The sequence below is a fragment of the Elgaria multicarinata genome, chromosome 1 (assembly GCF_023053635.1).
Source record: "Elgaria multicarinata webbii isolate HBS135686 ecotype San Diego chromosome 1, rElgMul1.1.pri, whole genome shotgun sequence".
Classification (NCBI taxonomy): domain Eukaryota; kingdom Metazoa; phylum Chordata; class Lepidosauria; order Squamata; family Anguidae; genus Elgaria; species Elgaria multicarinata.
In genome coordinates this window covers 26,766,921-26,911,099 of record NC_086171.1, presented here as the reverse complement: position 1 = coordinate 26,911,099, position 144,179 = coordinate 26,766,921, and the positions used below count along the sequence as shown (strand labels likewise).

Genomic DNA, 144,179 nt, shown 5'->3' with positions numbered 1-144,179 from the left:
GGGGGAACTGTGCTCTGGGGTTCAATGGCACCATCTGGCCTGCAGTACCAGCAGGCAGCTGATCCCGACAGGCCAGGGCCAATACCTTATGGAACTCTAGGTTTTATGGAACCCTGTCGTCACAACTATCTGCTAAATAGAAACATCTTGTCTCTAATGTGAGGACTTTCTCTGGCTCCTACAACTTTCTCCTGGAGTTTTGGATCCTGAGCACTACATGCCTTTTGTACTTGCTTTTTGGCCTTCTTGATCCGTGTTTACTGCTCTGGATTTTGACTTCTGCTGGGCTTTGAGTACACATCTGCCTCTGACCCATCTTGATCCTTGTCTACTGCTCTGGAACTCACCTCTGCCCACTTTGGGTCCATTTGGGCAGACAATCAGCCTTTTGACTCCTAGAACATCATGACCTGGGGCAGCCTTTCCAAACCTGGCACCCTCCAGATGTTTTTGGATTGTGCCTGATGGCAGCTGTAGTCAAAGTAGGGTGGCCAATTATGAATTACCAAGAGCGAGTAAATGTATCGTCAAAAAGGAGGGCAAAAGAAGAATTCGACTTGCATATTTGAATTTATATGTCTAGATGCAAATTCTGAAATAATTATTGTAATTTAAATAGAAATACAGTACATCTCACCATAGCGTGAAAGATTTTGACCAGGTGAGTTGTGTGCCTACCTGTTCAGTTTGCTGACCAGGTGCTAACTGGTGATGGACAATAGTTCTTAGGGTTCTTTATCTTTAAACCAGAACTGGACAGAACAGCTTTTCTAATAGAGGATGACTTCACATAGAGGATGTTCCTCTGGCAGCCCTTCAAATAGAGGTCTATCCTCTGTAAAAGTGGACACTTGGCCATCGTTAAGCCCAATAGTTCCAGAGGAGACCAGTTTGGGGAAAGCTGGTTTGGAGCCTGACCCTTCTGAGTCCTGACACTCAAACACCCCTCCCCATCCATAGCAAAGTCTCGGGCAGGAGCTGCACTACTGCTTTAAAACATTTTATAACAGTAGTGACAAGTGTTGGGGCCCAGGACACACTCCCTATACTGTTTTCAAAACATTTTCAAAGTGTCATTTCCTGCTTGGTGTAGGTCTGGCCCTAGTAACAGTGGGAGCGGACAAGGTGAATAGGTAGGAAGGAGATCAGGAATCACCATTGGGACCTCAGCAAGTCAACCACTGGAGGAAGAATAAAGAGTGTCTCATCTCCAAGCCTTCAGAGCAGCCAAACAGGTCATGTCAACTTCTTCTCCCCTTTTCGCCACCCCCAACTCCACAGAGCTCGCCTTGCCTGTCTGGTGGACTGGAGAAGTTGTTCCTCAGACCTCCCAGACACCAAATCTTTGCAGCAGGTGCATCTTCTCTCCTGCCAATGTGATGTTGGAGTTCTGTGACTGGAATGCTCAGCAGTGTTTCAATTTCTTTTCTTTTCTTTTTTTTTTAAAAAAGGCTGTGCAGGGACCTGATTTGAATCCACGCCGTGACACTTGTGTGTTTGTGTGGAAGGGAGTCCAATGTTCTCCCCAATGCCACAGCCCCAACCCAGAGAGCCCACCTCAAGACATTAGCTGCGGAGGGGAAAAGGTATGAGCACATTTCCCCTTGTTTTGAAGTGCAGTTTGGGGGGCGGCACGCAAACTCACGTCTGTGAGCATCAAAAGCAGGCTGTTTGTTTTCAAAGATCAGCTATCTATATTCACAGAGGTCTTTCAGATATTTCCTGAGATGCACTTAAACTCCTTCTTCCCACCTCTTTCCTACAACAAAACAACCAGAGGAGCTGTGGCTCTTTTAGTATATTCTTTTTTGGTTCAAACAGAAATTAAATCCCTGCAGCTGTGCACTGGCCTGGTTTCAATTATCTCCCCCCACTTTTTTTTAATAATATTCGTAATCCCTTTCCTGATCATTGCAAGGAATTATTGGTTCCTTGCCTTCATATTAAATTGTAGTTTTGAAACATTATTATTTATTTATTAAAACATTTGTATCTCGCCCTATATCACAAGGATAATAATAATAATAATAATATGAACATACAAAATAATACATCGAGATTATTAAAGAAACAAAGGAATTTACTTATTATAATATTTAGTCTATAACCGATGTGTGTAAGGAAGATCTACAGTAAAACGGCCTAAGTAGGAGCTCAATACCCAATGAAAGAGTAAAAATACAATTTATACAGCATATAAAAGGAGTGTGTGCGAGTGTGTGTTATTGTGTGTGTATGTGTGTATTAGTCAGAAAAAATGCAGCCTACTTTTTCATTGGTTCTACTACCTCTCCCTCCTCTGTAGCTGTAAATTATTTCCCATAAAATATCCTCCCACCAGTTATTTGAGGCACACATCTGCATCTGCAGAACCCCACCCCTTCCACACACACATCTGCATCTGCAGAACCCCACCCCTTCCACACACACCCGCTGCCCAGCTGATCAGACATCACCTGGGCGGCAGAGATGAAGATGGTGGTTTGCCCACAGCAATACATTTTATTTTATTCATTTATTGCACTTGTATTCTGCCTTTTTCCCCCTCTAAGGAAGCCAAGGCAGTGTACATAATACCCCTCTCCATTTTATCCTCACAACAACAACTCTGTGAGGTAGGTTGGGGCTGAGAGTCTGTGACTGGCCCAAAGTCATCCAGGGAGCTTCTATGGCCGAATGGGGGACTAGAACCTAGTTCTCCTGACTCCCAGTCCAGCACTCTAGCACCACACTGGCTCTCTAGATGCTGTGGGGAGGAGGCTTGTCCTTTCCCCCAGTAATCCTTGCAAGCTAGGGATTTGTGTGTGTGTGTGTGTGTGTGTGTGTGTGTGTGTGTGTGTGTGTGTGTGTGTGTCCTGGCCCCACCCACCACTACCCTGCTCACCACCACCCTGCCCACCACCAGCCTGGCCCAGCTGCGGGGTCCCCCATCGTCTGGATCTACAGCCTTCACCAATGTAATAAATAAATCAATAAATAATAAATAGAAATGCTAAGTCATAGCAATATTCATTTATACCTGCAATAACAGTGTGCTTCTTCCATATCACCATGCAGAATCTCTCCACTTGCCTTTGTCCTCCTTTCGCTCAGGGAAATGCCCTGAAGGAAAGAAAATACTTGTATCTTTGCATGGAAACATCTGTTCAGAGTTCCTTCCAAGTGTGGCCAAGTTTTTCCTCTGTCCAATCCAGCTCTCAGAACCATCCTGTATGCTTGCAGTGCACATTTTAAGTTGTGGAAATGTTATTCAAACAGAACTCATAAGGGAGGAAACAGCTTCCATGGGGCTTGAAATACAATGTCAGCAAAAGAAAACATCCTCTGTCCACCAGCAGCAACACAAGGATACATTCAGACTCTTTTATGATGTGGGCATGTTTGTAATATTTAACATTTGTATTGCTTGGCTATAAAAGACACAAATATGCAAACAGGCGATTGCACATGTTTTTATTTATAGGAAAGAATTGGGTCATACGCTCTGTGTGTTTATTAAAATGCACACAACTCGAACATTCCAAAAACACAGTTAAGAAAAAGCCTACAGTGTGTGGTAAATTCATACCAGCACTGTGTGCACGGCGAACCCTTTCTGTTGCTGCTAATTTGCTGGGTTTTTCTTTTAAACCTCTGGCAGAATTGCATTGTTGACCCCATTGGCACCATTCATTTGAAGGCCGCCCACAATTTGGCATTCCTGCGCTCCACCCGCTTTAGAAAAGCCTCATGGTGAAGTGATGAGTCTTTCAGACAGCATTTCCCCACAGGAGAGATAATGTGAAGCATGACAAATATGTAGAGAAAAGATAGGAGCACAGGAGCATAGGAAGCTGCCTTATACTGAGTCAGAACAATGGTCCATCTAGCCCAGTATTGTTGACACTGACTGGCAGTGGCTATCCAGGGTTTCAGGCAGGAATTTTTCCATCCCTACCTGGAGATGCGGGGTATCAAACCTGGGACCTTCTGCCTGCCACTGCTATGTGGGAACCAGGGAGATGCCTATATGCCCTGTATACCCCATGGTGGCTGCACAGTGGCACTGTGTAGTAGTTTATACGATTCAGCCGCCAACTCGCACCCATCATGGGCTTTCCCCCACCCCCAAAACTGCACACTTAAAATGTCGCTGACTTACCGTGACTTTTTTATTTACTCTGGGTCACCACCACTTTTGCCTGTCTGTCAGTGGTGATCTCGTTTCGCATTGAGGCTGGGGGCATTCTAGGGGCAGATTGAACAGTAATTCAGGCGGATGAGCTGGAAGGCCGGGCAGAGGGTGGCTTCGATGAGCTGAATGGCCACCAGCACTGCCCTGAAAGCCCCTGCTCCCCTGCCATGGGGATTTGCGGCACCCACCCTGCAGCTGCGATGCTGTGGGATTTTGAAGGAACGAGCGACACAGTGACGCCGTCAAGACCCCCCACCCCCCGGATATGATTTCCAAAGGGCCTACCACTAGGCAGAGTGAGGGAACCACCTCAGACAGCTGATTGGGGGTGTATTAAAAGGACAGCAAATTGGTAGTTATTTGATTTATTATTTTTGGAGTTTTTATTGCCAGGGATCAGGAGAGGTACTTGAGGTATTTTCAGAGTGGCAAAATATCTTGACCGGCCTTGGAGGTTGCCACTTGCTCCGGCTGCTGGAGTTGCCACTTGCTCCTCTGTTTCAGGTGGCAAAATGTCTTGGGCTGACCCTGCCAAAGGGCCTGCTACAGCAGAAACAACTGAGACCTGTGCCACCCAAAATGCACTGCGGCACAAACTTTTGGGAGTTATATAGCCCGCTTCATTAAATATCCAGCTGTTGCTAATGGAACAGCAAGAAAACAATTCCCACCCTGCCATGATGCAGTGTGTTGCATATCACCCATCTGTACACAGGGTGGATCCCAGTGGAGGCTGGTGGCTTCAATATTGGCGGGGCTGCGAATCCATTCTGGGTTTCAGCCAGAACCAACCAGAACTCTAAGGGAACCATCCAAGGTGGTAAAACTATTTTTGGAGATAGGGTTCAGCACCTTTGATAGCTCCTTCAGTGTTCTGGATGGTTCTAACTGAAACCCAGAATGGATTCGCAGCCCCACTGAAATCAGAGTCCCCAGCCTCCCATGGTAGATCATTGATATCATTCTTTCGTTGATAGTGTGTATTTCACTATTGGGCAATCCTGTGCCTCATGTTCTTTAGCAAGCCTTGCGGTGAAGTTATTAGGCTCCCACCAAGCAATTCTCAGAGGAAAGAGAACATTGCCTCTGCCGAGAGCTAGATCAGAGATGCTGCTATGTGGAAAATTTACACAATACTTTATCTATTATGTTGTTGTTGTTGTTGTTTTCATTTCTAATCCGCCCAATAAGTAACGTTCTCTGGCTGGATGGCAAACAGTTAAAAGACTAAAATGCCACAGTTACAAATATAAAATACAATACAAATATAGAAAAGAATAAAATGCAATGCAATGCAAACATATATTATTGCTTTAGTGGAAAAATGGGGAAACCATATTAAGGTCCTTCACATAACTCCATAATATGAACACTAAACTTGAATCTGCTTGTGTAGACGAAGGCCTTTGCTAGACCAGCGGTTATCCCGGGCTGATACCTGGGATCGCCCCTGTGCGTCCAGATGACGCACAGGGGATCCCGGGCTTAGAGAGGGATCATCCCTCCCAGGCCCAGGGATAAAGCCCTACACTTTGGGCCCGGTTTTTCCCGTGGCCTCGGGCGCCCAAGACCACGAGTGTGTGGCCCATTTCCTTGGCTTTTCCCAGCTCCGCGTGATTACTCCCGCAATGCTGGGAGCTGCTCAAGGGATGCACCCATCGAGGCTAGGGTGGGGGGAGCGGGGAAATCAGCTTTTTTAAAAAAAAAAAAAATCCCTACCTTTAGGTGCTCGAGCACTCGTGCGCAAATGGCCCTTTAAAAAAAAAATTAAAATATGGCGGGCACAACGCCTCTCTTCTTGAGGCCGTCGCGCCTTACGTGTAAACTAGGGCAAGTTTTCGCGTTATTCACAACGCAAGGTCTACCCTCCTCGCCCCCGGATTAACAGGTAGGTCTAGCAAAGGCCTAAGGGTGAAATCCAACCTAAGTCCTACTTAGAGTAGACTCGTTAAAATGAATGGGATTTAAGTTACTCATGACTAAATCCCATTCATTTCAATGAGTCTACTCTAAGTAGGATTTATGCTGGATTTTATCCTAAGCCAGCTTTCCCCAACTGGTGTCCTCTGGATGTGTTGGACTAATACTTCCACCATTCTCATCCATTCTGGCTGGGCATGATGGGTATTGCAGTCTAACACATCTGGAGGGCACCATGTTGGGAAAGGCCTGACAAAGCTTGATGTTATCTCTGCCAAGATCAACAACAGGGCTAATAAGCGTGTAGTTCTGGCTTTCTAAATTCTTTTCCCACTATTTCAAATTACGCCGATTTCCGTGCACTGTCAAATCTGAGACAAGAAGCATATTAATAAGCCATCTTGGGAAATTGTCAAGAGCTCCAAGAGTCCAAACCCGTAAGGACTTAAAGCCCTGAGATGAGGGAGATTTTGACAGTGAGATGGTTGTGCAGGCCGAGGAGCAGATGTGCTGACTCAGCATATCCAGCTTCAGAGAAAAAGGCCCATGTTTACATGCCCCAAATATGTGAGTGTCACAAGCAGAGAGAGAGAGAGAGAGAGAGGTCAAAGTCCAGGCACTCTAGAGATATCCCTTATGAATCACTGTGGTCCAAAGCTTAGTGCTTTAGATAATGGCTAAAGGGGTGTAATCCATCCTGACTCTGTGCTTAGCTCTTCTGCCAGCCAAGGAACACAGCAGGCTCCTCCTTTGTAAACGGGAAGGCATTCTGTGTAGTTTCAGTAGTTGCCATTTAAATAACAGTGCCTGCTATTTTTACATGGTTGCACCTCAGATTGGGTTTGGTAAGTGATTTTTCTTCCCAGCTGGGAAGCCATAAATGGTGAGCATTGAACAGCACGGATTCTCCAGGTTTGTTTGGTTTCAGCACTGCAAGACTTCGGCATCCATGTATGCGACACAACAGAACCCAGACCTATTTCTAGGGTGACCATATGAAAAGGAGGATCTTTAACAGTTGTATAGAAAAGGGAATTTCAGCAGGTGATGTTTGGATGCATGCAGCAGCTGTTGAAATTCCCTCTTCATCACAACATTTAAAGCTGCAGGAGCCCTGCCCTCGTTTGTACCTGGTCACTTTAGTATAGCTGATGCAGCTTTAACTGCTGTGATAAAGAGGGGATTTCACCAGGTGCTGCATGCATACAAATGACACCTGCTGAAATTCCCTTTTTTTATTATTATTATTATTATTATTATTATTATTATTATTATTATTTATTTATATAGCACCATCAATGTACATGGTGCTGTACAGATAACACAGTAAATAGCAAGACCCTGCCGCATAGGCTTACAATCTAATAAGTTGTAGTAAACAATAAAGAGGGAAGGAGAATGCAAACAGGCACAGGGAAGTGTAAACAGGCACCGGGTAGGGTGAAGCTAACAGTATAGAGTCAGAACTATACTATTCTATTCAACTGTTAAAGATACAGGAGCCCTGTCCTCCTTTCTATATGGTCACCCTACTATTTCCTCCCATACAGCTGGGAGGGAAATAGGAAGCAATGGGGGAACATTTTCAGACTGAGTAGGACTGTTATTAAGGATAGTCTGCATCCTTTCCCCTCCCAAATCAAGCATTCTTTTGAATGGACTACGTATCTGAAACTACACGTATCTTTTCTAGCTATGTGTTTGGGCAAAGGCCGGATGCTGTAAAAAGGACATCTAACTGGAATGCATACTGGCTGTGCGAGTTACTGCTTGATGCTGTAATTTTACACCTGTCCTTGGCTATAAATTTGGAAAGTGTGAAATGAGCAGATGTCAGATTGTTTCTCCCCCTGCCTCCCACAATTTTAAAGCTAAGGGACAGCTAATATGGCTGTGGCAGCTTTCCTACAAGTCTAAACTTCCCTAAATTTCTAAGGAAATGAGTCAGGGATGAGAATTTAGCTTGAAACTATTACAGTATGTAGTTCATTTATAAATCAAGACAAAGGTGTCTGAAGAAAACATTCAGAGATATATGCCCATCATGGGAATTGGCTAATAAATAATTATTTATTTTGGTTGGTTGAAAACACTCTTCTTCTCCCTTGGGCTCAGCTGCTCCAATCTCAGCCAAACACTGATTGAAAGGTGAGGGAGAGGTTGGACATAGGCATTTCTTGATCAGGATAAGTTTTACATTTTTGTTACTTTCCATCACAAGCTCTAACAGGTTAGCTGGATGGAAATATTTGCAAGCAGAATGACTTGTTATGGGCTTGAGCTGTTTTGACTGTGGCACAAGGCTCTTTCACTGCATTATCACCTGAGAGTTTCTCAATGCATAGGGGTTTTCATCCTCGCAGTCTTCCCACTATCACGATGTACTCCTTTATATGCAACTACGTGATTTTGAATTGAAAAATTCCCTTCTTGGAAAGTCTCCATTGTGTTTAATGAGACAGTGCCATCTAGTGGTGGAGAAATCCTGCGATATCCCAGACAATACCACATTATCTCTGTTTGGTTTTTTAAAAGCGAGCTTCCCCGGGGATAGCATGGGAGACGTCCTGGATGTTGACAACATCATTTAATGGACCTGCAAACTCCTGTGAGTGCCCAATCATGAATGGGCAATAAATTACTCATTTAGAGAAGATCTGAAGTGTCTAATTGGGCAGGGGTGGGGTGGGGTGGGGGCTGTCAGGGAATGACAAAAAACAACAACAAAAATGGTCAACATTCCTGGATATCTGGAAATCCCTCTCCAGTGCTGGAATGTAATACCCACCAGTAGTATTACACTTCAGTTAATAGAAAGGCACAGACACAGTTTGAGCCAGTTCTGCAGGTTGAATATGAGGAGGGGCAGGATATTTGAGTCCCCCTAACACACCTTGGGTCTCTGTCTGGGAAGATGATGCAAGGTTAATAAAGTGTTGCTTGCTGAAGGCATATCTATTTGCTTCCAATCTCCTCTGCTTGCATATGTGTAAATCAAGCAAATATTGTATGTCTCTGAGTTTCATCAAAAAGGAAATAAACTCTGTAATGCTGCCCACTCCAGCTTCTTGCCACTTAAGAAGTAGGTATGATGAATACCCCTTCTCTGTGAGACCCTCACGTGGGCTAGGAACTTTTCATCTTGAGAAAAAGGCAGGACCTGGAGTGTGTCTTGCTCAAAATCCAGAAGGTTATGATTTGAACTGGAAGTGGAGAAGTTGGATGTGCAACAAGCAGAACATGGTAGCCAGGTTCCAATCCAGATACCACATATTGCCTGCCAATATCAAGGTTTGATGCTGCTGCCCCTATTCCAGCTAAGAGCCACCAGGGCTAGATCTAGGAACACACAGCTCTGGGCACAGCCACTTGGAGAGCCATCAGGGCTACGGAATATCTCTGTGGGATCCCAGGGGTCAGAGTTAAAGAGGTCAAGCCAAGAGTTTAGAGCCAGGAAGACTGTTACTGGCCAGGCAAAATCTCACCCTCAAAAGGAAACCTTTTATTAAGAAGAGACATTGGCCAGCATTGCTGGTGGGATTTTGCCTGGCCAATAACAAAAATGCATTTGAATGTTTGTGTCGTATTTCTTTTAAAAAGTCACAAACTGATGCAGGAATGGAATGGAATGGAATGAACTGAAGATGGGACAAATGAGAAAGTGAGGGCATGTCTAGACCGGGCTATATCCCGGGGATCATCCCTGTGCATCCACATGATGCACAGGGGATCCAGGGAGGGATGATCCCTCCCTTTCCCCGGGATATGGCTCTACACTTCTATCCTGGTTTTTCTCGTGGTCTCGGGATGAACCTGAGACCGTGGGATGTGTGGCCGGCCAGCTCAGTTTGTCCTGGCTCCTTGCGAGTAACCGTGAGGAGCCAGGCACAGGGCACGGAGCTCCTTAAGAGCTCTGTGCCCATTGGGGGTGGGGTGAGGGGAACAGGACTATTTTTTTTTAAAAAAAAAACCCCAAACACCTACCCTTTTTGCAGGAGCGCTGGAGCGCTCATCTTGAATAAAATTTAAAAAACAAAATGGCGGACGCGACGGCCTCCAACCTCCCAGGATGTTGCACGCCGCATGTAGACTGAGGTTGAGGATCTCACAATTACCATATCGTGAGATGCTCCCCCCTCCCTCCCAGAAAGCCGGGAGGTCTAGACATGCCCAGAGTCCCTATTTTGGAGTGAGCCAATGGGAATTCATATAGTCTGTGTTTATCAGAGCCAGGCCTAAATAGTTCCATACCCAAGGCATATAAGGCCTCTGAAGAATCACTCACACACCTAGACACAAAAGCATTAATTCCCATTGTTGCTTGGCCTGTGTGGTTCTCACGGGTCCTTCTCCATGAGCCAAAGGAAGTGAGGCAGGTGGCTACTAATAGGAAGGCTTTCTCTGCTGTGGCACCCCGGCTGTGGAACGAGCTCCCCAGAGAGGTTTGCTTGGTGCCTACAGTGTACTCTTTCCGTCGCCAGCTGAAGACCTTTTTATTCTCTCAGTATTTTAAAAATTAATTTAACTTAAATTTAAACTTGCTGTTTTAATTCCGTATTTAAATCTAAATCAACTTCTGCTGTGTTGTTTTATCCTGGTTGTGCTTTTTATATTGTATTTTGAATTTGTGTTTTTAGACTGTTGGTTGTTTTATTATGCTTTTCATGGTTTTAATTTTTGTGAACTGCCCAGAGAGCTTCGGCTATTGGGCGGTATAAAAATGTAATAAATAAATAAATAAATAAATAAATAATGTTCACAGGGGAGGGAGAAGGTGAAATCATTTCTTCAGAAGAAGCAGAGATACTGGAAGAGAGAGTCATTTGATGTGTTTTGTGCCAGTATCTTTTCTGGAAGTTAGCTGGAGTTGACCTCTTCTAGCCAGGTCTGGCCCTACAGTTAAGCAGCAGGAAGCGAGCGTAGCAGGTGGCACGGGCTGGGAAGAGTGGTGAAATGGTCCCACTGTTGCTTGGCTGGCCAGTATCTCCGTCTCGCCACCGCCACCTCCCTCCCTAGCTGCCTGCTTGCTTGGCCAGCCAGCCAACACCTTGTGGCTGGGTGGCAGTGGTTCCTACTCCCTCCCATGGCCAGCAGGGGGCAGGGGCAGGGAGAAGAAATGGGGTGGGGTGGGGGGTGGCTCTCCTGAGGTGGCAACTTTGGTTGGGCCAGGCCTGCTTCTAGCCCATCAGAGCTGACATTGGAGCTATGCCCTGGGAAAGATTCTTCTTTGATGGCAGGCACGGCTGATCCTTACACCCATATCAGCCTGCCTGCACTTTAAGATCAGAAAGAGAAGCCTTTCACATTTGCCCACCTGTAAGAACAATTAGGTGGATTTCTACACAGGAAAGGGCCTTCTCTGCAGTGCCCCCAAACTTCTGGAACTAACTTCCATTGGCGTTCCACCATGCACCATCCTTGCAGGCTTTTAAGAAGGCCTTAAAATCATTTTATTTTACTGTGGCCTTCCCATGAAGTGTACTGTTATTGCTGCTATTGTTCTTGCCCGTTTTATTGTTTTTATTGCTATTTTATTGTTATTATATTTTATTGTTTTTTAAAAAAAAACATTTTAACTGTTTTTCTGTATTTTATTGTTGTGAGCTGCCTTGTGAGGGATCCTGCCCAGAAAGGCGGCCAAGAAATGTTTTAAATAAATAAATGTATCCACACTGACAAATGTTAAGCGAAACTGCTTAGGTTGCAAACTTTGCTAAAACTGTATCCTGTGACCCATTCTAAATGGAGTCACTGTGCTGCAGCAGTAGAATTCCATGAACAGTTGGTGGCCATTGATGTTGGCATGAATAAAGAGCGAAGTCTACAGCGAGCCTGGGAGAAGTCAAAGGAGATTAAGGTTTATACATCTCTTTCCTAATTGTTTCCTGTGATTTCAGGGAATTTATGGCACTGTTCATAGATACCATATACCACTACAGAAAACGTGTTCCCCGCTCCTAGTTCCTCAAAGGGCAGGACACCCTGCCAAGCGAGACAGGAGACCCAAGGGAAAGCAGTAGTGCTTTGGCTGAGTGTAGCAAGCAAGCGATACATTACTTCCCAACACCACACTTTCCTCTTTCTCTATGTCACAGTTTGTATATCTTATAAATATTGGGAGCGCAAGGTAAAACATCAGCTAAAATGTGAAGAGAAAACTGTAGTCACTAGCAGCGTACTGGTATATTTTGAAGTGCAGGCACTCACGATGGCAGTCCCTGAAGCTACACCTTCAAGGAGAAGCAGCTGGGTTGATCCATATCAACAAACCTATTCTAAGAGTTTTCCTTTGCTGGGCTTTTGTAGAACTAAGGGGGTCTTAGTTCCCCTTCCAGACCATGCCACCCTAAAAATACTTTGCATTGCAACAAGGATCAGTGTATTGTTGCGAGGAAAATCCATTTCCCTCCTCCAACTACTGTGAGGATTGCAGTTAAGCTCAGATGGATCAGGAAAGTCTGGAGGGTGGCAGATGACACCAGTGATGCTGCTAATTAAAAAGTGCCAACACTGCTTCCCTGAGAGCCAGGGCATCCCAGGAGCAGGGAGGGATGATTCCTCCGTTTCCCCAGGATATCGCCCTACCTTTCCATTCCGCTTTTTCCTGCGGTCTTGGGATGATCCTGAGACCACGGGACATGTGGCTCACTGTTGTGGGTTTGTCCCGGCTCCTCGGGGGTGGGGTGGGGGGAGCACGAGGTGTGTTTTTCAAAAAAAACTTACGGTTTCGTTCGAGCGCTTGTGCGCTCATTTACCTTAAAAAAAAAAATCCAAACTGGCAGGCGCAATGTCCTCTTCTTCCTGGAACATTGTGCACCATGTGTAGACGAGGGGGATGATTTCACGAACATAAAATCACGAGATCATCCCCCACTTGTCTAGCCATGCCCCTCGTTCCACTGCATCGCTGTCCACTAGATTAGGAAGCTTTGAAGATGGAATAGACAAATTTATGGAGGATCGGGCTACCAGTGGCTACTAATGATGGCTATAGGCTACCTCTAGTTTCAGAAATCCTGAATGCTAGCTGCTGTGGAGAGGGGTGCTTGCAGGCTTCCAAGAGGCATCTGGTTGGGAACAGGATGCTGGACCAGAAAGGGCTTCTGTTTGATCTTGATCAGGAGATCAGACCTGACTTAGAAGCCACCTTCCTTATCCATTGCTCATTTGATCATTCCCCTTCAAAATAAGATCCGTGGCTCCACCGATCCTGGTGTGGGGTGTTGGCAAGTGGACATCGTTCCTCTTCCGGGGCTGCTCTATGACAGCCCTCTTTGCTTTCAGCTTAGATAAGTGCAGTTGCCACCCATAGGGACATCCCCCACCTGTTTTGCTTTAAGTCAAGAGGATGGACAGGATTCCACGTGCCACATTTTGCTGGGTAAGGTTCGGAGGACGTTTGGAAGGAAAACCAGATCCTTGCAGCAATTATTTCACCCAGTCGCTTATATTTGGCCCATTGTGCACAAGGAAAGAGGTTTTGTGAGCCCCTATAACTTTATATTGTCAATTACTCCTTCTTTTTCTTCAAAGCCGTAGACATTCCTCACAAAAGGTGTGTGCATCTGGTAACTGATCGGCTTGAGCACGCTATAAAAAGATCACATGCCGCCTCGCCTCCACACTTCTGTTTACTTTATACATGACGTCATCATCCCAAACTATTGCCATTATTCAGCATCTCCCGCTTTTATTGCTTTCACAGTCCAATTTGTGGGCAGAGAGCATCCAGGATCAGGGGTAACAAGATACACTTAAGCTTTTCATATGCTCCTTAAGCTGGCCCAGAATTCTTTTGATCTGATGGGGGCAATTGCATTTGAGGAAGAAAGAAAATAATAATAACATGATCTTGAGTTGCACATTTGCTTAGAAGCACAGATTTTCCTATTACCCCAAGTGCGCCTGCCGTTTCCCCCTTCTTCCCATTAATGAATTCTGACACTTGAACAGATGTTACCTTGCGGATTTTCTTCCTATTATTTTCATCCCCCAGCAGCGATGCCGCTGATTTTGATTCATTTGGCAAGAGAGGTGGGGAGTCTCAGAAATGCTGACACTTCTGTCATCTCTTTCATCTTCGCTTCTCTCTTGGAGTTTGCCAAGTCAATACAAAATCTGTCTTGCATCAAGTGAACGGTTTAAGGAGAACTGCTTTTCCTTTCCCCCTGAAAGCAATTGGGAAGCCTTTGCTTCAAGTAAAGAATTTCTATGGCCGAATGCACAGCGGGGAGCTACAGTAACATTGTTATGAAAACGTAATGGAGTCCATTAAGGCCTGGGGATAGGAAATCTCTCTTGAGTTTCAGCAAATATGGTCGCATGGAGAGGTTACAGACCATTCACTGAAGCCTTTTGCATACAGTCTAAACATGAGAGTAAGAAGGTACAGATCCCACAGTATAGAGATACAAAATTATGCATGGTGTGGAGAATAGGGAGTCATTTTTCTCCCTCTCCCACAATACTAGAACCTGGGGTCATCCCGTGAAGCTGATTGGTGGGACATTCAGGACAGAAATAAAAAAGTACTTCTTCACACAGCACACAAACTATGGAATTTGCTACCACAATATGTAGTGATAGCCGCCAATAAAAGAGGGAAGGGCTCCTGCAGCTTTAACTGTTGTGATGAAGAGGGAATTTCACCAGGTGCTGCATGCATACAAATGACACTTGCTGGAAAATCCCCTTTTCTATCCAACTGTTAAAGTTACAGGAGCCCTGTCCTCCTCTTCATATGGTCATCCTATAAGAGTGCAATTCTAGGCATGTTTAGAGAGAAAAACTTCCTATAACTCCCAGAATTCCCCAGCTAGAATGGATGGTTGGTGAGTGGTGGGACTTCTAGGGCTTTTTTCCTGTCTAAACATAGGGTTGTGCCCTAAAATAATCTGAAATGCCTGGCAAAACAGAAAGATCAAAGGAGAGGAACTCTACCAGGCCTCCTGAAGGAGGGAATTCCACTATCTTGGCACTGCTACTGAGAAGGCCCTGTCCAGTGTTCCAGCCAATTAAGGGAGGTGAAGCAAGGCTTCTGATGATGAGCATAAAAGTAGGGTGACCATATGAAAAGGAAGACAGGCCTCCTGTATCTTTAACAATTGTATAGAGTAGGGAATTTCAGCAGGTCTCATTTGCATGCATGTAGCGCTGTCCTCCTTTTCATATGGTCACCCTACACAAAAGTCTGGCAGGTTTATAATAATCTCACCCAGCAAGCATGACAGCAGAGGGCTACCTCTAGGCCCCTAAGTGCTCATTTCTAGATCAACTTTCCCTATTAAAATATCTGTCCCTTAAACATTAACACTTACTTACTCATTTCATAATGTCTCATTGATGTGAATGCTGGGTAGTGATAGGTTTGTAGTGGAGGCAATTATAGGCTCTGTTGCATTGGTGTATTAAAATTAGGGACACTGTTGACACTCGAAACTAGTTAGTTTGTAGGTTGAATCTTGTGTCTTTGTAATTCCTGAAGACGTAACAAGCTTGAACTTCGACCCAACAAATGTTAATATTTTCATAATTCAAACCAAGATTGATTAAAAGTGAATTTCGTGCTTCTCTGACTGCATGGTCCACCATTTCTTGCATAAGCTCAGATATGGGCTGCTGTAACTCTTTACTTTCCAAAGGAAATGGAAATGTTCTATTTGGAGTGCACAGAATTATTTTCTTTTAACCGTTTGCCAAAGGAACCAATCAGATAAAAACTTCTTCTGCTTGGATCACAGCCTCTATCTCCATATCGCTTGACTGTAATAAGCAAAGCACATGTGGAAACAGCCACTCAGAGTAGGGTACATTGTGAGGCATGGCAACCGGATGCACAATGTCATATTACCCTCACCACATTCTCAGGTCGCACTTTGGTCCACATGCACGAATGGAAATTCAGAGATATACTTTGAATTATCGAAATAATGACGAGATTTCATCCAAATGTTGGGTTCATTACTAGATGATGGAACAAGTTTACCCATTAAATGAGCAATCTAAGTCCTAAACTACTTACCAGTGTTCAGATTACCTGGAGTTTTGCCTGATTTTGGCATTTTTAAAAAATGAACAGTGAATGTTGGATGGATGCTTCCTTTCCTTTACGAGTCCTGTATGTACCAACAAGTACCGGGGGAAAAACACTGTGCTTTTGTTAGCTATCTTTGTAGAGCCGCTGGCTTGGCTGTCCTTTGCAGATTATACTTGATTTAGCTTGGGTACACATCACATTGCGTTTGATGTCACACATGGTAGTTTGCCAAAGTAGGTATAATTAGCACACTGGAAAGAAAAACAATAGATACACATTGCCCAAAGCAAAATGGGGCAGAGAGGGGAAAACAACCAATAATAATTTGGAGGCAACTCAGTCATGACAACCCCAAGGGGGAGAGTTCGTAGAAATGAACATTTTCACTAGGGGTGTGCACGGACCCCCCGCTCCGCTTCACTTGCAGATCCGCCATTTTTCGGATCGGGCCGCTCCGCCCCGCCCCCGCTCCGCCCACTTCCGCTCCGCTCCGCCCGGAGCTCCGGATCCGGATCCGGAGCTCCGTTTCCCCCCCCCATAGGCTTGCATTGAAAGCTAAAAAATTATACAACTTTTTTTCTGTTCAAGTTAGAAACCTCATGTTTGGCACCATGACACCTCATGGGGATATACACATGCACGCCAAGTTTCAAAGCAATCCCATCATCCCCTGATTTTTGGCGAATTTTTGAAAATCGGGCACCCCACACACAACATCCCTGCGAGGTGTGTTAAAAAACACGGGGAAAAGCCCGTTCAGATGAAGAAAGAGAAGTTTCCCAGAATCCCAAGTTACCTGTTTTGCCTATGCCCTCCTCCAACTTTGGGATCATCATGACCGGGAGCTGACTCTGCCCCTCAGCCCTTTGAAAAAGGTATTTTTCCCGCCGATTTTTTAAAAACTTCTAGCCCGCGACCCGTACGATGCAGAAAGTTGAGAGTGGTCTCAAAATGACCCCCATCCACGACTCTCTGTGCACAAGAATTTTCAGAATGATAGCTTAACCCCCCCCCCCAGTTATCCCCGATTCTTTCCCTCAATGCAATCCTATGGGCGAAAAGCCGGAAACGCAGTTTGAGCCGCGCGGTTGACCCGATTTTCACAAAAATATAGCCCGCGACCCGTACGATGCAGAAAGTTGAGAGTGGTCTCAAAATGACCCCCATCCACGACTCTCTGTGCACAAGAATTTTCAGAATGATAGCTTAAACCCCCCCCCAGTTATCCCCGATTCTTTCCCTCAATGCAATCCTATGGGCGAAAAGCCGGAAACGCAGTTTGAGCCGCGCGGTTGACCCGATTTTCACAAAAATATAGCCCGCGACCCGTACGATGCAGAAAGTTGAGAGTGGTCTCAAAATGACCCCCATCCACGACTCTCTGTGCACAAGAATTTTCAGAATGATAGCTTAAACCCCCCCCAGTTATCCCCGATTCTTTCCCTCAATGCAATCCTATGGGCGAAAAGCCGGAAACGCAGTTTGAGCCGCGCGGTTGACCCGATTTTCACAAAAATATAGCCCGCGACCCGTACGATGCAGAGAGGTGAGAGTGGTCTCAAAATGACCCCCATCCACGACTCTCTGTGCACAAGAATTTTCAGAATGATAGCTTAAACCCCCCCCCCAGTTATCCCCGATTCTTTCCCTCAATGCAATCCTATGGGCGAAAAGCCGGAAACGCAGTTTGAGCCGCGCGGTTGACCCGATTTTCACAAAAATATAGCCCGTGACCCGTACGATGCAGAGAGGTGAGAGTGGTCTCAAAATGACCCCCATCCACGACTCTCTGTGCACAAGAATTTTCAGAATGATAGCTTCAAAAACAACGTAGTTATGCGCGATTATTTGCCGCAATGCAATCCTATGGCGAAATGTTTTCAAGATGGCGACCGGAGCGCTCCGCCTGAACTCGGAGCTCCGAAAAATGGCCGCTTCTCTTCGCCTTGCTTCTAGGGGGTCCGCGGTCCGCTCCTACTCCGCCTCTGGGTAAGGCGGAGCAGGCCAATCCGCTACTGCTTCTACGCTCCTAATCGGAGCGGAGCACATCCCTAATTTTCACCTACCCGAGAAAGATTGATCAGCGCTATAAAACTACACTCTGAAAAAGCCCCCCGTTGTCTCCTCCTGGGTCTCCCTTTAGAGGCACATAACTTTCCATTTACAGATTCTGAAACAAGGAACTGGCAGATTTAATACCTAGGGCAATCTGGATGATGGCCTTGGGACATGTGATGCAACAACCTCATATGTTCCAATTTGCCTGCCTCTGTTTTCTGGTCTCTGGTCCTGGTAATTTACTGTCCCTATGTTTGGATGTGGGTGGGTGTGGCTCATTTAAATTCAGTGAGTGTCAGTTACCAGCATTGTCATTCTTCAGGGCTCTGCTCCCTCCTCACAGCCTCTACAACTTAAATCTCTGAGCGTGTGGAGATCTTGTCTCTAGGGCACATGTCAGTAAATGTATGGACATGAACGCTAAGGCTCCAACTTTGCAACATCCCTAGGAAGCTAAGCAGGTCTGGATACAGCAAATACCTGAAGGGGAAATTCAAGTGCGCCTGAGCTCTGCTGAACAAAGGCAGGATATAACAGTAATGGATCCTTTGAGGAGTTGTTGTTGTTGTTGTTGTTTTACTTCAAAACAAACTAACAAGCAAACACCACATGAGTCAAATGGGCCCTTTTCCACCAGAACCTTTAATTTCCCGTAAAGATCTTCATGGTTTTCTTTCGTTTTGGTTTAAAACAAAGAGTCAACCACCTGAGTAAACGCACACACAAACTGTCCTGTGAAGTTTACTACTCCAAACACGTTCATCGTAAAGAGTCCTGCCCTGACCAGGCTGTGAGCCCATTGAATGCTGAGCAAGTCCTGGAGTCAGACATGGAGTTGATGCAATTTGTACCAGTCTCATGTCAGTTTCTCTCCTTGGAATGGACCGGGCAGGACCACTCCACAGTTCTGCACTGCTAGCCGGATGTCCCCGAGAAGCTCATGCGTGTTGTTTATTTGTCAGGCTCCTGATCATGTATGGAGAGCGCTCTTCAGACATTCTAATTAGAGATGTCTGGATTTTTAAAAATTCGGTCTGCATTTCCCAGATTGTTAGGTGCCTTTCTTTCCATCGCCTGCTCATTGATGGAATTGGATTTTTCCCATTTCCTGAATTTGTGCAAATTTGTATTTAATTCACACTTGTGTAAATGCACAAATCCCCTCACAATGTTCAAATCCCTCACAAAATGCACATTTTCATGCTTTAATTTATAGGGGAAATGCTCCTTTTAATCTGGTGGTTTTTTGTTTTTTTTAAAAAAAATTACAACTATCTTTGGGTAAAATTCAGGAAAGTAAAAAAAAAAAAAAAGTAAAAAAAATCCTGGTCTGGAATACGTGTGACTTGGCAGAAACCGCATCACTGTGGGATCTGTGGGTTGCATTCATAGAAATCCAAACTCATTTGATTCCGTTGTGGATTCTTCCAACTTCCCTAATTCTAATGAACATGTGCAGATTGGGGGTGGGGGATGGAGTTTGCCTCCCACGCACCTTCATGATCCTTGCATTTTGAACACCTGGAAAGGGCTTCTACATTTCCTAGATGGAACAAATGTATTTGTGAGGATGCTGACTTAGGTGGGAGTAACTCCCATTGAACTCAGTGGGAGTTACATCTGAGTAGACATGTACTGGATGGTGCTGTTAGTGGCTTAATAAATGGCTGTTTTTGTTCTTTTTAAATGGGCATTAGAGGAGCACCGTTCGTACGTTTGTGGATGCAATGAGTAGCACTCTGTCTAAGGGAATTGAGAAATGGTTCCGAGATAGCGTGGATGACAACAGACAAGGCAAGTGGAACATGTAACTCATCTGCAGTGATTGGATTAGACTCTAAGAAAGTCTTCCAATCCAATCACTGGAGACTCCTATGAGAAAAGTCTTTGCCAATAAATCTTTTGGTTATGATGATAGACTCTCTACTCTATACATCTGTGTGAAGCAACTCCAAACCCAGTCCAAGGGCCATGTTCATCATCCAGCTGCATCCACCCAAGCAGATTTAAAACATGCATAAGGAGTAAATTTCAAGAACAAAACATGACATGAGACTTCATCATCATCAGCACAACAACAACAACATATTTATTTCTTACCCACCTCTAGAATACAAAAATATTATAAAATACGTAAAACTGATTAAAACATATAAAACTAATACATCATTAAAATAACAGCCAGGCATCTTAAAATTCATCTGGGCAGGCCTGTGAGAAGAGATCAGTCTTTATTGCTTTTTTATATTCAGAAAGGCTGTTGAGTTGGAGGATCTCTCTCGGCAGGCCATTTCACAGTCTGGGAGCAGCAGCAGAGAAGATTCTCTGGGTAACAGTCGTTAATCTAGTTTTTATTGGCTGAAGTAAATTCTTCCCAGAGGACCTGAGTGTGCAGGGCGGATTGTACGGGAGAAGGTGATCCCATAGGTAACCTGGACCCAAACCATGTAGGGCTTTAAAGGTAATAAACCAACATTTTATACTTCGCCCAGAAACTAGTTGGCAGCCAGTGTAGTGATTTTAAAGCTGGTGTAATATGGTCACCCCTAGATGTACCGCCAGTGACCAACCTGGCTGCCATATTTTGCACTAGTTGAAGTTTCGAAGACACAATAGATCCATGATTACATGTGGGTTAGACAGTATAACCTGTTACTTCAACATTCCCAAGGACTTGAAATTAGGGTGGTTTTAAAAAGTAATGTGGATTTACTGCACATTTATGAACAGCGAATGCAATGCATTAGTGACTGTGAATGCAGAGGTGTAGCCAGAGTTGGACCTTGAGGCTTAAGTCCAGAGCCCTGCAGCCCAGGGATCCCCCAAATGACTACCCAGAGAGCAAAAGTGGATGTGGGCAGCAGGACAGCCACCACCAACTGCCTTGTATTCCTCTAGTCTTGATAGTGCTGTGATTAAAGGTGTGATCCTGTGCATGCTTAGACAGAAAAAGAGTCCTGCTGGAGCATGTTGGGAGCTGTAGGACTTTTTTTTCCTGTCTAAGCATGCATAGGATTACACCGAAGTGAGTTTAAAATGCAAAGCTGCATGTGTTCAGAGTATTTTTTTAAAAAATATATCTGGCAAACAGTTTTGTTGATGTTGCCCAAATATATTAGGAATGCAGAAGTAGTTGTAAAGCATAGAACGGCAGTTGAGGACCAGAGAGAAAGGCTTCATAATTGAAGTAATCTAAAGCCCCCTGCCCATAAAACCATTAAGTCCTGTGTCTAAAATGGCCTGGCTGCACCATCATGTGAATTTCTATTCAGTGACTGTCAATATAGAACTACGGGATGATAGTTCTGGTTTAATTAGCAAAGAGTACAATGCTGAGCACATGGAGTCATTAGATAGATATGCTTCCCACAAGACACACTTCTTCGGGGATCGATGTACTTTTGTGCAACAGGGAGACCCATAGAAAAAGAGAGTCTCTGGACACTGATTCACACAACTGTGATTTATACCGTGAAGTCAGTGTTGATGTTGGTGTGTTGAAGGGGTCTTGTGAAAGACCTGACGCATTGCCAGAAACACCACATGAGAGATTTTCTAAAGCACAGTGAACCTTACATGTCATGCATGAGAGAATACACAGGTCCAGTTCAAAACAACAAAACTCACTGGTAATAAAGTACACTCAAGTTTACTGCATCAGGTAAAAAACAATCAAGGGAATTGTTTCCATCTGAGTTCTTCAAGTTGCATTCAGTCAGTAAGTAGAGACAATTTGGAAGTATGTCAGTAGAAAACTATAATTTTGGACTCCTGCAATTCTGACAAGGACAATGCTTGACAACCAGATCCAAATACCATTCATTTCAGGGTTGATGGCCGAGGTCATCAGATGCCATTGGGTGAATGTCTGGAGACAGACATAGCTGTGGCAAGAATGGTGGATCAGACCAAAGGCTATGAGGCCAGCATTCTGTTCTCACAGTGACCAACCAGATGCCTCTGGGAAGCCCACAGTAGGTCACGAACACAATACTGCCCAGTCATTTTTCCTAGCATGCTGCCTCTGATATTGAAGTAGCCATTGATAACTGTGTAATGGATTGTAGTCTTAGTGTTGTCACCCAGGCAAAGGTCTAGCTTGACCAGGAAGGCTTTATAGGGTTGGAGCTGGATTTACACTGGATCAACTGCACAGCTGAAATTAAGAACATAAGAAGAGCCATGCTGGATCAGACCAAGGGTCCATCTAGTCCAGAACTCTGTTCACACAGTGGCCAACCAGCTGTAGAGCAGGGACTCACAAGTAGGACATGGTGCAACAGCACCCTTCCACCCATGTTTCCCAGCAATTGGTTATATAGGCTTACTGCCTTTGATTCTGGAGGTTGCACAGAGCCACCAGGGTTCATAGCCACTGATAGCCTTCTCCTTCAGGAATGTATCCACCCCCCTTTTGAAGCCATCCGAATTGGTAGCCATTACTACATCTTTCCCAATCCTTCCTTGCCCAATCCTTCCCATCGCAACCAGTCCAGCCCCCTTCAAATGCTACACAGGAGCTGTGAGTTGCAGAGGAGGGGGATCCCCATAAATTGGGTGGAAGGACCTATTGGATGGGGAGCCCTTCTTCTTGTGGTAGGCAGATCCTGCACCCAACCCATAGTCTTTCCATGTCAGGTGGAACCGATGGGTGGTTTGGATGGGCAGTCACCCAGATATAGGAACATTTCAGTGCTCAGGGAACTTTATGAGTTCTTTCTATGAGCACCCTCAAATTCTCCTATTCCTGATAGTTCCATGTACCTGTTTCTATCTCCAGTATTCGAGACAGCAAGCCTGTGTGCACCAGTTACTGGGGAACATGGATGGGAGGGTGCTGTTGCACCATGTCCTGCTTTGTTGATCCCTGGCCGACAGCTGGTTGGCCACTGTTTGCACAGAGTGCTGGACTAGATGGACCCTTGTTCTGATCCAGCAGGGCTCTTCTTACGTTTTTATGTTCTTCCCAGCCATTGATCATAGTCCAGCTGAGTCAGCAAATCACTGGCATGCCACTATTTGCTAATTAGCGAGGGAAGTGGCACTTCTTATGTTCTAAAGTAATCAACTATTTTTCTGGAGGGTGCCAGAGTTATGCCTGAAGCTATTGGCTGTATTATCATTAAACACAAGCCACAGCTTTGATGTTGGCAACCCAAGGTTCCTTAGAGTTCAATCCAGGTTCCTTAGAGTTCACTTAAAAGAGCCCTCTAGGTGTTGATATCCTCTGCAGAAGTACACATACTCCCAACTAGAGAAGACAACTGTCTGTGGACCCAAATCGCTGGCTTCTTTTTATCCATTAACCCATAAATATGGTGCACAGGTCGATACAAAAACCATTGAGATTACTCACTTTCCCTGTTCATGGAAGGGCAGAGGTTGTGCCTTTCCTTTGAGGAAACCAACAGCAGCCCAGGATAGATTTGGATCCAAGCAAATTGCTTCACCTCCCCCCGCCCCGGCATCTTGGGGGCCCGTGCTTTCCTCTGTCCGTCTCCTTTGTGCTCTGATCATGTGGGCTGCGATCAGGCCGACTCAGCACTTTTGACTGTGACTGATTAAATGAGGGCTGTGGAGCACTGGTGAAGGCTGCCAGAGCAACTCATGATTAATCAAAAAAGCTCTAAAAAATTCAGGGAATCCGAGCACTGTAGAATCTCACTCTACCTTTGATCTCTCAGGGAGCTGAACAAATGACCGGACTTTGACATTGGGAATTATGAAGTTCAAACCCTGGAGAGCGGCTGCTAGTCAATGTAGACCAGGGGTGTGCAACCCGGTGCCCTCCAGATGTGTGGGACTATGATTCTCACAATCCTTGACCATTGGCCATGCTGGCTGAGGATAATGGGAGGTGTAGTCCAAAAAATCTGGAGGGCACCAGGTTTTCTAGAGTTTAGACAGCTATTGCCCAGGCAGGATCTACACGACTGCTTTATAGCATTATTGAAGTGCACTGACAACTGTTGGGGCCCATTGAGACACACCGTATACCACTTTCATAGTGCTATCTCCTGCTTGGTGTAGATCTGGCCCTGGATGGATCAATGATTTCTCTTGGTATAAGACAACACCCTTTAATGCTAACTCTGCTCCAGTTTCCAGTTTCCCTGGGACTACTGAAGCACTAGAAAACAATGACCACGCTGACCGGGGATGATGGGAGTTGTAATGCAACACCTCTGGAGGGCACTAAGTTAGGGAACGCTGCTGTAGTCTCTTCCACCAGGTAGTTGTGCCACTACTATCCAAGCAAGAAACAACAGCAAAAGAAGATCAGTTCAGACCCAACTGGACATCAATGCTTATATACAGTTTTCCTCTTTCATGGTCCAATGGATTTCCCTCTTCTACGTTTTCTCTCCTCACTGCTTCCCTTGTGGGTCTTGTCTTTTTTAGTTTGTAAATCTGAGGACAGCGCCTTTGGCTCATTTTCCTTGATTTACACTGCCTGCTGTTGTGCAGTCACTGATGTGAGCCATTTTGGGAGCCGTTTCTTGGGGGGAGGAGGGTCTGAAAAGCAGGATAAACGTATAATAGATTATTCCCATAGGTGGGCAGAACTTGTTCAACACTGCAACACCTAGTTGTCCCCGATAAGCCTTTTTCTCAGTACTGCTGCACTGTTCGGGGGCTGGGGAAAGAGGCTGGCGTGGCTGCACTGGACCCAATCAGGCCCAACCCAGATTTGCCACAGTGCGTTTGCCACAAAAAGAGGTAGCTGCACATGTAGCTTCCCACCCCACCCTCTGTAATGCCTAGTAGCATGTCCACATGTTGTAATATGACGGATTCCAGTGGCCCCATCACTTTCCATTTCGTCAACTGCTGCAGAGGGCAGCAGAAGAATGGAGTGCCTAGGGTGACCCTACGGAAAGAAGGACAGGGCTCCTGTGTCTTTAACAGTTGCATAGAGAAGGGAATTTCAGTGGGGTTATTTGTATGCATACAGCACCTGGCAAAATTCCTTCTTCATCCCAACAGTTGTTGTTGTTGTTGTTGTTGTTGTTGTTGTTGTTGTTGTTGTTGTTATTATTATTATTATTATTATTATTATTATTATTATTATTTGCATTTTAAAGCTGTAGGAGTCCTGCCTAGTGTGGTCAGATAGAAAAGAGAGCAGGGCTCCTGCAGCTTCCACTGTTGTGATGAAGAGGGGGTTTTCACCAGGTGCTGCATGCATACAAATGACCCCTGCTGAAATTCCGTTCTCTATACAACTGTTAAAGTTGCAGGAACCCTGTCCTCCTTTCCATATGGTCACCCTAGGAGTGCTGTGACACTGTGACTGTAGCTCAGTGGCCGAGCACTTGCTTCACAGGCAGAAGGTCGCAGGTTCAATTCCTGGGAGGGCTGGGAAAGACTGGATAGATGCTGCCAGTCAGTGTAGACCATACTGAGCTATATTGACCAATTGTCTGAGTTGGCGTAGGACAGCTTCCTATGTTCTAGTGTAAGCAATGGAGGCTGGTGGCTCCGATGTCAGTGGGGCAGTGAATCTGCTCTGGGCTTCAGTCAAATCTGTCAGAACTCTAAAGGAGCTATTCAGAGCAGATTCACAGCCCCACTGACATCGGAGCCACCAGCCTCCACAGGCTGTAAGTCTTACTAGCTATAAAGCTTCATCCAACGTACCTGTTTCCCTCAAATTATCCCCAAAGTGTAAAGCTGTTGCTGTTGTTAGCTAAATCACACCCCAGGTGGCGGCGCTCCTAAGATCCTTTGCATTAGGTCTGTGCTCCGCTTCGGTTCAGTTCTTAGAAGCGACATCAGATCGGCCTGATTCACCTCCACCAAAGGCAGAGACGGATCAGGTCGGGCGCGAAGCAAACCATCATGAAGCGAGTCGCCCCTTTGTGGAGCGATCCGCTTAGTTGCAAGGTTCCGACCGGCATCTTGGAACTTTTTCGCATAGGATTGCATTGGGTGAAAGAACGCCTATAACTTCTTTGTTTTTAAAGCTACATCTCTGAAACTTACTGTGCTTCGAGAGTGATGATTGGGGGTCATTTGTGTCAATTTTCAGAATTTTTCATCGTGTGGTTTGTTTGCTATTAATTTTTATAGAATGGGTAAAGCTGGAGGGGGAAACCTATTTTTTTAAAGGGGGGTTGACAGGTTCATCTCCCAGTCATGATAAGTGATCAGCCTATGCAAAGCATCCTCCAATCCCAATGTTGGAAGGGGGGGAATAAGCAAAATGGGATACTTAGTGACTTCTCCTTCTTTGTCTTTTGTAGGACGTTTGTCACTTTTTGAGTGCATTGGTGAAGCAGTAGCCCCAGCAAACTCACACATACAACCTTATAATATACAAAGGAAAATTGTATATTTTCCTTTGTATACACAGCACTGCAAGGTACCCACCATAACCTTGGTGAACAACTCAATAAATGTGGTGCAAGTGGATGATGTGTTGTACAGCATGTGGATGTACCCAGTGCCCTTGAGGGTCATCAGAACCCCCGCAAAGGGTAACAGTGGAAAGAGAAGCCAATGAGTTGCATGAGTTGAAGTGTGACGTGGCTTCTCAAAGGCAGGTACCTAGACAGGACCGGCCAAATGACTGGTGGCAAAGTCTCTACTGGGCATGTCCACTTTCCCGTTACTGGTAATAAAAACAGACAGAGTTTTTGTTCTAATTCTTGTTGTTGTTGTGATTATTAGTATTTTTATTGTTATATTACAGTTACTGGCTGGGCATACCCTGGAGTGTGTGAACTGTGATGGAGGTGTGTGTGTGTGTGTGGGTGGGTGCATCTTCAAAAACCAACACTTAATAGCACTTTGAAATGAGTGGATGACATGAAAGAAATTAAGTTTTTAGAAGTATTACGACCCAAGCATGGCAATGCAAGGTCTGTACGCTCACCTCATTTATCTGGAAGTTCCCTGTGTTCATTTTTGATGTGGTTACCTGAGAGGAAGATTCTGATTTAGGTTTAACTTTAAATATTCCCCCAAAATCAGGACATGCTTGGATTTCCTCCAAAATGGGCAAGTATCTGGATACATTTAGAAGCTGTCATGGTGGCCATTTTGATGTTTCTAACTTTAAAAGTGATGGAGATGTATGCACTTTTGTTAATAGAGGTTAGGGTTGAGGGTTAAAACTTTAAAAATTCACCAAAAATCAGGGCATGCTCAGATTTCCTCCAAAATGGGCATGAATAAGCATCTGGGTGGAAGCTGTGATGGTGCCCAGTTAGAGGTCTGTATCTGGAAAAATGACGGAGATAACTGCATTTCTGAAAATCGGGGGGATTTTTCAAATATTCCCCAAAAATCAGGGCATGCTCAGATTTCCTTCAAAATGGGCATGAATCTGGATACATTTAGAAGATCTCATGGTGCCCATTTTGATGTTTCTAACTTGAAAACTAAAAAAGTTATAGGCATTTGACATTTCAATGCAAGTCTATGGGGAAAAAACACGGAGCACCGATCCGGATCCAGATCCCAGCCACGGAGTGGAGCAAACTGTAGGCCGATCCGCTGAAAGCGGAGCGGACCCGATCTGAAAGTTGCAGATCAGGATCCAGAGTGGATCGGGGGCGTCCGTGCACAGCCCTACTTTGCATACCAGGAAAGGGTTTAAGGGGGAGAAATGTAAAAAAAAAATTACAAATCAATGGATGATCCAATCTTTTTCAAAGTTGGTATGCTTAAAGCCCTCCTTAATATCTATTACTGTGCCAATTTTGATGTCTTTATCTTTAAAACTTACGCAGATGTAAGCATTTGTTTAATTTTTAGTTTAAACATATCAAATCCTCCTCCTGAGCCCGCAGTGGCGGATCGGAGAACAACAAAAGATTTACTCCTAAAGGGGTAGTAAAATAGGTCGGTTCTTTTGGCTAAGAAGCACAAGTAAAGCAGAGTGCATGGGAGTACTTCACAGTCAAAGCAGATTATAAGCTGGAAAACTTCAGAGTCCTTTCCACGCAATTCACAGTGATTGCACAGTATAAACCTGGTGTGATGAAGCTAATGGTGTGGAGAGTGCAATGATGAGCAGCTAGCATCACACTTGGTTTGGACCGAGTCTGGTTCTTTTGGTGCACTGAACTTTCATTTAAAACGTTTCCTTAAATGTAACTATGCTTCTAGGCTCTCCAGTAGGCAATTTAAATCTGAAATCCTGAAATCTCTCAGTTATGCGAATTCTTTCCCACCCACTGCCCCACGCTTAGTTTGAACTTTAGGCAAAGTTTGTTTGGCACACTGAAATTCTGTTTAAAGTGTTTCCTTAAATGGAACAACACTCCTAGGCTGCATAGTAATGCAAGATCATTGTATAAATATAACCTTCCATTTTATTTAACAATTCAGAAGGCACTTATATATATATATTACAGCGAACCACAATGGTCTGACCCTGAAATATTAAAATCTCTTTATTTATGTAATGCATTTCTATACTGTCCCATAGCTGAAGTTCTCTGGGCAGCTGAAGTTCTCTGGGCAGTTACTAAAATTCAACACGATAAAATATAATTAAAAGTTTGAAATTAAAGTATAAATTAAAGTTTAAAATCTTGCCTTCTCACCCACTGCCTCGCACGTATGCCTGAGCCATGGTAGCTCCGTATAAACCGCGCCCTTCCCCTTTGGAGATTCCCAAGGCAATTCAGGCAAGTGAGGCTATAGCTGATTTCCCCCCATAAAGTCCCACCCGTTCTTGTGGCCTGAAGGAGGATCTCCAAACATCTGGAATGGGCAATAGCAGGAGCCCTTGAGGCAGCTGGGAAAACAGTCCAAATTCCAGCTGTCAACCAGGGCAAAGAATGTTCCTGAAGCTCAAAGGGCCTTTGCAGCCCATTCCTGCCCACAGCTTGGTTGAAAAACTCAGCATCTTCCCGGAAGAGTTCTAAAGCTTGCGGTCTATTCCCCCTGCTTAGCCAGATCTGTCAAGCAACCCCCAGGGGGGTTGGGGGAGACCTGTTTCTTTACCTATTCCGTCAAATGATGGGTGTGTGTGTGTGTGCTGTTCTTGTCATTTAAAGTAGAACTGTAAAGAAGTATTGCTTTCCAGAAAATATGGCTGCACAGATTCAGAAATGCACTGCAGATAAGTCGTTCATAGGTACCCTCACCCGTAAACCTTAACAAAAATGCTCGCTTGACTTTAAAAGGGGTGTTTGGTGAAAGGACGAATTCTGGCATTGTATAGATTCTTTCCTAGGCGGGAGGGATGTGTGGAAAGATAACTTTATAACACACTGTTTCAATTATTCCTTCTCTCGCCACCCTACATTTTCTTTACGAAGCCGTGCAGAGAAATGGAAAAATTAAACAGCGCTAAATGAAATCTGTTCAGCTTTTTGCCAAAGCTTTTTTAATCTTCGCGGGGGGGGGGGGAGAGCTCGACAGGAAATGTGTGCATTGGTGCTAATGGACATCTCAAAGAATGTAAACTCTTTATTTCCTCCACAGCTGGTTGGGAACTCCATCTTCCTGAGTAGCATTAGGACAAATTTGGCATGGCTGGAGGATCCTGGGTGCTAGAGCAGCCATTTGCTTCTGTTTTTAAGGGCTCTCTGCTTTCTGGCATATCTGTCGTTATTTATTAAGTATATTTATATAACTTCAGGTAATAAAATCCCTAAGGGGGTTACATAGAAAAATACTAAACCCTGCTGTTAAATACATAGATAATACAACATAACAATGAACAGTTACAACATACAACAAGAAAAAGAATAAGACATAAATAAAAAGACAAGTTGAACCAGTGTGGCATAGTGAGAGCCAGTGTGGTGTAGTGGCTAAAGTGTTGGACTGGGAGTCGGGAGATCCGGGTTCTAGTCCCCACTCAGCCATGGAAACCCACTGGGTGACTTTGGGCCAGTCACAAACTCACAGTGCAACCTACCTCATAGGGTTATTGTTGTGAGGATAAAATGGAGAGGAGGAGGAGGATTATGTACACTGCCTTGGGTTCCTTGGAGGAAAAAAGGCAGGATATAAATGTAATAAACAAACAAACCATATAATCATTTCAAGCAGCAAGCTGATGCAACCACCTCTTGTGACTTCTCTTTGCATATATGCCAGTTAAAGCTGACTTCTTGTTTTCCTTGGAGAGCCAAAATCATATTTGCCTACCATGTGTATGCAATTTCCTTTAATATACAGATTTCTTTTTGCCAGCAATTTCCCTTACATAATGCATTTTTTTGTTATTTTTCACTCATCTAAGCATTTTTGTATGTGCTTTCCCCTAATCTAGGCATACTTTGGCACATATTCTTTGAATGGAGAACTGCCCTGCAGAATTTGGAAGAGTGTGAATGTCAAAGTGTATCTGCATTTCGGTTTGATTATTGATTCAGGAACTGAACATTAGGTAAGTTGGCATTACACTGCAAAGCAAACCATTTTCTCACCCATCCCTAGCTGGATATATGCTCTTTCATGCATACCAAAGTGGCACTCCTCATTTTTTAGATAATTAGAAGTGGCACATTTGCCAAAAAGCTTTCGCTGTTAAAAGACATGTTTACATCCAGCAGTACATACCATTTCTCTTTCTTTGTAGCCGTGAAAGAAAACATTGTTTGGGTGAAACTAAATATGGTTTTAAGAAGGGTGACCATACGAAAAGGAGGACAGGGATCCTGTATCTTTTAACAGTTGCATAGAAAAGGGAATTTCAGCAGGTGTCATTTGTACAGATGGAGAACCTGGTGAAATTCCCTCTTCATCACAACAGTCAAAGGTGCAGGAGCTATACTAGAGTGACCAGATTTAAAAGAGGGCAGGGCACCTGCAGCTTTAACTGTTGTGATGAAGAGGAAATTTCACCAGGTTCCCCATATATACAAATGACACTTGCTGAAATTTCCTTTTCAATGCAACTGTTAAAGATACAGGAGCTCTGTCCTCCTTTTCATATGGTCACCCTAGTTCCTCTCCTCCCCTCCCTGATTTTTTATTTATTATTTTCCATGGGGCACAGGGCTCTCCTGAGATCCTGAGGTCCACCCTCTTCCCTGTCTAGCCCATGGTGACCAATCATTGGGTGCCATGGGCCGTGACAAGCTTCCACTGCAAAAACAAAACAAAACAGGGTTAGTGCACAACTTTTTTTCAGTGGAGTTTCTGGGGTTTGCCCCCGGATGGATTCACAATGGCGGTTACATCATGTAAATGCCGCTACTGCGATGCCACCCCAGGGCAAACTCTTGGTGTAGACATGCCCAGGGTCTTGTCAGTGGCAGCACTGCACTTTTGGAATTCCCTTCCTAGGAGAATACATATGACCTTATCATTGTTGGTTTTTAAGAGAATGTGGTCACTTTGTATACTAGAGTGTCATTTCTATACTAGAGTGACCAGATACAAAAGAGGGCAGGGCTCCTGCATCTTTAACTGTTGTGATGAAGAGGGAATTTCACCAGGTGCTGCCTGCATACAAATGACACCTGCTGAAATTCCCTTTTCTATACAACTGTTAAAGGTACAGGAGCCCTGTCCTTCTTTCCAGATCTTCACCCTAGGATGGACCAGTGTCATGGTTCAGTATCACCCAGCCTCATATGTTCATGTTGTTGGGAATATTGCAACATCATCTGCAAGTTACTTTGCACTTAGCTGCTGAAGTTACATAATTCATGGGAATTTTGACTACAATTAGCCTTAGGATCTCTATGGCCTACAATGTAGTTTCCTGGGATTTGTTCCTTTTGCTCCTCCCCTGCCTTCTCTCTCTCTCTCTCTCTCTCTCTGATTTCCACCATTGCTGGGAGCACGCCTTGAGTGTGCTCTCTCGTACTTGCCTGTGAAATGGAACACAACACGGACTGAACAACTCTATGCTCTACCTGCTTTTTATACCATTTGTGAGTTAAACTATTTTACCTTTTCTTCACCCAAAGGGACAGTCTCCTTTTATTGTTATAAGACAGCCTGTGTGCATGTGAGACTGGTAAATGCTTGTTCTCTTTTGCCTTTTGTTTCTCTCTCTCTCTGCTAACTGCCTTTCTAACAGGAAGCATCATTACTAAATAGTCCCATCGCATATGAAAGGCCTACTGTTCTCTTCCCTTCTCAGTAAAGCAGCCTTCCTCAGCCTGCTGTCTTCCTGGTGTTTTGGACTTCAACTCCTATCAGCCTCAGCCACCATAATCAATGGACAGGCATGCTGGGAATTGTGGCCTTACAGCAGTATCAGGATTGGCTGCCTGGACACCAGGGCACTGTGCCTGAAGATCCTGCGGCCAGATGTCTGTGTGCATGCCCTAGATCCCACCTTTGGCATGCCACTGCCAATGCTGAAAAGGCAAATCCTGCCCACGGCACACCCTGTTTTTTTAGGCCGGGATAAAGCCTGGGCTGGATTAGCCTGCAGCCATTCAGCCATTGGCGAGGCTCAGGGAATGCAGCCGTTCATCAACACTGCATCCATAAGGCGTCTCGCCTGGCATCCAGGCAGGTCAAACACAATGGCTCTCTGCTCACCAGCTAATTGCTTTGGGTGTGCCCAGCCGCAAGTTGCTAAACACAAAGTTTTATGTCAGCGCTTCATTGCACAAGCAGTATTATGTTTTCAGTCAAGTATGTTGGTTTTCCCTTCCTTTGCTTTTCATTAACGACCCATCACTGAACTCTCTTACAGTCTTCTGAACGGTATCCAACAGGCCCTCTGAACACAATTTCGGTTGCAGAGGCCAACACACCCGCCAGGCTGGCTTCTCCTCAGCAATTCCACTTCGTTGAATCCAAGCCGTACGGAAAACCTCTCGAGCTGGGAAGCTTTTTTTTCCGAGCCAGCATCCGAAGATGCAGGGCGCCATCCAGTCAAAGGGAAGCATTTTCTGGTTCCATTCACTGCAGCAGCACTTTTCTGTTGAAACAGCTGGCGCTTCAATATGCTTCACTTTGGCTGGGTGGGATCTTCAATATTGATTGGCTGGGCCCATGTCCTGCTATGGCTTGGTCACGCTCAGTCCTGGGGCAAATCCACTGGGCAAATTCAGAAGGCAGGCAAAGATCAGGAGCACAGTTTTACCAGTCCAGAAGATGGGCAGCTCAAAGGCACACATCTGCTTACTCGTGGCTTTAACCCTTCCCTTCTCTCAGCTGCTGAAAAAAGAAACAAAAAACCTCTTCTCTTCTGTAGTTCCTGCCATAGAGGGCTCATTGCTAGAGCATCCCAAGAACATCCTAGGAAGCAGGAAGGAACCTTTGAGCACTGCTGCCTAGGACACTCTACAAATGAGGCTTCTCTGTCAGGAACCACAGAGCCCATTCCTAGAATATTCTCCCTTCTTTCCCTGGTGGCTGCAGATGGTGGAGCTCTCAGGGGCTGCCAGAAAGGTCTTGGGGGCTGCATGTGGCCCACACATTTTGCACCCCTGGGCTAGAACTGAGGTGGGGATTTTTTCAGACCCAGGGCCAAATCAGCTTAGGATAAGTGTGTTGGGGCCATGTGCCAGCAGTGAGCAAGGCTACATCCTGCCGGCTGGTGGTCCTACATGATTGCCCAGATCTCATTCACACACATAAATACATGCACACGCACTCACTCACCCTCTCTCTCTCTCTCTCTCATACATACTCTCATTTCCACACCATCAGAGAATATTTTTTAAAAGTCTTATTGCACCATATGATCTCCATACAGTTGTTGCTTCACACACATGATCTAGATGTAATTCTTACAATCCTGTAAGGAACTTTCCCCTAAACTGGGATCTGTCAGATATTTTGGACTACAGTTCTCAGCAATCCTGACCATCAGCCATGCTGACTGAGGCTGATGGGAATTGAAATCCAAAACATCTGGAGGGGCAGCTGAAGTATGGGAAGTCAGCGTTTTTATCCCCACTTCCTATTGTAGATCAGGGGACAAGGTGAGGGAAAGTTGCCTGCAAAAAATCACCCAGTGAGTTCATGACAGAGTTAAAATTCAAATTTGGAACCTCATAGACAGGTTTATTAAAAATAAAGAGGGGAGCAGAGGAACGTGGCCTGTTCCTCCCCCCTTTTTAATTGTTATTATCTGTATCTGCTCAGCTGCGCAGATACAGATAATAAAAACAAAAAAGGGGGAAGGAACGGGGGCAGCCAGAGGGAAGTCAGAGGGAGGAGAGGTGATTTGAGTGCCCAGTGTCCCTCTTCTCGTCCTCCTGGCTGCCTTGTTCCTGCTCCCTAGTTCCTTTCCCCCTCATTGCTGCGGGGAAATTTCACACTTGCGTTCCTTCCAATGGAGATGCCGGGAAGGAATGTCACTGCCGGAGCCAGGCACCTCATGGCACCAAAGTGCTGCCATCAAGATGGGGGCGCTGCTCCTGATACCTGTCAACCTAACAGCTCTTACTTGCAAGCCAGAGAGCAGGGCTTGCAGATCTTAAAGCTTATGCAGCCTTAAAATAGGGTGACCATATGAAAAGGAGGACAGGGCTCCTGTATCTTTAACAGTTGCATAGAAAAGAGAATTTCAGCAGGTGTCATTTGTATATATGGAGAACCTGGCGAAATTCCCTCTTCATCACAACAGTTAAAGCTGCAGGTGCCCTGCCCTCTTTTAAATCTGGTCATTCTAATATAGCTCCTGCAGCTTTAACTGTGGTGATGAAGAGGGAATTTCACCAGGTTCTCCATATATACACAAATGACACCTGCTGAAATTTCCTTTTCAATACAACTGTTAAAGATACAGGAGCCCTGTCCTCCTTTTCATATGGTCACCCTAAGATATATGATTTATGTTGGTTAGGGAAGTCCTTGATGTGTTGATAAGAAATAAGCAAAGTGGTCCTGAGCTACCAATTTCAGGGCTCCTATTCAGGTAGCAGGACTATTTCCTCATTCATATCAGTACATCGGTCCTTCTGGCATTTTCATATTCTGATTCATATGATTGCCTCACTCAGGCAGTTGTAGTTTTTATACAGCCCGTATCAATTAATTAATTAATGTCAAGCATTTATGAATCACTTTTCTATTTATTTGTTTATTACATTTTTATACCACCCAATAGCCAAAGCTCTCTGGGCAGTTCACAAAAGTTTAAACCATAGTAAAACAACCAACAGTTTAAAAACACAAATACAAAAATGTAACCAAAGAGTTGTACAACAAAACAAACAACAAATTAAACAATTACACTGATTCCAGAAACAAGCAGCAAAAACAGTCAATAAAACGGCAGATTAAAACCAAGGAACGCCAGAACAGTAAAATAATAATAATAATAATAATTTTAAAAAACAGAAGAATAATGAAGGGAGTCTGGGTGACTAGGATTGTTCAGTTCCCTGACTCTGAGCTTGTAGACAGGGCTCCATGCTGGGAGCCAGGAATCTGTGTTCCTCACCCCCTCCCTCTCATAGCCAGCACAGAGAAAGCCACATTGGCTACTTCTTTGTACTCACAGAACAGAGCAGAGATGGGGGATAGGGGGCATTTCTGGGGCAGGGAGGGAAGGAGACCAGGATGGCTGCATTCTGCTTCTTCCTTTGGCTGCCCCAGCCTCCTTCCTTCCCTCTCCAAAGCATTGGTGCTAGACAGGCAAAATCTCCCATCTAGCAGACATGCAGGGCAGCCTGGAGTGTGGAGGATTCTGCACAAGATTCCAGTCAGCCTCCATGTTTGAAACTGTCAGGAATCACAATAGGATCGTGCCCTTAAAGGTCTTCTTAGATTAGAAAGTTTTAACCTGGCACCTAAACATCAATAATGAAGCCCCTTCCTGAATCTGTCTGGAAAAGGTATTCTAAAAAGGAGGTGCCGTTACTGAAACAGTCCTCTTCCTGTCTCACCTCATGAAATGGGAACCTCCAGAGACAGGCCTCAGGTTCAGATGGGAGAAGATGGCCTTATCAGCCCATGTGAAGGGCTGTCCAGTCTAAGTCTGATTTAAATACCAAGACCCATAAGAAGAGATAGCAACAGGGGACTTGAAAGTGTCCTCCGTTGGAAAAGCTGACCAGTCCAAGAGTTGTCCGAAGAAGATAAAGAATGATCCAAAGGGAGGATGGGCCCGTAAATTTACCCATCTGCAGTTCGCACCTGGGTTGCAGACTGGGCCGATCTGGTTACCATCTTCCATGCTAAGGTGAGATGTACTGTGGCCTAATCTACACCAAGCAGGATATTGCACCATGAAAGCAGTATATGGTATGTGTCATTGGGCCCCAACAGTTGTCAGTGAACTTCAATACCCCTATAAAGCAGTCACATGACTGCTTTATAGGGGTATTGAAGTTCACTGACTTTTTATATACCACTTTCATAGTTATATATCACTTTATATACCACATAGTTATATACCATATTATATACCACTTTCATAGTGGCTTTTTATATACCACTTTCATAGTGATATATCCTGCATGGTATAGATTAGGCCTAGGGTGGCCACATGGAAAGGAGGATAGTTGCAAAGAAAAGGGAAATTCTCCAGGTGCTGAATACATACAAATGACACCTGCTGAAATTCCCTTTGCTATACAACTGTTAAAGATACAGGAGCCCTGTCCTCCTTTCAATATGGTCAACTTACCCATTCAGCAGGGGTTTGGACTGGATGGCCTTATAGTCCCCTTCCAACTCTACTATTCTATCATTCTACCTATAAAGCACTATAATGCAGCCTGGGCAATTGCCTGCCTGGGGTGGGTTTCTTTGTTTTGGTTTGGTTTGGTGGGTGGGGGAGGCAGGGTGACCATATGAAAGGAGGACAGGGCTCCTGTATCTTTAACAGTTGCAAAGAAAAGGGAATTTCAGCAGGTGTCATTTGTACAGATGGAGAACCTGGTGAAATTCCCTCTTCATCACAACAGTCAAAGCTGCAGGAGCTATACTAGAGTGACCAGGTTTAAAAGAGGTCAGGGCACCTGCAGCTTTAACTGCTGTGATGAAGAGGGAATTTCACAAGGTTCCCCATATATACAAATGACACCTGCTGAAAATCCCTTTTCAATGCAACTGTTAAAGATACAGGGGGCCTAACCTCCTTTTCATATGGTCACCGTAGGGTGAGGGGGCTTCAGAGTCTCCTTCAAGCAGGAACCCCCAGCCCTTCAGCAGTCTAGCAGGCTGATAGGATTGTTAAGGGTGCTCAAAAGAGCCTTTCTTCTCCCCACCTCTGGCTGAATATAGCTCCCAGTGTTGACTGCTGTAACCAATAACAAATATCACGCGTCGTTTTCCAGGCATGAGGATTTTTTTTAAAGCCAGGCATTCAAGCAGGGCTCACTCAGCGGCCAGCAACACGAAGCGTCTGCGAATTGGCCGGTTTGTTGAGCCGCCCGCAGGGTTCCCCACGCGCATCCCGGGGGAGATGTGTCACTCAGTACACGGCAGGTGTTTCTAGGCCCCAGGATCTAGGCCGAGGCTGGCCAAAGAACAAAGTCAACCTGTCAGGAGCCATGATATATGTGCCACCCCTCCCCCACCGACCCACCCCGCTGCCCCAGGAAGGGAAATGCTGCATTCTGGCCTAGACGGCAAACAGTGGGTGAGTCAGAGAGGAAATGTATAGCATTACATATTTTAATGTGTTTTAATCTCCTTGTAAATGGCTTAGAGATTTATTTATTTATTAAAAAAAATTAGTTGGTGTATAAATCTACTAAATAAAATAAAATGGACTGTGTAGCAGTCCTTTGTTGCAAATGGCACTTCAAGGGTCTGGGTAGCCCACGTGGAAAGAAGGAAATGAAGCAACTTGCTTAGAGTAGCATGAGAACAGCTCCCCCTGCTGGTGGTGTTAGGCAGGCTGCAGCACCGTTTAGTTTTTGACCCAGGTTAAGAGGGTTAAGACATTCAGACGTACTCTGAGTGACATTTGCTATGGGAAACAGCAACAGACTTCAACCCTCCACTGCAAATTGCCCCAACCAGGTCTAATGTGTGTGGGGAGGGGAAACTTAGGAAGCGGCCATGTCTATTTGTGCACCTAGCCCAGTATTGACTATTGGGACTGACAGCCTCTCAGGCACTCTTCCCCAACCCGCTGCATTCCAGATGTGTTGGACTACAACACCCATCACACCCAGCTGTGCTCCAGAAGTTCAACATTTCTGGAGGGCAACAGGTTGGGAAAGGCTGCTGTAGGATCTCAGGCAGAGATCTTTTACTCCTGTGTTCATTTTTTCTTTTTCTGATCCTTCCCCCCCCATCCCACCCCACCCCCAAGTAAAGACATAAGAACATAAGAAGAGGCATGCCGGATCAGGGTCCATCTAGTCCAGAACTCTGTTGACACAGTGGCCAAACAGCTGTCGATCAAGGACCCATAATCTGGACACGGTGCAAAAGCAGCTTCCCACCCATATTCCCCAGCAACTGGTGTATACAGACTTACTGCCTCTGGTACTGGAGGTAGCATATAGCCATCAGAACTAGTAGCCATTGATAGCCTTCTTCTCCAGGATTTTATCCAGCCCCCTTTTAAAGCCATCCAAATTGATAGCCATCTTGTGGTAGTGAGTTCCATAGTTTAACTATGCACTGTGTTCAGCACACCTTGGTTCATTAAACTGCATCCTTCCCACCCATGCTTTAGATGTGAGTTGGGCGCAACCATGTTGGCTGAGATGGGCCTGCTACTGACATGGGTACATTGGGAGACAACAGAACCAGATCACCAGCACACAACTCAGATTAAAGACAACATGGAGTCACCCCTGCTTTGACTTCAAAAAGGGAAGGCAGCTCCATTTGTCCATCTGGGGCAAAGCCATCTTTAAAAAAAAAAAAAAAAAAGCTGAGAGGAAAGAGGAGGCAGGAAGAATAGGTTGGAAACTTTGCAGGGGAGAGTTGCCACAGAGAAATTTAACAGATTCCAGAATGTCTGAATAGAAGCAAATGGATTTGCCTCAGAGCCAGAGCGTGGCTCATGACAGCACCTTCGCAAACATCTCAGGCATTTGTTTCCCTTTTTTGCAGCCTCACATGGCTCAAACCAAGCACCGACAGACACACACGGTCTTTATTTTTTAAGCAGAGCCATATGAGGGAATATCAGAACAACTGTGGGCGAGAGCTCAACCCAGAAATGGCAAAGAAAAACTGCTCCAGAGCAAACTGGACCACGGGAAGAAATGCAGGACAAATTGGGCACGACTAGTTTTTAATTAATACGGCCTGTCCCGTTCAGGGGGCTAGTGGAGCAAGTGCTCTTGTGAATGCACCAATGGATGATGACAGCACGGCTAAGCAAAGTATGAAATGCCTTTGAAAAGAGGATTTCACAGAGACTTGTTACACACCCCAGTCCTCACAGGGGCATTACTTGAGCTGAGCCATCCCACTTCAATCCGTGGTTACGCATTGTTAAAGGTTGTTCTCCGTAGGTGGCATGCGGTATTTGTGCACTTTGTAATGAATGAATTTATGAGCACATGGTATCCCCTCACCTGGGGCCCTCAGATATGTTGGATTACAAGTCCCATCTTTCCCAGCTGGCAAGGACACAAGATCGGGAAAGGTTGTTGTCATACAGGTTCACTAGTCAAGGAACGGAATTGGCCTATCTCCTGCCAAGTGTATACATGGCCTGTGTGTGAAGAAGTCGCCATCAGAAGCATAGTGGGTTGGATCCAGATTTGGGGGCAGGCCAAAGGGACTGTAGGAAGCCTTCTTTCCCACCTCCTTCTCCCTGCATCAGTCCCTCCAGCTCTGTGAAAATGCTGCACATGGGATCCGGGGACCCCATTGAATGAGGTGAGCTGTGGTGTGAAGGGCAAAGGGATCCAAGGGAATCAGGTAGAGGCTCCTCCTGTGAGTCCAGCCCATTCATCAATGGAAGGCAGATCCTCAATCCAGCCTACCAAGAGAGCCCTTTTGATAATAGGAAGATAACCCCTTCCAAGGTGATGGGTTCTGAGAAGAGTGAGTGCCATTAGGCAGAGTGAGGTGGCTACCTCAGGCAACAGGCACTGGGTCAGGGAGCAACGGTGAGGTGTTGAGGACAGAACTGTTTATGTCACAGGGCATGTCCAGTGCCCCGCTAAGCTGCTTGCTGCTTTCCAGTGGTGTCGCTGAGCCAGGGCACACATGGAGGCAACATTGGCACTTCTTTAAGTGCAGGGATGCTGATGTCATCTGCCACCCCTCACCCCTCCTCCAGACTTCCCTGTTCCCTCTGTGCTTCACTGCAATTCTCACAGGAGTTGGAGGGAAATGAATTACCCCAGCAACAATATCTTCCCTGTTGTAATGGAAAGTATTTTGGGTGACCCTTGAAGACCACTAGAACTGGGTTGTTGATACTGATCAACACAGCTGCTGACATTTGGGGACTCTCATTGCGAGGTTCTGCACTTCAAAATTTACTACTGTACAATGTCCGCCTTCGGGTGTAGGGAGAACTCTATTCCATCTCCAACACTGAAGTCAGAACCGACTTCCGGTCCGGTTGGCTTCTCTACATGGAATGGGGAGGGGGCACCATTTTGTACCTTCACCTCCCACAGCAAAACGTTTTGGGACAGCCCTGGTTCTGAGTTCATTGAACACTTCAGCCCTTATAGACTAACCACACATCTATATGCTACATCACGCATAACTACTTTCCATTTTCCCGCAAAAGACTGAGAAAACACGAAGCAAGTAACAGAAACTTGCTTTTTACGGATGATTGAGGTATATTATGTACTTAGGGAAAACAGACAAGAGTTGGCTTTAAAAGAAAACTCAGCAGTATGGAATGTATTTATATTAATTTTTGTTCTCTGCTACATGTGCTTCCAATTTCCATTTTGAACTACACTTGTGGGATATTTTGTTGTTCACAAATAACTATGTGACCTATTATTTTCTGCACGTTACATGCAAACACATGTTCAACAAAGAGAGACAATGACTGGTATTGCTTCCCAGTCTAATTGGATCGCCTCCTCCCCCATGCCAGATAAATAATAGTAACCAGTATGGCCATCACACTGCCATTTGGCCTGTAGTCAAAGAGATTGCGGCCATAAATTCGTTCATTGAATTCATTTTCTCTAATGAGACCTTTTGGGGCTCAAGCCAGACTGGGAGTCATGCTTTCTTCCCTGGACGTCCTTGGGCCTAATCCCAGGCTAGGTAGGACAGGCACGCTACACACACTCCATTAATTCTTCGCATGTTCTAGGGCTGAGAGCTTGTTTGATGGTCCTGGAATGTGGCCTGAGTAAGCCCTAATTTAAATTAAGCCTCAGAGGAAATGAAACGCTAAAGATTAGGGCTGTCATCCAATTAAAGAAATCTTAGTGGATTAATCATATGAGTTGGGTAGAGCAAGCCAACAAGGGTGGGGGAGAAGGAACCATGAGGGAGGAACACCCAAAGCTCTGGACTTGTGGCAGGGAGCTGGAAGGGGGAAAGTACATGAACAGTTGTGGCCCAGGAGTCCAGCAGTGACACGGACTCTGAGGCTGAAGACCCAGTGTGCCAACAGAGGAAACTCCAGGTCTGAGCACCACTGCAGAACTGCCAGAGGCCCCTGAATGTGACTTTCCAGAGACCCCCGAGCCTAGCACCAGCACCGGACCAGCACCCCTTTCTTCAAGAGCCCTACTTTCCAGGGAGCCAATGCCAAAAGTGGGCCAGGCATCAGCTCGTGGAGAGGTGGAGGAGTGTGAGGCTATAAGCCAGAGGCCTGTCCCTTGAAGGCTTCCATTCCCAAGGAAAGGGTGGAGTCTGGGACTGTAGCATAAAAGGCTTCAGTTTGGTCTCAGACCACATTGGTGCAAGTTGCTCACTAGTTGCTCTCCTGGCTGCTGCATCTTCTGGCCTGCTTTGCCTTGATTCTTGCCTTGAACTCTTGGTTCCCTGCCGCTTGCTGCCTGGCATTGATCCCCGTGGGCTTCTGCTTGGTCCAGAAAAGGACATGTATTAGGATGACCATATGAAAAGGAGGACAGGGCTCCTGTATCTTTAACAGTTGTAGAGAAAAGGGATTTTCAGCAGGTGTCACTTGTATGCATACAGCATCTGGTGAAATTCCCTCTTCATCGCAATAGTTAAAGTGGCAGGTGCCCTCCTCTCTTTTGTATCTGGTCAAGAGGGCAGGAGTCTTGCAGCTTTAACTGTCATGAAGAAGTCAGAATTTCACCAGGTGCTACATGCATTCAAATGACGCTTGCTGAAATTCCCTTTTCTATACAACTTTAAAGCTGCAGGAGTCCTGTCCTCCTTTTCATATGATCACCCTACATGTATGTTTCCTGACCCCGCCCTCATTCTGGGGTCATGTCAGGGGAATGGATACTTGCAAGCTCATAGAGGGGACAGGCTACCCTCTGGTCCACAGGCTTTTGGTCATGAATTCAAAACCGCGTAAACCACCCCAAAATTAGTGATGATGGAATTAGCGATGGTGCTGAATTTTGTACTTAGTTGAGCTTTTGGTCAAAACTTGTGTGGTCATGATAGCCACCTTTTGTAGCAAGCTTGGGTCTCTCTTTTATGCATTCATGATTAATTCTGGAAATGACTGCAAGCTTCAAGGCATGTGCAGTCTGCATTTAAACCCTAGTGTTTCTACTCATGCATTGAGTTGGTTGGTTTAATCCTTTGCTTTCAGGAGGAACTGTTGGGATGTCACTTTAGGGCAGCCTTCCTCAACCTGGGGCGCTCCAGATGTGTTGGACTACAACTCCCAGAATGCCCCAGCCAGCTGGCTGGGGCATTCTGGGAGATGCAGTCCAACACATCTGGAGCGCCCCAGGTTGAGGAAGGCTGCTTTAGGGGAAAGTTGGCATTTAAAATCTTTACACAAACTAATCCTGTTCGAAAGAACAGCCATATATCTATACACTTTCATATACCATTCCACTGATCGGCAACAGCAAGCAATGGTGAGTAAACATTACGTAGAAAAGCCACATGGAAACAACAGGCAACTGCCCAGGGAGCTTCGGCTATTGGGCAGTATAAAAATGCAATAAATAAACCTCAGCACATTGCTCCAAGCTCCCAAACTGTCCACCAAATGAGCAACTCCTAAGAAGTGACTCTGCTTTCTCTCCAAGTCGGCATGGCTCCCTGGCATTTCAAGTGGCCCATAACAAGCTCAGTGACCCTAAGACTTGCGGTCATGAACACAGAGTGGAAGGCCCACGAGTGTCCCAGGCAGAAATATTGACCTGGCAGTGTGATTGGGCTGCACCCCGAATGGAAACTGGTTGAGAAGCCACAATGTGAGCTTGACCAAGGATGAAGTTTTATCTGGATTTAGAAGGCACAGAGATGGTCCAAACCAAAAGGGAGAAAGGAAATGTGAGCTGAGCACCAGAGTAGGAGAGGGAAGGATCACAAGGAGAGGTCTAAGCTCTGAGCAAATCCTGGCACTGTGCAACAGAGAGTCTGTCTGTACTGAGTCCCATGGGCAAAGAGCATACCAAATGCCTGAACTCAAGGGCAGTTACAGAATGACTTTGGGTGGACTCAGGATGGGGTAGAACAAAGGAATCAATAGCTTGACTTGGAAATGAAGGGAAACCTCAAAGAGGTTCTTGGCTACTTGACTGAATTAAAGTGAGCTGATTAGGCATAACAAGAGGCATGCTTCTAAGAGAGAGTTAAGTGGAGCTTTGGGCAACCAAAGAGATCCCACAGAAGGTGCCCAGGTGATCTATCAACCTGCTGCTCTGTTAACCTACTAATCTATCGTGAGGTGAGGCTCATTATCCCTGATTTTTTTTTTAAACGGGATAAAGGTCAGAAGACACAGGAGAGGACCTGGAGGCTGCTGACGTCATGTAAAGGACCTGCAAACTTCTGTGAGCAACTGATCTCAATTGCAGGATAGAAGCCTTATGTAGAGAGACTCTAAATTACAGGGACTGAGACACAGGTCAAGGAACTAGACATGGCACAAACATCCAGGACTAGCTTCTGGATTCTCCTGCTCCCGTGCAGCTGCTCTTAGAGCAATGATGCATATTAGCAAAGATGATGCCAGTGGGAATACAAAAGATACACTACATGTGTATAAAAGCCATAATGGTTGAGCTCCTCAGGAAGAAATAGCTAGTAAATTTTCCTGGGGCATGGAACCTAACATCTGCATCCAGGCAGAATTCATTAAAGTCCCAGCATTCTTCAAGGCACAGGCTTTGTTGAGGGCCAAAACAGACATGATTTTAAATCTGTACAGTGCAAAGCACTGTGTATAGCTCCGTTAGAGTTCTGGTTGGTTCTGACTGAAAACTGGAGTGGATTCAGTTCTCCACTGACATTGGAACCACCAGTCTTTACTGAATCGGTATCTAGCAGCTCTGTCTTCTTATTGCTGTTGCTACTCTAGAGCACAGGGCCTCCATCTGGATCTTAAAAGCCCTCTGAATGTCCATGCTATGGTCCCAGTCTGGATCAGACAGCCTGCACCTACTCTAGAGTCAAAATGGAGAGAAAAATCATCACAGCAACATACAAATTCACGAATTTAAAGTAATGGCTGTTTTGGCCCTGAGACTCTCAGCAGATGGAGGGAGAGGCAAAATTGTTCCTGGATGCCACCATTTCAGATTGCAGGTGCTGCTGTTGTTCTCCTACTTGCAGTCTGAAGTGGTACAGTCCAAGAGGAACTGTATCAGCTCATCTGCTACCTGTGTGGACAAGGCCTCCTTAAGGAGTTGTGATCAAATGGTGGATTTGCCATATTGTTGGGCAGAAATAGTCACAATTTTCCTTTCACTGGGCTGTTTTTTTTCTTGAGGGTTTGGCATGCCAGTTTGCTTCTGTGTATCCCCCCATCAATATCTGTTACTTATCTTGTATCTCCAGATATATCATCATATGCAAAGCAGCAGCATGGCATATGGTACTCATGAGTCTGTAATGTTGGAAAATAATATGCTGGTTTTACAGACACAGCCTGTAATTGATAAGAGAAGGGGGCGGAGAGGGGGGGGGCTGGTTGGAGGGCGAACACATGCACACCATTTGTACCAATTTGGTGGGACCATCAGCTGTGATAACGGAAACAATGCAACGTCAGCTGGGGGAAGAAAATGTAAATCTCTTTAAGTAATTTTTAATGAAAAGAAATATTGAGTTGTTCCAAGTGCGATCATTTCTGGGTGGCTGGTTTTTAACTTTGGCAACCAGGTCTTAAAGGGGAAATTTTACAGCCTTAATGCTCTCCAGATGTGTCCCTGGTCCCAGATGAAAGTTTTTAGCAATGGTGGGCCTTTGATTGTAATATCCCATCAGATATGCAGCTGCTGTAAGTCATGACAGATCTCTGTGGAGGGGACAAGGGGGATGGCAACCTCCTAAAGTGAAAGTCATTTATTGGGTCTTTCATCTCATTTCATCTCATTAATAATCATTACAAGATTTTAGTTCTTTGTTTTCACAGGCAGAATATGTCTTCATAATTTATGGGCTACAACAGGGTTTCCGCCCGATGAATACTATTTCCTAACAGCAGTCAATTTCTAAGGGCCGTGGCTCATGGGGTTGAGCATATGCGTTGCATGCACAAGGTTACCGGTTCAATCCCTGGCATCACCAGGTAAGCTTAGGAAAGAAATCCTGCCTGAAATCCTGTATGTGGATAACCACGTTGACCTACCACCATTCATGGTAATCATTAGGGCGACCATATGGAAAGGAAGACACGGGTTCTGTATCTTAAGGCTTGTATAGAAAAGGGAATTTCAGAAGGTGTCATTTGTATGCCTGCAGATACAAAAGAGGGCAGGGCTCCTGCAGCTTTAACTGTTGTGATGAAGAGGGAATTTCACCAGGTGCTGCATGCCTGCAAATGACCACTGCTGAAATTCCTTTTTCTATGCAACTGTTAAAGATACAGGAGCCCTGTCCTCATTTCCATAGGGTCACCCTAGTAATCATAATATCATGTCCATGAAGCACTTTAAGAAAGCATTGATAATGTTAAGCCTAGAAAGAGACAATGGGTGCCTTTTTTGTCCCATTTCCAATGTGTTAGCTCTATCAGATATTTGGGCATGGGAGTGGTGTTCTAGTGGTATTCTACAGTGCGCTTTGAGTTTTGAGCCTCCCATCCCATCCCACTGAAAATTGGAAGAAGGAGAAGGAGAGTAAAAACTCCACCACCAATATAAATTACTGGAACAGGGCTGAAATAACTATTTCAGACACAGACTGCAATCCTGAAAATGCAGTGGAAATTTGGGCTTTGTGGAATTTGGAGTTGCTGGACAAGTCATCAAAACATGAGCCCTGCTAGATCAGTCCGAAGTTTATTTAATTTATTATATTTAGATCCCCCCTTCCCCCCCTTGCAAGGAACCCAAGGTGGCTTTCATAGCTGCCCTCCTCCTCCTCCTTCTCCTCCTTTTAGCCTCACTGCAACCCTTTGAGGTAGGTTATGCTGAGAGTCTGCAACTGGCCCAAAGTCAACCAGTGAGCTTCATAGCTGGTGGGGACCATAATTTGAATCTCCTAACTCTCAGCCCAACACTCTAACCACTACTCCACCCTGGCTCTCCATCTAATTCCAGCATCCTGTTTTTGGCAATGGCAACCCAGATACTTCTTGGAAGTCCCTAAGCAAGTATTGTCCACCCCCTACCCCCAAACTGGTATTCCATGGCATACTGTATCAGATCCCAGAAGTTCCTTTTAATTCTCGTAGGAAATAGCCATGGCTAGCCTTACCTTCCATGAATGTGTCTAAACTTCCTCCTGGAGTGTATAATTGGCAGGGCAGCGCACAGACTCTTCCACCCATTTTGGAAGCCGATTTGGAGCCACAAATCAGCCCTGATCTGTCTCAGTCTGCCTTGACCTGGCTCCAACCTGATCTGGATCTGGATCTAAATTCGGATGTCTGAATTAAAAATGGTGAATCCCTTGAAGAGGTGTGGGTCCAGGTAAGGAGCAGGGGGCTAGTGCAATGGGGGTGTATGTGTCTGGATCAGTCCAAAACGCATCAGACCTGATCTGACTCAATTTTGGCCCAAATCAGCCCAGAGCCAACCTGCTTTGGTTGCAGACTAACTCCGAATCAGCCTGCTTTGGCTCAGAATTTAGATCCGGAACCAAAGCGCTGCATATCCCCTAGTAATTGGCACTTATTAGGGCTGTGCAGCATGGACCCTGGTGTCTGGTATTATCTGAGAGAGTAGGGATGGGGGAGAATTCCATTTTACTATAGTTTTGGAGGGGAAATTGCCCAAATGAACTTCTCCATATTTGAGACAAAAAGAACTTCAGAGTTTTTATAAAATGGAATGTGGAATTAACTGAAACTGACTGATTTGCTTATCTAGGCCCAGGGCTTTGAGTGCTTTGCTCTTAAAAGTCTAGGTTTGATTCTCTGTATATTCAGCCATATTAGTGCTAAATTTGGGGTTGCCACCTGTTTTTTTCAGAGAGGCTCCACATCTTTAAGCCTAATATAGCTGAGAGGTACATTAGGACCCTCTCCATGCTGGGAATAGCTGTCCCTTTTGAATTTCGCTGGGTGGGAATTACATTTCAGTTCGTTTATAAGAATTTTCCACATTCATAAGAATTTTTCAAGATTCACAAAGTTCTTCACATTTGGAAGAGAAAGAATTTGGGATTTATACATTTGAAGGAGGGAGCAAGTAAAACTGACTTTCTCCCCACCATGCATAATTATTCTATCATACCCCCTTCCTTCCCTTTAGCCATTTTTTTAAAAAAATAACTAAAATACTTTACCCTCTTTCTTTCTATGGAAGGTTCTGCTGCTCATCTCTGTGCCACCAGAGAAACCATCTTGGCGCCAACGTGATGAGGTGAAATCGTAATAAAACCCTCTGAGGAGATGCTCCATTTGGTGATTGGTGGCACCTCCATCTGAAACTCCACGGTTTCCCGAGGAGGGAGCATGGAGCTTTCTGCAGCCATCTGGGTACCAGGGTCAACCCCTGACCTTTTCCTGGTGGAAGGTGACCAATCACCAGTTGCCTTCCACTAGGGACTGTGCCTGTATTGGCCCCTGATTGGCCCAAGAGCGACATCAGACGGCGGAAAAGCAATACTGACATCACTCCAACTGGAAAAAGTTAGGGTAAGTCCCCGACTTTTTCAATCCACAGCTCCACAGAAAAGCCCTGCAATGGCTGCAAAGCTGCACCTGCATTGTCTAACTAAATGTGGCTTTCCCTGCATATAGACAGCCCCCAGGAAGCCGAGGCTTTCTCTGTACCAGATCACATCTGCAGGAGGATGGAAGGAATCGTGGTCTTTCAAAGTGCCAAATATATACTTCAGAATTGTCCGGCAGAATTGACGCCAACAAACCTATGGTTAAGTTTGAACCCTGTAGCACACAGAGACAACCAGCAGCAGTTCTAGCAGTAAATCAGTGGTAAGCTGCCCGTGTGAATGCACGCTTTGATTTGGGGGCTTTTGTAAAGTCTTAAAACACGGTTGGAGGCATTCTGTGCCTCTCCTTATTTCCAGCACCTTGATTGTAAATCCTTTCTTTCGAGAGATTTATAGCCTGACTATAAAATTGGCCTGTGTTGAAGCATGCGAGTGAATGGTGTTAAGTGAGACGCCAATAATACAAAAATATTGCTGTGCTAAAAACATATATTGGTACCTAGTAATACAAACCCCCTGCAGTAGAAGGAAACAAAAGCTCCATTGTGCACAACCGTCCTTTACTCACGGAATCACTTCAGCGTACAATCCTATGCATGCTTAGACAGGAAAGAGTTCAACAACACCCAGCATTCCCCAGCCAGCATGATAAGAACTTAACCTCCCATGTAGACAGAAGGTAATAAAGGCCTTGTGGACCAGGTCAGTCTCCCTGGGACACCAGCCTTGGGAAAATGTATCTGGCCCTTACCCACCAAAAAAAGCAATCCTATGACCACTAGAAAGGCTGGAGGGGGTTACATAGGATTATTTGAGTTCCTGGCACCCCACCCTTCCCCTTCCCCTCATAGCTGGTGCAGAGAAAACCATGCCAGCTCTCTCTCCATGCTTTGAAAACAGAGACAGAAATGGGAGGGGAGGACACCGGAGCGGTAGCCATACGACATGTCCTATGACCACTCAGCCTCCTTTCCTCCTCCTCTCCAAAACCTCTGCTAGATGGGTGAAAGTGCCCATCTAGCTAAAATGCACCTCTCGCTCTGCACTGGATACTTGTAAGCCTCTGAATTGAGAGGCTTACGTGTACCCAGGGTAGATCCCATATGAGACATTTTTCTTCCTCTCTCAAAATACTAGAACCTGGGGCCATTCCATTCAGCTGAGTTAGGACAAATAAAAGGAAGTACTTCTTCACACAGCGCATAGTTAAATTATGGAACTCACTACCACAAGAAGTAGTGATGGCCAGTAATTTGGATGGCTTTAAAAGGGGGTTGGATAAATTCCTGGAGGCAAAGGCTATCAATGGCTACTAGTCCTGATGGTTGTGTGCTATCTCCAGTAATCGAGGCAGTAAGCCTGTGTTCACCAGTTGCTGGGGAACATGGGTGGGAGGGTGCTGTTGCACCATGTTCTGCTTTGTTGATCTCTGGTCGACAGCTGGATGACTTCTTATGTTCTAATGATTGTGCCCTTAATGAATCATGACTAATTTTCTTTGAAACTAAGTAATAAGGTGTTGGGGGGGAAATGATCAGATAAAAGCTGCTGGACATAACCACTAAACTGTTGTATGTAAAGTTACATACAACAGTTTTCTGTGTTGTAATTTTTTTTTTAAGATGGCATTTCAAGTTTGAATAGTTTCTTATGTTTTCATCTATGCCTAATCCTCTTTGGATCCTTATAAGCTTATATTTTGATTAATTTTCCTAGACATCCCCCTTTTCTTATCTTGAAGAAAGCAACAATAAATTTAACCTCCCCAACTGTAAACAGACTTGAGGGTGTTTTTGCAAGATCTCCCAATTTCCCAACGTTTTCTTAATGCTTCATTACAAGCAAGAATGTGGTAAACCATGGAAAGGATTTAATGAAAATGAAGTGTTTGGAGAAATCTAAGCAGAACTTATGCTTGTGTGGTGGAAGACAGAGTACTATTCTCCTTTCTCCTCTGCTTATTTATTATTTGTTCTGTTTTTATTTCACTTTCTCCGGATAAAAAAGTAATACCCATATGAGTTACAGGCTGCAGTCCAATACACACTTAACCACAAATGAGTCCCATTGAACACAGTGGGGACTACTGAGTATTGTGGTGGTCGTCCTCCTCCTCTAGATGAAATGTCCTGCTCATACTGGATCTGGACTGCAAGATGCAGCATCCCTGAGGAATAGCTGTCTAGCTTATGTTTATATACCTCCAGGGAAGAAGAGAGAAACCCCCGACCCATTCCTTAGGCAGTCCATTCCATTGTGGTGCAGCTCATACTGTTACTATATTTCCCCTGGTATTTAGCTGATTTCTGCTGCTTCCCTGCCATTTCTATCAACTGATTCTAGTCCAGCAGAAAACATATCCCCTCCATCTTCTGCATGATGGCACTTCAGATATTTGAAGAGAGATCTCATGTCCACCCCACCCCCCTTACTCTTTTCTTCTCCAGGCTAAGCATACCCAGCACTTTCAGGCGTTCCTCATAGTACTTGGATTCCAGACCTGACCCTCCGTCCTCTGGACATGCCACAATTTGTCTGCTCTGACCTGGTTTGCACAACACAACAACCCACCATGGTTGTCACAAATTATTAATTCTTTGCAAACAAGCCACCCTGAGAACCTATGGAATATTGCAGGGTTGTTTAGGATGGCTTGTTGTGACGTACGAACCTGGCAGGGCAACTTCATAGTGGATTGTCAAGAAAGGCTAGAAAGCTGACAAGCAAGAGTGGTGAAAACCCCGACTGCTTCTCAAGATCTTGCTAGTCCACTGTCATCGCCTACCCCCACCTAATACTCCTAAAAATCAAGAAGAAAAGTCACTGGAGAGTGTCCAGAACGTGTTTGCCACCTTTTATTTTTGATTTTCGGTCTGGCACAAGTGCACAGATGTGAAAGTCTAGCGCTATGAAATTGCTGTAATTTCTCACTCCGACTTACTCTTTGGTGTGCTTGGCTAAACAGAGGACAGACAGGCTTGTGCTCTTGTGCATGCGCGGGCGCCCACACACACACCCAAATTGTGAATGTGTTATTAAATTCATAAGGGCTCAAAAATTTATTCTATTTGGTAATCTGATTGTGTGTGTGTGGAGTTTTCCTTGGGAGTCGCAACCCCAGTAGACCAATTGCAAAAAGGGATCTGATGTAGGGACCGAGAAAATGAAGAGTTCTGCTGCAAAGGGACCTGGGATACATTCTGGGTTCTGATGGGAGGACTGAGGGAGAAAGCAAGCCACTGTAAGATGCATTAGTAAACCAACAACTGACCCATTGTGGCTTATTCTCTGAGTGACTTAACGTAATGTGTGAACTTGCCCATTGTTCTTAAAATGCAGACTATTGACACGTTGTAGCTGTTGCTTTGCATAGGACAGGACAGCCGGGAGCATTTGTGGTAACTGGTTGAGAGGACTGTCCTATATCTGTAAGGTGGCCATATGGAAAGGAGGACAGGGCTTCTGTCTCTTTAATAATTGTATAGAAAAGGGAATTCAGCAGGTGTCATTTGCATGCATGCAGCACCTGGTGAAATTCCTTCTTCATCACAACAGTTAAAGCTGCAGGAGCTCTGCCCTCTTGACCAGATACAAAAGAGGGCAGGGCTCCTGCAGCTTTAACTGTAAAAGTAACGTGACACACTTTGGGCCCTGACATTTAATGTTTGTCGACATATCATTTTGCTGTTGTTGACTATGAGGCAATAAGCAGAGAACATTTGAAAATAAGTGTTGTGGAATTGCATTGCTGATGACCTTTCAGATCCTCCGACAGGCCATGGGTTATAATAACTATTAGCAGCACATTCTGATGGAAATATCCAGCTCAGCCATGGATGGTCCACGGTGTATTAATCTGACCTTTCTTCTCATTTGATGATGGAGTTGTAGGGCTCAGGTCATGGTCTCAAGCAATAAAGCACTGGATCACACAAAAGAGTGTTGCTCACTCAAGTGTCTTTTCTAATTAAGTCCATAAAGTGACAGGCGGAAGGCTGTAAGAGTTGCTAAAGATGGTTTATATCCATCTCAGATTTACATAGTGATACAAGGATTTACCTGCGCTATTTTCCCTTTGGCAAGTTTTGGACAGCAAGAGATACAAGTTATTTTACATAAAAAGGGCCAGTTTCATCCTATCCGTCAGCAAAGCTTTTTATTCAATTGATTGGTTCATCTTTAAGGTTAGTCACAAGACTCTTCGTTGTTTTCTGCAATGGAGCACAGAACATGTCAAAAACAAGGTGTAGAAAAACTGAAAGAGGCCTTGGAGGAATCACACAGAGACTAACATGTGCGTGTAACAGATCCAGAGTTCCCCATCCCTGCTAAAGCCAATAACCTCAGTCCTGTTTAAAAAAATTAAAAAATTAAGAGACACCCCACCCTACTCCTAGTACTTGCCCAGTCTAAAATTCATAACAAATTGTTTTTATTTCTATTTAATCACATCGAGATCTGTCTAGATAATTTATTTATTTTCTTCCGGGAATATTAATTTAACCTAATGCACTGTAAGCTGCATTTCCTCTTCCCAGTCTGCTCTTCTGTCCGCCTGGTGCACAATCTCACAGTCGGTCCATGCCTCATCCTTCCTCTCAAAGGTCAGATAAGAGAAAAGAAAGAAAGAGAAAGGGAGGTGGTGGAGACAGACAGAGAGAGTGAAAGTGACAGTCTGAGACAAAGGGGGGCACTTAAATGGAGATTAACAGAAACAGCAGAGAAACATGAACATCTGCTTCTGCCATTATTGCATTATGTGGATAATTACAACATTGGCTTCTACCGCAAGGAGAACAATGCCAGGTAATACACTTTAGTAAACAAAGAGATGGATTTGAAGCACCTCAGCCCATTCTGTATAAACGGTTTTAGATCCAAAGGCCATGTTCTCTGGCTGTGTTGATCAGGGTTTCTCCCCCCACATAATAACCAGTTTCACATGTTAGAGTACCACAATGCTACATTTCTAAGCAATTTAACATACAGTAATTCTGAACAAAACCATACGACCTCCCTGCACCCTACCAATCTTTGTGATTGAGTGGGAGGATTAGATGTCTCTGGTGTCAAGGACAAAATCTTAGAACAATCAGTCATAAAAGTTCTCCTGGGACTGGTATGAAGATACTGCAAGATGGTATATCTACTTTCATCAATGAGCTTAAAGTTCCGGGAGTTTTATTTATATTAAATTTTATTTCATTTTTTTTATCATAGTAGTATCAGAAAATCTATTTTCTACACTGCTGTCAAAGTGGAGCCATAGCTCGAAGCTAATATTCACAGTTTTGCATGCACTTTCCCCTAAAATACACATGTCTGCGCACAGTTTTGATGGGGAAACTCCATTGTAAAAATTTAAGAAGTGCAAATTTTGAAGGATAAACATGTTTTGGTTTGTGTATTGTCTTAAAAGCGAGAAATTAGGTAAATTCTCAGTAAAATGTGAATGGAAGGAATTTCTCCCCCATGCCTAGTCTTAAACTGATGTCGTAGGATGATGTACTTAGGAGCAATTCCTATTAAGCTGTGGGATTTACCTCCAAGTAAACACAGGGATTGAACTGCACCACCGCTATTCTTTCGAAATACACCAGCCATAGCCACTGCAGTAGTCAGCAATGTTGTCTACAGTACAGATGAGCAGAATTAAGATAATTTGGTGTCTGGGAGAGGACTGGTCCTGCAGGATATACAAGTTCTTGCTTCAAAGTAGAGTTTGGCCAAAAAGGGGTTTGGGGACAAAAACAGGTGGGGGGGATATTGCCAACTCCTCGTACTTACACATCTCTAGCTTCATGGTGGATCACAATTTACAGATTAAATAAGCCAAGTGACGTCTTACTGCTTCACAGAACAGGATGCCTATTGTAGTTTTCTTAGAAATGCTGAAACGAAGAATGCCACAGTTTCTACATAAGGACTCTCAGGCTTTGCAGGGAAATCTTGTGAGGACCTATGATAAGTCCCGTTGAACAATTCTACCAGTGTATGTAAGTTCCAGTAAAGACTGTCCTGTGAATCTTTTGGCATCTTATTGTGTTTTTACAGGATTTATTTGTTTATTGATGGTACTGTTAAACTACCAAATAACCGAAGATCTCTGGGTGGTGTGCAATACATTAAAAAACGTACGGTACAAATATTTAAAGAAAAAATATAAATATTTCACAGAAAAAACCCCAAGGTCAAACCAGCCAGTTTATATATAATACTGGGAAAAGTAAAAATACGGACTCCTGGTAATTTGGACAGAAACGCCCAGCTTCTGTGAGTTTGCGCTTAATACTACCAGGCCTCCCGGCTTCACGGATCTCTCCTCAGGGTTTCACAAAACTCACTTCCTCCTCCCGTCAAAAGCCTTATCTTTTTTCTGTTTTCTGTATTTGTTAAACTTTCCAGATCTTGTCCTCTCCACTGTTGTGACTACAAATGGAAACAGGAGTAATTCACAGATGTATAATAAGGAGTAAAAAGAAAAATACTAAGAAGGCTGATAGTCGCCAATGATTATACAGGAAAAAGAGGGAGACGGGAGAAACAGTCCTGAGGTAGAATATAAAAAGAAGATGATAAGCACAGGAAACATATGCAACTTCTAAAAGTACATTCTTCTTAACCAGAAGACCAATAGTTAATTAGTGAGCTACAACACACACACACACACACACACACACACACACACACACACACACACACACACACACACACACACACACACACACACACTTTACCACCAATCAAACCAGCAATAAAGAATAAAATTGTTACAACATCTTAAAAACAGATTAAAAGCAGGATGGCATGATTTCAAGATGAAGTAACCCTTCTTAGTCCAATTTGAGAGTGAAAAAAACAAAGGACCTCTTCCCATGATGTGAACTGCCCAGAGAGCTTCAGCTATTGGGTGGTATAAAAATGTAATAAATAAATGTGTGAAAACCTTCCGTTGTCACCTAAGGAGCTGGTGGGTTTGTAGGCTTCAGCCATGGATCAAGCCATGAGTGAGCATCTTCCTACAAAAATGGTGCAGCAGATGGTATAGCGACGTCCGTTCATTTCATGGATGGAGGATAAAGAAGGTCAGCTTCCAATATGGATTGAGCCAGCAGGTAGGACATTTTCAAGGGAGAACTGCATGAACATAACAAGAGCCCTGCTGGATCAGACCAAAGGGCCATCAAAAGCAGCCTTCCCCAATCTGATGCCCTTCAGATGTGTTGGGCTACAACTTCTGCTACTCCTGAGCATTGGCCATACTGGCTAGGACTGTTGGGAGATGTAGTCCTAAATGTACAAAGGCCACCAGGTTGGGAAAGGCCAACTTTATTCACCAACTTCTTAGCCGCTGTAACTGCGAACCATCACCCGAGGCTTGGTTGATCAGTGTATGCAGCCCAAGGGGACCGGGAAGGTGACCCTGCAACAGTTTGTTGTATGCCACTTTAAAGAGCAGCTGGAGCTCCCATGGAGGGTAGGGGTGGGCGAGCTTACCTGTGCTCACCTTGCCAGGTACTCGCCCTGCTATTGCCTGCCACCGCTCGATGGTCCATGTGAGCCTCTTCTGAGACAACCATTGACAGCCGCCCACCCGCTCTCTAAAATTGTGCTTGTGCCGGGAGTGCCCAACTGGATCCAGGGCACTGGATTCAGGGATCCAGGGGGGCAGATCCGGGAGGGAGGTCTGCCAGACTCCAGACCCAGTCAGGCGCTTATGGCAGCCCTAGTAGAGGGTCCTGATTGGTGGCCCTAAGACATTTTCTCTTTGGGCTTGTCCATCGCTTCAAAAGCCCTTTTCTACAGATCAGCCCAGGGTCTGTCCACACAATTCTGCCTTGCTTGGTGAGAGACTGGCAGTGTGAATACGTCTCCAAAACGTGTTCTTCTCCTCAACACAGCAAACAGAGGCAGTGGCTGTAAGTATGAGGGAATTTCTCCCCATACTTCACCCATTTGTGAAAGGGGCCTTTGAGGGCCACACAATCGTGATGAGATTGATAATGAAAATAAATAAAGCAAAAACAATAATGGAAAGAGAGACTGATAACAGAGAGAAGATTAGAATGAATTAAAAAATAAACCTCCCTCAGCAATTCAAACGAGCGAAGTCTCAGTGAACGGTGTTCTCAACGAGGCTCACACAATGCACTTGAAGAAGACATGAGGGAATAGGTGGGAACCTGTGGTGGACATGTGCACTAGGTCGATGGGGGAAGGGCTCCCATCTGTTCCCCCCTCCCCCCGCCCCAGCAATAGAAGGTTCCTGAATCGAGGCTCCGCACAGGCACAAGTCCAGATGTGTGATGCACAGAGACCATAAAGAAGAAATAAAACTGCCAAGATCATACTCACCTTGTACAAATCTATGATGCGATGACACATGGAATGCCGTGTACAGTTCTGGTCACTGCACGTTTAAAAAAAAGGGTGTTATAGAATTGAAAAAAAGTGCAGCAAAGGCAACTAAAATGATGGAGGGGCTGGAGCAACTCCCCTAGGAGAAAGGTTACAACATCTGGGACTGTTTAGCTTAGAGAAAAGGTAAATAAGAGGAGACATGGTAGAGGTATAGGAATTGTGCATGGTGTGGAGAAAGAGGATAGAGCGACATTTCTCTCTCCTCTCATAATACTGGAACTGAATGTGGGAGATTCCAGACAGAACCTGATGAAGCTGATTGGTGGAAGATTTAGGACAGATAAAAGGAAGGAATTCTTCACACAGCACATGGTTAAAGTATGGAATTCACTCCAGTATCAGAGGAAGTATGTCTATTTATTTATTTATTTATTTATTTATTTATTCATTCATTCATTCATTCATTCATTACATTTTTATACCGCCCAATAGCCGAAGCTCTCTGGGCGGTTCACAAAAATTATGTACACTGGTTGCTGGGGAACATGGGCAGGAGGGTGCTGTTGTGCTCATGTTCTACTTGCAGGTTTCCAACAGGCAGCTGGTTGGCCACTATGTGAAGAGAATACTGGACTTGATGGATCTTTGGTCTGATCCAGCATGGCTCTTCTTATCTTCTGATGCGCTTATGATACAACCAATCATGGTATCTTTATGAGTCGTATGGCCACTATGGGACTTGGGGACATTTTTTATGGTGGTTCCAATCTCATCTGGCTCAACAGACTCAGAAGGTGGTGCTGTGGGACTGGTATTCAGCCCCTTGTCCCTTGAGGTGCCTCAGGGATCTATCTGATTTAATATCTACATGAAGCCACTGGGAGAGCTTATCCAGAATTTTGGAACTGGGTTCCATCAATACACTGAGGATACCCAGCACTCTCTCTCCTTTTTAACCACCACCAAGGAAGCTATGTAAATTCTGTACTGTTATTTGAACAGAGTGATAGATTGCATGTGGGCTAACAAGTTGAAGCTTAGTGCAACCAGACTGAGCTACTGTTGGTCAGTAAATAAACTAATCTGGGATTTGGAGTCCAGCCTGTTCCAGATGAGGTTGCACTCCCTTTGAAGGATTGAAGGTTTGCAGTTTGAGGGTTCTCCTGAATGCTCAGGTAGCTGCTGTGTCCAGAAGAGCCTTTGCCCTGCTTTGGCTGATGTGCCAGCTGTGCCCTTTCCTGTAAAAGTCAAATCTGGCCACAGTAATACATGTTGCGGCCATTCCTTAATTAGATTATTGCAATGCACTCTACTTTAGGGGTGTGCTCTGCTCCGTTACGGATCTGAAGCGGAGCAGGCCGATCTGGACCTCCGAAGCCTGGTTCCGGAGTGGATCAGGGGAGGTCTGGATTGGGATCAGAACTGGTTCTGGGGTCCTGTGCACAGCCCTACTTTACATGGGGCTGCTCTTGAAAAAACATTCAGTAACTGCAGCTAGTGCAAAATGAGGCTGCTAGATTGCTCTCTGGTGCATGCTTTTTTCAGTCCATACTGTCCTGGTCTTATGTCAACTGCACTGCTTTCCAGTTTGTTTCTGGGGCCAAGTCTAGGTGCTGGTGCTCACCCAGCTGGCAAAAGGCCTGGGTAATCTGAAGGACCACCTTCTCCAATATGAACCTGACATAGGTTGACATCATCTTCGGAGGCCCTGTTTTATGTCCCAAAAGATATTTAGGTGGTGGGAACACAAGACAGGGACTTTTTGGTGGCAGTAACCAGGTTATGGAATTCCCTCCCAAAGGAAGCGAGAGTAGCCTCATGCATTAGATGCACACTGAAAACATTATTCAGCTCAGGTTTGACTGAAGGTCTTAATTCCATTCTTATTTGTTTGAAGGCTCTGGTTTTAATTGAGATTGTTGACTTGCTGTTTTAATATGAAAACTGCTTTTGGGCCCTTGTTTGGACTGAAATGTGTTGTAAACAAACAAAGAAAGGAACAGCTATCTAACATTGTGGCCATCAGCATATCTTGTGGCAAATCATTCCATAAATGCAATATCTGTAGCAGCACCCGCCCTCCGGAAAACCCTCCCTCAAGAGGTTCCGGCAGTGGAAAATGTACCATCCTTTAAACGCCCCCTGAAAACATATCTTTTTAGACAGGCTTTCCCTGTACAATAACTTATTCTGGTTTTATATGATTTTTTTTAAAAAATAATAATAATAATCTTGACTTGTTATATGTACAGTTTTAATTGTAAACTGACCAGCGAGCCTCAGCTATTGTGCAGTATAAAAATGTAACAAAAATAAATAATTAAATATGTGTTGAATGAAGATCAAAGTATTAGGTGGTTGCCTGTGCTCTGTGAACAAGCCAGGAGAAGGGCTTAATTCCTTACCGGTTTACTCATATGACAATGTGTATTTGAGCAAAACCAGAGACTTGGGAAAAGTTGTGAACTTCATGACCTTAAATTACTGAACTTTTGTTGGTCTCCGTCCTGATAATCTACTGTATATGGTTCACACAACAATGGCTCCTTGTATTTTCAATTGCCAAGCCATGAATAGCTTCTCAGCAGCCTGCCAGGCAAACAAGCGGACTCCACAGCCCTTCAAGTATGGGGAGAGGCCGGGAAGGGAGGGAACGCGCACAACAGGATGAGACAAAATTAATAAGTCTTTGAGGATTGTTTTGCATTTTCCAAACAGCATCACAAGAAACCATCTTTCATCAGTAAAAGTTGAATAGTTCATTATTGGCCTTGTCTCAAGTGACAACTCCTTTTAGACAAGCAAGGCTTGGCCAGCATTCATCACAACATATAAATATATATATATATATATAAACTGATCCTGAACTAAAACCAAACCAACCATTAATTTGACATTTAAAAGTAATAAAAAGTATTTTAAGGGCTCCTTGTTGGACTATTGGCACACTCTTGTTCACATATTGATTTATCTACTATGTTTATTTCCCATCTTTCATCCAAGGAGCCAAAATGTACATGATTGTCCTCCTCTCCATTTTATCCGCACAACAGCCCTGTGAGGTAGGTTAGGCTGAGAGTCAGTGACTGGCTCAAAGTCACCTAATGAGCTTCATGGCAGAGTGGGGACTAGAACTCAGGTTTCTGCAGTCCCAGTGCAATACTCTGACCACATATGGAAAGTTGCTCCCAGGTAAAATCTGGGGACTTTTGATGGTGGTGCTGGTAGTGATGATCGCTAGGAGTCGTGTTGACTCTCTTTCTCCCTTTTGCTACAAGGGATGGGTGTGCAGCTATTGTCTAGGGTGACCAACTGTCAGGATTTCCCCGGATTTGTCCTAGCTTTTGTTCTTTCCATGGTGTCAGGGGGGATTTTCTATAATTTTCAATAATGTCCTGGAATGACACACCTTCCCCTTTAAGGCTGCCATTAGCATGGCAGGAGGGAATGACATGCTTTCTTGAGGCGCATCATTCCCCCACCCTGAACTCCAATTGAAGTCTTAAAGGGGAAAGTGGGTCATTCGTGGACATTATAGAAAAGGCCCCAATTGGAGTGGATGGTGGCGGTGCAGAATGAAATCCTTTCCCCTCCTCCACTCCAATCGGGTTCTTTAAGGTGGCGGGGGAATAACGTACTTTCTGCAGGACTCAGAAAGCTGCTTCCCCACACACACACTAGGTGTCCTCTTTTTTGGTTTCCCAAATATGGTCACCCTACTATTGTCAGCTCATGTCATGTTGTTTTGAAGACTTCTCACATGACGTATAAGTCTGATCTCAACCTGAAAGGTGCATATAGTAAAAGCAACATGTTTGTTGGTGTCAATGTGACTATAGATTCAAGGTACCATCCTTATAATCTTTTCTTTTCTTTTCTTGAGACTGCACAAGCCACTCATTCCAGTTTTATGTATTTGGGCTAGGTTCACACATGTTCATCATCTGATAACTTTAGCATCCTGTGATAAGGGAAGGAGCCAACACAGATAAACTCAGCAGGGTGAGCTTTAACCAAGTGACAAGGAAACAACTGGCCAGTTGAGAAAACAGAAAGTGACAAGTCCATTTTCCTCCTTTCCTTCTCTAAGAACCTAAGAAGAGCCTCTTCTTTCTTTCTTTCTTTCTTTCTTTCTTTCTTTCTTTCTTTCTTTCTTTCTTTCTTTCTTTCTTTCTTTCTTTCTTTCTTTCTTTCTTTCTTTCTTCCTTCCTTCCTTCCTTCCTTCCTTCCTTCCTTCCTTCCTTCCTTCCTTCCTTCCTTCCTAACCTAAGAAGAGCCCTCCTGGATCAGACCAAGGGTCCATCTAGTCCAGCATTCTTCACCATTCAACACAGTGGGCGACGAGGTGGTACATCAGAAATCCCCAAACAGGATACGAGAGCAACAGCATCCTCCCACCTCAGGCCCTACACAGGTACTCAGAATTGTTTCATTCAAACAGCTCCAGGTTTTTAAGGGCTCTTGGGCCAGACACCCCCTCAGTGCCCCCTCCTTTGATGAGTCTACCTTCTCACCGCCATTGTCACCATCTGCTCTCACTTCTGATCTTCTTCCTCATTGTTGCTACCACTTTCTTGCTTGACAGGCAGAGAGCCAGTGAGTAGGTAGGCCGTGTGACATCTACTGCTCCAAAAGGAGGACATGCATCACCAAAACACAGAACAAGAGATGACACTTATTTGCATAAAATGTGCATATGCTAATTTTATGCAAATAAGTGTCATGTACAGATGGAAATTTAGATATTATTATTATTATTACCGTATTTCTTCGATTCTAAGACACACTTTTTCCCCATATAAACATCTCTAAAAATGGGGTGCGTCTTAGAATCGCGGATGCGATTATTTTTTCTTAGAATCAAAGCATTTTTTTCTGTTGGTGGTACTGAAATTAGTGTGCGTCTTACAATTGATGGTGTCTTACAATTGAAGAAATACGGTATATTTTAAATAGAAATACAATACATCTCACCATAGTGTGGATGACTGTGACCTGCATGCTTTGCTCAGTCTATTGTCTAGATAGATACTGTTGAAGGACAGCTTCAAGGCCCTAGATCTTCCATCGGATGGTTCTTTATCAGACTTGAACAAGACAGCCCTTCAAATAGAGGATGGCTTCGAAATAGAGGACTGTCTTCTGTAAAAGAGGACACCTAGCCACCCTGTGTGAACCTGCAGACTGCAATGATGGAGAAGAGGAGAAAGTGTGAGGGGCTCTTGCCAGTGGTCCCCTACTGGGTTGTGGGCCATCGGTAGTTGTCCCACCACACTTACCCTTGGCGCCGGCCCTGGTTTCAAGTCTAGAGTTGACAACAAAGATAATCACCTGGTATCACTTCAAGACGCACCACTTTTCCATGGAGGCAGCGCCCCTGTGCAGCTGTGTATCATCAGCTTCACAGAGTCTTGTACATGCAGATACCTTAGATGTATTTAGGGTGACCATATGAAAAGGAGGATAGGGCTCCTGTCTCTTTAATAGTTGCATAGAAAAGGGTGTCATTTGTATGCATGCAGCACCTGGTGAAATTCCCTCTTCATCACAACAGCTAAAGCTGCAGGAGCTATACTAGAGTGACCATTTTAAAAGAGGGCAGGGCACCTGCAGCTTTAACTGTTGTGATGAAGAGGAAATTTCACCAGGTTCTCCATATATACAAATGACACCTGCTGAAATTCTCTTTTCTATGCAACTGTTAAAGATACAGGAGCCCTGTCCTCCTTTTCAGATGGTCACCCTAGATGTATATTTCTTTAATTTGGTGGCACCTGTGCAGCCTGTTTCTTACTGTTCCATTTTGTCTTCTCTAGACCCCTTTTATTTAGCAGTAACATTCCCCTGCCATGAGTGGGCAGCAGTGACTGGAAAAATCTGAAAAAAGCCAGTTCTGAGCACTGACTGGATGTTATATTTCCAAAAATGGGGGTGGGGGTGGGGAGCAACCGTTGCTTGTTTCTTTCTTCATCCCCAGCAGTCCTAGGGGCAGTCCCAGGTGCAACCTGAAACCACTACATCACCTGGTGGAGCCAAATTTGAATGTCTGCCACCTCTGCCCATATTTCAGTTTAAGACATTGACCATGCAGACTTCATGATTTCAAGCCAGCTGTTCCTCCCACCCCTGAAGATCTCAAAAACATGTATGCTTCTAGGTAACATTTGAGTTGGCCTAATAAAGGGATTGCCCTGTTAGGGATTTTGGAATTTGCCTGGATTCCCCATTAGTCTGGAAGAACGAAGGCAGACTAAGCGAGAGTATTAAGGAGAAGGTTGGAGTGCTTCCATGCTTAATTACTACTTTGGGGGGGGGAACTTCTCTGCTAGGGTGACCATGTGGAAAGGACAGGGCTCCTGTATCTTTAACACTTGTAATGAAAAGGGAATTTCAGCAGGTGCTGCATGCAAACAAATGACACCTGGTGAAATTCCCTCTTCACCACAACTGTTAAAGATACAGGAGCCCTGTCCTCCTTTCCATATGGTCACCCTAACTTCAGGAGGACTGCTCTGCTTATCCTCAGACTATGTGCCCCCAACCCAGGCTTCAACAAGGCAAGCTTGGTCCTCCTTGGCATGGTCCACAGAGCATTATTGTGGGAGAGGAGGAAGAGACTTCAGTTGGAGTTTCAATCTAGGCCTCTGAGGGAGAAGTTTTGCTCACCCTCCGTGGGAACATTTGGGCTTTTAAAATAAAATTAAGACATGCAATCATTGGAAATCCTTCCACGAAGGCCAGATTCCAAAACACTGAGGTACAAAAACCAAACTGGCTTCAAAAGTCCAACATAAACAAAACTCCTCACACTTGTGGCTCGCGGTACACTCTGTGCATGGCATTTCTCTCCTGCCAGAAAACAAGGAAGAGAGCTGCCAGCAAAGAGAATCTGAGCTGGAACTGTCATCTCCATTATAAACAAAATACCCGTTGCATGCAAGCCGATTTCCCGAGGGGATGACTCTGCTTTTATGGAAACAAGGAGGAATGGCAGAGCAGCTCATAAGGGTCATCCCTGGGAAATCATCAAATCAACTCTTAAGGCAAACTTGCACGCAGGAAATGTTTCTTTTCTACCCTTTCCTGGAAGTACTAGAAGGACCCACCGTCCTACAACCGATTGGTCTACGTTTTGTTTGTGTGTACATGCTCCCATCTTTCTAATTACTATTGTCGCTTTTAAAAGAAATGCAGAGGTTGTGTTTTTAAACACTTGCTTCTCAACGAGCCAGGAGGCACCACCATTCAATGCAGCCGTGATATACCAAGATGTCGTCTGATCTGTTGTTCAGCATGCTGGTTTTGCTCTCTATGTTGATAGACCAGAGGGCTGGACACCTGTTAGTTACAAGTGTACAGTCCACGAGCATTAAGATCGAGCAGGTCTGTGTCTACTCAAGCCTTCCCGTCCCTTATACGTATTTGTCATAACCATGCATGCACAGTTTGTGTACATATGCAGTTTTGCTGAACTGGTATGTGGGCCTAACATAGACAGATCTCATGTGTGTTTAATCCTGGTTTCCCCTCTTCATATTTTGACCGTTTACACATATACTTTGTATGCAGTCCTATAGAACAGATTGGGATGTCATGCTCTTTCGGGTGATATACTTTAAAAATGATGCAATTTGCTTTTGTTTTTCTTTTACAGACCTTGACATCTGCAGAACAGGGAAACAGCAAAGGTAGAAACTGGCAGCAAGGCCAGCTATTTAAACAGTAAAACAATCTTTTACAAATGTGACTTAGGGCAAGGAGATATGAATGTGAATCTCCACTGAGCAATGAAGTGCACTGGGTGAATTTGCACACACCACCCTCAGTCCAAGGGCTCCATCACACGTAATCCCCCCACCCCACTTTGTCTCCGTGTTTTTTGTTTTTGTTTTACCTCTGATGCTCTTTCGCTTGTTTGCTCTTCCAATCCACTCCACTCCGCCCCTTCTCTTTCTCCCTCTAGTTCATTGGTTGGTCCTCCCCGCCACCTTTAACAAGACAGGTCCCATCAGATGAGTACTTCAACCAGACCGTGTTTCTGCCCGGCAAAAATGGAATGACCCTTTAGACTGGCTCTTTGGGGGCATCGAGGGAGTACAATCCTGTCTCTGCAGAGATTTGGGCATTGTATAATTTTAAAAAATGCTTTTGAGCCTGGGATGCAAGGTTTGGGTTTTATATTAAGGCTTGGAGCCAGCTTCTGGGAGAGATCACTTTTCCCTGCCAGGACCTGATACAGTGATGCAATCCATTCAAGCCAACAGCAAGGCTCCCGTCACAGCACCACCACCACCCCCAACAAAGGAAAATGTGCTTAGGGAAAATAATCCAGACTTTAGGCATTCTAGGAAAAGATGGAAAAGGCTGGGGAAGAGGCAGGGTGTCAGCAGGACAGGCACAGTGTCATGTGAGTACCGTGCTGCAAATCCACACACATGGCATGGCGAGAGTGCACTAAATTGTTGGTGTGATGGAGCTGTAACCTACTGCACAGTACTAATGCGAAATTAAGTCATTGCTCTGAGCTGTCTGGAGTTTATTATTTTATTTATTATTTATTTTATTTATTACATTTCTATACTGCCCAATAGCGGTATAGAATAGAATAGAAATGTTAGAATAGTGGAATAGAAATGTTACCTATGAATGAATAAAACACATGGAAACAGGGACCTAAGTCCTCTCTTACTTGCCACTTCTATATCTTTTAAAGGGAAAAGGCCTAGTTTGAACATGTTAGCAGCACCCTTCATTATTGATGCATAGATGTGTATAAAGGAGAGGCCCACATGCAGAGTAAAATGAGTGGAGTTTGAGGGTCAAGGAAAACGCTGTGTAACTGGAGAGCAGATGACACAGCCAGACAAATATAGACACAAAAATGAATTTAAAACACTGAATTATTTTAAACACACACAGCACATTCCCCTCCTCTACGTAGCTTGCAAATGAAGCAACACATTTTCCAGCGGGTTGTTGGGCTGCTCATATGCTTGAGTGGCGGAAGGCTAAGGGAGTTTTGATATAAGTATGAGGAATCTATTTCCTGTCCAGACAGAGTCTCCATCTATCACCAAGACATGATTTTAATTTGCAATACAGATGTGCTAACAGCCATACAGTAAATCAGGTAGCAAGGAGCAGAGAAAACCAGCCAACCCCCTAAGAAACTTGGTAGCAGTCCTCTGAGGCTGTAAACCAATCAAAGAACTGGAGTTGGCTAATCATCAGCCTTTTAAAGAATTCAGTGTAAGTGTGCGCATGCGTTTGCAAAGGTTTGCCATACCTTCCTTCCTGTCTGCCGTGCCCCAGAATTTTTATTTTATTTTAAAGGAAGCACTTTTGATTTACTCACCCAAAGCTAAAAAACGCAGAATGTAAGAAAGCCTTTCTAAGAACACAACTATGTAGTCCTACACACAGGGAACGTTTTTATCGAGAATTTCCCTTTTAAAACAGCACAGCCAAATGGTCAAATAGGAGTTTATTTCAGGGGAACGAGGAAGAACAAGGGAAGATAATGATCACACACACACACACACACACACACACACACACACACACACACACACACAGAATTTCAAATAAAGTCGTTAATGTCTGTGTAACTTGTTCCATGTTACCTACATGACAAGATTACTGCTGTCAGAGCAGTCCTCTTTTGCATTTGGCCACCCAAGCCAAGATGAAGAAGTAACTGATGCCAACTGCAGTGATTTAATTGTTCTCCCTGTGTTTTCCCCCTCTCTATTAAGTATATGAAAACTGTTATCCCCTCATATTTTGCCTAGACTTCAACATATCCAGTTTCTCTGCCTTACCTCATCTGATTTAGTCTTTAGACCCATCGTCATTGTCACCCTAGCTCTTCACTACATCCTTTCTTCCCAGTTGTTGGCAAACATGTTGAACTGCGGTGCTCAGAACCAGACACACGATGATCAGTAACGGGGAACCTTCCAAAAGCCAGGAACTTTCACCTCATTTAGGTTCGCCAAAATGGTTTTCCCTTAAGAAAGTGCAAGAGATCAATTTTCTGCTTGGGGTGTATCATTCTGTGACAAATTGAAATAGCATCCGCTTCACATGTTCCCAGGTTGGATTCTTTCTAACTTAGAAACGGTTGGTTCTCTATATCAAAGTGGCCAATACATTAAGTTGAACATTATACCTGCATTACCCACCTGCTAGTCTTCCTCTTATGAATTCAGCTGGGTCCCCACAATTGACTCAATATTTTCCAGGTTTGCTCATGAACATTTTAGCAGTACTATCACAGTGAATCGCTCAAAAGCCTCTCCGGAATGAAGTGGTTTCCCTGGCATATCCCCCACCCCCCAATTCAATATTCTCTGCAGCTGCAATCAAAAGTAATAAAGGGTTATTTCCTCTTCCATTAAATATTTCAAAAGTAGACATTAAGGACTAACTGTACAACCCCCCTCCCTCCTGGTTAATGGATTGCTCTAAATCTCAAAGTCCTCCAGTGCACATTCAGCCTAATACTGGTTCTTCTTCTTCACCATTTCAAACTACCAGCAGTGAGGATCAACATTGAGAGTCAGTGTGGTGTAGTGGTTAGAGTTAAAGCTGCAGGTGCCCTGCCCTCTTTTGTATCTGGTCATTAGGGCAGGGCTCTTGCAGCTCTAACTGTTGTGATGAAGAGGGAATTTCACCAGGTGCTGCATTCCTACAAATGATACTTGCTGAAATTCCCTCCTCTATACAACTGTTAAAGATACAGAAGCCCTGTCCTCCTTTCCATAGGGTCACCCTGAATGTTGAACTGGAATTTAGGAGATCCAGGTTCTAGTCCCCACTCAGCCATGAAGCTCACTAGGGCCAGATCTACACCGAGCAGGATATGAAAATGGTTTGAAACCTGTAGAAGGAGGGTGTCCTGGGCCCCAACAGTTGTCATTACTGCTATAAACTGTTTTAAAGCAGTATTGAAGAACCTGCATAGGTGACTTTGGTCCAGTCATTGACTCTCAGTCTAAGATTCCTCACAGGGCTGTTGTGAGGATAAAACGGAGAGGAGGAGGAGGAGGACCGTGGAAACCATTTTGGGTTCCTTGCAAGTGGAAAAAAAGGCAGGATATACATAATAAATACACAAAGATGGAAGCTTGCATATTGAGATCTATGCTGACCTCCCCCAACACAAATTGCACCCAAGCTACCATTTTGTTTGCTTCCATCATTTCCAGAGTGTATCCTTTGGATAAAATATCCAGGGAATCCTGGTGTAAATGTTCATGTGATAAGGGGCTTTGATTTAGGATGTCTTCCCACGTTTCTGGAAAAGAAGCATTTTCAGGCATTTGGGAGGTACATGGTTGAGGTTGAAAGCAGAAGGCTCCAGGTTCAATTCCCACAATCTCCATTTATGGATTCCAGGTGGTGGAGGTGATAAAGGACTCTGACTGAAACCATAGAGAGCTGCTGCCCAGAGTAGACAGTACAGGGCTACGTGGACCAATGAGATGGCTATGTTTAAGGCAGGTCCACACGTTCGTCTTTCTGCTGGTGTCGAGTGTCGTCAAGACAGAAGTGGAAGTTCAGCCTTCCCCAACCCCCAGATATGTTGGATTGCAATGCCCATCATTCTCAGCCAGCATGGGTAGGGGGTGATGGGAGTTGCAGTCCCATACATCTGAAGGATTCCAAGTTAAGGGAGGCTGTGGAAGATGAACTGATGCATTCAAACTTAATAATTAACTTTGATACATATTGCAAAATTTAAAACCTGGCCTAAAGCAGTAAAATAAAATGGGGGGGGGAAGTAATGTTGGGAGGGGAAGCCCCAAAGGCTTTTCACATTGGAGCTCTCAAGTCTATTTATGCTGAAGATTGAGCAAATAAATTAGTGGTTTCTTGTCTGATAAAGTAAATACGCCCGAGAACACTGCTGATCTTAGCAGAATCCTCTGGATGGGCTTGTAATTCATTGCAGATGTGGGAGCGTGGAAGAAGGACCCCGTCCTTTCCTAAAACTCCCCCGATATTCTCATGACAATGATTAGCCCCAGTATTGTTGTTGGCCGGGACCAGACAGCAGCCGGCCCAAATCAGCTTCAGATTGGAAAACCCCGATAGAGGCCCGTTTCATTAAAAGGAGATTTATGGGTGTTAGAGGGTTTTTCTTATAGAGCTTGTTTTCATGAGATGGGCTTTGTAGAGTACTTGCTCTTGTGATGCACACGGCGGGGAGGAAAGACCAAGGCAAAAGAGGGAGACAGATGCCCGTGGTGAGACGTTTCAGGGGGCAGCACTCGCTGGGATTTGGAACACAGAGCGTGGAAGCTTCTTTGGCATTTTGTAATAGATGCTTTATGGATAAATATGCAGGTAGGGCAGCACGTGCTCATACCAGGGGCTCCCAATGAGGCAGCCACAGGCCCCGTGGCACCCGCGAACACCTCTATTGGCCCCTGAAGCGCTCTTCACCCCCTTCCCCTTTCAAAAAACAAATTAATGAAATAATAAATTAAAAAATAGTAAGGCACCAGGTTCTCCTTCCTGTTCCTGAACCTGCCGCTGATTCAGTGGGCAGGAAGAGAAAGCAAGGCAAAGGTAGAGTGACCGTATGGAAAGGAGGACAGGGCTCCTGTATCTTTAACAGTTATTCAGAGAAGGGAATTTCAGCAGGTGTCATTTGTATACATGCAGCACCTGGCAACATTCCCTCTTCATCACAACCATTAAAGCTGCAGGAGCCCTGCCCTCTTTTGTATCTGGTCACACTAGTATAGCTCCTGCAGCTTTAACTGTTGTGATGAAGAGGGGATTTCGCCAGGTGCTGCATGCATAATCAAATGACACCTGCTGAAATTCTCTTTTCTATGCAACTGTTAAAGATACAGGAGCCCTGTCCTCTTGCATATGGTCACCCTACCAAATGTGTCCATGGATCCAAAAAGGTTGGGGATCCCTGCATTACTCCACATTGAATCCCCAGAGACAGTTGCACCCAGGTCCCCAAGATGTGCTCGGAATGCTTTGCCTCTTTTGCTCATTCATGCCAAACTGGCTCTTTTGGTCCCTCGCACACAAATGGCCCCTGGAGGGGGCAGGAGGGCTCAGCTTCTCCAAACTCTGATGGCTTTCCAGTTTCAGACATTCCAGTGTGTTCTCTGTATCGAGCATAGGGATGTACGAGAATTTGCTTTTCATTTGTTTGTTTAACCAAATTTGCCCTGTTTGTACTCGCTAAACACAAACTCAAATGAGAGCCCATTTTTCGGGCAAAGCTTGCACAACCCGGAGCTTGCAATGCTGCTTCTAAAAAAATGGGAACATCAGAAAAAAAGTCACACTTTAAAAGTGCATTGCAGGACGGGAGGGGGATGTGTATTTTTATGCTTTAATTAATGGGGGGGGAGCACATTTTTGTGCATGCTTTTAAAAAATGTGCACCAAAACACGTAATTTCCCCATCCAAGCAAAAAGAAAAAACCCACAATCAGAAATGGAAATGAGGTGGACCAAGCTTCTAGATCAGCCTTCCTCAACCTGGGGTGCTCCAGATGTGTTGGACTACAACTCCCAGAATGCCCCAGCCAGCTCGGCTGGCTGGGGCATTCTGGGAGGTGCAGTCCAACACATCCGGAGCACCCCAGGTTGAGGAAGGCTGTCCTAGATGGAACTCAGAGAATTTCAAGGCGATTGAGTTTTGTGATTCACCCATCCCTGATCAAGAAAGCATCTCCCAACCATTAAGACCCTTTCTACACAAGGCCTTCATTGTGGGGTTGTGATTCCTCACTTACAGTTGTTTGTGGGGCCTTTACATGACATCATTTTCCTCCAGGGCCTCTCCCAGTCTTTGCAGCCATTATCATGTTTGTTTTCTAAGAAGGGAAATCTGCTATTATTTAGAAAAAACCATTATAAAACCCTTGTGTAACTGTGCAATTCCATTGTACCACAGCACCGCCTAATGCTTTTGTAATGGAATATATATAAAAAAGAGAAACTACAAAAATCCCCAGAAAAAAGTCACAAGTAAAGGAGCTCAGCTTAATCCTGTAAAGAATCCAGGAACAGAAACTTTGGTGAAGTAGTGGGTTAAAAGCTTCATGTAGAGAAGCCCTGGCTCTCCCAAAGTCGACCAACTGATCACTCAGGGACATTGGACATCCTTCTGCCAAATCCCAGACTCTGATTACTCATCACTTTAAAGCAAACCTACAAGACAAACTATTTATTTATCTATCTTTGGGTGTCTACCCAGATATACACCTTCAAGTTCCATGTTAAGGCCTTTGGTTAAGCAGCAAGGTTTAAGGCGTCTTGTGCAATGCGTTTTGCTAAACCCTGCTCACTCACTAACCACAGTCGGACCGTCTGCAGCAGGGTTAGAGGCTCTAACCATGGCTTAAAGTGTTGTGTGTGGCAGCACGGCTTGTGGTTAGTGCTAACCCCAGAGAACCACAGTTCCGCTAACCACAGAGCATGAATTGTCGTCTGAACAGGCCCGTAGTAGAATGAAAGAAAGGTGCAATCCTATGCATGTTTCAACAGAAAAATGTCCTACAACTCCCAGCATGTCCCAGCCAGCCGTGAAGCATGGGACATGCTGGGAGTTGTAGGACATTTTTGTGGCTAAACATGCATAGGATTATGCCCTAAGAAACTTTTGAACCTATTCCTTTGTTCTATTGAAGGGTTACACAAGTGAAACAAAACGTCAAATTTAACATATGCCCTCTGCATAACCCTTTTAGTTTTAGTAGCTTCTTTCTCTCCCCCCCCCTTTCTTTTTTTGATTCAGGGAAATGTTCTGGTTGTATGTTTATATTGTGGTTTTATATTGTGGTTTAAATTTTATACTTAAGTTGTATTTTATGGTTTTAATTTTTGTGAACTGCCCAGAGAGCTTTGGCTAGTGGCAGATATAGAAATGCAGTAAATAAATAAGTAAAGAAATGTAGGCTGGCAGTAAGATAATGGTATATCCACCGCTTGCTGAATATACTGCTGAAGCCATTATTTATAGTGTCTTTAGCTGTTTCATTGTGAAGCTGAATCAGCTTCCAATCAGCCTTGAGTTCTGGGAGCTCTAGTCAAAGAAAGCTCATTGCTGTTACTCTAACCACTGAGTAGGCAATCTGGTGCCTTCCAGATGTTTTGGACTACAACTCCCATCATGCTCAATCGGGCTGGAGGGCACTGTGTTGCCTACCCCTCTGACCTCCAAGCTCCACCTAGGAAGAACATCCCAGGCACACCGGCCTCTCATGGGAGAATTGCCCTTCAAAAATTCTTGTGGCATCTTCAAGGCCAACCAATGCAATGTGGCAGACACTTTCATGGATCAGAGTTGTGACAAGTGTCCAAGAGGAACGTGTTCGACTCCATGAGGTCTTAAACCAGAATGCTCCTCTTTGCGTTTTTGGTAACAGATTAATGTGTCTACTCCTCAGGAATGGGTCCCCATCAAACGTGTAAGCTCTTGAAGGAAACACAGCACAGAACAAATTCCACCAAGGCATATTTATTACCTTCTATGACTACTTGCCTCATATTCCTGTATCTGGGATATTTCCTTCTCTCTTTGGAAACCACACAGGCTTTGCATCTCGAACATTGCTATGGTCAGCCATTTGTGAAAAGCCCGAAGCACAATAACAACATATTGCAAATAATATTCCCCAGCCATATCTGAGCATCTGGAGCTGCTACAGTAAATTCTGTACATGCCGATACTTTGCAAAGATTAGCTTTCTCCTGTTGCTTGCATGGCCCAGGATTTTCCTGGCTTTTAACAACTTGATGTATATTGTAACTAAGGCAGGGTACTCAAGCTACCTCCAGCTGCTTTTAATTGCAGCCTTGGCAGTATCTTAAAGGAACCTATCATGGGGCAAGAGACAGACAAAGGCGCTTTGTTTGTTCGCAGCAACATCTGTGTTTAGTGGAATTGCCCCAGCTCCTGTTAGTCGATCTAGTTTATTGGCAAAAGGGCTCATCTAGAATAAATGTAAGGTATCAGGTAATGACAGGTGAGACAAAGTTTGGAAATCCTATGGCTTCCCCCCCCCCATCACACCCTGTGTGCAAATTATGATGCCTCTTTGAAGTGGTTTGTCTACAACTCATATACAGAGTAGAAAACACGCACAATGCCTAGATGTTTTTCAGTGAAAACGTTTGGGCCATTTGCGGTTATGTTCTTACTGGCATTGGGAGATTATACCTGAGTATTTCTATTAACCTTCCAGTAGGTGGCGCTGTTGCAAAACCTTTACTCCATTGGAATCATTTACCACATTTCACAGGAAGAAGAAAAATACTGCCAGGAATCAAAAAGACAGAGAGTGAATATTGGGCGTACGTTCCAACTTTCATTTGTCAGGGCTTTCTGAGACACACTCATCAGGATTACACACGATGTTAAATCATAATTTAATGTTTCATCACTTACATGCCCACGCCTTGAGTTCGTGTGCTTCCCCCTCTGTTCCTCTGTCTGGGCTGGAAAATCAGAGGCTGTTTTCAGGTAAACATGGTTAGTTCTTATGTCCAAACTGGTAACTGTGGTTAGAGTTAACTACAGTTTAGAGAAACAAACCATGATTTGAAGTTGGCTTGTTTCCCTAAACCATAGTTAACACTAACCAGTTATCCAGGTTCAGACATAATGAGCGACCAACGTTAGATGAAAATGGAAACAAAAGCTTCTGATCTCCTCCTTGTAGTCATGATGAAGGAGAGGGAAGAGGGCGTACATGGGTTCGAGGCTCGTGCAGAGAGCACGGATGGCTTAGTGTTATGTGCCAACACAGACGAGAAGCAGCTCTGAAGTTTTGTAATGCCTACAGCCCTCTTCACATAATCAGATGAGATACCAAATGTGTGGTGGAGGAGGGAGCAGTGGAAGCCCCTCCCCACACTCCCATACGTTCATTGGCTCTTCTGCATGCAAGTGTGGCCTATGTAGAATAGGGTGACCATATGGAAAGGAGGACAGGGCTCCTCTATCTTTAACAGTTGCATAGAAAAGGGAATTTCAGCAGGTGTCATTTGTATTCCCTCTTCGTCACAACAGTTAAAGCTGCAAGAGCCCTGCCCTCTTGACCAGATACAAAAGAAGGCAGGGCTCCTGCAGCTTTAACTGTTGTGATGAAGAGGGAATTTCACCAGTTGCTGCATGCATATAAATGACAGGTGCTGAAATTCCCTCTTCCATACAACTGTTAAAAATGCAGGAGTCCTCTCCTCCATATGGCCACCCTAATTTAGAAGTGTCAGTGAACACGTGGCAAGTGGGGTATGGGGTTGTTCTTTTGAACTTTCTCCCTTCCATGCATTCGGTACACTGTTCGTTCAACCTTAGCTACTGGTTCAGGTTCCAACCAAGTGTTGGTAATATAACAGGCTTCTTAAATGGATATATATATATATATATATATATATATATATATATATATATATATATATATACACACAGCTTGCTGCCAGGGCTCTCAAAACAGGCCTGCCACAGGGTTTCTCCTAGTCCAGGGCTTGGGGGCAGAACCTCTTTCAGCCTGAGGGCAGAATTCCATTTCAGAGGCCGTGTTCCAGGGTGGCTGGGTTCGGAAGCAGAAGGTGTGGGGCCAAACACACAGCCTCCCTCCTAACACCCAGAATATTTTATTGTAAAGCTCATACTGCTAGTAACTAAACCTTAAGGAGGGTCACTTCAACCTTTTTAGAATGGGGGGAAATTGCAGAAAAGCTGGGAGACAACCAAACGATCAGTGGTTGGGAGAGGGCTAGATGGGAGCCATCGGTGGTTGGATTTAGCTTCTCGGACTTCATTGCCTTAGTCCAAAGGAAAAGAGGGAGAGGGGAGGCAGGAGGCAATCAGTTCAGGATCCCCAAATATAATATAAATAAAAAAGTCCTACAACTCCCAGCATGGCTGGCTGGGGCATGCTATGAGTTCTAGGACTTTTTTCTGGCTAAACATGCATAGGTCTGCACCCTCAGTATCTCGTATTTGGTCCCCTGAGCAGAGCTCCTGCTCTGTCCCAGCCTTGAAGCTCACCAAGCAGCATTAGCAAGCAACTAGTTTTCAGCTCTATGCACTTTCCTCACAGGGATGTTGCAACGATAAAATGGGATTGGTTCCACCCGTAAAACCCTGAGCAACTCGGAGGACGAGCAAGATCGAATAAAATAATCCCTGAATTATTTAGTTCTTCTAGAGCTCTTCTAAATGAACAATGTATTGCATGCTCGTGATTGGCCACTCACAGAAGCTTGTGGGTCCATTACACAACATCATGAATGACCAGGAGGTCATCCCCTGGAAATCCTACTATAAAAAGAAAAATAGAGAATGTGGTAAATCCAGAAAAAGTGTGGGATCTTCTGCCACTAGATAGTGCTGTTTCAATGGAAGTGAACAAAGCACACTTAGAGAGGAAGCATTCAATGCAAACCATATGGTAACCCCTCTTTTCCCATGTAATGCAACCCATAACAATCATACAAAAGAAGCAGGAAGCACAACGCCCTGGTAAGGCTACACAATTAATGTAGAGATGCTGCTACTCTCATTTTTACCACTTCCAATATCCTTGAAGCCACCAAATACAGGATGTTGCTCTATAAATGCTCAGAGAGAGAGACAGAGAGAAACAGCCTTGGGCTGTCTGTTCTAGTGAACGGTGTATCAACAATACACTTTAACTGGAACTTACGAGGGCCTTTTAAAAAGCACAGTTGGTTCTTTAAGGCTAGTGTCGTTTGCATGTTTACCTTATCTACTCCTGTGTTGTGTCTTTTATAAACCCCATTGTGATTAAACCATTTTATATAGTCAATCTTATCTATGCAATTATGTAGTCAGGGAACGATAACGCTAAACTGCACTATTTATGTTCCCTTTAATCTTAGTTTAGAGAGAGTTTATACAAATATGACTCCCTGACATGGATCGGAGAGAGAGACAAGAATCCGAATGAGTAAATAATCCCGGGGTGTATTATCTCCGCTTGAGAGCACCACCCATTTAGAACGTCTCCTTGCCAAAAACATTAGCACACACAAGACTTGGGCACATGCTGTGGAGCATCTCACATTTGCAGGGGTGGACATGAATGAACAAAACAGCTTGTTATGGCTTACATTGCAGAGGACAGTCTTCTATTTAGACAGCCCCAAGAAGACAGTCCTCTGTTTCAAGGCATTCTCTATTTGAAAGACTGTCCAGTCCACGTCTGGTTTAAAGACAAATAACTATAAAGAGCAGCAGAGGCCTTAAAGTTGCCCATCAGTGGTTATCACCTGGACAGAAGACGATACAGCAGGCACACAAGTCAACTGGTTACACTCCGTCTCATAGTTCATCTCGCAATATAGTACATCTCCCCAAAGTGTGGAAGGCTGTGACCGGATGACGTGGGTGCCTTGCACAGCTGCTGTTGACAGCAGACTTCAACTTTTCCACCTGATGGTTCTTCCCCACCTATAAAGCTGAAAGTATGTGTGTGAGTTTGTGTGTCCAGAAATGTTTACCCACTTCCTGATGAGGTAGAAGCTTGAAATTTTTGATACTGATAGGTCTTCATGTACAAATGTTTTGTTTTGTTTTGCAGTTTGACTATTATTTTTTATAATTTAAAATATAACTTAGGCTGACCCCTTCAACTCCAAACATGCCTACAACTTCCAGCAACTGAAGGCATGCTGGGAGGTGTATGCAGAACAGAGATCTTGAGGGATCTCCTTGTCCTTTTCCCTTCGTGGGATGTACTTGGGCCTATGTGAGGGCCTGTAGAATAGGCTGCCTGTTCGTGCTACATTGAGTAGGGTGACCATATTTTGGAAACCAAAAAGAAGGACAAAATCTCCGCCCTCAGGAGGCGTGGCCACCCCAACATGCCCACCCCCAAGGCGGTGCCAACTCAACATGTCCGGCCCCCAAGGGGGCGTGGCTTCAGTCACATTTATTTATTTATTACATTTTTATACTGCCCAACAGCCGAAGCTCTCTGGGCGGTTCACAGAAAGTAAACGATAGCAACCAATGAGTAGCAAAGGCACACAACTACTATAATAATATACTAAATACTAAAAAAGGAACTTACACTTATATAAAACCATTTCTTTATTTTTTATAACATAATAAACAACCACAACAGTCATAGTACTAGGGTGACCATATTTGGGAAACCAAAAAAGAGGACACCTAGTGTGTGGGGAAGCAGCTTTCTGAGTCCTGCAGAAAGTACGTTATTCCCCCGCCACCTTAGAGAACCCGATTGGAGTGGAGGAGGGGAAAGGATTTCATTCTGCACCACCACCATCCACTCCAATTGGGGCCTTTTCTATAATGTCCACGAATGACCCACTTTCCCCTTTAAGACTTCAATTGGAGTTCGGGGGGGGGGGAATGATGTGCCTCAAGAAAGCATGTCATTCCCTCCTGCCATGCTAATGGCAGCCTTAAAGGGGAAGGTGTGTCATTCCAGGACATTATTGAAAATTATAGAAAATCCCCCCTGACACCATGGAAAGAACAAAAGCTAGGACAAATCCGGGGAAATCCTGACAGTTGGTCACCCTAACATCGAGATTATACCCTTCCCTTGGGGCATTGCACGTAGCCCTCAACTTTCACAATGATTTTGTGAGAGGATTCCTGCCCTCACCAGGGCTTCTTCTAGTGTCTGACTTTCAGGATCTGCATAGATATTAGGAATGGTGTTGTAAATTTCTAAAGCCTTTTCTCCTATGCAGTGCAGCATTACAGCAATTTTGTAGTCTTCTGACTCTTTCTCCGCTTTTGTAACTGTAAGGTATAGTTGTAGTCTCTGTTCCCATTTCCTCCAATTTTCTCCTAAGTTCCCAATAAAGCTTAGCTCAGAAGGAGGTTTAAAATGCTCCATGTTTTATTCCAATATGGCGGCGGGCACTAAAACCCCTCTTCAAGTGGATTTCTGAAGGGGAGAGTCCACTTCTGACACCATGTAGTATCCCTCAGGCATAGGGACCATACGGGTGAGCTTACCTGCTCAGCCTGCCACTTGCCTTTAGACTACCAGGCAATAACATCAGAGTCTTTTCATTGCTGGATTCTTTTATTACTAAAACTTCTTAGAACAGTGACACCAAACTCCCTCAGCAAGGCCCACAACACCAACTGACAGAAACAGAGGCTCCGCCCAGGCCTTCGATGAGGACCTGGAGACTAGCAGCTACAGGCCTCTTAAAGGTATATACATCCACATATCACAACCCCCACCCCAGCCAGGCACTTATTTTCAGAAGGGCTTTTTAGACCTTTCCCCAGAGCCAGACTTACCAAGATCTTGGAGAAGAGAGCTACGTGCCACATGGCCCGCTCTCCACCCCCTAACCTGCCCCATCACCTTCAGGGCTAGTGGTGGATACTGTCCCATGATCAATGTTGAAGCAAGCTTCAACTGCCAGTGCAGGTGGCTTTTGTACAAACTATCTTATTCTTTGCTCTGGCAGCAAAATTTCAGCCCACCCTCTCTCCCCCCTACCCTTTCGATTGGACAATGAAACCTCTGAGGTACCCTGTCCCATATCTTTTATTTGAAGAGTATTTCAGTCTTTCCCCAAGCCCAACACACCCATGACCCTTTGGTCTTCCAGCCTCTGCTGTCTTAGACCAATTTTTACAGCACTTTCTGATGTTGTCAAATAATGAACTATGTCATTCCTCCCTTGCTCATCTTGCCATTCATCATTCCATCCTCTGTTGTCCCCATTTTCAAGGCACTACCTGCCTGCAAAGCCACTGGGGCAGGGGACTCTTATCACCCACCACCACCATTTTGTTTTGCTTATATTGTACAGCAAGATGTTTGACAGCTCGGTATGAACAGATGAACAAAAATGCTTTTCAGTCATATCCCCACTACATGACTATATTATTTATATTGCATGAGAAACTCAAGAAAGCATGGAAGATATCTATTCTATGATATTATCCAAATGTTAGTGTGATTGCTTAGCCTTTCCTTTCTCCTGCCCTCGGAATGGTCTGCCTTGAATCAAGGTCTCTAGCAATTATTTAGTTTTGGCAGTGGAAAATAAGTCACAAATATGTGAAAGGTCTCTCTGGAAAAATTACCTGATTTGCTTAAAAATGCAGAGGTACAGGGACTGTCAGATACTGCCTAGTGTTTCCATACACTCGTCTTCCCTGAGTTCAGCCATTGCTCCGGGGATAGATCTGGTTTTTCTCACCAACAAGGCTCCAGTACGGAGACGGGGTTTTCTGCTGTCTAGGATGGAAAGTTCCTCGTTTGTTTCATAAGCAGTATGTTATTGTGGTTTTCTTGGCCGGGGGATCTCATTTTTATTTCTAATCTTTGCCATGTGTCGGTCAGCATGACTGTGGAGTTTGCCTAATCAGACCCTAACGCTTCTTCGCCCATGTGTACACATGCAATTCCCCAAACCATGTTGCCAGCACATTGCTCAAGCTTGGGTGGGAGGCTGCCTTGTAGGGGACTGGACTTTCCTAGTATGCTGAAAATGAAAGATCCTGGTATGTAGCCTTTGTTCCACTCTCCTACAGAGATTCAGGGCACGTACATAAGCAATTAGCAATAAACTGTATCTGGTTTTCTTCAATGGCTCCAGATTTGCTAATACCTGTGGACGAAGAGGCCATGAACTGTCAATCCGTCTCCTACCAACATGATTTGTTTGTCACTCATGGATCAAATCACTAACACTGTAAGAGCGTGACAGAGAGAATTGCTATCCATCCTAGGAAAATAAGCTCACTGTGCCTTTTCCCTCCACGTTCCCTGAATAATAGAAAGAATTGGATAGTCTCTAAAACAGGGGTGAACAATATGCTGGTGCCTGCATTTCGGGGATTTGTTAAAAATGGCACCTGTTGTGGCTACAGAGTGCTAAAAGGGTCAAATTTAGTTTGGCAACAAGCTACTTTTGATCCTTTTGGTGCTTTGTAGCTGCTACGAACGCCATTTTAAACATATAAACTTCTGGGAGGTATGGCCCACGTGGGGTGGGGTGACTGGAGGGCTACCAATCTTCTGGCAATTGTCCATCCCTGCTCTAAAGTATCAGCTTCCTCTGGAGGAGAGCGTGGCATTGAAATACAGTAATTTGATACTAGTTGTTGTTTTACATATACAAAATGCCCTGTGTCATGAAAGGCTTAGAGGACACACCAGTCAGGAAGCAACTTTATTGTCCCTTGACAATGCAAGAAGACACAGGAAATCCCTGACTTCCTCCAGATCCAACTAACTCCAGTGCCACCTAGTGACTAAACTATGTAGTTACATGATTGACACACCCTGCAAATAGAACAGGGGATGCTGATAGACTATAACTCCCATCACTCCTGACAGTTGGCCACACTGGCTAATGGGAACTGCAGTCCAGCAAAATCTAGAGGGGCCCAGGTCCTCCCACTTTTGCACTAGAGCCAGAATTATGTACAAATGTTGTTTTTATTGTTTCTAACTATTGTGGTTTTATTACTTATTTCATAGGGTACTTTCAGTAGTATACTCAGGGCAGGATTGCGGGGGGGGGGGGGGGGGGGAATTCCAGGGCCCGGCTCAGCAATGAGCAGGAAGGCTCCCAAACAAAGCATAGCTGGCTGGGAGCATGCTGGGAATTGTAGGCCTTTTTTCTGTCTAAACATGCATAGGATAGTGGCTTTATTCTAGAGTCTAAAATTGCCTAAGTGCCCTACTGGCCACTTCCAATGTATCTTTAGAGAAGAACCACTTATACATAATACAACGATAAATAGAATTGTTCATCTAAAGCTACTTTTATTCAGGAACCATTACTTGCTGCTGCTGAGCATTATGTCCTCTTAGGCTTTATCCACTATGATAGCAGTGTTTTTGAAGGCACGAAATGAGGAAGAGATAGACTTTCCAGAAGAAAGAAAACCCACAAGTTCCAATAAAGGAAGCCGTACAACTACTTTGTTTAATGTATAACAAACTTTAAATATTTAATAATGATTCTATGTAACAGAATCACAGGTTACAGATAAGCAATTGTGGTTGTCAGAGCACAGAAAGTGGGTTATTTTTATATTTGGCCGAATAATAGGACCTTCCCCCAAAATAAGACCTTGGGAATTTGAAATGCTTAACAGGTAACATGGCTTTAAGAGAAGAAGAAAAAAGAACAACATATGAAAAGGCCAATGCAAGCAGACAGAAATAAATGTTCAGAAGTATGTTAGCAAACAAAAACACAGGACACCCATGTTTTGTTCTGAATATATAAATACGTGTTGTGCAGGTTACATTGGTATTAATCCTAGAAGAATGCAAGGTTCTCTTTAAACACATTTGGAATATTATTATTATTATTATTATTATTTTTAAAGGAATGCTTTAAAAGGAAGTGACAAAAATAGCTCTTTGTCATGGTCACAGGGGTGGATCTGAAACAGGATTATAATTCTAAAAAAAAAGTTAGTGTAAATATAAAAACCCGAACACAGAGAACAACCACCCAGCCCTGTGGCTTGCTCTGCCAAACTGGCTGTTACCATGTGCCAGGAAGGTCTGGTACAAAGAAGTGAAACCGCTTCCACCATGTCCATTGCTCTAGGGATTGAACTTTGGTGTTCCCCTTCATGTTGTAGCTCCTCGTGAGGCTTATTATGTGTGCCAAAGGTGCCTTGAAAAGACACCAGCCTTTATTAGTAGGTATGGATGGTACCGGATGCTCCCAAGAACGATGGAAGAGGCTCAGACTCATATGCCACTGACTTCTTCCAGTCTCTAATATTTGTGCCACTGCAGATGTCTTAGGATCAGTGGCTATGTTGGCTGGAAATAAGGGAATTGAAGTCCAACAGGTTTGAAGGGCACCGAGTTGGGGAAAGCTGGGCTAGATTTAAACCACTCCTACTTTTTGGTTATTATACCTGTGGAATGTTAGAAGTGGAAGAGCATTCCAGACTATTTTTGGCTGTGTTCTCCTCTAAAAGCAGCGACTTAAGCAGTGAGAAAATGAAGACATGTGTCTGATTAAATAGATACAAATTGGTTTTATAGGAGAATATATATACATACACACACACCTCTTGCTACAATAGACAAGGGGGCAGTGGTGGAGAGGAGGAGGATGTGGAATGTGCACAGGATAAACCCTTCTTGGCTAGCTTCTCTGAAAAGCTGGTCTTCCTTAAAAATAAAAAATAAAAAGACGCTTCTTAACAACTCAATGACAGTTAGCAAGTTGCTTTACCGTAGAAAAATAGATTGCGTTCTGTTAAAAAGTTGCTTCCTTTAAAGGGTCTGCTTGTATTAAACTAGCAATTCTGTCTAATAAAGAATTTCTAGTCCAAGCTACAAAAAGGAAACGGGGAAAAAAGTACAGCTCGCTAGACAACAGTTGAGTGCAAAACTGCAGACAGGGTTGTGTTGGTATTGGTGAGTTAGTAGCCGTGTCTGTACAGGCTGTGTAATTACATGTCAGACAACGCCTTGGCCTTCCTCCTTCTTTGTTTTGCTTGCCTTTGCTTTTATTTCCTTTGCACGTGGCAAGTAAGAAACTTAAATCAAAGCCCCTTCAACCGGTCGAAGTCCAAGCTGATTTCGCAGTCAGTCAATCAGACTTCATTCCCGTTGGCTTGCGTTTTCCCCGAGCTTAAAAGGCGGTGGTGGCAGCGTCTCTCTCGCTGCCTGCTTTACGGCGTAAATTAAACAAAGCTTAAGGTTCAGAGGTTCGGATGTTTAGCTTAGAAATTCACATTCTTTCAAAAAATCATTTTGCTAATCTCCCCTGTTTACATTTTGCACAGAGGAACCCGCCAGCCTCTCCCTGGTGCCCCTCCCATCTTCATCCTGTTTACCATCCTGGCTGAATGCTGCTCAGCGCGGTTTAAAAATGACCAATCCGTGCCAAGTAGAGGCATTAAAGTCTTAATGCTACAAAAAACAGATGGTTCCAAAGTGAGAGATTTTTTAATTTATTTTTTTGCTTTCGCTCTCTTTTATGCAAGCTCCATCAAGCAGGGGAAGACGAAACACTGATTTCCCCCATTGGCAAAGACAAAGGCTTTGTCAGTACACTCCAAACACGAGGCCTAAAGCTATTTCCATGTGTTGGAACCCAGCAAAATGCTCCACGGAGGGTCGAAATCGCTCGAGACCCACGTCTTTTGGCATCACACCCTTTCAACTCTGGTGGGATCATATGCATCTGTAAAATAGGAAAGGCAGCCATTATTATGAGTACTAGTAATTTATAACAGTTCTCCCACATAGATTTCAGTGGGAGCTACACATTAGACTGGTTCATATGTAATAGCAACCCATGATATGGGCTGTTGGATTCTGGGGCCAGATCTACAACAAGCAGAATATAACAATTTGGAAGCAGTTTGAAAACAGTATATGTAATGTGTCCTGGGCCTGAACAGTTGTCAAAACCATTGTAAACTGTTATGAAGTCGTAATGTAGATCCTGCCTGGATTGCCTGGATTCTGTATTGGTTGTGAACTCTGGGTTGTCATTACGTGTGAACTCAGAACCACACATGGGTTATTTTGCCAGGCTACAGAGGTGGTGGACAAGAGTAGTAAAAAAAGAAAGAAAAAAGGACCCAGCTGCTCTACATGGGACATATAGGAACATTGGAAAATGCCTTCTACCATGTGAGGTCTATCAAGCCCAGTATTGTCAACACTGACTGGCAGCAATAGCTCCCCAAAGATTCAGGCAGGATTTTTTTTTCTACCCCTACCTGGAGATGTTGGTGATTGAACCCAGGACCTTTTACATGCAAAGCATGTGCTCTACCACTGAGCCAAAGCCTTTCACTGAGACACATGCCAGTGCTATAGTGCCACAAAAACATTTTGGATACAGGGAAGGAGTTGGCAAAAGAAGAAGGAAAGAAGCAACCCAGAGATTGAGAACACAAAGTGATCAATTGTCTGTTCAGTTGTCTGACAGACAAACCCTCCGTAGGGCACCCAACTATGGGTTAAATAAACCATGGGCTAGAGTTATGAGTAAACCAGGCCACTGGTAACTCGTTTAAACAGAGGGCTTGACAGTCTTTACAGTGCTCATTCTCGCAACAGCCTTGCATGGTAATCCCATTTGACAGATAGATCACAGAAACTAATAACTTGTCCAATGTCCCAGTCCGACTTAGACCCAGACCCAATGGACCACACCAGTGCTCGGAATTATTTATGGTGCGCTAGTATGCTCAAGGCATACTTCATTGGCTGGATCATAGAAAGGCAAAGCAAAGGCTATTAGTGAACCCCCTCACTTAAAGTGCCACAAGGACAAAGCTAATATCTGGTTTGCACACTGCAAAACGTGCTGTTTCTTAAACCACGCGTTGTTGAGAATGAAGCTGGGAGCAAGCGTGCTGACTCCCACTGAGCTAAACAACTCAGGCATGCTCCATCCCAGAGTTGTTGATCAGGACATCTGAACCTGGAATTGGGAGATTGTTGGGAGAGGAACAACCCAGACTTGCAATCCAAGAACAAACCACGGGTTACAAGTCTGGGTTGCTCTTCCTCCCCTAACAACCTACAGTTTGGGGGTTGGACATCACAGACCAAAATCCAGGGGTGAAGTGTCCTTGGGTTGTTTAGCTCAGTGGGAGTGGGCTGGCCAGGAGCCAGCATGCTCACTTGTTGCTGCTCGTTCACAAGTACCCAGAGTTGATTTAGGCACCGAGCAGCTGGGATGTGAGAACTGGGCCCAAATCTTGCTACAGCGCACATAGAATACACCTCCAGGGCATTACCGCTGTGTTACAAGCAACTGCTTCTTGTGTGTATGAAGCTTTGAGGATATTTAGACATGGCAACGTTACCAGCACATTAAAGATAATGTGGAGTGTTGAAGGCGATTGCCATATGGTTTTTGAGGGTCCAAATAGGTTAGATGGGTCAGCTTTGGTTGAAACCTTATCAGTTATTCGACAACTGTAGCAAGCTTTAGAGTTGCACAGCATTCTTTTTCGAGTAAAGTCAGGTGTGGGGATTTAGTTTTAACCTATGTTCCTGCCTATTTAATACTAGGGTGTGTTTTAAGGTATATATATATATATATATATATATACACACACACACACACACACACACACACACACACACACACACATATCTATATCTATATCTGTATAGAGAAAGATTGTTATCCAAATCAGAAGTCACTACTTCTCATCCACACAGCTGCCAACAAAACCATGTAAACCGATAAATGAAACCATACAATGTACTCTGTTTGAGGTTAATGACTTATATTTCCCTACCAATTAAGAGAGTCTTATAAGGGGGAAATTTACCTAAGTAAAGATTTCCAGATCCAGTCCATTGTTTGGATAGCGAGATTTGAGAGAGGGCAAAGCTGTGGCTTTCATAAGCAGCTCAGTTACATTTTCTCTCCCTTCCTCACTTACCACAAAATTGTTTTGTTCTCAGATGCAACCACTACAAAGAAAGGAACTTCATGAATTCATAATGTTTTAGAAACAGGGGGCTGGCTGTCTACCTCCCACAATGCTATATTTTCAGCGCGTCTAATTCTTAATGCAAAAAGTCAATCGTCAAATAAACACAGCGAGAGCCACGGTGGCACTCTAATTGACAGCAAAGCAGTCACGGGTGCCCTGCAGATTGACTGTAGTGGGAGAGTCCAGCTATACTGGAGCACGGGCATTGAAAAGGAGAGCTCTCTAACTGCACGGTGGAGGTATCTTCGGCTAGCTAAGTCGGAAAACTCTGAGATGGCTGATCTTTTCAAACCGTTTCCCACAAATTAGGCTAACACAGCCTTCCCCAACCTGGAAACCTCCAGTATTGTATTATAGCTCCCAGCATCCCCCAGTCAGCCATGCTGAGAGCTGCAACACATCTGGAGGATACCAGATTAGGGAAGATTTGGGCTAAGACAACAGCTGCCCTTATCACAGGACAAACAGGAACATGTGACGAACTTCCTAAAATATAGGCAGCAATTCCGACGCATGAAGAGAACAAGGCGATCTGCTAGGATTTCAGCCAAGCCACGTCTGGTGAGCTGGGCCCTAGAGTGGCAGCAACAGGGATGGAAAAAAATCTGTCGATTTAGGTTTCACTCAGTTTCTCATTTTCCCAATCTTAAGTTTGGTTTGCCCCATTGTTGAGATTTTAAAGTTCCCATGAAAATTCACACACATTTTTTGGGCATATTTCCCCTAATACATATATATTTGCATATATTTGGGACTGGGAAGGAATCTTTCTCAGGTCCTAACAGATAGGCACACCTGCCTCTGAGACAGAAGGAAGGCCTGGGTGGGGGGCGTCTATACACCGCCGCTTTGCTTGCTGATTCCCCATTGATAAATTTTCATGGCAGGAGGGACCGCAGGCTATCTGGCCAGAAGAAACTGCAGCGCCGTTGTCAGATGGTGGGAATGGGGAGGGAATGGGAAACCGCAAACACCTTTTAGTTTGTTCGTTTTGGCAACTCCACACAACTTTGAAAGCCTGTAGCAGTGTAGATGTGCTGCAGTTCACTTAATTCCTTCCTTTCTTTCCTTCCTTTCTTCATTACTGCTCTTACTTTCCCTGGAGTTCCTCTAGGCTTGTCAAGTCTGCCCACTGCCCTGCATTCCTGCGCCTACCCTGCGTGGGAATTTGTCCTGGTACGCCCACATTCTAAACCCAAACTGAAGTCATCACTGACAGACAAAGAAACAATAGTGGTGACTTCGGAGCAAGGAAAAAGTTGTAATAAATCGACACTTAGAAACACCGCAGTTTCACAGGGAAAAGCCCAATGTGTCTGCAACTTGGTGGCTGCGTCATATAAATGATGGGGCACAACTGCGCAGCTACAATGGGGTATTTTGAGCATATAGACAAGTCCACTCGAGGCAAAGCTCAGACATAGAGCATCTGCTTTGCATGCAGAAGGTCTCAAGTTCAATCCCTGGCTTCTCCAGGTAGGGTGAGGAAGGAGTCTTGCCCCAAACCCTGGAGAGCACCTGCCAGTCAGTGTCAATAATATTGGCCTAGATGGACCAATGGTCTGACTCCGTATAAGGAAGCTTCCTGTGTACCTGGGTGGTGGTGGCGGTGGTGGGGAGGTTTGTGTGTGGAGGGTAGAATTGGGGAGGGGGTTACTGACTTCCCTATAACATGTGGGTTGGTTAACTTGGCTTGATCATCTGAAGCTACTAACACTGAGGACACTTTTCCATTAGACTCTTGCTCTCTGGCTATAGGAATGGATACTTGTTTGAAAGGTGGGGAGAGATGCCACCTGTCCATTCGCTATTTTGTGGCTCATTGTCTTGGATCAGCAGGGAAAAGGTCTTTCCCATCTCTAGGATTGTGTTGGCATGTTAGCAGCAAGGTCACTGGCCTGGAGAGGCCTTCAAATTTCTGTTCAAAAAAACTCCTGTGGTTTCTGGCCCTTTATATAAGCTAGCGCAGGGTGGGCAAATTTGATGGGTCCCCGACCCCTCAAACCCCACTGGAAGCCACCTCCCTCCCTGCCACTGCTGCAATTGCTGACACGTTCCTAATTGTGCCACGGCAATTTAGTGGAGCGGCAGCAGCAAAAAGGGCCACAGTTTTCCTTTAAAACAAGACATGTGTGTTGTGTGTTCATTGTTTTAAAGGAAAATCACACTCCCTGGAGGTTTCCCCCTTTTTTGCTGCTGCCACATCATCAAATTTTAGTGGCAGATTGCAAGTTTTTGGCTGTTGCACCACCGGGCCACAAAAGACTTTGGGGGAGGGGCACACGTGGCCCATGACCTGCATGCGGCCCAACACTGGGCTTGAGATCGTGGAACCATTTCTTGAGACCCAGGTGTGTATCCAGCAGTAAAACTTCCACAGAGAGATCCGGTGGGCTTATAATGTAACACAGCACAATGGATCAAATGTCCCAGTTTGATCTATAGGCCCTTCTAGAACCTGGCTTTAGTGGGGGAACTAGGGCCCTCCAGATGCTGCTTGACTCCAGGTTCCATCAGCCCAGGCAGCATAGGAACCAGCAGGAAAGATGGGAAATGCAGTCCAAAAACATCTGGAGGGGCCCAGGTTCCCCAGCCCTGCTTTACTGCATACTTCTCTCTTCTGCATTCAGAACCAATTTATTAAAACTCTTTCCTGGCGCTTCATCAGAGGACTGGTGAGCTTGTTAAATACCCAATTTAAAATTACCGGAGGAGATATTAAAGGTTTTTTTTGGGGGGGGATCAAAATAAATTGTGATGTGCTTCATTTCGACCAGTGAGGGAGATTAGTAAAGACCAGTCACTTCCAGCTTTGCAGGTTGCCTGCTGATAAGGGCGGCAAAACAGAAAGGCGTTCTGACCACCAGCTGAGTAAATAAGCATGGCCTCCCCAATGTGGGTTTCCTGGAAGGCCAACTCTCTCATTTTAAAATTATAGCTACTTTTTATAGTTACCTTAGTAGTTACTCTGCAAAATGGTAAATGTCTTTGAAGCACTACTGCCGGGAGGGGAGGGAAGAGACCCACCCCATATTTCAAATTACATGTAATGATTCCCCAGCAATACCTATATAACTGGCTATTATAAGGTATTTAAAAAATCACCCACAATACATGCAGTTAGAATGCACAGCTTTTTGGCAGGCCTTTATAGCTTGCTGTGATTCCTTCCACATGTCTGCTACTCAAGTCTCTCACCACTGTTCACAGCCAAAATGACGGTCCAGTTTGAAATACAGGAGAACCTTCTAGAACAGTCCTCCCCTAACCAGGTGCCTCTCTCAGTGTGTTGGACCACATGTCCTATCTTTTCCAGCCAACATAGCCATTTGATCATGCTGGATGGAGATGATATGAGCTGTAGTCCAACATATCTGGAGGGGCACCAGGCTGATTTGGAATTAAAGAGGCTCCATTCCATTCCAATAAGGGATGCTTGATATGTGCCAAAGGAAGTGAGGCAGGTGGCTACCAGGAGGAGGGCCTTCTCTGCTGTTGCACCCCAGCTGTGGAATGAGCTCCCTAAGGAGGTTCGCTTGGCACCTACGTTATATTCTTTTAGACGCCAGGTGAAGACCTTTTTATTCTCCCAGCATTTTAACAGTCTATAAATTAATTTTAACTTTGCTGTTTTAACTTTGTATTTTAAATTTGTATTTTTGCATTGCTGCTGTTTTTAATCTTGGTTGTGCTTTTATATTGTATTTTATATTATGGTTTTATGCTGTTGTTTTATACTTTGAATTATCTTAATTTTGTAAACCGCCCAGAGAGCTTCAGCTATTGGGCAGAATAGAAATGCAATAAATAAAATAAATAAATGTGATGGATTTCCCACACAGAAAAAGCCTCCATATAAGGGAGTAGGGATTTAGGCACACACTAAACAGTTAATATATCCATTGCATTTCTGCGTACAGTTGAACCTTATAAGAAGTAGACCCCCACACTGTTTACACACACACACACACTCCATTCATGTATAAACAACTTGGGACCAGGATAGCTGAAAAAGCACCTTCTCTCTTACCAACCTGCCCGGTCACTGAGGTCATTAGAGGGCACGCTCATAGTGATTCCACATGGACCTATGGTCCGACTGGAATCCACCAAGAGAAGAGCCTTTAGTGTGGCGGCCCCTTCTCTTTCAAAGTCCCTGCCCTTGGAGGTCAGGCACGTGCCAACACTAGGCTGCTTCCGGTGCCTCCTGAAAACAACTCTGTTTTGAGAACTGTTCCTCAATTGACTAGCCACTGTTTTTACTGGTCCCTTGTTTTAAACTGAACAATTCTAATTTGCTTTTTAAATCTTCTTTCTTTTTACTGTTTATACCTATGTGCCCCGCTCTGGAATCTATTTTAGATATAGAACGGTATATAAATAATGTAAATAAATAGGTCCATATTAATTAAACACTTCCTCCCTCAAAGCACCATGGATTCATCCATGGAACATCTGCTAAGGACTTAGCAATAATAGGAGGAAGCAGTCTTATGGTGATCCAGTCACTGGTAGGACAACTACTTTTACTCTGAGTGAACTCCTGGGTGGCTTGATAGGAACCCCAAAACCGAGAAGGAGGAGAGCATCCAGGTCAAGACAGAAAAAAAAGGAAAGGAACAGGTTCTCAGGATGCTTAAAGTACTTTTATTTCAAAGCCCAACACGTTTCGGCCTGTGTTCTTTCAAAGGCCTTCTTCAGGAGGTTGATAAGAGAGTTTCTGCAGACTTCTCTTATCAACCCCCTGAAGAAGAGCTTTAAAAGAACACAGGCCAAAATGTGTTGGGCTTTGAAATAAAAGTACTTTAAGCATCCTGAGAACCTGTTTCTCTCCTTTTTACTGTCTTGAAAGGAACCCAACCATCTTTCTCTGGGGCTGTTTGCACGTAAACCCAACTGGCTGTCAGGGATGTGTGTCTGCCTCTTCCACTTTAGTGCACAACTCACGATCGGCTCCTTCGTAGACTAATGTGACGTGTGCTCCCACTTATGCACAACAACCCCTTGGTTTTTAAACCAATGGGTTATCGCTAAGTGTGAATCAGGTCAGTCTCTCTCTCTCTCTCCCTGAAAGTGTGGTGGATGAACATTGAGAGCCAATTCAGATGTTACTTTTAATATTTGGTTAGAAACCATGTCTAAGTTTTCAAAAGTACAATGCCAAGTGTGGAGAAGAGGGGAAAGGGTGTGATTGTCTGCAGGAGCACAACACGTGGCGATGGGAGAATTAACCCTTCCATCCCCGGTATTGATATTGGCATTTAACTTTAATTTTTTTCAAAGAACAGGGAAGACTGAGACAACTGGAAAAGGGATGCTATTTTACTTGTGTCTGCAAATCTGTGTCGCGTGTTAGAATAGGTACCTCGACCACTGACTGACTGTTTTTGTTTGTTTCCTTGCTAGGAATTAAATAGCAGTTGCAGTGTTTATACCCAAGATGGAAACAGGAAAATACCCTTCCCCTTCAGAGGAAGTGTCTACTCTCCCGCTGAAGTGCAGAACCCGCAAACCCTTACATGCAAACACGCTTACCAAAACAAAAGAAATCTTTCTCAGTTTTCTTCTCGCTCCTGTTGTCCAAGAGTCCGTTTTCAGCTAGCGAGATGATGCGCTTGGAAACAGAACTCCCATGGGACAGTTTGCGGGGCAGCTCATTACGGCCAAAGGAGGCATCGCTTCCTCTTTCTTCTGACCCCTTGGGCTGTTTGTCCTCATCTCCATCCTCACCCGAATCTGCATTTTTTATGCTGAGACGTCTCATGCGAGAGACTGAGTCCACTTCTTTCATCCTCACCAGACGATCCATGGCAGCTCGGCTAGGGGGAGCTGCAAGTTTGCCTTGCAAGGTCTCGATCACCTTCGAAGTACTCCTAGCTCGCTTTTCGAGGCTGGGTGGAACCAAATTTCTTTCTACAAATGGAAGCGCAGCAGATTCAAGAGGGAGAGCTTGGTCTTCTTGGGGTCCACTGAGATCTTTATAGTGCTCAAAATGTTGTTCAGCTATCAACGTCTCTGGAATAGAGCTCTGGTCTTCAAAAGACCCCAATGAGATGTTTCTATCTCCAACAAAGAAGGAGCTTTCTGTCCAGCCACACTTTCGTCTTCCTTCATAAGAAGCCGCTTTTGCTTCCATCATGTCCCCCACTACCTTTTCCGTTGATAATTCGGGGCTCTGAGGCATGCTGTTGGAGTGAGAATGTTTGTCCCAAAGTATTCTGTTACCAGGTAAGAGGGACTCCACAGCTACATCTATGCCCAGGATCCTGGCTGCTCTTGCCTGAAGTGATTCATGTGGAGGAATCTCAGCGACAACAGGCTGCCCATAACAATCAAGTGTGCCAGGCCCTTCATCGAGCCCCACAGATCTCAAATCTGGCTCAGAGAGACCTTGATTCCTATTTGTTAAAGATAAGCGCGCTAAAGACCCTCTTTCCACAGCTAGGTTATTCCTGGCTGCCACATTCTTCTTTGGTGTATCAAAGTCAATGACACTTACTTTGTGGTTTTTAACTTGACACTCTTCCCTGAAGTTGATGCTGTTGAATGGATTGTAGTGACTGTCGTAGCTGTAGCTACCTGACAGAACCTTTTTGGCTGGCTGCGGACTAGTAGCCTGCTTTATTATCCTTTTCCCAACCTCCTCTTTTCTTGATTCTACAGTAAGATATCCATTTGTTGTCCTAACTGATTCACCCCTCTCTTTTTGTCCTTTTTGTTGCAACCTAGCATGTATGTGAAGGTCACTAAGTATGTCTCTTCCACTTGAACTTTCAGACGCACCTAAACTTTCAGACTTGCTTTTATTATTTCCCTGTTTAGATACAGGAGCAAGTGGGATAACAGTTTTGGATTGCATATCGGGACTATGGTCCTGGCTGGGCCCATCAGTCATACAAGTTCCCCTCTCTTTCTTTCCTTCCTGCCCTTCCTCTTCTCTCTCCTTCTTGTCCTCATTCTCCACACCATCTTCACTACTTTCTTCCTGTTCCTGAAGCTCCTTGTTAAAACTTTCCAGCTCACTGATTATATCCCAAGGACGGCGGCTTACGGGTTTCAAGAGGAATTGCCCAAACAGCTCTTTACTGCTGCAAGGTGAACTTCCTTCCTCTTTGAGGATGGAAACTGTTTCCCTTTCCTGCCCAGGAACACCTGTGCAGGAAGCACAAGGCAGGTTTGGGCATGTCTTTGGGCCAAGTTCTCCAGCCCTAGAACAAACACTATTGCTGGGTTTCTCAAGACACCCCTGACTTTTCACAGTGGATGGAACCGGCCTACATTTTCTGCCATCAGCGGGTAATACAGTCAGCGTTGGCTCTGCAGTGGACATTCCGTATCTTAACAACTGGGAAGTTGTCACCGTATTTGATCCCCTGAGTTCTAAGTCATGGGAATGCCGCAGGATTTTGGGTTCTTCTGTAAAACTGGTCTGTGTTTGCTGGTCCTTGTACTGATCACCTGGCCATGAGCCAGAGTACTGGAGCTCCTTGTGCTTTGCAGGCTGCAGGACTTTGAGGTCATTCATTTGTTTGAACTCTGGTCTCCACCACTCTTGTTTTTGTAACTCATTCTTATTTGTCATGCTTCCTGTAAGGGCTTGGAGCTCCAAGTCTGTGGAAGACGTACTTAGAAGACTTTGTTCCTGCAGAACCCCACTGTTATCAAGACCATTCTTCTCATTGGCTCCCTGCGTTACATTGTTGTTCCTATCAGTATCTGGCAGGTTCAGTTCAGATTTCACTGGGACGGAGACCAAGCAAAATATCATCTCGTTCATTTTTTTCTTTGAACTCCTCTTGTTCAGGATCTCTGTTCCAGGTTCAAAGGCTTTCACTTTTGTCACAGTCTCACAGGGAGGCTCTGTATGTGGGTTTCGTGCACACAGCCGGCCTTGGGGGAATTTACAATTCAAGTCATCACCTGCGTCACAACCTGCATCTCTTTGGTCTGGCAAGGCACAACTGTCCTGGTCTACATTGGACTCTGCCAACCATCTGCTGCCTTGTGCAGAGCTGCCAGGGACCTGGTTGCCTTTCACAGCAGTGTTTAGAGAGCCTGGCATATCTAACAAGGCACCGTTGTACTCTAGTTCCAGAGAATTGTCTTGGAAGGCATAAGAAGGGATCCGATTGGCAACCCCAGCAGGTCTGTCTTCCTCCTGAAGACCATCTGGGGGTGCTATTTTAATATGCCGTATCCGAGGGTCATCGAAAGGAATGTATTGGACAGAAGACAGGTAGCCCTCCACATGCCAAGGATGGCTTCTCTTGTCATGAAGAATCAGTTCGTCTTTCCAGTGCTCACCCCCAGTACCAGCAGTGGGTGGGTAACCAAGGATGGCTCTCTCCAGTGGACTCTGCAAACCATTATTAAAGCACACATCATAGTCAGGCACTTCACCGGGCAAATGTCGATTCATACTTTGCTGAGCAGGAGATTTATAACATGGAGGGGGTATGTACAGAGGGGGCTCCAGGCCTGGGTCTTGAACACAAGAGTCCTGGATCTGCTCATTAACTTTGGTCAAATAGGAGATGGCTTCATCTTTCCGCAGGTCATCCTGAAGTGAGTTGGCTTCCAGGCTTCCCCTGGTTTGCTGATGAAGTTCATATGAGGGAGGCTTCAGAGGTCTGCCATACTTGGGCTTGGGCAAAGGAAGGAAGTGGGTGGCTGGATCAGGATGCTTGGAGGCTTCCAGGCCCAATCCAGTTGGGGGGCAAGAGGTTGTCTTCATTCCACTGAGCGAGTGCTTATGGTTGACCAAGGGAGGCACTCCAGCGGCTCTCATGCTCTCTCGTAAAAGGACTCTCGGCAAGGATTGTGATTTCCCCTTAACACAGGAGGCAGTGGCAGGACCTCCTTGTCTTGTCGAATACATCTCTTGAAGCAGCCGCTCTCTGTCACTATCAGACACAAGTCCTCCAAACTTGGTTGGTTGGTTCCAACCTTCTGTCCTTAAATTTTGCCACTTGTAGTCACTGGGGGGTTTCCAATTCTCCGGCATGCCAGTTCTCCTCACATTCTCCACCCTTCCTCCCATCTCCCACTGACTTTCCTTATCATGACCATACGAGGCACAGGGCACTGCCATTCCTTTCATTTCGGAGTCTCCTCTGTCAGTATAACCCAACAATACACTAAAATCCTGGCCTCTTCTTCTCCAATAGGCAAGATCTTTATCCGTCTTGGGGCGCGAAGACCAGCCTAACTGTGGCCGGTCATAAAACCTGCAAAAGAAAGGAAGTATTAATGGAGAGGCCCATGCGAACAAACATGCTTTTTTCTTCTCCAAAATTAAATGCAGCAAAAAAAATCTGAGCCACTCAAAATCATAAATCGCCCAGCTTAATCCCCCTCCAAGGTTTCTGCAGATGTTATATATGTTAAAACTTTCTACAAGGAACCACAGAAGAGTTCTGGCCATAGTTGTTACTTTGTTAACAGTACACTGATTGGTTTTTATTCTTTACTATAATGTATACATCATAGAAAAATATATGCATAACATTCCTTTGTGATACACACATGTATATTTTTCTTAAAAGAAAGCCAGATCTACACCAAACAGGATATAACACTTTGAAAGTAGTTTGGAAACTGTATATGGAATGTGTTCTGGGCCCCAAGAGTTGTCACTACTATTATAAACGGTTTTAAAGCAGTAGTGTAGATCCTGCCAAAGCCGAGTTACAAGTGTAGGCCTGCAACAAAAGATCGCAGGATGTCTTCATCCTCTAATAGGAGTGCTTCTGTTCAGGGTTCCTCCCCTCCAGGATTCTATAAGCTGTAAAGGACATTCCACCACCATCCCTTGTGGTTTCCAGTTTTCTGGAGTAGTTCAGTAATAGGACAAGCTACAGAAGCAGTTTGTGAAATCCCCTATAGTTTTAAAGGTGGGGTGATGCTTTATTCTCCTTCGCGGAAGATTGATGACTACGTAATTCAAATTCACAGATATAGCTCAAATCTCTTTGCAGGATATCTTTGACATGACCCTTCTCAGGGTTCCTTCTGTGTCCTGGACCCCTTGAGTAACTCTTTAAGGATCGCCTGCCACCTTAAGAGTCCCACCTTCCTTCTTTTACTTTCCCCTTCCCAGTAACAAGGGGTTTAGGCTGTAGATGTGGTGTGATTGGCAGACTAGACACTTCAGGTTTAACACAACAGTTACTAGTATATTAAAACAACCAAATTACAAATAAAGGTATTTAGTCAATAGAGCTGAGTGATACAAAATGCAAGTTCTTTTACCCTAGTTGCATTTAGGCTTTTCCTCTTGGTCTAATCTTTTCCTGCTCTCTCTCCATTAGGCTTTCTCCTCTCTTTTTATACCCTCTTCCCTCAAAAAAGAAAGTACTGTTTCAGCCTTGAAGAAATGAAACTTAACTGGAAAAATAAAACCAGGGAAATGAATCTTAACTGAAGAAATTAAACTACTGTTGTGAGGGACACTCCCCTCCAATCAGAAAAACAAACAAACAAACAAGCAGGCCCCTAAGGCCTGAGCTTTTTTACTTTGCTTCTATAGGCCTCAAATCTTCACACCCTGGGTGCACCTGGGCCAATGCAGGAAATTAATAGAGCCAGACTTATAAATAGCAAGTCAGCTGGTTGCCTGTAGTGAGCAAAAATCGTCTCCAAGTGAACAGGAAAGGAATAATTTGGAAAGTGGATGAGAGGGATCCCCACCCCCTTTTGTACCACAAATGATTAATATGGGAATATGTGGGCAAGCAGGCTAATAAAACCTTCCAGGTGACTTGCTTTTGTAACCTTTTTTTGTAAGGCTGAAACAAGAGCTCCTCAGAGTCAGCATTCAGAAGCCTCCCATGTTATGCCAGCCAGAGGACTGTGTAAGAAATTGGAAGAAAACATTTGTAGTCACCTGAGAAGATTACTCTGGCATGTGTCACCGCAGATACAATTGTCCACAGCTTCTTAGCCCTTGCACATGCAACGAAGCACACACGCATGCGGGACTGCCATCTCTGACTATATGAAAAGGGTATTTCCTGGACTTCATGGTATTTCCTAAATGGAAGTGCTTTCTGTGTTGAAAGTGTGTAATGTGTGAAACGTTTCTTTGTGAGAAATCCATACGAATTCCTAAAACTGACAGCTCTCCACACAGCACATCAAGAGGCACTGTTCATGTTCCTGCAGATACAAGGTTCAAGTGTGTAATTGCTATGAGCATAAGCCAAAAGAAAGATCAAACTTGACAGAAGGAGGACAAGAATGTAGATCAGGCAGGAGAATTTACTTCCCACCCCCTCCATCCTAATGCGTAGAGTTTGTTCTTGGATGAGAGAGATATTCTGGAAGGGGAGGGGAACCAAGAACCCTTCTCCTCTTAAAAATAGTGAGACTCAAGAAATGAAACACACACGCCAATAATCCACATTCTGAGCACTGTTAAAATCAATTCCATTTACGTACATGGATTCATCCCATCAAGCATAACAAAAACTGAAATGATATCTTTTTTTTTTCCATCAGAAAGATTAAGACAAAGCTGGGCAAAATGTTCAGGACAGAAAATTACTTCTTTCCAGGGACCAGAAATGAGAAAGGACTCACGTCAACAATATACAAGATTAGGTTGGGTAATACAAATACACTGTATGCAAGGAAGTTTAAGCATGGTTAGGATGAGAGAGCCATCTTGTCTTCCCACGTGAAGTGTGTAGTTCACTGCCAACAGCATTGTAAAAGTATCACATCTGTGTCGCTTTCATGGCTGGATGGATGGCAACATGGAGATGTTCTAATAAAGCAAGGAGAATGATGTAGAGAAAGGTGACTGCATGACTTGCTAAGTGACAGTATAAGACTGGAGAGCTGTACCCATTGAAACAAACTGGTAAAACAATGGGAGAAATTATTTGGACAGCATGTATTTGTTACGTTTTCCTTGGCAGAGCTGAAAATATCAAATGGAGGTTCCTGGGTGGTCTACCATCCAGCAACAGACCAGATCCAAGCCTGCTTAACTCCAGCAAGATTGCTGCACTTGTTGTGCCTTAACTCCATCATGCGCCTCATATGCCTTTACTGCATATCATGCGCCTTACTTCCAGCAAGATTGCTGGACATCATGTGCTTTCAGGTCACACTGGATCTTAAAGTTTTGTGTGATTACATTGAAATGGACCTCGTATAAAGAATTGCAAGATGAGACAGAAAACTTGAAAAATGAGCTGTCACTTTTTCTCCATCAGGCCTATTTTGCATGAGCTGCTATACATGTAAAAAACAACAAAGGGGCATTGAAAAAGTTGCACTGAAACCAGGAGTTAGATCCATTTACACACCCAGGATTGAAATGCTTCCAAATTCCTTTACACACGGAAGCAGTGAAGGGTGAGTGTCTGCGTGTGTGTTGTAGGGGGAGGTGGGGATTGGATCACTGTTTTATGTTTCCGGTTTTGACTGAGAACAACCTGTATTTTCGGCGTAAGCCTTTAAAACAATTTTTTTTTTTTTTTTTTTTTTTTTTGCGTTTAGCAGAACGACAGCTGCAGGAACACGGTTACAAAGTGTCTCCCTCCAAAACACACAATCCTTCCTGTCTAATTTGTTCCAGTTCAAAAGTGCACGGACGGTCGGCTGCAGGCAAATGAAACTCTAGCAACGCAGTTTACAAAGTGACGACAGGCCCTTCCAACTGGGCTGCAGCTGGTTTAATGAGACCTTCCAGGAATAGTCCCATATTTGCTTCAGTGAATGCACCCGAGGAAAATGGCCCTCTTTGTATAGGGACACCCACAACCAATTCAATGGGGCTTACTGAATGCATGTACAATGAAGGGCCGAGACAACCTGTTCCCAACGAAACTATGTAGATGCTTTTTTCTATTTCAATATGTTGCCTATGTCCTTTCCCCCTCTTTTTCTTCCCTTAAGGTCTTGTTTACCCATTATATTTTCAGAACGATATTTTCCCCTTAACTCTGTGTTGTACTAAATGCATGAACTGGTTAATCACAATTATCAATCCATCCACTTAAAATACAGATTTTTGAAATATTGTTGGGTCAGATAGGATTTTAGCTAGACAATCTTTTTTTTTCTGGATCTACAAGTCAGAGCTGATGAGGTTTAAGAGAGTCAAGCATCATGATGTATCCTCAGTCTATTCTTTGAGCACTCTCTTCTAATGGCAGGGCAGAACACATTTGAGTTGCATTCAGACTCCTGCTCACCAGAAAAAAGAAGTTTGTGCCCTTTCAGACTTGGGTACAGCCTGCCAATAAAAAGGCGTCATTGGAACCGACCTTGACAGCAATCCCATTTTTGTGTCCAGGTTGGTTTCATCATAAAGAACCCTAAGAACCCAAGTCCACTTTAATCATGCAGAACCCTAAGATGGAAGAACAAGCAGAGCCTTGAAGTTTACCATCAATAGTTAGCCCATGGCCAACAGACTGAACAAACAAACAGGTCACCTGGTCATGGTCTTTCCCACTATGGTGAGATACATTGCGTTCCTTCTTAAATTATAGCAATTCTTTCTAAATTTGCTTCTCTAAACATAAATTAGCACATGCTAATGTGATGCAAATTTGTGTCCTCTTTTTTTCCTTATTTTTTGGTGATGGTTTTCCCCTTTTGGGGTGATGTGCAAGCAGCCTCCCTTTGGTGCTCTCAAAAATAAAATAAATTAAGGGTGCTGGAGATCTGAACTCAGGTTTTGCTTTGAAAATATTAAGAAAACCCATTGGGTAAAACAAAAACTTACCCTGCTTCCGAAGCATGAGTATTGACCAAACTTGGGAAGTCTCTGTGGTAACTGGGGCCCAGGTGCCTCCCTTGGATGACATGACTACTTTCGTTGTCATTCAAGTAGCTTTTGGTTCCTGTCTTCTTGCTGCTGGGATGGGCTCCAGAGTTGGCCGGGAAGCCATTCAGAGTTCCATGACCAGACCTTCGATCTGCAACTTCAGGCTGGAATCCATCGCCTCTGTTCTCGTACTCATTGGTGGGATTTTTAGACAATTTGTATCCATGAGAAATTAGGAGATCCTCTACGCTGAACATATTGCACTGGCTTCATTTACTTTGGTACCCTCGGTACTCATGAACTGGGCCCATCACTGAAAAAGAAGGCAAAAGACTTAATGAGTAAGGAAAGAATTATTTATTCAACTCTAACATGAAACGCCAACCCATGGAGAATAAGGCTATCAATGGCTACTAGTCCTGATGGCTCTATTCTACCTCCACTATCAGAGGTAGGATGTCTATGTACACCAGTTGCATGGGAGATTCAGGACAGATAAAAGGAAGGAGATCTTCACACAGCACATAGATAAACTATGGAATCCACCTCCAGTATCAGAGGCAGTATGCCTATGTACACCAGTTGCTGGGGAACATGGGCAGGAGGATGCTGTTGCACTCATGTCCCACTTGAAAGCTTTCTGCAAGTAGCTGGTTGGCCACAAAATGCTGGATTAGATGGACCTTTGGTCTGATTCAGCACAGTTCTTCTAACGTTCAATAAAAATGTACAATCCGAGCATATGTAGAGTTTTCAATAACCTCTCCAACAATTATTTATACAATGCAATAAATATCAAAATGCACTTTATGATCTTTATTTTGTTAATCCTTTTGGTCTCAATGCAAGGAAGGTTGCCACTATTACATACTGTACATAGTAAACTCAGGTTGGGAACTAATTATTTGTCCACCAAGTCCCTGGCTGAGATGGAATTTCAATTTTAATCCAATTCATTTGGAAAAGGTAGCTAATAGTAAAATGAGATCATTTCCTTCAACAGTCTTGGATTGGCATATAAGGTTGAGATTTAACTCAGTTTTGTAGCTTGTACTTATGCATATTGTAGGAACACTGGTAAGTACATTTCAAAGTCCAAAAAAAGAGCAATGATACACTTGAATAACTCAAAAGACAACCACATCAAATGCCTCTCCCAGCATGACCATCTTTAAGGCCCATGCATAAGTTATGTGCTTTGCCCTGTCGCACACTTGCTTATTTCATTACTGTTCCTGAATCCTCTGAAACTCTGCAGAGAAAATTACAATATGCCTAGGTGCCAACCTTAGCTTCAGATATACCTGATGCACATAATTTTTCATATAAAAGCTGAACTATACAAACAAAAGAGAGACAGGTTGGAGGAAATAGTAGTGAAGAAAAGCTACTCAGACATACAAACATGAGATGATGATTCAAATGTCACAAACAAATAAATCCAACGGTGCTACACCTTCATTCCTACACACACTTGCTTTTTAAAAAGGAGATCACACATACATGTACATCTGTCAATACTTACAGCTGAACACGTAAACAATCTCTGCTGGGGTGGGGGACTTGCATTTGAAGCAACCTAAAGTGCTAGGTTAAGAACATAAGAATTGACATGCTGGATCAGACCAAGCGTCCATCTAGTCCAGCACTCTGTTCATACAGTGGCCAATCAGCTGTCGGCCAGGGACCAACAAAGCAGGACATGGTGCAAAGCACCCTCCACACCCATATTCCCCAGCAACTGGTGCACACAGGCTTACTGCCTCGAATACTGCAGATAGCACACAACCACCAGGGTAGTAGTCATGGATAGCCTTCACTTCCAGGAATTTATCTAACCCCTTTTTAAAGCCATGCAAATTGGTGGCCATCACTACTTCTTGTGGTAGTGAGTTCTATAATTTAACTATGCACTGTGTGAAGAAGTACTAAACAATCCTAATTGTTGTAACCTTCCCTCATAGGGAAGATGCTCCAGCCCCTTAATCATTTTAGTTGCCCTTTTCTGTACTTTTTCAGCTCTATAATATACTTTTTTAGGTGTGGTGAACTGTACACAGTATTGTAAGTGTTGTCGCACCATAGATTTGTATAAGGGCAGTATGATACTGGCCGTTTTATTCTCAATTCCTTTTCTTATAATGCTTAACACAGGGTTCGCCTTCTTTGCAGCAGCCACACACTGGGTTGACATTTTCACCGAGCTGTCTACCACAACCCCAAGATCTCTTTCTTGTTCAGTCACTGCCAGCTCAGATCCCATTATGTGATCCTTGAAGTTGGGGTGGGTTTTTTTGCTCCAATGTGCATCACCTTACACTTGCTTTATAGAATTTGACCCACGGTGGCCATTACTCATAGCCATTTGGTGACAAACATAAATAGGTAAATGTGCCCTAAGAAATGCCTGAATTGGCAGATGAAAGTCTAATAATATGTAAGCCTGGTGCACAGTTTTTTTAATGTGCTTTGCTGGTTAATCAGTCTATAAAAAGGTGGACAACTTCGGGGAATCTAGGAACCAATTTCCCCCCTGTGGGCTGCTTTTTAAAACAAACAAACAAATAAACAAACAAATAGAAAACAAAAGCTTTGGTCTCCCCCAGAGGTTTACCAAGATCAAATTTAGCTTGAAAACAAGCTAAATGTGTCCTTAGTAAGCCTCCATAGCAGTTTCCCACCAGATTCTGCTGGCAAACCACCAATAATATTTCTTCTTCTTCTTCTGCCAATTTTTGGGGATGACGGGGACCAGCTCTGGGTAGTTATGGGAGCCACGTATTGCCCACACCTTGTCTATCATGATATACTTTACTGGCATGATAACTGTAGCTTTGAAAAGGATCTCTCCCATCTCTGGGGTGGAGGGAGAAGAGAGGCTGAAAGCACCCAAATAGAGCAGACTGCTGTAAACGGCAGCATACAGAGCAATAGGAGCCCTTGTGGGAAGGACGGCCATGTCCAGAACAGTCTTCTAACAGATGGCAAGGTTGGTTCAGGGCAACTTAAAATTATTTTTCCATCCCTAATTTGTTTTTCAAGCGTGAACACCTGGGATTGTGTGAGGAACACATAAGCACCAAACATGGAACAGCTGGTTGCTAGAACAATTCACCCTCAAAAAAGAAAATTCATGGTGACTACCGTAAACAACAGAGTAGTGGTTGACAGGTCACAGCTGCAAGGAAGAATACGCTTTTCCTGGTTGTATAGAAACTCAGGGTAATGGTTTTGTGTGCAGTGTCCATTTTCTGGCCATTGACACATCGCTGCCTGGACAAAAATAGCACACCTCTCGACAGCTCCTTTAATATAAGTGTGCTAGCTATGGAAATAACCAGAGATAAAACTGCAAGGCGAGGAAAATGGGCCCCAGGTAAACTTTTGTTATGTCCCTTGGAAAGATGGTCAGCCAACCTTTCCTTCTCTAGCTGGGAAAGGTAGAGACACGTTTTAATTTTGGGAGGAAAGGCACAAAGAACTCCAAGGCACTGGCAGTGATCTCATGAGGCAGCGGGAGAAACCTCATCTTGGAAGTAGGAAATGGTCCCCTGAGTTTCACACAGGGTGGATAAAAATCAATGACTTTTTAAAAAATAAAAAATTGATATTTTTTTTAATTTAAATTGGAATTTTTGATTTAAATTGGATTTTTTTAAATAAAATGCTTTTTGAGGAAAAAATCTATCTAAAAATAGTTTTCTATTTAAGATACATTATAGTCCAAAGGTTATTCATCATGAAATAAGGATTCGTTTTTAATTATGTAGCAGCATGAGGCTGTTTAATTTTTTTGTTAAATGAATTCCATTCACAATGTCATGCTCTTCCAGATGTAAAGCAGTAGAGAAATGAGTACACACCATTTCGGAGCAGGGAAAACATGCCCTAACACGAAGGAGCTCATTTGCATACAGTGTTGTGCATGCAACAGTCTCTGGCTGCAGAAGGAGGAGCTGAACTTTGACATTGTTAGTGTTGGAGGTGGTTCCTGGTTTGGGCCTACTGAATCAGTTCTCTTTGCAGCGCACCCCAGTTCCTGATGCTGTTGAATCAGCTCTCTTTGCAGCGCACCCCAGTTCCGGTTGCTGCCACCTACCATCCACCTTATTGCATACCTGGAGGATCCCTATTCATTCACTGTCTACTGGGCTTGTGAATAAGGCTAAAGGACACAGGCTTCCATCGGCCTACCCAGACCTTGGGAGGGAAATGTGTTAATCAAAAGGTTGTCTCCCATGTTCTATTTTTGTTGCTTGTTGTCAAACTGAATAAATACCAGTACTTATACCTCAGGTGTGTGGGTGAGGTTGCTACTCAGACATCTCTAAATTGGTGTCCCAGGTTTCCTGGATGGGGGCTTGAGCCTGAGCTAACCTTAAGGGAAAAACAAACAACCCCTAGACATAGAACCCGGCCCTGGGTACCGACCCAAGGGTTACACAGAGGTTTCTGTAAGATTATTTTTCTCCTTCCAATAAAGTACAGCAGAAAAGTTGTCCAAATATGAATGATTAACCTATTAAACTGGAGATAGTTCACCTCGCAATAATTTCATAATTATCTATCTATGGTGTTTCTAATAGTATAACCGAATCAGTATATTTTTTTGATAGAACTGTAAAAATAATCTGAAAAATTGCTATTCTAAAAATGAAACCTTCATCTGGTTGTAAATATTAAGACTGTATCAGCAAGAATGAGTCTTTGGCAACTCTGAGTTGTGTAAAATATAGCGAGGAAGAGTGCCCTTTTGTGGGGGGGAGTCACATGATTAAATTGAGTCTTTCTGAGTAGTGATTCAAATCATTATTTAAATAAATTGATTTAAATCAAATCCACCCTGGTTTCATATCACCTAGGGAAAAAGGGGGCACCACAACACAAGGGTGTGGGGAGAAAACAAACAAATCAAACCCCACAAAAAAACAGGCCAGCACTAAGTGTAACATAGCAGCTAAGAAAATGAACAAAACCAAAAAGGAGGACAACATGGTCGCCCCCAAGGGGGCGTGCCCACCTGAACATAGCCTTGGTCACATGTCTGATTTTACAGCACACATTTAAGACAAATCTGTTCTACATAGCATCTTAATGTTAAAATCACTGAAATAAAGAACAAGTGAGAGATTCAATGTATCTGAAATTAACTTCACTCACTCCTACTTTTGTAGGTTTTGCTGTACTTTGAAGCTTTTGCTATACTCTGTGTGTTACATTCTCCCCTTCCCTCAAATATCTTTTCTGACTGTATCTTCACTCATTGCAAGCTGCTGTTGATGTTAACAGGGTTTGCTACTGGCCCCAGATCTGTTTCAAATTTGGTATGGCTAAAGCGCTACCTAAAAGCTATCATGGTGCCAACTTTCAGCTCTTTATCTTTAAAAATGACAGCTTAAAAAATAATAACTTTAAAACGTCATTTTTTAAAAAAAAATCCTAAAAAATCAATGGATGAACAGATCTGTTTCAAATTTGGTGTGGCTAAAGTGCTACCTAAATCCTATCATGGTGCAAAGTTTCATCTCTTTATCTTTAAAAACGATGATTTTAAAAATAATAATTTTAAAACCTCAATTTTAAAAAAAAATCCTAAAAAATCAATGGATGAACGGATCTCTTTTAAATTTGGAATGACTAAAGCCCTTCCTAAGAGCTACCATTGTGCTAAGTTTCATGTCTTTATCTTAAAAAATGACGGAGTTATAAGCATTTTTATTAATTCCCATTAGAGCTGTTCTTTGGAAAAAATCCGGATTTCCCCTCCCCCACCCGGATTTTGTCAGGAGGGTGATGTGTTTCACACCAGCAGAGCATGCACAGAGTGCAAATAATGCAAGCAGAACCAGAGGATCCAGGTAGCAGATGAAACAGTCCAATGAAGAAGGAAGCACTCAGACACAGTAGCTTTAACTACTAATCTAAGTTTACTTTACAAGTATATACAGAGTAAAATACAGAATGACGCTCCAGCAAACTCTCCAATATTCTTTCTCCAAACTCTCCACACTGATTCCCCATCAGTAACATATTTATACAAATGAACACCAATCACAGTGTTCTCATGTAATGTGAACACTGGATTGCATCAGCTAATTTGCTGTTCTGCCCAGATACTCTCCACCTGTGTATCTGGCCTCTTTCCAAAGTCTTGAGATGACTTCTTCTTAGGTCTCTAGTTCCAGCAAAAACTTACACAGGTTAAAAACCTGACACCCCTCCTTTTTTCTGAAACTAGAATTTATACATATACATTTAACTTATCATTCCAAGCTGTTTGATTAATTCCATATGCTTATGTACACTTAGAGGCTTCGTTAGTACATCAGCAACATTCTCATTTGTGTTACAGTAAATAAGATCAATTAATCCTTCTTGCACAGCTTGTCTTACATTGCAGTAACGAATGTCCACATGTTTGCTTCTTGTATGCATTCTTTCAGACTTTGCCATATGAATGCAAGTCTGATTGTCCTCAAACACTTTAACTGGTGTTTCTACCTGCACTTTTATATCTTTTAGTAATTGTACAAACCAAATTACTTCAGTGCAGACTTCAGATAAAGCAGCAAACTCAGCTTCTGAAGTTGACAGTGCTACCAGACTTTGTTTCCTGGATTTCCACCCAATTAAATTGTTTCCAAACTTTATCACAATTCCTGAAGTGGATTTTCTGTTTTGGGTATCGCCAGCCCAATCACTGTCCACATAGCACTCTAAAAATAATGTGTCTGACGGTTTTAACTTTAATGACACATCTATAGTGCTTTTCAGGTATTTAAATACTCTTTTTACTGCTTGCCAAGCACTATTTGTGGGTTTTGAAACAAATCTACTTAGAATGCCAACTGCATTTGCTATATCTGGCCTAGACCACTGTGCCAGATATAGTAGACTTCCAATTGCAGATTGGTATATTTCCTTATCACAAAATTCTGCATCTTGATCATTACATTGAAATCCTGCCACCATGGGGGTTTTAGCACCATTACACTCCTCCATGTTGAACTTTGTAAGCAGATTCCTGATCTTTGATTTCTGGCTTAATTCATAAACCCCTTGTTTCTTTGTGATTTCTACTCCCAGATAATCATGTATCTGACCCAAATTTTTTAGTTCAAAGAATTTACCTAATTGTTTTTCAAACTCTTCAACCTGGGCTTTTGTTCTGGCAATCAAACAGATGTCATCAACAAATGTCAGTAGCCACATTTGTTCACCTTTTACATTTTTTGTGTAAAAACATGGATCTGCTATTCCATTACTGAAACCCAATGATTCAAGTGCTTCATGCAAACATTGGTTCCAATTTCTTGCAGACTGTTTCAAACCATAAATTGCCCTGTTTAATTTGTATACAGAACCTGGCACTTGAGATTCATACCCTGGAATTTGGGCCATGAAAACAGTTTCTTTTAGTTCTGCATTCAGATAAGCAGTTTTCACATCAAAATGAAAAACTTCACAATCATATTTTGCAGCCAGAGCTAATGCAATTCTCATAGATTCAGCTCTTACTGTGGGTGCAAAAACTTCATCAAAATTTACATTTTTTCTTTGTGTGAACCCTTGAGCAACAAGTCTTGCCTTGTATTTCGTTTCTCCTGTTTGCAAGAATTTTTTCTTAAAAACCCACCTACAACCTACTGCTTTTTCACCTTTAGGTAGCATTGTAGGGGTAAAAACATTGTACTTCGCCATAGACTTCATTTCTTCATCCATGGCCTCAAACCATTTTTCTTTCTCTGGCTTTGAGAGCTTCAGTACATTTTCAAAACTTTCAGGCTCATAGTTCACTTGGCAAACCCTGACTTCACTTGCTGTGAAACGATCAGGTGGAATGCCTTTGTTACTTCTTTCTGACCTTCTGGGGACAAAAGAACTTGTAGCTGCCTCCTCCTCCTCCTTCTTTGGACTTAAAAAAGTTTGGCTATCTAACCTAGCTGCTTGCTCTTCCGCTAGTTGTGTTTTTTCAGAATTTTTACTCTCTGGCAAAAACACTTGACTGCCATGCAAACGTTCCCAATTACATTGCTCTTGGAATTCAGCAGACCTGGAAATAATTACCTCTCCATTGTCTGCATAAAACCTGTATGCCTTTGAACCTGGAGCATACCCCAAGAACGTCATTTTCCTGGCTTTAAACTGTCCTTTCCTCCTAATAGCCTTTGGAACATGTACCCAAGCAGTGCTACCAAACACTCTCAAATGAGACAGTGATGGCTTTTTTCCAAACATTAGGAAATATGGACTACTGTTAACTGCTGTACTCCACAGTCTATTTACAATGTAATTTGCTGTAAGCAGTGCTTCACCCCAAAAATGTGCTTTTAGTCCAGAATCAGCCAACATGGCATCCTTCATGGTTTGCAGAACGCCATTTCGCCTTTCTGCAACACCATTTTGCCATGGGGAATATGGGGCACTACGTCTGGCTGAGATTCCTTTGTTCCTTAGCCATTTCTGAAAATCAGTAGACATAAATTCCCCTCCAAAATCACTTTGAAGTTGTTTTACCTTAGTAGAGAATTTTCTCTCCACCCAACTTTGCCAATTTTTGAAAATTTCAAACGTTTCACTTTTGTTCTTCATAACATAGCAAAAACCATATCTGCTATAGTCATCCACCAGGATTAAAGCATACCTCGCCCCTCCTAGTGTTTTAGACATGGGACCAATCAAGTCAGCATGCACCAGCTCAAAAATCTGCTTGGTGACTCTGTCACTCTTTTTACATATTGGAGCAACCTTTGACTTTGCCAATTTGCATGTGCTGCAGTCTAAATACTTTTCACAAGATTTTAAATTAAGTCCTTCACACATATCAGGCATTTTCTGCAGTACTTTGAACCCTGCATGTCCCAAACGTCTATGCAACAGGTGTATACAATTGTCATGTACAGGTGTGTTGCTAAATACAGAACATACATCTTTAGAACTTCCTTCTCCCTTGGGCAACATTTCATAAAGATTGTTTTTCAGTACACCTAGAGCCAAAACCTCATTTTCTTTGAGCACTTTACATTCTTTGTTTGAAAACATTACACTGTATCCTGCATGGTCTAAACAAGACACACTTAACAAATTATGCTCAAGACTTGGCACACATAATACTTTGTTCACAGTCTCACCCAAACTTGGAATGAATACAGGTCCTTCTCCAGCAACAACTGACACTTTGCCATCTGCCAACGTAACATAGTCCCGGTTGGTAGGATGCAATTTTTTAAACAACCCCTTATTGTTCACAATATGTTGACTGGAACCACTGTCCATCAGCCATGTGCTTTTTGGGTCATTTTCAACAGCCTTGACCACGGAGACTTTCGGTTTTGCAGTTTTCTTTTTCTTGCCTGAATAAGCTTGCTTCTCCGTCTGGCTAGGGCAATTCTTTCGCAGATGCTCTGTGGAACCACAACGAAAACAGCGCCTCACTGCAAACACTCGCTCCTTATCTTCACAAGCTGCTTGTTTGGTGGGAGTTTCTCTTGGCTTAGCAGTTTGCTTCTCAAGCTTCTTTTGCTCTTCTTCTAATAGCCGGCCGGTCAGAAATCGTAACGTCAGCTCACTTTCACGCATAGCCTCCAAACTCATGACAAGGCTATCCCATGAATCATCTAGCGAACTGAGAACAACGTAGACTTTATGACATTCAGTAAAAGTCATGCCTCGCTCTTCCAGGTCTGCAAACAATTGCCTCATCATGTTGAGATGTTCAGACACACTGGAATTCGGCTGCAGTTGAGCTCTGTACAGCTTCCGCGTTAGCGTGACCTTGCTCACGGCTGAATCTCTCACATAAATCTCACGGAGATTCCTCCAGCATTCTTGTGCTGACACCAACCCACGAACATGTACAAGTTGATTATCTTCCAGACACAAAATAATGCTGGCTAGAGCTTTCTCTATACTTCTCTGTTCACCTTCATCTGGCTGAGCAGGGGGATTACTGACAACTGTCCATAAATCCTCCCTCCGGAGATATTGCTCCATCTTGACGCTCCACGCCAGATAGTTGTGCTCATTCAAACGGCTCAGGGACAAACCTCCCAACGCCATACTTGACGCCATCTCAAAAAACTGCACACAGATGTCTTACTTGCTTTCTTCTAGCCCCTCCTAGGCAAACAGCAACAACATTCACCAGGCTGCAGATTGAGAAGACTCTTCTTCACTTCCAGGACTCCAACAGCAATTTGCCACCACACTGGAACACCTCTAGTCAGGCTGAGCAATCTGGGCCCATAACCTGTCAGGAGGGTGATGTGTTTCACACCAGCAGAGCATGCACAGAGTGCAAATAATGCAAGCAGAACCAGAGGATCCAGGTAGCAGATGAAACAGTCCAATGAAGAAGGAAGCACTCAAACACAGTAGCTTTAACTACTAATCTAAGTTTACTTTACAAGTATATACAGAGTAAAATACAGAATGACGCTCCAGCAAACTCTCCAATATTCTTTCTCCAAACTCTCCACACTGATTCCCCATCAGTAACATATTTATACAAATGAACACCAATCACAGTGTTCTCATGTAATGTGAACACTGGATTGCATCAGCTAATTTGCTGTTCTGCCCAGATACTCTCCACCTGTGTATCTGGCCTCTTTCCAAAGTCTTGAGATGACTTCTTCTTAGGTCTCTAGTTCCAGCAAAAACTTACACAGGTTAAAAACCTGACAGATTTGCCATCAAAAATCCGGTCATATGGTCACCCTGCTCTCCACACCTCACAGCCTTCAGTAGCCAGTTTTTTGAATGGCCCAGCAATCTGAACAGCTGAGGGATTCTGTACATTAAAGCAAATATTCCACGGCGCCTCAGCCCTTCCATCTACAGCACAGGGAAAACACTACTGAATGACTTCAACAGGGTTGTTGTAAGTACTTGTGTTAATTGCTCTGAACATTCAAATAATGCTTAATAAAATAACAACAATAACAACAACAACAATAATAATAATACGTCCTTCATTTTTGCAGTTTACCACAAAGAGCCACTGGGAATTGCCACCTCACAGAACTCAAATCCCCAAGATTCTAAGAGAAAAGGGGGTGGGGTGGGGGAAGCCATGACAGTTAAACCTTCAGTTATACTTCATAATCCAGGAGGTGTAGCTTTCTTTGAAGGGTGTGCTGATAGATAATTTTCACACAAGCATGCATATTTTTTTTGCCATTGGGGGAGGGGAGGATAAATATACTTTATGTCGGATTTTCAGCGTTTGTATGTTTTCCAGGATTGCTTACACACGGTAAAGCTGTGTTACAGGCATGAGTGGTGTTCAAATTCAGTTCTAGCACTTAAAAGTCAACGTATCTACATCAAGGATGTATCTACATGTTATGCAGGAAGACTCTGGTTAGTACATGGCTGCATGGCAACATGTCATACATGGGAAGGCCACAGGAAGCATCCCTCAGCAAAGGTGCCTTCTCCCCCACACAGGCACACACACACAAGATGGACAGATTTCTATTTCTGCCTTGTGTTATTTTTGTGTATGATTAGTTATGCCTGTTCCATTTTCCACATGAATCTGCTATTTTTGAAAAACGACAACAACAACCCAAAAATCGGCATGAAATTCAAATTTAAATACATTTGACTGTGGAGTTTTGCACATCCCCCCGCCCCCTGGAAAAGCACATATTTCTTCTCAAGGTATACATTTCTAAACATATTTTGTCCTAAAATACGCACTTGTGAGGGTGTTTTTTTTTTTACCTGAGACCCACACTGCACAATTTGGATAACATGTGACATCCGAAGGACACTTGTGCGTTTTGATGCAAGTTTTAGCCTGGGAGATCCAGATTGAGTCAGTTGATATTCTTCAATCATCCCTAACATGCACACAGCAATCACAAGCACAACTGTGCAGACAGCACAACTAGTGCTGCTGCTATTATTATTATTATTATTATTATTATTATTATTATTATTATTATTATTATATACTGTCCCATAGCCGAAGCTCTCTGGGCAGTTTACACAACATTAAAACAATAAAAACGATATACAAAATTTAAAAACATAAAAACATACAACAGACAATATGCACAAAGACAAAAACAATTTAGCAATATCTGGCTGATCTCAGAAGTCTGCCATGTACCATCCTTGCAGCCTTTTAAGAAGGCCTTAAAAACTTTTATTTTACTATGGCCTTCTCATGATGAGTACTGTTTTTCTGCTATTGCCATTGTTGTTCTTCATGATTTTATTGTTAGCTTTTATTGTTTTAACTGCTATTTTACTGGGTATGTTTTTATTGCTTTTAATGTTTTAAACTGTCTTTATGTATGTTATTGTTGTAAGCTGCCTTGTGAGGGCTTCTGCCCTGAAAGGTGGCCAAGAAATGTTTTAAATAAACAAACAAACAATCTCTGGTGAGCTGAACTGCCAAAACCAGAAAGGGGGTTGGGGGAATCCAGCATCAGTACTTTTAGATGTGTGAATCATCATCATCATCATCATCTCTCCCTCTGGATCGAGGCAGGGAACAACATTAAATTCTATATAATACATAAAACTAGTTATTATTATTATTATTATTATTATTTATTTATATAGCACCATCAATGTACATGGTGCTGTACAGAGTAAAACAGTAAATAGCAAGTTAAAAGAGCATATAAAACCAATACAATATTAAAATAACAATCACAACATCTTAAAATTCTTAGGTTTAAAATTCATCTGGGTAGGCCTACCAGAAGAGACTAGCCGCTCATATGCATTCCCTTAACCATTTTGTGGTTAAGCAGCATGGTTTAGCGTGTTGTCTGAACCAGGCCAGCTAGAGTATTAAGCCAACAAATCTCCTCCAGCAGGCCATTCCACAGTCTGGGGGCAACAGAAGAAAAGGTCCTCTGGGTAACTATGGTTTGGAAGTTCATTGAATGCAGATAAGTCATTCAATATTCTTCTATATGCATATGCACACACACACACACACTCAGAAACTTTGGAGTTCTAAGCACTGCAGGTTTAAGCCTCAAGTGAGCCCAAATTTATACTTTCCAGATCTGATGTCCGTGCCCATATGAGCAACCTTCTTAATATTTGAAGACCCCTCCCACAATTAGGATAAGTACACTGCCCTGCACAAAGTACATTGTGTCCTTTGCATCCACAAAAATGATAGGGGTTGTAGACCAAAACATCTGGAGGGCCACAGATTGCCCACCCCTGCTATAGCAGCTTTCCTTGGAACGGGAACTTCCTTCTGCCTGGAAGTAGGGGAGTATATGGGTGGATGAATTAGTCAGTTTCCCGTCCATCTCAGTTTTGCGCATGTTAGTGTGGGTATTATGGCTAAAGTGTTGGACTGGGAGTCTGGAGATCTGGGTTCTAGTCCCCACTCAGCCATGGAAACCCACTGGGTGACTTTAGGCCAGCCACAGACTCTCAGCCCTACCTACCTCACAGGGTTGTTGTTGTTGTTGTGAGGATAACATGGAGAGACAGAGGATTATGTATGCCTTGGCTTGCTTGGATGAAAAAAGGCAGGATATAAATACAATAAATAAATCATAAATCCATCCAATCCTGTTTCTGTGTCAGCCTGCAATTTTTTTTAAAAAAAGGAACACATAAACATTTGTATGGATTTTCTCTAAAAAAACACATTTTATACCTAATTTCCCTCAAAATACACATTTCTTGTGTGTCATTTGTACTAATATATGCATTTTGACCCAAGAACTACATTGCAAAATTCATAACCAAAAGAATAACTGCTTTCCAAGAACTGTGGATTAGGTTAGTTTGCTTTAAAATGTGGACCGACCAAAATTCTCCCTAGGGGTGAAACACATGGAACAATATATATTTCTGATCTTGCTTGGCCCCTTTAGCCAATAACCACTGAGCGGCAAAAACACTGGACTACAGGCTTTCTTTCTTTCTTTCTTTCTTTCAAATCCCTTCCTGTCAGAAGCTGCCTGAGATCAAATGTGCAGGTTTCCTAAGATGATGATGATGATGATAATAATAATAATGATGATGATGAAAACACTGCACCTTCCTGGAGCTCCTTTGTTTTGTTTCCCAATGACATCAGAGATTTCAGAGAGATTTCACTTCCTCAGGATGCTCGCTATCTCCCCAGAGTTTCCGACCTGTCAAGGTTTAGCCAGAGCAGCTCCGTGGAAATGTGAGCCAGACCCTTTTTAGCTATCTCGCAGCTACACTGGCAGGCTGACGTTTACAATATTTGCTTGGACACAGCCTCCCTTGCAGAAAAGGAAATTATGAGATCACCCTCTTCGTACCAATATTTTTTCCTCCTCTTTTCACAGAACAATGCTCACTTAAGATGATTTGTTTGGAGGAGGAGTGATCGTTCCAGAGCAATGGACACAGGCCCACTCAGCCTCCCCAGCGTTATGCCAAGACAAGCACTAGGAACATAGAAACTTGCCTTATACTGAGTCATTGGTCCATCTAACCCAGTATTGCCAACACTGACTGGTAGCAGCTCTCCAGCATTTCGGGGAGGAGCTTTTCCTGCCCTACGTGGAGATGCAGGGAATCCAACCTGCAACCTTCTGGATGCAAAGCATGTGCTCTACCTCTGAGCTATGCCCCCTGGCAGGCATGTATTTTGAGGAAAAAGTGCTACTTGCATGCAGTCCACTTAAGAATTTCTATCAACTGACTTTCTAGTAACTAATACAGAAGCAAAAAATAAGGAAAGTCAATTACAATGCACGTTGTTCTCAAAATGCTAATATTTTGTCCCTTGATCATTCATCTCCAAAGCATTGCTAATTCTTTAAGACAGATGTCCCCAAACTGCTGCCCTCTGGATGTGTCTTCCTACAAATGGCTACACTAGCTGGGATAATGGGTTTTGTAGTCAAACACATCCAGAAGACAACAGGTTGGGACTGCTTGCCCACAACAAGAAAAGTCCTTAATGGAAGCCACCTTTCACAGACGACACCCTTGACTTATACAGGTTGTAGAATTCAGCTTTTCTTGGTACAGAATTTCCATTACCTTGAAGAAGAATTAAAGGCTTCAACTGATGTGCTAGAGTCAAGATAGCTTTTCTCATAGGAAAGTGTTCCTTATACGCATCCCGGATTTATTCTTTCTGACAAAAGGCAAGCAAAATAAATGTCCTTCTCTTCTTTGGAATGACAGAACAAAAGTTTAATTTATAAAGCACTACCCACAAGTTTTGCTTTGTTGATGTGTCCCTGAAGCTGTATAAATAACTGGAAATATAATGAAAACAATGCAACATCTATCCCCCAAACCCAGCCTCTATTTTTTCACAGATAACAAAATTATTATTAAAAGGATGGGGGAAGGAGAAGATGTGGGAGAGTAACAAAACACACATTCAGTTGTGGTCACTAATATTGAACAACTACAGCAAAAATGGAACAAAAACGTTGGAACAAAGTTCTAACAATAAATACAGTGTATGTGTTTTTATAATGAGGAACAAGACACATGAACCACACACGCTGGAGTAACAAGCACAGCCAGGTGATGTCAAGCTGAGGTGAACAGCTGAGGTGATGAATCACAGATATTCATCAGGCAATGGCCTTAGGAGAGACCTGTTACCAGCAGCCAAGAAACTAATGAAACCTCTCTGATGTCTTTGAAGAAAACCAAAGACAAATCCATCTCCAATACTGCAGGGGGGGGGGGAGGGGGAGAGGTTCTTAAAAAAAAAAACACCTCAGGATTTTACACATTACTTTGGGATAAAATCCAAGGGCCTTATCAGTTGTACTCTTGTAAAAAAAAATTCCAGAAATTATTTAGCAGCTCTGCCCAATACTAATCCATACTATAAACTCCAACATTTTGCAGACAAAAATACATTTGCTCTACATTCAGGATGCATGCAGAAAGAATCTAGACTTACAATCTCAGATAAACTCATTCATCAAACCTGAAAGCCATAAACCACAAGGTGTCTGTGTACTGATACCCCTCAGTCCATATGACTTCAGGAGGCAAGCCAGACTATGCCCAGATAGTGCAGTTCATACACGAAGGAAGCAACACCAAATATCTGGCACACAACGTCCTTGCAAAGCTGTACCTTGCCCTAATTCATGCAGTTCAAGTGCTGGCATCGGCTTATTATCCTCATAATAACACCTCACCTACAGCAGGCTCATGGTGTGAACACTCATCCCACTGGCTGCATTCACATGTAATAATAAGCCAGGAATGCTGGTTTAATAAAACACAACATGAACGTGCTGCATTGATACATACAACCAATTTCTGTTTTCCTTCTCCCTTTGAGTGAGCAGCTAATCAAACCTGAAAGGGGATAACTTTGTGCAACATCCAAACCCAGGATTATGGTTAAGTGTACCCAAACCAGCCAGGATTCATAAACCATTAAGAAACCCTTCTTTAAACCTCACTTATGAATCCTGGTTGGTTTGTTTGGGCATGCTTAACCATAATCTCAGGTCACATGAAGCTATCACCTTCTAGTTTGTTTACCTGCTTGTGAGAAAGGAGGAGCAAAAAAGCTGTGTGCACCAGCATGCAGTTTATTTACATGGTTGTTTATTAAATCAGGATTCCTGGCTTAGTGTTATGCACAAATGCTTCCACTACTTTCTCCATAATGTAATGTATTTGGAATGTTTGAAATAGCTGCAAGACCAATTTGGCCAGAAGCTGTATAGTGAGACAAAAGAAGTGTGTGTATATATATCCTACAGGAAGATGCCGCCTTCAAATCACTTTTGAATCTCTAATGAACCTGTTTCTACCTGGAGTGAATTCCAGACTGTTTTAATCATACCCTGTTGCTTACAACCTTGGGTGCAAACTGAAAGTGATGCGTGATTCCATGACTTTTGTTTTTTTAAACAGAAGCTGCTGATGGGCACACTGAGAGGGAGTTAAATGATACCCCAATCTGTTGCCAATGTGATCTTACTTCCCATGGGTAACAGCAGCTGAGCAGTGGGGGGTTGTTTTACAATCTCAGATAAGTTCGTTCATCACATCCAATAGCCATAAGCCACAATGCATCTATGTACTGGTACCCCTCAATCCAGATGACTGTCAGAACCAAGGGCATGTCTACACCAGCCCTATATCCTGGGATCGTCCCAGGATTGTTCCTGTGCATCCAAATGCCACACAGGGGATCCCGGGAGCAGGCAGGAACGATCCCTCCATTTTCCTGGGATAACCCTTAGGTGTAGAAAGGGCCCAAGACACAGGAGGAAAGGGTTAACTACTCCCATATACCTTGGTCTTGATACTGATCAGACCACACAACAGCTACTGTTTACAATTTGGGGGGAGGATTGACATAACTACACATAACAGGTTTAGGGTCATGCGTGGTTTAACCCCAAGTCATTTACCAGTCTCTATAGCTCTTCCCCTCAGATTCCCACATAATAATAAACTCCCATCTGGACCCTTCTTCCTTTCCCACTTCCTCTCCACTATTGTACCCGTGAGGTAATTTCTCTCTCACAGAAATGTTGTGGTTAGATCCCAATAAACATTCCCCAACTTGGCCACAATGTTTGGGAATTATGGGAGTTGCAGTCCAACACGCCTGGAGATCATCAGGCTGGGGAAGGCTGACCTAACCCATCCCTCCCTTCCTCTCCCTCTCCACACTCAGATTAACCCCTCATCCCTTCCTCCAGCTAATCCCATTAAAATATCATCCTGCAATAATCATAATCATCATAATATTTCTTACCCTCCTCTCTGTTTGGATTGAGGCGGGGATCAACAATAAGTATAAAATACATAAAACTGAATTAAAAACTTATTATACATTATTAAAACATCCTAAAAACATCCTGAAATTCCACTGGATAGGCCTGCCGGAAGAGATCAGTCTTTATAGCTTTCTCAAATGCTAAAAGACTGTTAAGTTGACAAGTCTCCTCCAGCAGGCCATTCCACAGTCTGGGAGCAGCAGAAGAGAAGGTCCTCTGCGTAATACTTGTCAGCCTAATTTTGGCAGACTGAAGTAGATTCTTCCCAGAGGACCTGAGTGTGCAGGGTGGGTTGTGCGGGAGAAGGCGATCCTGCAGGTAGCCTGGACCCAAACCATGTAGGGCTTTAAAGGTGATAACCAACACTTTATACTTCACCTGGAAACTAATTGGCAGCCAGTGAAGAGATTTTAAAACTGGTGTAATGTGGTCCCCCCTAGGTGTACCGGTGACCAACCTGGCGGCCATATTTTGAACTAATTGAAGTTTCCAGACTAGGCACAAAGGCAGCCCTATGTAGAGCACATTGCAGAAGTCGAGCCTCGAAGTTACCAGCGCGTGCATTAAGGTCTTTATGTCTTCCAACTCTAGGAAGGGGCACAGCTGAAGGGCACCTCCTGAAATCAGAATCATAGAATAGCAGAGTTGGAAGGGGCCTACAAGGCCATCGAGTCCAACCCCCTGCTCAATGCAGGAATCCACCCTAAAGCATCCCTGACAGATGGTTGTCCAGCTGCCTCTTGAATGCCTCTAGTGTGGGAGAGCCCACAACCTCCCTAGGTAACTGATTCCACCGTCACACTGCTCTAAAGCTGATAGTAGGCACTCCTGGCCATCGCATCTATCTGAGCTGTCATTTGGAGCGACAGATCCAGAAGCACCCCCAAGCTGCGAACACAGTCTTTCAGGGGGAGTGTAACCCCATCCAGAACTGGTTGACACACTTGCAAACCCAGGTTGCAGCCTTTGACAGCGAGTACCTCCGTCTAGTCTGGGTTCAGCTTCAGTTTGTTTTTCCTCATCCAGCCCATTACCACTTCCAAGCATTCATTGATAGGAGACACACTATCCTTAGCTGACGCTGTTGTCAAAGGCATAGAGAAATATATTTGAGTGTCATCAGCATACTGTTAGCACCCCGCCACCCCATGCCTCCGGGTGATCTCTCCCAGCTGTTTCATGTAAATCTTAAATAGCATTGGGGAAAGGATGGCACCTTGTGGTACGCCACACAGATCTTTCTTTGAGGAGCAGCTATCCCCAAGCATCACCTGCCTGAGAGGTAGGACCAGACCCACCAAAGGACAGTGCCCCCGATTCCCAATTCCCTCAAGTTCCTGCAAGGGCTTTCAAAGCACAGGATGGCAGGGTCAGCCCTACCATGAGGCAAAGTGAAGCAGTCGCCTCAGGTAGCAAATTTTGGGTGTCATAAAAGGGCAGCGAATTCTTAGTTATTTACCTTGTTATTGTATTTTTACTGCCAGGAAGAGGAGAGATGCTTATGGCATGTTCTGCCACGTGTACCAAAATAGTGCAGCTATCTTTGAGTACTATGCATCTTGACTTGGCTGGCTGGAGGGCACCATTTGGGTGGCTCTGCAGGGTGCGGCACTCTTTTTGTCTGCCCCTTTAAAGATCCAATTAAAGAAAGTAATTTGGAAGAAAATCTTTTCATTATTTCTGACCTGTGTTTACCAATTTTGAAAGTAAAAAACAACCACAATCTGCAGTCAAACGAATTTGACTCATTTTTAATGACACCGATTGCTGGACTAACAGAATGGTCTAAGTTTGCATTTGCGAGAGGGAGGAGGAGGAGGAGGAATTTCTAAGCAGGATTCACTGGCATTCCATACAGAGGATGTCACAGCCTCCTCGAGTACTTGGCACAGCAGGGCATGCGTTTCCTCAAAGCCCAACTCCTCTTTCACAGATTTTGATGAATAATCTGAACTGCATGGCAATCAGAATGGAAAGATACAGTTGATTTACCCAAATGGAACAGCTATGCTATTCTTTCATTCTGAGTAGAATGGTCACGTAATTTATCCTAAAGCATTCCCCAAACCGGCACCATCTTGGAATCCTAAGATTCAAAAATGCATTTCTCATGTTACTGTATTTTCTGGCATATAAGACGACTTTTTAACCCAGGAAGATCTTCTTATATGCCGGAAAATACGGTACTCAAAAAGCAAAAGGTAGCTGTGTTGGCCCTAAGTAAAATTCCAAAATCCATATTAAGGCAAATGTTCCAGAATCCATATTAGGGCAATCTATTTATTAGGCCAACTCAAAGACTTAAGCTTTCTGGAGATCTTGAAAACTTGCACTTTCTTGGCTAGCCTAAGAAAGGTATTGTCCTAATATGGATTTTGGAACTTAATACTTTCTGTCTCTAAAAGGTTGTTGGGAGCTAATGTTTTATTTATTTATTTACAATATTTATATACTGCTCCGCATTAAAGAATTTCAGAGCAGTGGACAAATAGAATAAAAGAATAACATCAGAATAAAAACATGTTTAAATACATTTTAAAAGAAACAAAGTGCAAATAAACCGCAGCTGGTCATTAAGGGAAGGCTTCCTGGAACAATAATGTTTTTTCAGGAGGTGCCAGAAGCAATACAAAGTTGGCACCTACCTGAGCGCCAGAGGCAAGGAATTACATAGGAAGGGGGCCACCGCACTGAAGGTTCTTCTGCTGGTGGACTCCAATCGGCCCATAGGTCCATGTGGAACCACTAATGAGAACTTGCAAGACCCTTAAAACTAACAGAAGTTCTGGTACCATGTTAACCTCCACCTCAACAAATTATTTACGTGAACTGCTTTAAAAAGTATGCAGTGTTCTGTCCAGTTTCTGCAAGCTACCAACTAGATAATAATATCTGCAAGCGGCCATTGATTGCAAAGAAATAGCTCAATAAGGAATCCATCATGGAGCTTGTCCAACAAGTGGCACAGGAGTTAAAACTCCATGATCAAAAGGAACACACGCATTAGCATTCTCCTAATCACACCAGGATTGATCAGCCGTTCCGGCTGGGATTTAAAGGGGGTGGGCTGGAAACAAATGCTTTCCTGCTGTCTTTCAAAGGCACTTGTTGATTGAGATGTAGACAGAGCTGAAACTTATTACCCACTGGGCAAAGAGATACGGATCATAAACACTGGTGGGGCTCTTATGCCGAGCACATCCTCCACCCAAGTACTTTTCTTGTTCCTTCTTCGCAGCCAATTCACATAATCTTTTGGGTGGCTCATTTTTGTGGGGCTTGTTTTTGTCAAGCTGGTTAATTAAAGCTATGAATTGACATGAATAGGTTTGCTGTGCATCCAGCTCATTAGCACAGACGATCAGGGGTTACATGCAGAAAATTAACGGCACACTTTTTTTTGGATGTTTCACTGCTGCACACTTGAAGGTCTCGACTAAAGAAACCAAACAGCCTATCTCAAGGCAAGGATGAGGGATGATCTTATCGACTGTTAGATCTTTTCTAATTGTGCACTTCCCAGAATGTCATAGTGATCGTTCACTTCTATAGGAAACCCCCATGCATCTCTCCTATCCATTTTTTAAGTGCATGGTTATAGCTTTTTTCTCATGTTACAAAGTACATGAATTTAGCTTAGAAATACACACATAGAACCTATGTGTGTATCGCACAGGCCTCTCTCTGCCTCTGCCTCTCATCTGTTCATATCCTTCTTTCCCCTCCAAAAGGAAGCCCAACGCCGCTCACAACATTCTACAGAATACAATAACAACAAATAACGTATTTGAATATTTTTAAAGTGGGGAAAAAACTAACAATAAGAATACTGCAATAAACTTTCAACTCAGAACTTAAACATCTAATCAGGCAATAAATACAAAATTCATACACATATTGAATGAACAAAGGGAATAAATATAAAAAAATCTGTATTCTGATGACATCCAGCTTTATTCGTCTTTATCATCTGAGACAGGTGAGGCTGTGCAGGTGCTGAACTGTTGCCTGGATGCAGTAATGGGCTGGATGGAAGCTAAGAAACTGAAGATGGATTCATACAAGACAGAGCCACTGTGGGTAGATGGTCCTCAGGTCCAGAAAATTGGACAGGGTCCTCAGGTCCAGTTCTGGACAGGGGTGCAACCCCCCTGAAAGAACAGGTATACAGTTTGAGGATGCTTCTTGATCCAGAATTGTCACTGCAGACTCAGATGGCTTTGGTGGCACAGAGGATCTTTTGACCAGCTTCCGCTGTTTTGCCAACTGGTACACTTCCTGGATGGGGATTGCGTAGCTACAGTGATCCATGCTCTACTAACCTCCCAATATGATTAGGGATGGGATTTCTAAGGATTTATTAGTTTAAAGTGAGAGTCATACATCCTATCCTGATGTTATACATGTGCTGCAGAGATCACACACAGTTGTTTTGAAGAACCACACACTCACATCATGCTCTTTATTCTGCACTTCTATCAAAATGCCCATCATTGTGGTGGGAAAGAAGTTGCGGAAGGCTTGTCTATTGCAAGAACCCCTGATGGGATGTAGTCATGAATCTTGGCATATTGTGTACACATACACACACCACAACAACCTGTAGAACCCCCATCAGGAGGCACAATCCTCACCTCCACCCCTAGGACAGGACTGGAGGGCAGCTTTTGCTCTTACCACCTCAGCTTTCTCCCCACCCCCTGCAAGGACTTTACCCCCACAAGAGTGAATAGTATCTAAAGAGGTGCCCTAAAAGACATTGTTGGGATGTGAGTTCAGTGTTTACCCCAAGACATCATGATGGCTACCACTTTGGACGGCTTTAAAAGTAGGTTAGACATATTCCTAGAGGAGAGCACTATCAATGGCTACTTGTCCTGATGGCTCCATGTTACCGCTAAAATCAGAGGCAGCATGCCTTTGTACACCAGTTGCTGGGGAACATGGGCAGAAGGGTACTGTTGCACTTATAGTGGTGGCCAAAATTGTGGACACTTTTTGAAATTTTCATGTTTTGCAACTTTGCATGCTTATAGAAAATCTTCTGTTTCACAAAATTCAAATGTTTATATATCAAATGAAAGAGAATTTAGTGCTGAATTCAATACAAAAAACAGAATGCAAGTATCTGCAGCACAAAAAAGTTATGCTTTCTTTAGTCTAAAAACAAACAGGTGTGATTGAGTGAAGAAGCAGATTGGAATTGCAAACCCTAGTGGCCGATCACAGTCCTTGTTCTGGGGGTCAATCACACGGCAGTATTATTATTATTATTATTATTATTATTATTATTACAGATTACACAGTAAATAGTAGCTGCGATACATCGTGTTTCAAGTTGAGGAAAGTCAGTTTTGCTGTTTGTTCTGTAACTGAAGCACAATTGGAGATTGTGTGAATATTTGAAGTATTTCTCAAATTAAAAGTGTATGTACATACATCATAAATTGAGCAATGGCACCAAAGAAAAGAGTTGTTTGGACACCCAGGAAAAGAAGCAGGCTCGTTGTATTACGTGAATAAGGTCTTTCAATTGATATATATAAACATTTGAATTTTGTGAAACAGAACATTTTCCATAAGTATGCAAAGTTGCAAAACGAACATTTCAAGAAGTGTCCACAATTTTGGCCGCCACTGTATGCCCTGCTTGTGGATTTCCCGTCAACAGCTGGTTGGCCCCCATGTGAACAGAATGCTAGACACTTGGTGTGATCCAGCAGGGTTCTTCTCATGTTCTTATGAGCTACACCTATTTCACATCCTTGGCAGTCCTAGTAATTGAGAATGAAACTATTTGCATTGGGGAAACCCCACACAAAGGCTGCTTGCTCTGAACGCAATGAATGTGCCAAAAACAAGTCCAGTGTGCTTCAAGTACTAGGATCTCTTTGTAAGGGTAGAAAGGATCTAATGTGTTTACTGGTAGGCCACCACAGTGCAAAACATTTGCTGACAGGTCAAGAGTCACTTGCAGTTTCTCTTTTTAAAAGGCAATGGGGGCGGGGCTAAAGAGAAGGAACAGATGCAAAGAAAGACATGGGCTCATGGTCATAAACCTTCATTACTTGCCTAGCAGAGATCATTTCAGTAGATGTCACTTCTCTTACACCTGCATGGCTTATTTTTCATACATCCAAAGCGGCTTACCCCAACCTGGTGTCCTTGTGATGTTTTGCACTACAACTTGTATAATTCCTGACCCTTATCCATGCTAGCTGGGGGCTGATGGGGAGATGAAATCTAAAACATCTGGAGGGCACCAGGGTTGGGGAAGGCTGATTTTTAATGGAAATGTCCACTAAGTTTTAATGAAATTGTCATGCTTTTTCTACATAAGACAACTCTACTGTAAGTCATACCAGACTTTGCAACAATGTCAACCTTTCAGAATGGAGAAAAACTGAAAAAAGCCAGGAATCCACTAAACGATGGCTGATCAGGGGAAAGGAGTGTGGCCATATGGGCAACTCTGGAGGTCCAGACTGGAACCTCAGGAGGACTGGATATAGGCTCCAGGCCTGAGGTTCCCCACCCTGTCCTATGAGAACTATACAGAAAAGTTTAAAAGCATTACTCATAGTGAAAGTCCTACACAATTTATGAATGATTTCTCTAAGACGTCCAGTGTGGGGAGCCCTTTTTTCCCTTTCTAGTTTTAATTTCCAGTTAGCCATTGATTTTGAAAAGCCATTACAATATAAATCAAGGTGTCATGACTTCGTGCGACCAGCCTATCAGCATATACTGGGTATGCTTGGATGTTGTGTTGCAACAGTAAACCGTTGGCTCTAAAACATGTCAACAGCATACATATCAACGTAGCGTACTATTCAGTCTATTATTATGCATTTTTTACTACCGTGCTCTTGGGACCATTTTAATCAATCCCAACACTGAAAAATGACCTACACTTTTCTTTGTAGCTGGAACAAGCAAGCAAGCTTCTCCCAGCATTCCACTCAGCCATGGATCTTTGAAACAATGCACAATAGCAATCAAGATAACCTTTTCCACTAACGGAGTTGAAAACAACATCTGTTAAACATCCAAATCCATGGCTTTACTAAGACACCCTAAGGATTTTGGAGGCACAGTTCTCGGTGAGTTAACAGAGTTCAGAAAAGAAAAGTTTAAGCATAATGACTAAACACCAAACACACACATACACACACCGAGTTCTGCTCAAGATTAATTAAGGTGGACTCCAGCCAGATCTGTTAACATGGGAAACTTTCACAATAAGCAGGTCAAATCTCCAAAGAGCTTCAGAAACCATCACCCTGAACATAAACATACTCCTTAAATATACTCTGTCCAAAAGGAAGCTTGCTGCTATGCAGATGGTTGCTTTGACAGCCCCCCCAAATTATTTGTACAATTATCTTGCCTTAATTAAGAAACGTTTTGCAGAAATTATTTGCTTTCCCCTCCATAGAACAAGAAGTCCTTTGTTTATTCCCTCCCCACTCATACTTGTGTTCCTTAGATCATGAGAGAAAAGTCTAATTATGAATCTACAGAACAATATACTATTGTAATCTGTCAAAAACGGGAGAAGGGATAGTGGCAGTCTTCATATCATTTTAGTCCCATTAGCTATTTTAAAGCAAGGAGCCAGAGAACGGTGAGTCTAAGCCTTAAACAATAAGGGTTCCAGATATTATTTGCACAGTTCTTCCTGGAAGACCTAGTTATTTCCTCTTGGTGCACCACACACACACATACACTACTGTCACTGGTAGCATGTCACAGGAAGAGAATCTGAAATCTAGGGCAGAGGGGCAAAGGGGTTAATAAAGCTTTGTGCACTGGATGGCATGCAATTCATATCCACTCTGAATCAGCTAATCACAGACCACCCCATGAATAAAGTAAGCATGGAATATAGCTCATCGGAGAATGTAAGAGCTTTGCTGAGAGATAGGTAGCCTGCTTTGCAGGTCCTAAATTCAAACCCATCATCTCCAGCTAAAGTATTTCAGTAGCAGAGAAAGAGAGAGAGAGAGCATACTATGCGCAAAGACCAAAGAGTGCCTATTTATGACCACTGGCAAGGTATGACATCACATAAACACAGCATATGCTGCAACAACTCAAGTGTTTATAACGGGAAAGCACTGTTTGTCACCACTGGTGATGTACAGTTGCAAGCTTAACTTACTGCTGTACTGCTGCACTTACAAGTTCCATCATGAATTCAAAAACATATACCTGCCCAATGAAGTAGAATATATCACCACTGCCATTTCTTTACCATCATGTAGAGTTTGGCTGTGTTTGGACAACACAATAGCCAATGGCAGGTTAATAGTCAACTCCACAGTTGATTATTGACAGGGTACTCTCCCACACGACATGATTATAATCAACCATGATGTGGATTAGGGACAGCATCAAGTTGACTATTAGTCAATGGTGTGTTTGATTGACACATCCCCCCTCAGTTCTCCCCCTGGTATCCCATCAGTCATTGCGAATTCTGCTGGATGGACTAGAGTGGCCACTACTGCTTTGGTCACTTTTGCCAGGGGACTTTGTAATTGCTGAAAATAATCAACTGTGTGTGATGAAATAGTCAACAGTGCTTGACACATGACATGATAACCAACGGTAGTTCAAATAATCAACTCTGCACAGTGTTGGTTATTTGCATTGGCTATTTGAGCCAACTAACCAATGGTGGTGTGAAAAAGTCCGGACAGATGACACAATAACCAAATGTTGACTATTTAACCTACCGTTGGTTATCGTGTCATCCAAACCCAGTCTTTCAGTTATTCATATGAGCCAAATGAACACAGGTGATCTTCCAGAGTCTTTTCTCTATACAAAAACCAGCATCATATCTAAAATGTTGGACATGCATATGGCAACAACAGCAATAAAATATAAGACAGCTAGTGTTCTATTGCCACATTTTAAGATTGATTATCTATATCTTTGAATTGTCATTCTATTCATGTTGTGGTTACCACACCAGCACCATACTTAAAACTCTTTAAACTGCACTCACAGGATGTGACTGTCAATCTTATTTAATCCTGAGAAGACCCTGCTATTGTAATGGCACTCCACCCATGTACTTAGATCTTGGGACTGAGTTATATTTTTAGGAAGAGAATGTGGCACAGTTCTGTTGGGACCGTACTACTTGAGAATGTAGGTAGGGAGAGGAATTGCATGATGGAATGCCCTCCTTGCTAAAAAAAAAACCATGTGTGAAAAGCTATTATTTAATAAAGAAGGATCCTAGCCCAATCTTCTTCCTGATATTCTAGGTTTCTCCATAGAGAGAGCTTTCATTGAGATATAAAACACCAACCAGGATTTGAAATGGTGCAGTCCGTGGCTGAACTCATTTGCAAATCAGATCTTAGATTTACTAAGTTCCCAAGATCCAAAAAAGAACAGTATATCTCCCTCTCTCAAGAGAACAGAGTAGTTCCCATTTCTGAGGCTTGTGGTGGACTGTGCCATGCTCATTAGTGGAAAGGGTGTGCCTTTTTGATTTTCTACACCAAATTGTCTCGGGCTGTCCCTGGAACGAAGGCAGTCTTAAAACAGGTTGTTAAAGTGTGGTGAAGAGCAAGATCTGTTTCAGCAGGCGACCCTCCACCCAAGCAAATTGACTGAATGCACCAATCAAAGAGAGCATACCTTTCATTAAACTCTTCCCACTGGAGTCTGGAAGTTTTTAAACTCACCTATACTTGCTTGAATCTGTAATTTAATTTTAATATTATTATTAATTTTAACTAAAGCTAGCCTCATTAACATTGCTGAGGAGCCCACACATTCACACTCCCTGTCATAAAACTGCCGAAAATAGCAGACAAGTGTGTGGAGAGAGATCCAGAGAACGAGAGACCTGGGTCTTGTTGCAGACTTCAACAAGCACTTAATTCCATAGATTTACAACAGGGAGCCCAGCACAAAGCTTTAGCTGGGCACAACAGACACCCTGGGTACATATCGGCAGCAGGGATCTGACACAGACACTTTTTGTACACTCAGCACCCCTTAAATTTAAGCGTAAGATGACTAACACTTAATTGCTAGCACTTGGAGAGGGCATGGAAGCAACCCAGAATGATCCAGGAAAGAGGTCAAGAATACAGGGTCCCAATATATGAACAGTGCTACAGCTCAATGATGCAGCTAGGCAATTTTAGACTCTGGACTTAATGGGTCTTGGGGTACTGTCTAAAGAGAGAGCTTCGGCTATTGGGCAGTATAAAAATGTAATAAATAAATAAATAAAATAAAATAAATAAACTGTGAAATGAAAACAGAGTATGCCATTTTAACTGTGTAGGTATCACCATTCAATCTATATTGAAACCCCCCGCTACCCAGCTCACTTCAGCTGGGCTGGCTATGAGTGCTCATTTTTAAGGCTCCAGGGGAGGACACTCTGCATACGGTCAGAGGCACTCTGCTTCACAATGGCTCGCCGTGTTTTGTTTTAAGCACCTTACATTCAAACCGGGTTCTAGAACGAAGCACTCACAAACTCAAAGCTTCTCTAAACGAGCGATTTATAGCACACTCGTGATTGGCCACTCATGGAAGTTTGCAGATTCATTTCACAACATAATCAGCGTTCATGGCCCCTCCCGTGCTATCCCCTGGAAATTGTGGGTTTAAAAAACAACAACAGATATAATGTGGGATTATCCAGGAAATTGCACCATCTCGCAGTGTGTAATATCGGCATTGCACTATAATTATGCCACTAGATGGTGCTGTCTTAATAAAGTCAATTGAGCAAACAGAGGAAGCAGAGAGAGGAAGTATTCAATTTCAAACCAAGTGGCTGCCTGTGTAATGATGCTGATCACATCCCAGAAAAAAAGCAGATTCGGAATACCACAGTAAGGCAGTGCCTATGTAGAGAAGCTATCAAGTTTAAGTCTTCTATTTATTTATTTATTGTAATCACTGCTCAATACAACAAATATCTCACCATTCAAGTCTAAAGATTCAGAAACAAAATATTTTCACTTCTAAAAAAAGGGGCAAAAATAAGAAAAGGAATTCCATCACGCAGCCAACCCAGATTGTTGGAAGCAGGTTTGCAGAAGTAACTCAGGGGTTCACTTCCCCCTGAGTTACTCAGGAGGGTCCAGGTTGCCTTGAAATACAGAGCAACAAAACAGCCTGCACGCTCCCACAGGATTCCTGGGTTCTGTTGATATTAGTGTCTAACGCAAGGGTGAAGAACGTCTTTCAGCCCCAGTGCCGAATTCAATTTCAGAGAAGCTCCTGGAGGCTACATCCTTGTAGTGGGAGGGGCCAAAGGCAAAAGGGGGTGGGACCGAAATTAGCAAAAATATCAGCATGACTTTTCTAGAAATATACAGACAATCCAAAAGGCACTTGGGATAATAAGACCAACAGCCTGCTCCCATACCTGCTTAGTTAGAATTAAGCCTTTTTTCATATAAAGTGACCAGATATAAATGAAGGCAGGGCTCCTGCAGCTTTAGCTGTTGTGATGAAGAGGGAATTTCACCAGGGGCTCCATGCAGACAAATGACACCTGCTGAAATCCCCTTTTCTATTCAACTGTAAAAGATACAGGAGCCCTGTCCTCCTTTCCATACGATCCCCCTACCTTTATGTATCTCCCAAAATACCTGTTAGGCTACACTGGCATTCCAACCCTAAACCCCTCACAGAGAATAAGTGCCACTGAAATTAACAGGCCCTGCCTGCATTCCCATGTCATGCTTTTAGGATGAAGTGTGTCTCTTCTTTTAGCCCAAGAGTGGGCAGACAGTAGATCTCAAGATGTTTCGAACTTCAGCTCCCAGAAGCCTCTGCCAGCATGGTCAATGGTCAAGAATTCTGGATGGTGAAGTCCAAATCAGCTGGAGAGCTACTTTCTGCCCACTTACCAGTACGGGGATTGGCTGAACCGTAGAAGAAAGCTAGCTGAACCGTAGAAGAAAGCTATTACTGGATGGCTCATCTTACCATCCCAAGATGGGATCTACCACCAGGCTCATAGCTAATGAGCAAATGGCTAATACCAGTTCATCAAGCTGGAGAACCCAGGTCAGCCCTGGATCAAATGGCAGACGAGAAGTACCTTCAGTTCCCCCTCCATTTCTTCCATGTTTTAGTATCTTATTTTAATGCATCGATAGCTCCCCCCCACCCTTCGTAACTTGGATGCACGAACTGATTGATCTCTGCCTTGTAGAGTGTTGGACTAGGAATAGGGAGACCCAGGTTCAAATCTCCACTCAGCCTATGATGATGATGATGATGATGATGTCTAACCCATCTTTCAGGGCATAGCACCCCCAAAGCAGTTAGTTTTCATATTAAAAGAAATACAAAAAAATACCAAGCAGTCCTCTAATTACTGAAAAACAACAAATAACATTCATGAAAAAGCACATCAACCAAAAGTGGGGGCGGGGACAGAAACGGCCTGAGCTCCAGGGGGGAAGGGTGTGGGCCTGAAATTAAAAATAGTCCTCAAGCTTCTTTTAAAAGCCATTATCCTCGCTTAGTACAGGCCAATATCCTCTTTTAAAAGAGAAATCTCGTTCTCTTCCTCTATGAAGGATGCCCTCACTCCAGGCACTCTATTTCACAGGGTTGTTGGGAAGATAAAATGGGGGGGGGGGGTGAGAGGACCATATAACCAACCCTGATCTCATGGTAGAGGAGTGGGTGGGGTGGGATATACACAGAAATCGAATCTAAGATCTAAACCCCTCCAAATACTCATAGGATCCTCCTTGCACTCATGGAGTGAGGTTGGGTGGGGAAAATTATTTCTTTCTTTTTCTTTTAAGACGAGGAATCCAAGGGCTTCAAAACTTTTTGACAGAGACGATCCTTTGGCCCCTCTAATTCCAGATACGGGGGGCGGGGACTGTCTGCGGTTGAGGAACGGGCGCTCTGCACATGCTCAAAACCACGCGGTTCCTTATTCCTTTTGCTGCGTAGCAGAACCCAAATCCTGAACTTAAGACCTCCTTGTGCGCAAGCCCATCTAATTGATTTCACAGCCACCCATTCCCACCCCAAAAAGGAGGGAAGAAAGGAATTGCCTGCGGTAGTCCCCGACTGAATAGTGGCAACAATCGACTCTCCAACACCAACACCACCCCAAACATCCTGAGTAAGAGACAGTTCAAGCGCCAGCCAGACTGCAGAACCGGACGACCTGGCTCCCAAATGTATAAATAACACGAGATCGAGGGGAGGTAGAGCGGGACTCAAAGCGCCCCCCCCCTCCTCCCCGGCAGCATCAACCCCAGACCTTCCGGAATGCCCTCCGCCCGGGTCGCAAGAGAGCACGTGCGTCCAAGAACCGCACCCTCCCTGGGATCTCCAAGGCGGAGGGAGCGAGAGAAAAAAAGCCAGACTCCGGGTTCTGCTCCGGAAAAGTGGAAACTTTGCAAGGATCGTTGGGCAGCCAGGCCGGGTAGGAATCAGGCAGTATCCCTCGCCCTGCCACAATTCCAACCGAGGTAGATTTACAGGGATCATTCCAACAGAAAGAACTGACAACCAATCCAGCGGGGGGCGGGGGCATTTTTACAGAACCAGCTATGAAAGGCGCGATCCTGTGCATGTTTCGACTGGGGGGGGGGGAGTCCTACAACTCCCAGCATTCCCCAGCCAGCAAAGCTTGGGGGACTCCCCCACCCCTGGTCTAAACATGCAAAGGATCGCGCCCTAAGAAGCATCAGTACACGCGCCAGGCGAACTCACCCGCTGGATCGTCCCCCATGGTCGCCTCTGCATTCTGAGCTTGGGAGCCGGGCGTGAAGGGATCTCTGCTGTGCATGCCTGGGGTGGAGGAGGTGTGTGTGTGTGTGTGTGTGTGTGTGTGTGGAGAGAGAGAGATGCCTTTTCTCCCTCGCCTCTCCAGCGCCAGCATGACTTTGAAGTGAGCTGGAAGCTCGCTGGCTCTCGCTGCAAGTTTTCAAAGCCTCCTCTTCACACACGCGCACACGCTCCTCCCTGAGCACCTTGTAGGCTTCCTTGGGTTTTCCGCTTCTTTCAAGAGGAAACAAAACCTCTTAGAGTACTGTGTACAGTTCTGGCCACCACACCTAAAAAAAAGATATTATAGAGCTGGGAAAAGGGCAACTAAAATGATCAAAGGGCTGGAGCATCTCCCATATGAAGAAAGGTTACCACAGCTGAGACTGTTTAGTTTGTAAAAAAAGGGAGGTTAAGGGGAGACATGATAAAGGTGTACAAAGTTATGCATGGTGTGGAGAATGTGGATAAGGAGAGAAGGGTCCATCTATTCCAGCACTCTGTTCCCACAGTGGCCAACCAGCAGGACATGGGTGCAACAGCACCCACCCACCCATGTTCCCCAGCAACTGGTGGACATGGAGGTAGTACACAGCCCCCACTCCACCCCTGATGGGCCTGGGGCCCTGTTCCTCACACTTACTCACAAGGATCCAGGACACATGTTCCAGAGTCTCAGAATCATCCCAAGACTGCAGAAAAAGCGGGCTAAAAGGGTAGGGCGATATCCTGGGCCAAGGGAGGGATCATCCCTCCCTGCTCCCAGGATCCCCTGTGCATCATGTGAACACACAGGGACAATCCCGGGGCGATCCCCGGGATATCGCCCCATCTAGCCATGCCCTTGGTCTGTTTCCAGATCCTTTTCATGACGTCACCAACCTCCAGTGCCTCTCCTGCCATTTTCAAGCAGGAATCCACCATTTTATAAGACTCTGAAAATGCCGTCATAAATCATAATTGCTCAATAAAGTGGCACCATGTGCTGATGGTATAAATGAAATATAAGGGAAGGAACTGGCAAAAACAAGGAGTGGGGAGCGCGTGTATTGTGTCGATTGTTATGCCCGTGAAGACTCTGGAAGACAAAATTCTGGAAAGGCTGCAGGATTTTTGCTAAATGTGGAGAAGCCCATTGTTCAAGTGTGGATTTTTAGCCGAAATGGCAGCATCCACGTACAAGAGGGAAGTATCAACAGGTTTTGTGGAACCCCAAACTGTGCAGGAATACAAAAAGCCTTTAGGAACACCCACCCACCCCAAAGGTATCAGGGAGGGGGAGAGAGAATACCCGAAAACAGTTCAATGAGCATTTTCAGTGAATACATAATGTTGACTAAGTATTGGGTGAGACGGACAGAAAACCAGGCAGGAGGAGAGAATGAAACGGAGTATCCGGGAAAAGGCACAGCTGGCTGGAATATGAGACGGAAGTGCTCCACTTCCAATTTTTCGTTTCGCAGGTCCCAATTGTCAGTGTCTATTAGCCATGATAGCTAGATGGAATTTCAGTGTTCAGCGACAAGAGACCAAATGCCAGGGAAGCAACAGGAAAGAACCAACAGGGATGGAGAGGGATTATGGCTCTGGCACCGCACGTGGAAGGTCTCCAATTCAAACCCCGGCATCTCCAGTTAAAAGGAGTGGAGGACAGGGGAAGGCCTGGACTTGAGACAGCCACAGCTGCCAGTCAGAGTACTGGGCTAGATGCAGTGATGTAGCATTACATTTTGAAGTGTGGCTGGTTGTCACGGCAGTCCCTGTAGCCACATCCCAAAGGAAAGTAAAAAAAAATCAGGCAGCTATGCTGATCCAAATCAACAACCCATTCTAGAAGTTTTCCTCTCCAAAGGATTAGGTCTTAATTGCCAAGACCAAGGTCAGATCTACACCAAGCAGGATATAACACTTTGAAGGTAGTTTGAAAACTGTATATGGTGTGTGTCATGGGCCCCAACAGTTGTCAAAACCATTTTAAAGCAGTAGTGTAGATCCTGCCCAAACCAGCCCCAAATACTTTGCTTTACAACAAGGAACAATATATTGCCACTGTTGTGAGGATTGCAACTAAGCTCAGAGGGAAGAGGATATTCTGGAGGAGTAGGGGGTGGCAGGTGATGTCAGCATCCCTGCTAGTCAAAAAGTGCTGGTGCTGCATCCCTACAAACGCTGGTTCCGCTACAGCACAGGCTAGATGACCTGATCTTGTATAAGAAGCTTTCTATGTACTGAAGGGCTGGCGCTTCTATGCCCTCATTGTCAACTTCTCAAAGCCCCTCCCGGAAACAGAACACATTCCTCCATCCACTGTCTTACATTTCCCTGTATCCATTTTTTATTTCCTGCCTCTGATGGATTCATTTCCTGTGAATGAAGTCTCCGCCCTCGCTCTCCCATCTTGATTTGTGTTATCTATGCAGAGCGAGAGCAAACCCTCTGGCAGAGGGTTCTGGGTTTTCTGTCAGCCACCAACCACATGGATTTTGCTCCAGTCAACATCTCAGAGAACAGTTAACTCTTCAACAAAAGGTTCAGGCTTGTACCAGGAGGGGTATCCAGCCAGAACTTCTAAATAAAAAGGAACAGCCATGTGGCCTGGTTAGCTTCAAGCATCGATCTCTCCAGCAGTAACAGCTGCATGTTCAAAAATTTGCTACATTGACATCTGGCTATTCAGGAGCTAAAGCAGGCAGGGACCAGTGGCCATCCTTCCCAGAAAAGCAACACAGGTCAAGTCACACACTACCAAACACCCCCCCACCCCAAGCCTGAACCACCAGCAGCAGCCACCAGTTCTAACAACAAAACTTAAGAGCATGGGTAAGAGGGCAGCTGATGAAGTTAGTTTTTGAACAAATACTTCCATCTCCCTCAGAGGAGATCCAGAGTCCTTGAGCCCCAAAGTAAAAGCCATCCAGGGCAATGTCTCTGGGAAAAGCTGATCAAGCATTATAGTACAGCAAAGGGGAGAGGAGAGGATGTATTGGCACGATTGATCTCAGAGGATAGCTTTGGTTTGGTACCCAGGACAATGCAGTGAAGGGTTTCCCTGTCAGTTCAGAAATTTGCTTCAGCAGATTGGGAGCCAAATGCTGTCGGAAGGAGATGATGATTTTTCCATTGAAGAGACAACCTTTCCATCTACCCAGTGCCAAATGAGTGGGAGAAAAGCACCATGAGGCCATGATGCTTCTCCTCAAATTACATGTAATTCTCCTCCCTCGCCATGAAACATTTGGATGTAGGACAGGGGTATGGAAGCCCAAGGGACAAATTCTATTTCAGAGAACCTCCTTGGGGCCACATTCCCCGCGTATTTTAGCTTAAGTGTTCTTAGCCTTAAGAGAGGGCTTCCGACCTCTTAGAATGGTGTAAAATAATAATAACAACAACAACTCTATACTGCCCCATAACCAAAGCTGTCTGGGCGGCTTACAAAAGATTAAAACATTAAAAATCAACATACAAAACCATAAAAACATAAAACAGGCAGCATACAAAGACAACATACTTCAGCACTACACAGAAAATTAGTAAAAACACAAGGAGCAAACTCACTAAAGAGAAGAAGAAAACTTAGCAACCGTTCACAGCACGTCAAAGTTGCGAGTGGAGAAATGGGATGGAAGGCCATGTTGAATTGTGCTGAACCTACGAGTGGGTTTAAAATCAGAGTTGTTTCCTAATAAATTTACACTTTGGAAAATAGCAGCAGAGGCCCCTGTCCGGCAGAAACGCCACTTGGCTTCTGTGTGGGCGCTTTGCGCAGGGTTTCCTCTGGCACACGGCATGAGAGACTGAGCTATAATCATCCTCCCATTGTGTGCTCTTATTACACATGAGCTTTTATGAGTCACTTTGTGCCAAGTGAAGTAGTAGGCCAGTCAAAACCAGGAAAGATGAGCTAATGCCATTGTCTGCGACTGGAATCAAGGCCAGGCTCCTTGCAATTGTTCCCTGAGATGGAGGCACCTGGATTTACGGATACTGTCCCATCTTCTGCTTTGTTTGACCTGGGTCAGTGATTTTCCTCTGTCTCTAGAAGACAGAGCCGAGATCGACTTTTATACTCTCTATATCTTCACTTTCCACTTCGCTATATATATTGTGTTTTTAGATTATGAGCCATCAAACAGAACCTAGCCGTAGTGCTATATAAATTGTTATTTAAAGGGATACACTAGTGTCCCTTTAGTTAAGGTTGGACAGTTTAAAAAAGTATTCTACCATTATAAAGGGGTAATTGGGGGGTGTCATTTGATCATCCTTTTCCTTTGATCATGCGAAGCTGTGCATCTTCAAGTTCATAAACTACAGATCTGCTGGTTTCCTTACTCAAGAGTGAAAACCATTTATTTCAACTACATTTATATCCAAGTCATACTAAAATCCGATGCATGCTTTGAGTAAACCCCATTAAACAGAGAGAGACTAATTTCTGAGTAAACAGACCTCAGAAGTAAGCATGGGGTTACAGAGCACATCTTTCCAGTTTGCTGTTTTAGACTTTTTTTTTTTTAAAAAAAAAAGCTTCTGAGTGACCACACTAATAAAAGTCACTTCTCTATATATCTGTTGATTCCCAGTGATTAATACAAGCCTCAGAGAGACCCTAAAAACTTACTTGGTAGTGAGCCCCATTAAAGACAATGGGACTTACTTCTGAGTAGACATAAGACACTCAGTGCACTTACTTGGGAGTAAACTCCATTGAAGACAATGGGACTTCTGAGTAGACATAAGAAGTCCCAGCATTCCTGACCATGGGACATACTGACTTACAGTTATGGGAGTTGTAGTCCAACACCTTTGGAGGGCACCAGGTTTGGGAAGGGCTGCTCTAAAAAAAAAAAGAGAAGTACGTGGCCTTAAGTTGTTCGTCATCAGTTTTCCACAACCCCACAGTCACCTCTGTATATCACATTCTCCATCCTGTCCTCACGGTTTATCTGCTTTGGGAGAATGAGAATGTCACTTGCACTTTCTGCCTCCTTAGGGAGGATGTGGCGTTAAGGCTTGTGAGCCTTAGCTCCCAAATTCCCAGCTTTTTGGTGCTTGGTTGTAAACTGTAGAGTCTTAATGTTGTTTTGTAAACCATAGGTTTTTAGTTTCATGTTACAAATTATGGTCATGGCTAACCTCATAACTAATACTATTGCACTTCATTTCTGGAAATGACCTTGTGTTTATATAATTCCAAGAAGTCACAGGGCGGGGAATGAGAGAGAGACTAATAGTCCAGCTCTATGCATGTCTACTCAGACATAAGTGTCTTTGCATTCACTGGGACTTACTCCCTGGTAAGTGGATATAGGATGGCAGCCTAAATAATTACTGGTGGACCTGCACAGATGGTTTCACTTTGCAGCATTAATAAGTGTGTTAATTTTTCATTCAAATCTTTTTACAGTTTTCTCCGAAGGCCCTTGAGGTCTGGTTTGCATTTCAGAGCATATATTGAAACCACAAAGTACCTGAAGGGTACCGTAACTAACTTGTCACATATGTAGATTAAATGATCCCCACTCCCCATCTATCCTAATACGCCAGATCATCTGGGAGCTGTTGATATATCACATGCTCAACAGATGCTGTTCAAAAACATAATTGCTGTTGTCCCTTCCAAAGGGGAAAAATGCCCCTAGATGGCTAGCTACCTGTTTAGGAAAATGTACACTCCATCATGAAATAGGGGAGTGCTCAATATCTTACAGCAGCAATGTGAAGGCCCAGGAATTGCTGTGCAAAGAAGGTTTGTTCCTGGGTTGACCCTGGTGATGCAGTGACTGAATTTCTCAACAGTTTTAACAGCTTCCTAAACATTCTTTCAGGTGTAGAGCATGAAGGCTTCTGGGTGGCCGGGAAGCCAAACAAGGAATGCTTTTCAGAATTATGCTCCTCCACGTATTACACAGGCTTATTCTCTGCGCCTCACACATGAAGCCGGTGTATTTATGTCACAATCCTTAGATCATTTACTCCAGAACAGCCTCACAGGTGTCTGTTTAGTAATCCTTAAAGGAATGCCTAGTGGCTAAGGTTATTATCCAAGGCACATTTTTTGTTGTTGTTTATTCGTTCAGTCGTTTCCGACTCTTCGTGACTTCATGGACCAGCCCACGCCAGAGCTTTCTGTCGACCGTTGCCACCCCTAGCTCCCCCAAGGTCAAGTCTGTCACCTCCAGAATATCATCCATCCATCTTGCCCTTGGTCGGCCAGGTTATGTTATTTATTTAAAAGACTTGTACGCCACCTTTCCTAGAAAATAGTCCAAGGTGGCAAACGACAATAAATAAATAAAAAGATAATAAAACTTTAAAAATCAGTTGCAAAACTAGACATAAAACAGTGGGATAAAACATATTCTATAGTTTGCTGCTATTTTTGTAGACTAATATCAACACCTTAAAACCAGGATAGGGAGCCCTTTTCAGCATGGGAGATGCATTCCAATCTGGGAAAGTTCTCCGGGCCACATTGCAGCAATAAGCGGGGCAAAGGCAATGTGTCCAAAGTGTGATTCTTATCAGTTTTGAGTACAGAGCCATAAATAGCATTTGCCAGTCATACAAAGCACAGCTCTTAGCTGTGGTTTCAAGGGAAGCCCTTACTGCCTCTGGTCTGGTTCAGACGACATGATAATCAATGGGGGTGTGTGGAAGAGGCAACCATCCATTGTGTTGGTTATTGTGTCATGGGGGGAGGAACAAACAACAGACACACAACTCACAGTACGTTATTTTGTCGATTTAAACAATGGGGGGAACAACGGGCTGCTCCATTGTTTATCCAGAGACCCGTTGATTAAAATGTTGTGTGGCCGGCTCCATTGTGTAATCTCCACCATCGAGTGCACTATTCCAGAAGGTCATAGAGTTCTCCGGTAGGAGCGGCCAAAAGCACCCCAGTCGCTCCTGTACAGCCGGCAGAACTTTCAATGCATGATGGGATAGGGCTGGGAGGAACACCAGCAGCCCAGAAGGATGCCAGGACTTTCAGCTGCATAACAGAGGGAGGGTCAACATGTCGTGTGGGGAGTACCGGAAAAATAACCAATGGTCAGTTGCCTAATATGTCATCCGAACCAGGTCTCTATCTACATTTCACTTCCAGATACCATCTCAAAATGGAAGCCACTTAGCCACAGGTGCCATCCTTACAAAGCACAGTGCACTAATGTGCCAGGCTACTATGCTTGATGTTGCTCTGAGGTTGGGAATCCAATGGAACATGTAGCACACACTCAGATCACATTTGGGCAAACTGGAAATGGGGCGGCGGTGGGGTGGGTGGGGCAGTGATTGGTATTAAAGAAGGAAAGAGAGAGGCAGACAGGCTGACCAGGGCTGATTCCAGACAGATGGCGCCTAGCTCTGCCAATCCAAAGACACTGAGCAGCTATTCCGCCTTTCCTTCCTTAGCAGATTTTCTAGGGAATGAAAAAAGATGGAAGAAGCAGTAGGAAAACACGGGAGGGTTGTAAGTGGAAGCTGGTTGACTGGACCCAGTGGTGTTGCTAAAAAATTTCTGAGCCTGGGTTGACTAGTCTTCTGTGGGCTCCTTTGGCCGTCCGTGTGTATTATTTCAGTTGTGAAGAACACAGCCTTAGGAGCACCATTGGGGGGGTTATCATGCAATTGGGTTGCTGGTGGATTTGCTGCTGTTTTTCTTGATTTTCCTGCTGTGGAGTCTACAGTATCTCATTGTTTACATTAAACATGTCTTGGGCCACATCTACACCAAGCAGGATATAACAGTTTGAAAGTGGTTTGGAAAGCGTATATGTTGTGTGTCCTGGGCTCCAACAGTTGTCAATACTGTTATAAACCGTTATAAAGCAGTAGTGTAGATCCTGCCTTGGTTAATTCTGCATTGATTTGTATCGGCTTTTTTTTTTACTGGATTCTGTTCGCCGCCATGTCTCTTTTTTTGAGAGAAGTGGGCTCTAGTGGTCTTTTAATAAATACTAACTCACTGATTACTCTTTTCTAAAATTCTTGTATTTTATGGTTTGAATTGTTGTGAGCCACCCAGAGAGCTTCGGCTATTGGGCTGATCTAAACAAAGAATAACATATAGGAGACTACATATTCCTAGGGATAGCTGGAGATGTTGCCTGAATCTAATACATACCTATCAACTCTATGCATTTAGCTGGTAAGATAGATGGCTGATCTATCTCCCCACCCATTTTGAATCTTATCAAATGGTCACGAATGTCTTCTCCCCCCACCCTCTAAACTGTGCTTCTTTCATCCAAATACAGCTCCTTAGGGGGTCTTCCTTGAGACACCCTAAACAAAGGCGGTGGCAATTAAGATAAGCTTTGTAAAAGCTGATCTGCTAGATCAAAGGGCACTTCTCAGGTCCACTGTATTTCAATTAAGATGCAACAGATAATTTTAACAAGAGGTCAGCTACAAGTCAGTTTGGGGTCACTTATTGGAGAACCTAAAAATTCAATCTACCCATTCAAAATATAGCACTCTGTAATGTCTTTAATTTTAATTTAATTTTATATTATTTAATTTCTTAAACACCTCATAGACAAAGTCTCTTTTAGTGTTTACACATATGCTTTGGAATACTTTCTGAATTAACCAAAATATCCAAACTTTATTGAGCTTACTTTCCATTCAGGAAACATGGGATTCTGGGGACGGGATGACCCAAAGTAATCCTCACAAATATAAGTCAACATTAGCCCACAAAAATGTTCCTAGCCTGCCTCCCCCAGTACATTTATGTCCTAAAACAAGAAAAACCCAAATTTTTGAAATGCTTCCCTACTTGGTTGCTTGGAGGAGATTTCTAATCGTCACTGGCCTATAAACCTAAACCCATATTCTTCTGATTTTCAAATGTTGGCAGACATGCCAATATTGCAACAAGACGATCAACACATACATCCAAGGCTTTTTTTCCTCCGCATTAATGACATTTGCTTTTAATGGTGGAAAGGAAGGGACTTCCACTTCCTTGCTACAGAACTTTTAGTTCCTTCCAGAGTTTGCACGTTATACTGTGTTCATGGTCATTTTATCTTTGGCTTTTAACAACAAAATGGAAGTGAATGCTGTTGACTATTAACTGAAAGGGGTAGTAGTGTGGCCACAGGGCTCCTTTATCTTTAACAGTTATATCAAGTGACCAGATGCAAAAGAGAGAAGGGCTCTTGCAGCTTTAATTGTTGTGATAAAGAGGGAATTTCACCAGGTGCTTTTTGCATACAAATAACACCTGCTGAAATTCCCTTCTCTATACAAGTATTAAAGATACAGGATCCCTGTCCTCTATTACATATGGTCACCCTATGTCAGCCACTAGAAGGCAATAGGTTATTCATTCATTTGGGTTTGATGCCTTGGGGTTTGCGACAGAAATTTGACAACCATCTTATATTATCCAGTTAATAATGAAAGTTGGGGTGGAGGGGAAAATAAACCAGCCCAAAACAATTTTCTACCCACAGCATCTTAATGCTGGCTCCAAAGCTATTAGCCCAAATAGAACATATTGTAACATTTCCAAAAAAAGAACCACCAAGATAAGGATGGAACCATGTTTTAGTAGACATCCCACTAGCGACAGAAGGAGCTTCCATCTGCAGATCTTACTCCAGCCTTTTTACTGGGCCCTTAGATCCTTCAGGCCCCTAACTGGCTCAATATAAGGGTGGCTAAGAGCATATGAAAAGTTTGACTTGCTTCCTCAATCTGTAACATTTGAGCAAAGCTTAGATTACCTTCCCAGAATATCCTTCTACCAGCACCTCTGGCCCTGGGTTCATCCATGAAGGGATATTGTGAGCATTATTAGAATTTCCCAGTAAGATTACATGTTGGGACTTCCTCATTCATGAATGCGTATCACTTCATTTCTCGTCACTGGAGACTAACACCTGAATGTTAGTATCGAGCAGCGTCCCATTTTAGTTGATACCAGATGACATTTTTTAAAAAAACCTACCCATGCTATGATGGGTAGATTTCCTGAGCATGGCTCGAAGTCAGAGACGCCCTCGCTTTCCCACTACATAGAATAGGGGGGAGACTGCTTCCCCTTTATGTGAGCCTCACAAAGGAATGAATGGTTGAGGAATTGAGGCAGGGAGCTCATTTGATGCACTGGCCATGCCTCATAGCAGGAATTCGACTATCTGCTTGGGTGATCTGAGAGCAACCTTTCCAATGAGTTCATAGAGGCTGCTGCCTCCCACATGAGAACTGCCAGATTTCTCTGCCCATATGATAAAGCAGTTAGGGGGTCCATGAAACAGCGACTCTTTGCACTTCTCAAAGATTTGCCTCTGGTAAGACCCTGTGTGAACAATATGCTTTATTCATTAAGTCCTGCAGCCCAGAGATCTTTCAGCGCATTCTCCGTAAACACACACCTCACTGTAGAAAAGCCTGGCCGATTTAGCAGCTCCGGACTCGTTCTCACATGTAGTTCCTTCATTATATCTGTCATCACTAGATTACTCCAAACTTGGCCCTGGTTCATACATGCATGTCACGGCTGAAGTTAGGTAATTTGAGACTCTGGGATTCAATGGCCTTACAGCCCCCACCCCTCCTTGAGATAGTAATGTGTATTACTTCACCTACTTCCACTTGTGGTAAGCCAGCCCTGCTGCATGTGGTTATGTGGTGGTGGTGGGGTGCTCATTCTACTGAGCAGGCTCCTGGACCCAAAATTGTGCCCTGAATGAGCCACTGTGCATCTGGAGCACCATTGATGCACCAAATGTGGAAACAGACTGTGTTTGAGATTATGTGAGGAGCTACAGAGTTCTGTCTGTGCTGTTTTATATTTTTGAACGGCCAATTCATGCATCATCTGATGATGCAGTCTTTGAAAAGTGTAAATGTTGGAAGAGAAATAGCCTGGTGGTAAAGCACATGCCATGCATGGGGAGGAACCCCAGTTCACTTCCGAGCATTTCCAGAGAAATGATCAAGGAGCAGGAGATGACCTCTGCCAGAGACCATGGAGAGCCTCTCCCTGGGTAGGCAAAGCTGGGCTCTCGGCCCTTCTCTTGGTTCCACCACCATCACAGCCATGCCTAGAATCATAGAATGCCTAGTGGGAATGCAGGAGAGGGCCTTCTCGGTGGCTGCTCCAGGACTCTGGAACTCCCTTCCTTGGTATGCTTCTGGAGGCCGGCAAAACACTTTTTGTTCCAGCAGACCTTTGGCGAATAGCCTGGACCTCTGTCTATGCATAGGACTTTTGAAATTGTTATTTGAATTTGAAATGTTTTAAATGTTTTAATGTTGAAGCACTTTTAATTATATTTTTAACTTTTGCATATTTCTATTTACAGGTTTTAATTGCATATGTTTAAATTTTGTAAAGCCGCCTTGAGGCACAGCATTGGGCAAATGTCGGGTTACGAAGAAGGAGAAGGAGGAGTTCTGATGGATGGTTCCATAGTCTTCAAGTTATGCACATGTATGTGAGAGTGCTGCATGACTGAATTACTCTCCACTAACTGTGAGTTTGTGGAATTACTCTCCACTAACTGTGAGCGATTTATTGCATGCTTGTGATTAGCCACTCATGGAAGTTTGTGGGTCCTTGACATGATGCTGGCAACCTCTCCTGCACTTTCCCAGGTAATCTCACTTGTTAAAAAAAACCACCCTAACATAATGCAGTATTTAAATAATCATGGGATGCCCCCCTAGCCTCTAAAGCTGCTATAGTGTTATAATTCCACCACTAGATGCCACTGTTTCATTGAATTTAATAGCACTGCAGAGAGTGGAAGTTTTCCATTCAAAATCACATGGTCACCATCTAAAGAAGCGCATAGGAGCAATGCGGAAAGTCTCCAGAAGAAGAAACTCTGGTAATGATGCAGGTTTTTCTCCTTAGAGGCACTTTGCATGAATTGCCTTTATTGGAAAGAATTGCATTTGTGTTGCAAGCAAACAATATGCCATGTGCAATTCATGACTTGATGTCTTAGTCAACAAATGATAAAGATTTACATGGGAACCACGCCCAATGAACTGGGATGAACATAATAAAGTGGGGCTATCTTCCCTATGAATTTGGATGGGTTTAAAAGGGGGTTAGACAAATTCCTGGAGGAGAAGGCTACCCATGGCTACTAGTCCTGATGGCTCTATGCTGCCTCCCGTACCAGAGGCAGGATGCCTATGTACACCAGTTGCATGGGAGATTCAGCACAGATAAAAGGAAGGAGATCTTCACACAGCACATAGATAAACTATGGAATCCACCTCCAGTATCAGAGGTAGTATTCCTATGTACACCGGTTGCTGGGGAACATGAACGGGAGGGTGCTGTTGCACTCATGTACTAATTGTGGATTTCCAACAGGTCAATGTAGGAACAGAATGCTAGACTAAATGGACCCTTGGTCTGAACCAGCATGGCTCTTCTTATGTTCTTAGACCCACTGATTTCAAGAAGCATGACTAAGCCTGGATTCCTTGCCTTGTCTTCAAAGGCCCTACACACACACACACACACACACACACACACACACACACACACACACACCCTGCTCTTTAGCTTCATCCTGCTGCTAATGCAAATACATAGGAGCACCATGGACTTCAGTATTGTCCTCTTTCAACAAATGGCTTTCCTAGCCAGCCAAACAGGCTGGGAAATGGTGGGTGGGCACATTTCAAAAACAACCATTTTCATTAAAACAAGGACAACAACAACACTATCAATGCACTTGTGGCTTGATGAGGAACGAAATTATGTTCCCTCTTGCGTGGTCATGCTCAGACGTAGTGCCTTCTCTGCCAGCCACCATATAATATGTCCTGCTTATCAATGGCTACTAACCCTGATGGTTGTGTGCTATCTCTAGTATCCAAGGCAATAAGCCTGTGTGCACCAGTTGCTGGGGAACATGGGCGGGAGGGTGCTGTTGCACCATGTCCTGCTTGTTCATCCCTGGCCGATGGCTGGTTGGCCACTGTGTGAACAGAGTGCTGGGCTAGATGGACCCTTGGTCTGATCCAGCAGGGTTCTTCTTATGGATATGGGAGGGCCACAGAATGAAAAGGACTAGCATGGCAGAGAACAATACTGAAGTTGAACAAGCCTTGTAGTCCTCTGTACTTGTTATAAAGCTGATTTCCTGTAGCCAGCGGCAACTGTACCACTGCGGTATTACCATCCCTGTTTCTAAGCGACCATCATCCCTCCTAAAATTGCCAGGAGCTGTGGAGCCAGCAAACATGCTTTGAGAAGCAAATATATCTTTGGGTCCAAATGAAAGAGGTCCAAGTAGCAATTTTCTTTAAGATCTAAGGGCAAAGATCTGGCATCGGTTGGAAGCGAGAAAGCGAATCGTATTGTTAACAAAAATAATTACGGTACATTTTTTTGAATTCTGTTGTTTGCAATAATTACAGCAGTGATATGCTATTCTCCCCCTTTTTTTGGCTGAGTTCAAAGTCTTCAAGTTTAGAACAGTCATGCAGGCAGATAAATAATACAGAGCTTGCATTCAACAAGGAGTGGGCACCCTAACCAGCAGCTGGTTGGCTGTGGCCAACTTTTACAGATCTACAGGGAGATGTGGAAGTCATCCAGCGTACCCCAGGACACGGGCCTGGTGAAATTCTATCTGCCTCTTTTGCAGTTACCCACCACCACCAGCAACACAAACTGAAAGAAGCAGCAAGCAACTGGGCAATAAGCCGGCAGCCTCTGAATGCATCTACCTAGATTGGAGGAAAGCGGTTGTGCATTATGGCTTGTCTCTAAGAAAGGGCAAGATAGCTTTTAGCTGGAAATCCGAGTTGATTAAATAGCA

General features: G+C 43.9%; 1 protein-coding gene across 1 annotated transcript; it reads right to left on the bottom strand.

The window, feature by feature from the left end:
- Positions 1 to 80,526: 80,526 nt before the first annotated feature.
- JCAD (junctional cadherin 5 associated) lies at positions 80,527 to 130,494 on the bottom strand. The gene is made up of 4 exons (XM_063125238.1): positions 130,312 to 130,494; positions 98,783 to 99,137; positions 90,577 to 94,268; positions 80,527 to 82,757 (listed from the first exon to the last, which is right to left on the bottom strand). Exons 2-4 carry the CDS (start codon positions 99,079 to 99,081, stop codon positions 82,723 to 82,725), a joined length of 4,026 nt encoding a protein of 1,341 aa, XP_062981308.1. The 5' UTR covers positions 99,082 to 99,137; positions 130,312 to 130,494; the 3' UTR covers positions 80,527 to 82,722.
- Positions 130,495 to 144,179: the final 13,685 nt, after the last annotated feature.

Coding starts and splice junctions, on each gene's coding strand:
- JCAD (XM_063125238.1), bottom strand. CDS start 99,081: ATGTTCAGCGTAGAGGATCTCCTAATTTCTCATGGATACAAATTGTCT. Junction 94,269..98,782: donor ACTCATGCTTCGGAAGCAGG/GTAAGTTTTTGT, acceptor TTTCTTTTGCAG/GTTTTATGACCGGCCACAGT. Junction 82,758..90,576: donor GAAAGATTTCTTTTGTTTTG/GTAAGCGTGTTT, acceptor CCTATTTTACAG/ATGCATATGATCCCACCAGA.